This window comes from Marmota monax, unplaced genomic scaffold, assembly GCF_021218885.2.
Source record: "Marmota monax isolate L192 unplaced genomic scaffold, Marmota_monax_Labrador192_F-V1.1 WCK01_AAM20220418_F8-fsc00045, whole genome shotgun sequence".
Classification (NCBI taxonomy): domain Eukaryota; kingdom Metazoa; phylum Chordata; class Mammalia; order Rodentia; family Sciuridae; genus Marmota; species Marmota monax.
This window is the reverse complement of record NW_026692132.1, coordinates 11142647-11263256: the sequence shown is the minus strand read 5'-3', so window position 1 is coordinate 11263256 and position 120610 is coordinate 11142647. Positions and strand designations below refer to the sequence as shown.

Here is a 120610-nt window from a genome sequence, read left to right as displayed (position 1 = left end):
CTACTATATTATACAGTGCAGATGAACTCTTCAAGACCTCAAAGTCTTCTATAAAAAAGGGAAATGGGGTAAAGTGCTTTCCTTTGCCTTTTAGTTTTGAAATGCCATTCAAATTTTGAGTTTTTGAAACAGTGTATCATGAAAAAATAATCAATTAGACACTTTTTTGCATATAGGAAATCTTGACACATTTTAATTAGCTATGTAAATACAAGTGATTTTGGGGCTGTATATAGCATATATTGTGACATTAAAACTGAAGAACATAGAGTACTTGGAGAGGATACAGATGATTGCAAGAAGATGATTAAAGAGTTGAGAAACAAGACTGAGTAAAGGTTAAGGAACTGAGATTGTTTAGAAAAAAAGACTAAGGGAAGATTTAATAATTACATTCAAACATATGAGAGGTTATTAGAAATGATACCTAGCTGTTTTCCATTTAATAGAACACTAGGAAATTAGTTAGATATTAAAAGACATTTCCAGGGAATTAGGTACATTAAATTCTTAAAAGAAATTTCGTTTTTAATTTAATGATTTTATAAATATTTTTGTGCCACATGCCATGCTGAAGTTATGCTTATGTCAAAACAGAAATCATAGATGTTGAAACAACAATTAAGCTGGACACCCACTGCCTATTATCTCTAGTTATTCAGGAGGCTAAGACAGGAGGATCGCTTGAGCCCAGGAATTCAAGTTCATTTTAGACAACATAGTAAATAAATTTAAATTTATTTAAATTTAAATTTCTTTTAAAAAATTTTAACAAACAAAACAAAAAATTACAAATAAATTGGAATCACTTATTTAGAATCTTCTAAAATAGTACTGTCAACTCTCAGATAAGATTCAAGACATCACTTTTTAAAAAAATATTCTTTTAAAAAATTTTTTAGTTGTAGTTGGACACAATACCTTTATATTAAATACTTTTATGTGGTGCTGAGGATCGAACCCAGGGCCTCACACGCGTAGGCAAGTGTTCTGCTGCTGAGCCACAACCCCAACCCCTCAAGTCATCACTTTTAAAGATCCTTTATAACACAAACATGTTATCAAGTAGACATTTTCAGCTGTCAACTAAATATATATTATATATCAGATACAAGTATTTCTGGAATAAATGAGATTAAATGACTAATACAGTGAAAGTGTTTACTTTGATGCATAATGCTCACAAAACATGGCATTATACATAGAATGAACAGAATGCAGAATATAGAGGAGCAGTTCTCAAATTAGGATATGTCAAAGTCACCTACAGAGCTCATTAAAACCCAGATTGCTGACGTGTCCACCTGCAGAGTACCTGAGTTAGTTTGTTTGGGGTATAGCCCAAGAACTTACATTTATAGTGTGCAGTTTTCAGTGATGCTGTTGCTGTTGGTTTGGGTACCACATCTTGAGAACCACTGGTAGAGAATAACACTTTTAGTTTTCAGAAAACACCATCTCATTTTTAGTATAATTTAGTAAAGTATAGTAAATAGTAGGATCAGCTAGCCTTTATTTTCAAGCCTGGATGTGGAAAGCACAAGCCTGCATTTGATAACCTATATTAGCACTGGAGAAGTTATTTGGGGACCCATTTGATACATGCCTCATTCAGTTCTGTCCTAAGAAAGGCCTATATTCCCAAATTCCTCACCTCCAGCTCTTTGACCAAACTTTCAAATTCTCCCATGTAGCTATATTTTAGAGGGAAAAATATGATCGAAAATTATACATATGACCTTATATTTTTCATTAAAAAGTCTATTAATCAAAATGCATCTGTAGTTGGAATAATATTTTATATATATATATTTGAAGGAAGTGGACCTTATTATAACATCTCCAACATACAAAAGAACAGAACTGAGCCAATTAATTCACCATACAAATCAGTGTCAGAGAAACCAATTAATATAAGTAAAATGCTGTCATTATAGTTTCTAAAAAATATATTTTTAGTTGTAGATGGACACATACATTTATTTTATTTACTTATTTTTTTTATGTGGTGCTAAGGATCAAACCCAGTGTGCCTCACGCATGCTAGGCAAGCACTCTACCACTGAGCCACAACCCCAGCCGTATAGTTGTTTTTTTTTTAAAGATATAATATTATTGTCACATACCGTTGCTCACATTTTTTCTGACCCCAGGCCCCCACCCTGACACTGAATAACTAAACATAAGTGAACATGGTTGTAGTTTTTTTAAATATTTATTTTTTACTTGTAGTTGGACACAATATTTTTATTTTATTTTATTTATTTATTTATTTATTTTTATGTGGAGCTGGGAAACAAACCCCGGGCCTCACACATGCTAGGCAAACACTCTACCACTGAGCCACTACCCAGCCCTGGTTGTAGTTTTTAAAATATTTACTTTCATATGAATCTGTTTTTAAAGTGCTTTCAAGGGGCTACAGTTGTAGCTCAATGGTAGAGCACTTACCTAGCATGTGTGAAGCACTGGGTTCAATCCTCAGCACCACATAAAAGAAATAAAGAGAGAGAGAGAGAGAGGTATAAAAAATACAACACCATTAAAAAATAAATTGATTTCAAATTGTTCTCTAAAACTGATAAACAAATGACTGTGTATTTTTCTTTGCTTAGGCATATCATAGACAAATATTATAACCAAGGTAACAATCTCAGAATGACACTACTTATTGTGACAGATACCAAAGTCATGGTTCTTTTTTTTTTAACTTTTAAACTGGTAATTTTATTTTTAAGTTTTTTAAATTCTAATTTGTCATATATGATAGCAGGATGCACTACAAATCATATTACACATATAGAACACAATTTTTCATATATCTGGTTTTATACACACCATTCATGTCTTCGTACAATGTACTTAGGTTAATGATGTCCATCTCATTCCACCATATTTTCTACCCCATGCCTCCTCCTTTTAGAGTTCATCTAATCTTCCCATGCTCCCCTCCCAACCCCACTATGAATCAGCCTCTTTATATCATAGAAAACAATTGGCATTTGGTATTTGGGGATTGGCTAACTTCACTTAGCATTGTATTCCCTTAATTAACACATACTCCCAGTAGCTTTGTGGTCAGTCTGTCTTCAAACATCTGTGTGCTTAATCCCTTTTCGAGCTCTACCTACTATCTGTACTTTATAAGGAGTTTTTTTTTGTTGTTGTTGTTTGTTTGTTTTGGTTCAGGGATTGAGCTCAGGGGCACTAAATTACTGAGGCACATCTCCAGCCCTTTTTTGTATTTTATTTAGAGATGGGGTCTCACCTAGTTTCCTAAAGCCTTGCTACACTGCTGAGGCTGGCTCTGAACTCACAATCCTCCTGCCTCAGTCTCCCAAGCCACTGAGGTTACAGGCATGCGCCATCACACCCAGCTGTAGGAGGTTTTTTTTTTTTTTTTTTTTTTTCCTTTTTAAAAAGCAGGTAGTTTATTAGGTAGATTTATGATTCCCTTCCACTTATAACTACAGATGTTCCTCAACTTATGATGGGGTTATATCCCAATAAATCTATCAAATTTTGAAAGTTAAGCCAAACTATGTTGAAAATATCTAATCTGCTGAACAACATAATTTAGCATCACAGTACACTGTGGAGTATGTAGTTTCTTCTAGCGAGTTTGTGGCTGCCTGGTAGCCATAGCTCACTGATGCTGCCAAGCATCTCTAGAGTATCATACCACATATCACTAGACAAAGAAAAGATGAAAAATCAAAATTTGAAGTATGGTTTCTACTGAATACGTATCCCTTTTACATTATCATAAAGTCAAAAATTCTAAGTTGAACCATCTTATGTCAGGGACTGTTTACATAAAGATGGAAAACAGTGTTCAAAATCAGCAAGGCTCCTAGTCATTATGATATGCATTTATTGTTCACAGTTGTTTCTAACTCTTTGCAGGGGTATCCCTTTCAAGTAGAAATCTTTCATAATTATTGATTAGTATCTAGAGTGTAACATGCATAACAAGGAAAGCTGTAATAATAAACATTTTATATTTGAGAATTTAGAACATGAGTTAGAATGAAAGAATAACTTCAGGGCTACATTAATTTACAGACACACACTAATTTCTTCTAAGCCATGTGTGGTGGTGCAGGACTATCCTTCCAGCAACTGGAAGGCTGAGGCAGGAAGATCACAAGTTAGAGGCCTGCCTCAGCATTTAATGGTTAAGCTCCCTTGGTTTCAATTCCTGGTACCACCAATATATAAATAAATAAATAAAACTATAAATATAGAAGTAGAGGATTCTGAAATAATGTCCCTGAGTTCAATAATTAAATCTTATTAGGTCAAGTGGAAATTTCTTTAGCAAGTTGTTCCTTATAGTTTCTCTTCATGCAATTTTTCTAAATCAATTATATCTTTAGTATCCTTAATCTGCATGATACAATAATAAAAACTCATTCAAACTTCTTATTCAATCCTCATTATTATCCTGTGAAATAGGAATCATTATAACAATTACTACCAATGCCCAGCACAAAAATCAGCACCCTAGAAGTGCTTTTACAAGTGTTTCACCTTAGTTTTTCATTCACCCAATGCCAGATATGTAGTTAGCAAATAGTAGGAAGACCAGAAACAGAAGAGAATAAGCATGGTGAGCTTTGGAAGCCATAAATAAACAAATCACAAGGAAGAGAGGAAACTCTTTGCAGAAAGGAAGACAGAATCCTGGTTGTGGCTCACCATGATAGGGGAACTCACAAATAGGGAGGGATGGATTTGGAGGGATTATAAACCACCTCCAATGTAATAAGGGCTACACTGAGTCCTGAGCAATACACAGAGCTCTATGAAACACAGCTACAGTTGCTAGGACTGTTTTTCCTTTTCTTCCTACGAATTCTTAAGTTGATCCTCACTAACTGAGGTCATTTATATCAGTTGCAATATGAAAACTCCCCAAACTTATATTAACCAGTAATTTTTTTCTAAGCAACGCCTTATTTGGAAGAAAGATTTTTGTCTCCTCACTCATTCATTTTCTGACTTCCCAGAGATCAACTCAGCTTTGTCCTTAATGTTTAAGATTATATAACCTAAACCAACACTATTGGTCAAAATAAATAAATAAAACTCTACTCCTTAAATTACAGATTTCCTATACTCCCTTATCTTTCTATATACATAAATTTATTGATAAACTTTTCACAATGCATGAAATTAAACATGCTACGGATGGAGTGTTTGAGCTCTGGAATCAGAAATGTAGGTTCAAACTCAGGTCTGTCGTGTTCCAGCAGTACAATTTGGGGGCAAATATTTAACCTCTGTACCTCAATTTCTTCATGTATAACAGCTTGATTTAAATTTTGATTTTTAATTTTTTAGAGTTTTGTGAAATAAATGATATATTCCATTTAAAGCACTTAGCAAAGTGTCTGGCACAATATTAACTGTTACTTTTATTCTATCAAAAATATTTGAGGACTGGGAGTATAGCTCAGTGGTAGAGTGCTTTGCCTAGCATGCATGAGACCCTCAATTCAATCCCCAGAACTGAAAAACATTTTTTTTTAAATTTAGGCAAAATTCACTAGTGTTTAGTAAATGTTGTAAAGTTTTCAGGTATCTGGTAGAGAAACATCTGTCTAGGCTGTGGAGATTGAATTCTCAAAATTAGAATCATAGTAGCAAAAATTGAGATTCAAACCCACACCTCCCTTCACTTCTGGGCTCTGGGATTTCTCCTTAATTTCCCTTCTCCTACTTTTCCACATTTATTGAGCCCATACTATTTGGTAAGCATTGCTGTCATGGGGACAAAGAAATGGGAGACACTGTTGCAGAAGCACTCAGAGGAATGTTGAGGAACCAGACATATATAAATACTTAAAAAAACTGGTAGTAGATTCCATGATAGAGGCAATGGCCAGATTCTGTTAGAGCCCAGAGAGGAAGCCTGTTGACTACTGTGAGGTGGCAATCGCTGAAAAGGGGACTACCAAGGAGGGCTTCCTATTAGAAGTTAAGTCTTGAAGTTTGAGTACCAAGGGAAACCAGGTGAAAGGCAGGTAAGAGAGACACAAACAGCTGTAATTACATCTGCAGATGCAAAAGGATGAGAGGGAAAACAGCTTGTTCAAGGAAACACAAGTGACTCAGTATGCCTGGAAAACAAAACAAACAAATGTGTGGTAAAAGATTGAGGAGAAAAGCAAGAACTAGGATGGTTAGAGGCCTCCATGCCATACTGTGGGGGTTAACCCAAATTTGTTCTAAATGGTACCGAACCATGAACAAACTTGCATGTTGGAAAGATTGTTCTGACATCAGAATAGAAGTTTGATGGAGCCAAATCACACTAGAAACAAGAATATGATTTTGCAGGTGCTGCAAAAAGTGACAGGAGATATAATAGACCTCTTTTATAAAGGCCTTAATCACATTCATGAGGGAAGAGCTTTCTTGACCTAATCACCTCCAAAAGGCGCCATTTCTCAATACTAATGCATTAGAAATTAACTCATTTGTCCTATTGTCTCAGATGTGAAACACCTATAAAAACGTAAGTATGGCATATAGTATATGATTATATAATATGTAACATATGATAAGCATATATAGTACTTATATTAGCTAATATAACATTATATATAAATTTTTAGATTTATATATAATTATTAGATTACAACTTCCAACCTATTTAAAATTTTTAGATTTATCTATTGATTAGATTACAATTTCCAATCTATTTTAATGCACCTGTGTCAATTTCATTTACATATTCACATAATTGAAAACTTGGGACTTAATAGGTTAAATCGCAACTTGAATTTTTGGGGACACAAACATTCAAACCACAACAGAATGAAAAGAGCAGGGAATGATAAATTGTACAAAAGGGAAAGAGAGAAGTTAATAATAAATGAGGTTGAGTAATAAAACAACAGAATTCAATGGCTATTAAGAGAATGTTTTAATAGTCTGATTTAACAACTGGAGTAGTTCTGGAATATGACAGGGACTAGATTTAGAAGCAGGTAGCTAAAGTGAAGTAAAGATGAGGGTCCACTGTAGTTGAGAGGTTGAGGATTTTCTAAGAATAATGTTTTGAGATAATAATCTCCATAGATTTAGATAATGATCCAAGATAAAGGTGTATCTTTTTTATGAACAAGATGCCTCTCCATTTCAAGGTGCCTTAAACGGATAATTACCCCAAATGGGGAGAGGAGAGAAAGAGGACAAAGAATCACATAATATTGTCTTCATCCCTTGTATGTGACTGAAATTTTATAGACAAGGAATAGTAAGTTACAAAATCTTGGTTGATGATACAGAGGCACTTATAGAAGATAAAAATCACTCCCAAATGCTTTCAATCCACTTATCAAAGTAATTTAGTTCTCAATTTAATGTCAGATGAAACAATATTGAACAAAGCAAACTCTTGCTGTATCTTAAGCCCTTTATTATAGTGTTCATAGTAGTAAATGCTCTAGTTAAGGGACAGCTTCCATTACAACCTCATCATTTTAATTATTGAAGTTTTCTTTTAGTTGAAGTGTTTAATGTATACTTTTCCAGCAAAGGTTTTGTTTGAATTGATCACTGGAAGGGAGTGCATACAAGGTTCCTGAGACTGCATTAGAAAGGGCTGCAAAGGAGAAGCTGTGTCATTACTTGTGAAGTAACCTGTAAGCAAGGGACAATGATGATAGCTGACATTTACTCAGAACTCACCATATGTTAAAAACTGGGCTAAGCACTTTATACCCATTGACTCATTTAATGCCTCAACAATGTATGAGGTAGATGTTATTACCCCTGACGCCCATATTAAAGAACAGGAAATAAGTAACTTGTCCAGGGTCTTACAACTAGTAAATGCTAGAACTGGAAAACAAGCTCAAAACTCTAGCTCCAGAATCTGCAAATTTGTGGTTAAATACACTTGACATTTGGGGGCTGGTGGGAATGAAACCAAGAAGCAATCATGGGGGTCATTTATACCAATTCCTTTCTTCAGAGGGGAAACTGGAGTTCCAGAACAGTTCATAATCTTGTGTGTCTGAAGCCTGTTCACCCAGCTGTACCACACCAAGTGATATGGATTTCTTCTCAGAATTCTCTTGGGCATGTCCTGGCTGGAAGAAGATTATCTTTTTGCTCAGGGGCCCTTTCCTTGCATAATCCTATTTATACCTCTGTTTCACTAGCATTGCAGACAAAATCATTAAAAGCAGCAGCCAGGTTTCTTTAGAAAGGGTTAGATTTAAAATTAGAGTGATATTGCACAATCCTGTGAATGCACTTTTAAAAATGCCCAATTCTGTGAATATACTTAAAAAAAAAAAAACTACTGAATTGTTTAAATAGACTAACTGTACGGTATATGGTATATAAGTTTTATCTCCGTAAAGTTTATTTCCAAAAAGGAGTGTATAACTTAAAAAAATAATAATAAAATTCCATTGTTTTTGAGATTCCAAATGGACTCCTCGCATGTAAGACACGGTGACCTCCTTCCTCACCCATTTCTTCTTATTATTCTTATTTCACATTAGAAATTCAACTAAGAGGTAGGCTCCCAGCGCCTCCAGGATGAAAGATAAGTACAGAGGAATGCTTGTTCCTGAAGTTAAGCAGATTTTAGATGTTTGTGTGTTGAGATTTCCAGTGACTACGTTGCAAATTTCACTGCTTAAAAAAAAGCTGAAGCGATTTTCAATTTAATTTTTTTTTAGTAAGATACGTTGGGTTATAGACCTAGTCCCAAAGTTTTAATTACAGCAATCATTTACTCCTTTCAAGTTCTTTTTCCAAATTAAAGGTAAGTGAAAAAATTACAAAATTAATGTTTTAAAATGGACTTTTATTAAAGATCGGTGCCTGTTAATGGTATCTATTTTTAACTGGAACCTCTTTGCGGCTTTAAGCCCGGGACAGCCACTCCGCCGGCTGAGAGTTAAGTGCCTGTCCACGTTCTCTCCCGATTTCTTTCGGCCTCGGTCAGTTCATTTGTTCATGCGCGCTCCTGACCGCTGGCGGGGAAGGGGCCAGGCAGGGTGGGAGGACTTCCTGCGGCCAAAGGCGGCCGAGCCGTCTGCAGAGATCTCGGGGGTCCGAACTCTAGGAGCCTTACACAGGTCCCTGCTCGGTGAAGCGCTGGGGGAAGACTGGATTGAGGACGAATTGATCACGTGAGGCCGGGAGAGGAGTTGGAGGCCGGGAGTCTGGAGGAATGTAGTAACTTGCAGGGAAAGTTTTCCTCAGAGGCCGGCAGCAGATTCGGCGCGGGCGGGCGCGCAGAGGAAGGAAGAGCCGGGAGGAGGCGGAGCCCGCCAGCGGCTCGGGCGGGCGGTTCTCTCAACTTTAGTTTTGGCGTCTGAGGCGAGTTTCTGTCTCAGTCGGGCTCAGCAGCCGCCGCCGGGAAAAAGAAAGGGAGGAAGGAAGGAACAAGAAAAGAAATAAAAGAAAGGGGGAGGGGAAAGGCAACTAGCTGCCCGGCTTCAGTCAAGGGAGTTGAAGGGAAAAAGTTCTCAGGCGCCGCAGGTCCGAGTTTCTCGCAGCCCCTCCCGAGGCGCAGCCGCCAGACCAGTGGAGCCGGGGCGCAGGGCGGGGGCGGAGGCGCCGGGGCGGGGGATGCGGGGCCGCGGCGCAGCCCCCCGGCCCTGAGAGCGAGGATAGCGCCGCTCCCGCCGCCCAGCGCCGCCCTCGCCGATTCTCCCGTCTCGGCCCGTCGAGCCGGGGCGTCCGGGCGGAGCCCTCGCCGCCTGGCCAGGGGGTGCGCGTCGCGGGAGGCAGAAGCCATGGATCCCGGGCAGCAGCCGCAGCCCCAGCCGGCCCCCCAGGGCCAAGGGCAGCCGCCCGCACAGCCCCCCCAGGGGCAGGGCCCGACGTCCGGGCCTGGGCAGCCGGCACCCCCGGCGTCCCAGGCGGCGCAGCAGGCCCCCCCAGCCGGACACCAGATCGTACACGTCCGGGGGGACTCGGAGACCGACCTGGAGGCACTTTTCAACGCCGTCATGAACCCCAAGACGGCCAACGTGCCCCAGACCGTGCCCATGAGGCTCCGGAAACTGCCTGACTCCTTCTTCAAGCCGCCGGAGCCCAAATCTCACTCCCGACAGGTAACCTCGTCGCCCTTCTCCCTCCTTCCCGGGCGGGCGGGCCCCAGGCTGGGGGGGGCGCTCGGGAGCCGCGGCCTCAAGCTCGGGCCTGGGGAGGGGGTTCCGGAGCTTCAGCGGGGGATGGGGGGGTGTCTCGTGGTGAAGTGGAGAAACTGGAGGCTCCCAGCCACGGTTGCCGGCCACTCCTCCCAGAGTCCCAAGCCGAGATTTGTTTTTCCCTTTGGAGTTTCTGTGGTTGCAGCCCCCCCCGGGGGGGCGTGCTTCCCCCTTCTTCCTTTCTTTCTTCCCGGGGTTCCCGGGAGGTTGGCGGGAGTGGAGGGGGATGTGGGGGAGGAAGGAAGGGGGTGGGGAGAGTCGGGCCCCGGCCGCGGTGGGCTTGCACAATGCGCGCGCCTCCGCGCGCTCTGCACCTTCTCTCCCGCCGGGGCCGGGCCGGGCCGGGGAGGGGGGAGGGGGACCTCTGGCATTTGTGTGTGGGTGAGTTGCCAGCGGCGGCGGAGTTTGTGAAGTTGAGCCCTGGGCCCCCTTTTCCTTCGGGGCCTCTCGGTCCACTTCAGTCTCCTGGGGAGTCAAATAATTGTTCTCTTGTTTTCCAGTGTTGATTAGGGGTGGGGGTTGAACCGGTCCATTTAGTTTCTTGCTCCTTCTCTCCCTCCCCCTCCGCCTCCAGCTCCCGAAAGCATTTATTTCCCTCGCGGCCCGGGCGCTTTCAGAATACAGGATTCGGGCTTCCCCTGCCCAGACTTTCCTGGAAGTTGTTTTTGGAGTTGTTTTTTTTTCCCTCCTCTTTTAAATCTCTGCGTTTCCCTTATGCGTTGGAACTCGGGCAGGCTCGCCCTTATCAAACTTAGTAAGTTCACGTGTTAGTTTTCCTAATTGTAGACTATTATTTACAGTCTGCCGAAATGCTTTTTAAATTAGCCACATCTGTACGTTGCGCAGGAACTGAGTTGCGCATTACAATACGGAGGTTTTAACACAAGCCTTTGATAATACACTGCAGGTTGACTCATAGTCCGAGTCCTGCCTAGTTCAACTGTGATTAAAAGTTAATGTTTGGGAAGCCATGACTAATTCTAGGATCGCCATTGCTTTTTAATTCCTATTGAGGATATGAACATGGCTGCTTTTCTACACACACATCGTTCGATTATTTTGCCAACTTGATTCAACATTGAAATGAAACGATTAAAATTCCGATAGGCCCTAGTAGGATTTTCTTTCTTTCCTTCTTTTTTTAAGAACTCGCTTCAGGCTAAACTAGCAAGGAACTTTGCCCAAGAGTTAATTGGTTTTCCAAATACTGCAATGTAGTTAGCCCACTCGGGCTGTAACTTGAGTGGAAAGAAGAGGTACCGCCCCCACTCCTATTCCCCTCCTTTTTGCAGGCCTGTTGTATTTTCTGTTGCAGACCAAAGGATTTTTGGAATAGAGAAAAGCTCACTAAACCTGATGACAAAAACTTGGGTTAAGGAGGAGGAAGGAAAAATTATTTAGTTGCTTGCGTAAACAATTTGTTAGATGTAGACTTGGGTAGGCTTTTTTTCCATACCCCTGGAAGAGGGTTTCTGGACTCATTATGGGTAAATGTATATTGGCATGCACACTATAGACAACGCAGTGAAGTTGTTAGTTACATAATAGCCGTTGAAAGTATACACAGGAGATTTCACTACTCGTTTTGTGGCGTCTGTAACCCAAAAAAGAAATGCAACTGAAACATGAAAAGTGTACTTGCACTTACAGTACACAGTTTCACAAGAATTTATATGCAGAAATTTGCAGATACATGTTATTCATAATTCCCTGTAGTTTGTTTAATTTTTTAAAAAACAAGTGTTGTGCATCTGAAAAATTATTTCTGCTAATGATTTCCTCATTAAAATTTAATCTGACTGGGCACGGTGGCGAATACCTGTAATCCCAGCGGCTTCCGAGGCTGAGGCAGGAAGATTGCTAGTTCAAAGCCAACCTCACCAAGCAAGTTAGTGAAACCTTGTCTGTAAAGAAAACACAAAATAGGGCTGGGGATGTGGCTCAGTGGTTGAGTGCCCCTGAGTTCAATCTCTGATACCCCCCAACCCCCAAAAAAATTTTTGATGGGAAAGTCAGAAATACATATGACTTTGCCTTAAGGTGTAAATGCGTGCTGATTCCTTCCGGTTTTCTTTTCCTTGCCTATATGAATCCTAAGTTTTTGATGACCAAGCCCTGATTCTAATAAAGAAATTTTAAAAATATACAATATATGGTATGAATCTGGGTTGCAAATATTGTCCACAAATTGGGAACTATAAATTCTCATATCTTCATTTTTCTATTACAGAAAAAGACTATTTTACAAAAGAGAAAACAGATTCACAGAGGTTATGATGTTTGTTCAGTGTCACATTATCCCACTTTGACTTGGAATTCACATCTTTGGGATTTTGAGTGCAGAATTTTCCTGCTGTTGCATAGTTGTAAATATGCATGTACATTCTTAAGTTATATCATAATTGAGCTGATAATATCTATCTGCTAGGTACAAAGAGGGTGTTTTTTTTTTATTCCATTCATTTTTGGACAGTTCTGAATCTTCTGAACTCATATAATGTTTGATGACTGATTTGTTCATCAATAAATCAGCATTTGCTCATAGTGAAAAGTATGAACTTGTTCACAGTGATTTGTTTTTTTCTAGACCTAGGAAGAAACAGTAACTTTAAAGCCTAGTGAAAGAATACTTAGTAGTTCTTTGGGTTGTGCTTATACCTGGAATATTTTAGAACTTGGAAAAGCAGTGCTCTGCTGAGCACTGAGCTACACCTCCAATCTTTGCCTTGTCCTTTTAGAAATTAGGTTTTAAAATTTAGTATTTACTATCTAGGAATCTTTCATTCTGTACTAGTTGTCTAAAAGATGTAGAAGCCATGTTTTATTTGTAGCAGGTAAAAATTCATTTAGATGAACTGCTCATCCATAAAATTATGTTTATAGAGCATATTAAAATTGCATCATTTAAGTGTTTTAAGAGGTCTCAACTGTATTGCCCAGGCTAATTCCTGGGCTTAAGTGATCGATCATCTCATTTCTGCCTTTAGAGTAGCTAGACCTACAGGCATGGACCACCACAGCTGGTTTAAAGTTACATAATTTTATAGTATTTATTTGAACACCTGTGTTTCTTAGTGTTAGTTATTAAATGTTGAAATTAACCTTTGCTATTTAGATATTTGGTTGCAATAAAATTCTATCTAGGAAATTTGAAAATTTTTCTAAATTTTTTTTTGTTTTGTTTTTTAAATTTTCATTTTAATATTCCTAATAGGCCAGTACTGATGCAGGCACTGCAGGAGCCCTGACTCCACAGCATGTTCGAGCTCATTCCTCTCCAGCTTCCCTGCAGCTAGGAGCAGTTTCTCCTGGGACACTGACCCCCACTGGAGTAGTCTCTGGCCCAGCAGCTACACCTACAGCTCAACATCTTCGGCAGTCTTCTTTTGAGATACCTGATGATGTACCTCTGCCAGCAGGCTGGGAGATGGCCAAGACATCTTCTGGTCAGAGATACTTCTTAAAGTAAGTGAAAATAATAATAATAAAAGCATGTATTAGAAAACATACTAAAGAGTCAAGATACCGAATATTATTTTTAATATTTTACTTAATATTTATGTCAAGCTCAATGTCTTCTATAATGTTTTCTTTCTAGTTTGGTATGAAATACCAAATCCTGTATACCTTCTTTAGCGTGGTTAATATTATCGAATGCTTGCTTGATTCTTGGTTCAGAGCCTTTTTACAGTCTCTTTTGGCAGTTTGGATAGTCTCATTTTGAGTTTTTGCCAAATGTGTTAATTAGTCTAGCAGAAAATAATTCTGAGAGTTAAAAGACTGTCATAGTCATATGAAATGTGTATGGTATTATTTATATAATTGTTTTATTTTTATTCTTTGGTTCTGGGGATTGAACCTAGAGCCTTGCAAATGTCAAACATACACTACTACTTAGCTGTACCCCAAGCTATCTATATTTTTATAAAATATTTTATTAGAGAAGAATTATAAGTAGGACTTTTGGAGGAGTCTATTTGTACAGTATTTTCAGCTATCTTATGACAAATATTTTAGCTGTAGTTTGATGTGATTTACCAGTTTTTCCCCAAAATGTGAAGAGGAATATAAATTTTTAGGTTTGATGTACACTCGGTGGCAAGCTTCTTTCAAGGTCATCAAAACAGAACCTCTCGTCTGGGAAAACAAGGCCACCAGGTTATTTGTTTTTATCAGTCTTTCTGACTTTAAGAAAATGGCAAAATTACATTAGGCTGAAAAGACCTAAGTAGAATTTCATCCTCTCTAATTTTGAAATTATTGGGAAAACTTTAATTTTGTCTGGTTTGTTTGGATCTAGTGTACACATAATATTGTCTAAAACTAGTTGTTTTGAGGCTGAAATTACTCTTTAAAAATTCTTTTTAAATAATGAGGTTGAGATAATAAAGTGAAAATTCATGTTTTGATTCAGATAAATCTTGATAAATTTATTCAGATTTATCTTGATAGTCTACTCCCAGCAAATGTAAGATATATTTATTAGATCAAATAATGCAGTTAATGATATTCTTTTATTGTGTGTCTTAAAATGTGTTTTATATTGACTCTTTTGTGGTAGGTGGCTACTTTGCATTGTAAAATATAGAGTTTTATGACAGGCTTTTTAATAGCAGCAGAGGAAAGGTTTGATTTTGAAAAGTTTCTACCAATTTTTTTTATTTCTTTTCCTGCAACTTTTTTTTATTTTTAAAAATTTGTTTTCTGGTATTCTGGTATCTATTTCAAATGGTTAGGTTTCAACCAGAAAAATAAAGGGCCTGAGACTGGAAAGTACACACAAGTCTGGCAAACTCATCTGCATGAGCAAGATCATTTGTTCTCAAGCAGACATCCAAAGTAAATGATTGAAAGAGCTGCTAGCTGAGAGGGATGTGTCTTGAAGGAGAGACAGTGGAAACAAACCAGGTTGTTAGGAAGAAAAAGAAAAAGCTGTACTTTTTGAACCTCTCCCTGCTGGGTCACATGTTGACCTGGGGAGATTTTTAAACAGCCTAATAGCCTGTTTGCCTTCTTTCTTTCTTTGATGCTGTGGCTGAAAGTATAAGGTTAAAAGAGCAACATTTACATTCTTTGTCTTTTTTATCTTACCATAATTGTAGGTGACATCTGCCTATATTTTCATTATTTTGAATGGTCTTTTTTTTTTTAGCTGAAATAGACTCTAGATATTTGTTTTTAAAATTTTCCAATAGGTCTTCCTTTGAAAAGAAATGTTTCTCTTAAAGATATTAATATGTAGATGAAATAATTAAGGGTGTACACATTTTCCTTGCTCATCTCATTTCATCCCTTCCCAGAGGGCCTGTAAAGAAGGTAAACCAGGCCAAAGTAAGAGTTATGCTCTTTGAGGAATGGTTGCAAGATTGGGGAAAGCTTCCTCCAGAAAGGAGAAACTGGCAAGTGGAGAGGTTAGACAGAATGTTCTTTCCATATTTTTGAGAGAGACTCATGTGAAAGTAAGATTAGGCTTATTATAATATGAGAAGGTTTGATTCTGTAAAACTTTCTTGTATCACTTTTCAGAAATAGAATGCTTTTCCCTGAGAAGTAAATCTTGGTTAGTAAAAGCAGGTGAGATGAATTAGTTGATATCTTTTGGGATTGTATATAAAGAGGTCCTCTAAGCATTGTATGTGGAAAACAGATTGTGGGCTTATAAAATTTCATATTTTGGGGGCTGGGGATATAGCTCAGTTGGTAGAGAGCTTGCCTCACATACTCAAGGCCCTGGGTTCAATCCCCAGCACCATAAAAAAGAAAAGAAAAGAAAAACATAGTTTTCAAAGTTATCTGCCCTATGAAAATATGCAGTTTGAAGAAATGTTAAGATTAGCTTACCTTCTTAAGTTGTTATTTTTGTGTATACTAAATAGCTAAATGGAATTAATATCCTCCCTGAATAAAAGATGATGATAACCTAAACTTCAAATTCATTTTTGTCGTAGTTTTAATGTCTTATATCAGAATCTCATACTGGGTATATGGCTAATACCTGTAATACCAGCTACTCCGGAGGCTGAGGCAGGAGGATTGAAAGTTTGAGGCAACCTGGGCAATTTAATGAGACCCTGTCCCTCAAAATAAAATACAAAAAGGGGCTAGGGATGCAATTCTGGAGAGCACTTACTTGCTTTGCATGTGTAAGGCCCCAGATTCAGTCCCCAGTACTACCACACACAAAAAAAGTTCTATGTATTTTGTGTCTGAAGATTATTGTTAGCAGCTGGAGGTAGACTAAAGTTTTAAACTTGTTGTATGCTTATATTTGAACAGTGAAAATTTTATCTTACTGTGCATTATTTCAAATATTTGATGGAGCTTTTAAGTTACAAAGTATAGCATTTATTGAGATTTATGCTCGGCAGGAAGAACTCTTGACTGTAAATGGCCCAAACATGCAAGGTGATGTAATTTGAGAGAACACTTAGAAATGTTGACTTTGGAAACACTAGTTATTAACTTTGACTGTAGATAAATGTATTTTTAAGTCATTTGGCCAACACTCTTATTTTGAAGGCAGTATACTGAAGAATTACAGCCATCATTAGTATTTTTAAAGCCCTCCCTGGGTCAGTGAGACCTTCTGGAGAAGACTTGACCCTTGTCTTGGCAAGTGATATAATGGAAATATGGTACTAGGACAGTTATCAACCACAACATTTTCAAGCTCTGAGAAGATTATGATATATGTGAAAAAGATTAGTCATTATATACTACATATAATACTTTTTCTACTGAACTTCCTGTTTGAAACTAATTTCTTCAACATAGTACCTTGCGATTTATTTTAAAAGAATTAATTCTCTTTACAACTCAGTTACTGCCTTCTTCAGATGTCCTTATAGTTTTCCTACAGGAAATAGTTTTTCAAGTAGTTGGTCAACAACTTCCTATTTCTTTATAAGCTGCTGAATAACTTCCTGAATTGGTATTCTATAATATCTTTGGTTATTAGGAGTGTTTTTACCTCTCAGATTTATTTTATTGACTCTAATACCTTGTTAACCATTACCACGTACAGTGAACTTTTTGTACATACTGTACTGTTATAATTCAATTTAAAGAATGTGATCCAGTGATTTAACAAGCTTGTATATTTACATTGTTTTAATATTGCTGTTATAATAATTTTTAAAAGATAGTTTTATTTCATTTTTATTTATCATTTTCTGAACAGTGGTGTTAGTGTTTTTACTTCTTGAAGATTCAAGATTTCTTGTGGTTGGGATTCACTTAAAAGTTATACTGAGTGGGGCTGGGGATGTGGCTCAGTGGTAGAGTGCTCGCCTAGTGTGCATGAGGTACTGGGTTTGATCTTCACCACATAAATATAAAATAAAGATATGTGTCCATCTAGGGGCTGGGGTTGTGGCTCGGGGTAGAGTGCTCACCTAGCATACATGAGGCACTGGGTTCGATCCTCAGCACCACATAAATACAAAATAAAGATACTGTGTCCATCTAAAACTAAAAAATAAATATTTTTTTTAAAAAAAAATTATACTGAGTATCTTTGTGTGTGTGTGTATAGTTGTTGTTGATGATGAACCTTTTTTGGGGGGATACTGGGGATTGAATTTAGGGGCACTGAACCATTGAGTCACACCCCTAGCCCTATTTTGTATTTTATTTAGAGACAGGTCACTGAGTTGGTTAGCACCTCGCTTTTGCTGAGGCTGGCTTTGAATCTCAATTTCCTGAGCCACTGGGATTACAGGTCTGTGCCACCACGCCCTGCTTATTCTTATTCTTGTGTGGCTCTAAGAACCGAGTGCCTCACACATGCTAGGCAAGCACTCTACCACTGAGCCACAATCCTGGCTTGGATATTCTGAGTATCTTGATCTATAGTTTAAAAGGGTATTTTTTTCAGAGTTTTTTTTTTTTTTCTTTGACACTGTGCAGGATATAATTTAGGCACATACCATCATTAAATAAAACTTGCCTGGAGGATCCAATTGATGCTACAACTATTTTAGAAACAAATGTTCCACTGCCCTAATTAAAGCTTCCATGATCACCATTGTTTCAGTTAAAGGAAACAAACTGCTTTTTAGTTATAATTTGATCATACCTTCTCTTCTCAAATATTTGCCCAATGGAAAATCATAAACACATATGGTGCATACTATCAGAATAAAGATTAAATTATTTTTAAAAAGGAACAGTTTTAACTGTAGCTAATATAATTCACATGACTTTCATTTAAAAATGAAAAGCTCTTAACTTTGTCTTGCTATGAAACTGAGTGGAGAGAGAAGATGAAAGTATGCCTTAGCTCTCAGAAAAAAAAAGTGCTTGCTTATGCTCAGTGGGTGGGCATCCCTGGGAAGAATGGCCCCCACTGGCACATTGATTTAGGGAGAAAAACTCAGGAGGAAATGTATTCACCAGTGGCAGAAGAAAAACAGTTGGAAGATAGTGGATGTGACAGAGTAAATAGAACATAAAGATTAACTGATTTCCTGGGGAAAATAGTACTTCTGAGGTGATCTTAAAAAAAATGTTTAATTAAGAAACCAGATATTTAATACCACAACCTATTGTTGCAAGATGGTAGGCTAATTTTCTTTGAAATATAACATTCAAAACTACCCCTAAGCCTCTTATTAACCACTTTTTAAATAATAAAAAACTAGATAGTATTTGAATAAATTAAAAAAAAAAAGCCCAGAAAACTTTTTGATTCCCTGAGATCAGTTCTTAATAATATAAAGAAATATATTTTTCTTTATAGTTGGGGAAAAAATGTAAATTAGCAACCTAACATAGTAATGAGGTCATGATTCTGAATTGCCTTTTACCTTAATGCTTTTGGGGAGAAGTGAACTCTAAACTTATATAAAACCTTTTAGTTATCAGAATGTATGTTGGAATTTAGATTTAGAAAAAAAAAATGAAGTCATTTTAGAAATCAGCTAAGATTTAAAATTATTCAAAATTAATTTATTCTCTATTGTAATAGCATAATTTAGTCATTAATTATGGCTTGAAAGTTTAATGACTTGAGTAGCATTGTATGAAGGGAACTCTTAAAAAAAACTGTCATTCTATAGCTGTGGTTACTAAGTGATAAAGTTCTTACAAAAAGAGCTTTTGATTCTAGGATTAATCAGAACTTTAAGCCATGAAAGGGACATTGCTATTTTAATGAAGAAGAATTGCTTCATGATTCTGGTTGCTCAAGTACCATAGCACCAAAATTCCCAGGAATAAGTAATGCCACCCGGGAAGCACTTTATTTATGTAGGGCTTGACCCCTCCTAAAAGAAAACAAAGAAGTTGGTATTAATTACAACAGTCCTTCTTTCCCCCCTTCATATTCAAGATGAGGAAAAGTAGTAAATAGTTTAATTTTTATTTGGCTTTTAGCATGAGAAGGATAATACTCTATATTAAATGACAAGTTATTGTTTTTCATAAAATGTTGCAAATTAATAAAATAATGGAAATGGAAGTGTTGATTAAAATACCAGGTTTTGCTGGGCTTTGGTGTAGACCTGCAATCATAGCTACTCAGATGGCTGAAGCAGAAGGATCACAAGTTGGAGGATAGCCTGGACAATTTGTAGATCCTGTCTCAAAAGGGCTGAACGTGTAGCTCAGTGGTGGAGTACTTGCTTAGCACTGCATTCAGTTCCCAGAACCAGACATAACAAAAACCTCAAAACCAAAAAAAAAAAAAAAAAGCCAGGTTCTCAAATATTTTCAGTGCTTTATTTGTGATTAATGCTTTTATCACTTCATTTGTCTTATGTGCTTCTCTTTCTCTTTGTGGAATAATTTTAGTAAACTTACTAAATTATTCTTCAACTGAGTCCTGATTTAGTGGGGATAGGTGAGGGGACATTTTATTAAAAGCTCATTCCTACTCCTCCTCATAATTGTTTATTTAACTTGAGGAGGACTGAACCCAAAAGCCTCAGGGGTGCTAAGCGAGCACTCTACCACTGAGTCATAACCTCAGCCTGAGGAGGGTTATTTGTTTGTTAACCAGGGGCTTTATTTGGCCAACAAATATATTTAGAGAGATGTGCTTTTTGATAAATGCATGAAAACTTACTACAGAATATTTTATTAGGGGTTTAGAGTAAAGATAACCTTTTTTGGAGTGCTAGTATATGCTTTGACAAAATCAAATATAGATTAGAAAGTTATTTGAACTCATATATCCCAATTCACTTATAATATGGAATAGGTTTTTGGGAAGTAAGCTCTCCAATCTAGGAGATGTGAGCTATTTATTTATTTCTAATATTTTTTTTTAGTTGTTGGTGGACCTTTAATTAATTAATTAATTAATTTATACGTGGTACTGAGAATCAAACCTAGTACCTCATGAATGCTAGGCGAACGCTATACCACTGAGCCACAACCCCAGCCCAGATGTGGATTATTATTTTGTATAAGACATGAATGTGGGGTTCTTTTGTTTTTTATTTATAAAACTATCCTTTCTCACTTCATTAATCTGATTTTGTGGATTTTTTTTATTAGTTGCTCAAGACAATACAATGAACTTGACATATCATACATTTGATTCAAATGGGGTATGAATTCTCCTTTTTTTTTGTGGATTTTTTTAAAATAAAAGCTTGTTTTTTATTATAGAAGTATCACTTTCATTAGAGAGTATCAGAAAATTCTAGAAAGGAAAAGAAGCAGCTGGATCCTACCAGTGAAGGGTGTTTGGAAATACTTGCTTCATCATTTCATTTACAAACATATACTTTGAAATTTGATTTTAAGGGAGTAATGTATATTGATGTAATGTATATTGATGTAGAAAATCCCTTGATATTATGAGGGTTTTTGTTTATCGTTTTATCCGGTACCTACCATTGGCCTAGAGCCTATACCTATGCTAGGCAAGCACTGTATCACTGAGCTACATTCTCAAATCAATACCGTTAAGACTTTTATTTAATATATTTTTTTTTTTTGGTATATGGATTGAACCCAGGGAAGCTTTACCACTAAGCCACTTCATCAATCCTTTTTATTTTGAGACAGGGTCTTGCTGAGTTGCTGAGGCTCTCACTAAGTTGCTGAGGTTCTCCTCACACTTGCAGACTTCCTGCCTCAGCCACCCAAATCACTAGGATTATAGGCATGTGCCACCATGCCTGGCTATATAAGATTTTTAAAGACAACAGTGATCTCTTTTTAATCTTTGGCTTTCAGTCTCCAGAAGCAAATACTTTTCCAGTCCTTTCAGATTTCCCCCTCCTTGATACTTTAAAATTCCATGCTTTTTATAAAATTATTAATATTTTCTATATGCTTATTCATTATTTCTTTATTTTCTTCATCCCTTACAGTTCTCATTTCCTTAATCTTCCCAGTAGAATTACTAGAATTTGGGAGGGGGTTATTTTTGTGTTCTTATGATGATTTAGGTTTTTCCTCCACCTGAGCTGTATATATACTATGATTTTCTTGAATACTTTTATATTTTCTTGGAATTATTAATTGCATTTTCATTTGCATATCTGTAGCTTTTTTGCCTCCCCGTATCCTCCCCCTTTACCTAAGAATCCTTAGTGTTTTTTGCTCTGGGTTACCTAGATTTGTTGCTTCAGAGTTGTCCCATTAGGATGTCCTTTGGCTCTCATCCTGAGAGTTCCTGCATCACTTTTCTTGGTTGGAGACTCTGTTTTTCTCTTTCTGGATTTGTTCACACTTAGAATTTGTTCGTCCCGGGCTGGGGATGTGGCTCAAGCGGTAGCGCGCTCGCCTGACATGTGTGTGGCCCTGGTTCGATCCTCAGTACCACATACAAACAAAGATGTTGTGTCCGCCGAAAACTAAACAATAATATTAAAAAAATTCTCTCTCTCTCTTAAAAAAAAAAAAAAAAGATAGCATTGTTTAAAAAAAAAAAAAGAATTTGCTCATCCCTCAGAAATTTGCTGAGACTGATACAGGTTATGTTTCCAAAGTCATGTAGTTTGGATAGGCTCCAAATGATGTAAGAAGATTTTTTGGGAGGTTAACTGTGTTGAGTTCTTTTGTGTCTAAAAATATCTTTATTATCTTTATTTGTTAACTTTTGATGGGCAGTTTGGTTATAGAGTTCAAAGTTACTTATCTCTGGAATTTTGAAGGATATGTTCCTTTCTTTCCAATTTTCTTATTGGGCAGTTAAACCCAGTTTGCTTTCCTTGGTGATTGTATTCATCTTTGGGGTTCTGAAAATTCATCTGCCATGGTATGGACCTTTAAAATTCATTGTAAAGAATGCGTGGTATGGAAATTTGGTCTTCAGTGTGTATGATGCTCCTTAAAGTTTTGTAGTGCAGTTTCCCCAAATGTCCTTTAGTCTTATAAAACATTTATAAGTTCCTAGATAATTTCTTTTAGTCTGTTTTATCTGTTCTCTTTCTGTAATTCCTGCTTGTCAGAATAATTCTGATATTCTTATCCCTACCCCACCCCCACCGCAATATTCCTTCACTTAGCTTTTTGCCCTGCTTTCTGGGAGATCTCTTCAACTTTGACTTTTTAATGTTTTATTTGATTTTTTTTTTTTCAAAAAGCTATTTATCGTTCTTAATTTTCAGTGGTTTCTTTTTTGAGCTCATTGTTCATTTGTTAGTTTTAATAATATACTGTTCTTACTTGATCCATGTAGTATCTCTCTGGGGACATTATATAGGGAGTTTCTTTTTAGATTTTCTTCTTTGGGCTTCACTGGTGAGTAATATAATATGGGACCAAGCCCTGAAGTTGTTGGGAGCTCTAAATATCAGCATCTTAGTTATTTCTTCTTTTATTTGCCAGTTTCTCTCTATAAAAATCTACCAGTCTCTGAGAGGACATCAGGGACTGTGGGTGTGCCAGGTGACTGTATCTAGAACCTCCTGGTCCATTTGTCTGGCACACGTACATCCCATATCTTGCTTGAGCTGGGCAGTTGGATATAAGCTGAATGGATCCCATTTATCAGGTTGACTACATAAAGTTGCCAGTTTAATAAACCATTCTGTGGTTATGTAAGCATTTTTAGAGTGCTAGAATTTCAGGAAGACTGGGTTTAGGTTAAAATAAGTTCAAGTAATCTCTTTTCTTTTTAGGTAAAAATCTGTTATATATGGAAAACTACTTGTGGAAAAAAAAGAAAGCAAACCTTTGAAAACCTGCATAAAATCTTTAGTGAACAAAACCAGACCAGAGCACTAAAAAGCAATTGCTTAAGAGGGTTAAACATCCCCTCCCCCAAAAGTGGATATTTCTAAGTTCTAAAATGTATTAAAATATTGAATAATGAAGGGAAGAAAGGAATAGAATCCATACATTTTAGTTAAACATGTAGAACAAGGAAATGTGTTAAAAATAGTAGTAGTTTAAGGTTAGAAATGAGCTAAATAAATGGAGATTTCTCAGACCCTGCCTGGAAATAATACTCACAGTTTAAATTTACCAAGCTCTCCTGGATAACTCTTTTAAGATTAAAAAACAAACTAGTGAAGAGTTATCCAAATACAGATGTTTCTGTTTTTCTTTTACACATGTTCAGACTGATACAGGTTATGTTTCCAAAGTCATGTAGTTTGGATAGGCTCCAAATGATGTAATAGGATCACTTTTAACCCCTTCTAGCTGGAGGTTGTGTGGACTTTCCTGTTAGGACTGGTTACAGATCTCTTATGAGTGAGAAAATAATCATTATTTCTTCACATCGATATCTAAATATCATTGTCATCTATATTTGAGGACAAAGCATGCCCCTTGTTTACCTGTCGATAGACAGGTAAGTTTTCAGTTAGTGCCAATGATACTACAGATAAGAATTTGTGCAGCTTGGGCTTGAGATGTAGCTCTGTGGTAGAGTAGTGCATGCCTAGTATGTTTGAGGCCTTGGGTTTGATCATCTCTAGCAATCCAAAAGAAAAAATAAAAACAAAAATACACAGCAATCCTGGTGACTCAAGTTCGAGGCTAGGCTCAGCAATCTAAAAGTCTGTCTCAAAATAAAAAGGACTGGAGATATAAATCAAAGGTATAGTACTCCTGGATTCAATCCTCAATGTGTGTGTGTATGTATATATATATATATATATATATATATATATATATATATATATATAAATAAATACTGCTGACTAGGTGCGGTGATGCATGCCTATAATCTCAGCTACTTGGAAGGCTGAGATGGTAGGATATAAAAGTTCGAAGCTAGCGTTGGCAACTTAGTGAGGTCCATCTTAAAGTACCTCTGAGATGGAGTGCAGTGGTAGGGCCCTTGCCTGGCGTGTGTGAGGCCTTGGATTTAATCCCTAGAACTGAGAGAGAGAGAGAGAGACAGACACACACCCCCCCACGATACTTTCTTCTTGATATAAATTAACAGTAGTTCTACCAAGTTACAAGTCACGTGCACAGTGTCTGACTACTTTAAAATTAAATAAAAATAAAATTATTTTAATCCCAGCAGCTCCAGAGGCTGAGGCAGGAGGATTGCAAGTTCAAAGCCAGCCTTAGCAAAAGCGAGGTGCTAAGCAACTCAGTGAGACCTTGTCTCTAAATAAAACATAAAATAGGACTGGATATGTGGCTCAGTGGCCAAATGCCCATGAGTTCAATCTCGGATAACACCCGCCCCCCCCCCCCCCCCCCCCCCGCCGTCAATTATTTTAAATTGACACATGAGAAATGCATATATTTGGGGTTACGGTGTGATAATTTAATACATGTATATGGTGTGTGTTGATTGAATCAGGATAATTAACATTTCTGTCAGAAATGTGAAGACACAGTGCAAGGTGAAGTAATGAGGCAATAACAATGAGACCTATGCAAAGAGGTAGTACTCATATCAGGCTTATAGGAATTAACATTTTCAATTCAAGAAATGTGGGGATAGACAAGGTAGAGAGTTGAAGACAGAGCTGCAGACAGGTTTTCTGGTAAAAACCAAAGGGCTTGCTCTAATGAGGTACTGTGTCATCAGAGAATTCTTTTGTATTTTAACAGAGATTGGGGCTTGATATACTGTCCAGGATGGCTCAGAATTCCTGGGCTCAAGCTGTCTTCCTGCCTTAACCTACCAAGTAGCTAGGACTGTACTCATATGCTACCATGCCCAACTGAGAGTCCTCTCTGATGTTGTTGATTATGGTTAACTCTACTCTGACTTTGGCATTTTTTTCTTTTTTTTAAACAGTTCTTTTGATACCAAAATACTTAAGGGGAAAACCCCACTAAATTACCTTGTTTTATTCACATGTTGAAACAAATTGTATAAAAATGAGGAACATGGATTACAGAACATTGTCAAATATAGTTGTATCCTGTACACATTTTTTAAATTTATTTTATTTTTTTTAGTACTGGCAATTGAACCCAAGCATGCTCTACACTGAGCTATATGCCAGACCTTTATTTTTTTTAAATTTTTATTATTATTTTTTAAGTAGTAGTTGGGCACAATACCTTTATCTCACTTATTTATATTTACGTGGTGCTGAGGATCGAACCCAGGGTCACGCATGTGAGAGGTGAGTGTTCTATCACCGAGCCACAATCCCAGCTCTGTGCCAGACCTTTTTATTTTTTCTTTTTACTAGTTTGCCCAGGCTGGCCTCAAACTTGGGACCCTCCTACTTCAGCCTCCTGAAACGCTAGGATTGTAGTTGTATGCCACTGTAACTGGCTCCTAGTATTTTAAATTTATTAATACAATTTTAATTTATAATAAAGCTGTGGAACACATAGCAGTCAGAATTCTTTTTCTAAACTATTTAGGTCAGCTATTCAAAAGGGCCAGCTATTTAGGTAGTATATTAAGGGTCTCTAACTTTTTTCTTGGCATTGACTTACTAGGGAAACCTTTTACTTTTTCACTTGAAGGTACCAGACTAGCAACTTACTGCCATACATATATTACTGCTCCTGATTTGACAAGGTATTATAAACAGCATATACATTATGTGTAAATGTATGGTGTGAGAATTCAGTTTTTTACACTATAGTATTTCTTTGTATATTACCTAGCGGTACATACTATGTGCTGATATGGTATGCTCCTTTTATTTATTTTATGAAAAACTTGAGATATATGGGAAGAAGAATGTATAAAACATACTTAAAATGTTTAAGGTGCAAATACTTACATAATCACTGTCTAAGTTAATGAGAGTATTGCTAATTTCTTAGAAACCTTCTATGCTGCTCTTTAATTATCTCTCTTTCCATTCAGAGAGGTAAACACTGTTCTGACTTTTATTTTACTTTTTTAAAAAATGTTTTTTAGCTGTAGATGTACACAATACCTTTGTTTTATTTATTTTTTATTTTTATTTGGTGCTGAGAATTGAACCCAGTGCCTTACATGTGCCAAGCAATTGCTCTACCACTGAGCCACAACCCCAACCCCTTGTTTTACTTTTTAGTTTACTCTCTACATCTACATCCCTTTCAGTTAGCTGCTATTGAATAATAAACTACCCTAAAACAAATTATCTTATAATTAAAACAAATTATATCTTAAATAGCTTAAAACAAATTATATCTTATAATTTTGTGAATCAGAAATTCATTCAAGACCCAACAGAGTGATTCTTTTTTATCTTGTACTAATGGAGGTCATGTAGCTGCTGGACTATGTCATTCCCAGAGTTTGGGCTTGGGTGTAGATGGAAGGCCGACTTAGCTGGGTCTATCCACATGAATTCCTTCATGTGGCCTTTCCAGTATTCCAGTCTCAAGGTGGTTGTGTTTCTTAAATGGCAACTGAAAATTCCTGGAGAGGAGACAAACACGCTCAGGCCAAAGTTTCAAGCTTCTTAGAGCCTAATCTTGTACATCCGATTCTGTTGGTTAGGCCAGTTGGTCAATAAAGCAAGTCAAAGGAATTAGACTTTTTTTTTCTTTTCTTGTGCTAAAGATAGACTTCATTCATTAAGAATTGGTGGTAGTTATTAATTTGCCTCAGTCCTTAAATCAGTTTTCCCAATTTTTAACTTTATATAAATAAAATAATCCTGCAAATATTTTTATAATGTGCTGCTTTTTTGTGTGGCTGGGGGAACTGGGATAGTACTGGGGATTGAACCCAGGGCCTCCTGATGCTTGGCAAGTATTCTACCACTGAGCTACTCACCCAGTCTATTTTGTTTTGAAACAAGATTTTGCTTAATTGCTCAGGCTTGCCTCCAATTTTGTAATCCTATCTACAAATGGTAGAACTCCATTTTTTTTTTCTCAAATGGAGATCTAATTTGTGATTGTCCTGCCTCAGCCTTCGAAGTAGCTGGGATTACAAGCATGCACCTATAATATGCAGCTTTTTATCAACTTTGTGAGACTCATGAATGTTGGTATAGATTTTTTCACAGCTGTATGGCCATTTTATGTGATTAGACCAGTTTTAACACATTCTGTTGTTGAGGAACATTGGGTTAAGTAACTGATATTTGATGAACATTCATATTCTTATGTAAAGGTTTTTTTTGCTTATATGTACAATAGTTTGTCTAGGTTGTATGTAAAGAATGGAATTGCCATATGTTATAGGTTAAATGTATCTTCAAATTACAAATATTCTTGTGCTGGGGCAGGGATGTAGCTCGATGAAAGAACACTTCTCTATCATACATGAGGCCCTGGGCTCTATGCCCAGCCTTGCAAAAAGAGGAAGAAGAAACGAATTCCAATGCTTGGTACCTTTGCTAGTTTTCTGTGTTTTATTGGTATCCCATTGTACTTTTTTTTTTTTTTTTTTTTTTTTTTGTACTAGGGAATGAACCCGGGGCACTTAACCCCTAGCTGTTTTTTTATAGTTTATTTTGAAACTCTCACTAAGTTGCTTAGGGCATTACTAAATTGCTGAGGCTGGCTTTGAACTTGGGATCCTTCTGCCTCAGCCTCCCCAGCCACTGGGATTACAGATGAGCACCACTGTACTCAGCCCATTGTGGTTTTAACATCACTTGGATCATCATCAGTGAATCTGAGTATATTTCATATACTTTTTTGGCCTTTGGCTGTCCTCTTTTCTAAATTTTGTATTTATCTGCTTTTTCTGCATAATTTGTGCTTATTTTCTAATCTTACCATGTCACTAGAACATGAACCTTTTCTCTATATTCAGAACATTTCATATATAGGTTTGTTTAATGCTCTTGGAAGTGACGTTTATGAATAATATGAGGGAAGCGGTGCAGGTTAATTTTTCTCAAAAGCCCACTCCTTTCCTCTAGGAGGGATTCCACCTCTGTCCATAATAGCTGCATCTCTCTCTTACTCTATCCTGTTTGTTTGTTGTTGTTGTTGTTTTCCCCTAGCCCTGTGCAAGTATCCTTGTCTTAATTACTAGAGCATTAGAATAGTGGAAAAAGCCCATTTATCTTGTCCTATCTTGACTATTGTTTGTCATATTCAAATGAATTTTAGAATTGATCTATCAAGTTCCACAAAGGACCTCCTGAAATTTTCAGGTTGCCATGAATCAATGGAAAAATTTGGAGAATTGGCATCTTTATACGAGTAATCTTCCAATCTGTGAGGATGGTATGAACACCTCCCTCTTTTTTCCTCCCTTACATTACAGTAACCTAAAGGTCTAGAACTAACAGACTAGATTTGGAAACTCAGTTTGTTTCTTATTGACTTAGGACTTTAGGCAAATCATATAAACTCTATAAACGAGATTTCTTATATATAAAATTAAAGTGGTGATACCTACCAAGCAGAATTATAAATTCTTTGCATAGAAAATGCTGAATAATAATAATCTCCCAATGAATCCAAATTAATACCTTGATTCTATACCACAATTTTTCCCATGAAGTTTGTGAAATGTTCATTTTTAAACTGGATGTTCAGTTTGTTTTGTTTTTGTTTTTGGTACTAGGGATTGAACCCAGAGGTACTTTACCTTGAGCTGCATCTCAGTTTGTTTTTTTTTTTTTTTTTTTTTAAAGGCAGGGTCTCACTAAGTTCCTGAGGCTGATCTCAAACTTGTGATCCTCCTACCTCAGCCTCCTGAACTGCTGGGATTATAGGCATGTGCCACTGTGCCCAGCTGGATGCTCAGTTATTTTATTATCATTTTTTGATGTTAAAAAAGTTAAGCTTATTGGTGTAACAGATTCATCATACTGTATATGGTTAGAATTAAGATGATGGGTATATGAATGTGTACTGTAAAATTCTTCTAATCTTACTGTATGTTTGAAATGTCTGTAAAAAAATTTTTTTGAGGAAAATAATAGGAAAAGTATACAGTGTTTAAAAAGAATTTGCTGCATCTCTTTCCTCTCTTGTGAGGTCACAATAAGGACAAGTTAAATTTTACTTTTTTTAGATGACTTTTTTGAAATATAAGCACACATATATTTATTTTTTGCCATTTTTGGGATTGAATCTAGGGCCTTATACATGCTAGGCAAGCCCTGTATTACTGAGCTACATCCCCCACCACACATGTATTCTTGTGGGCTGCTGCTATATTTCTAAATATTTTACATATTATTATAGTCATTTTTTGTTTTTGATTTAGAGTCATGGAGTTTCTTAACCTTATCTTCTTAAAGTGTTTGTAATCCATCTCATAATTATCTTTAGATTTTTGGAGAGGTGAAAGGGTTCACCAAGTTCTTTCCTTAATGTATTAAGTATTATGCAGTAAATTAGTTGCTTAAAACAGTGATTCTGCTTTTTGAATTGGGCTCAACTGTACATTTTTTCTACTACTGTTACTTGAGGTCAGTCATATAGCTATATTTGGCAGCTGCATTGGGACTGGATGGTCTGAGAAAATCTTTTTCAAATGTCTGGGTGTTGGTGCTGGCTCTTGGTTAAGCCTTTGTTTTCACATGGTCTCATGGGTCTACTGGGTTCAATCCCCAGTACCATCCCAGTTCCCCTACCCACACAAAAAAGCTGCAGCACATTATATCTGTACAGGTTTCCTTACATGTTGGTGGGAGCATTCTCAAACGGTGATAGAGGAAACTTTAAGGCCTCTGAAGGTCACTATATAATGTCTTGCCTATATTCTGTTGGTCAAAGCAAATGAGTTAGGCCAATTTCAAGGGGCTGGGGAATGACTCAGCCTGTTGAATTAAGGAACTGCGAAAGATTGTGACCATGTTTTTTAATTGACTGCACTTGGATTAAAAGTTTTATTAAATAATGGTAATGGTAGAGAAATTATCTGGGCTCTAAAAACATCATAGTAGAACGTGGCATCAATGGAAAACAGTTTATACTGTCAAAAATTTCATTTCTTGTGAGTTTGATAGGTGTTTCCTTTTGAGGTGCCATCAGATCAGTTAGATTATTTCAGGCTATTCATTAGATTGGACAGAGTATATTCATAGACTTTTGGCTACAGTTCATTGTGTTCATGAACATGAATTCTAATTGACACTTAATTGTAATTACCTATAAAATTTGACTCTGGTATTACCAAAAAAAAAAAAAAAAAAAAAGGTCCCTCAGACTGTCTCATGTTACTTATCTTTAGATAAATTTAGGCATGAACTCAAATGAAAAACAGCAAAAATGGAACCTGGATTCCTAGTACCTGTGTCATTTAATTGCTTTGAATTACCAGTTCAAATAAGTTAAAAAAAGTGTTTATTATTATTACTGATAGATTAGTCTTTATTAATTTACTGTTCATTGAATTTTTTTGTCATTTTATAGACTGGTAAATTATTTGAATTATCAAGTTATAGATTTGTATTAAAACAATGTAGGAAGTGAATACTTTTACTTTAGAATGATTGCTTAGTTATGTTGTTCCTGCTTCCCCAAAGTACTTTCTGTGATCACACCACACTTGTCCAAGTTTCCAGGTTTCTTATAATGAACCCTTATCTTCCTTCACTGGAAGATAATGAAGACATGCTCATTTAATTTTCAAACTAAGCGTATAAATCTAGTTTTTTTCCTCTTCATGAATTTGAATCATAAAATCATTCAATTTTTAATTCAATAATTAAAAGACTGATTTTATCCACTGTAATTTTTTGTTACCTAGAAGTTGAATTTAAACAGTGAATCAGATTTTAGCAGTATGATTCATACTCCCCAAATGAGTAATGAGTAACATGATTAGCGGGATATCCCTAGTTGTTCTCTTGACTTAAAAAAAAAACAACAAAAAAAAACGTAGTTCATGGTGAGTCCTCCATTTTTGGTAGTGGAGTTGTATTGGATCTATGAAGAGGCTTTATAAGAAAAAAGAGCAGCTATTTATGGAGCATTTCCTCAGGCCTGCAATTTGAAGCCATTATAGCAAAGTTGCTGAGCAAGTCAGTGATTGCAGGCTAGCAGTCATTGAGGCTCCTACCCTGTAGCCTGTGTGGCGTGAGAGTTTAGAACTACTGCTTTGCAAAGTTTGCCCTCTTCAAGGTTTTTTTTTTGGTTGTTGTTTGTTTTTTAACTTGTTTTTTGAAGAGCAAGAGCATCCTAAACCCACTTTATTAATAGCTAGAGTAAGCGATTATAGGATAGGAGTTAAATTTGGGGTTTTAAGGAAGTCATTCAGTATCCAAGAATACAGAGATGCCTCTATCCCCTATTCCCTTTTAGTTACTTAAAATTAGTTCATCTTGTCAAATGTAGACCTTGTCTAACAATTTTGCTTAAGCTCATAGAAACAGATATTGGACTGTCTATCAAAGGAATTATATCCCTTAGACTTAAAGTTTGTTTTTAGGGAGGAGTTTGTTTAATTTTAGGTAACTGTTGCCTACCTATGAAACTTCATTTCTTTGTAGGTTGTTTGTTTTTGTTTCTTAAAATAGTGTACAAAATTAAATCAAATTAGTTTCATTTGTGTTGTCATCAAGGGATGAAATTGGCATATGATATTTGCACATAATAAACTGAAAATCATCGAGCTTGAGTCTGCTCAGAATAAAATTAGTAATGGTTTTATCTTAAACAGGACACTTTTAACCTGTGAATTTTACAACTTATCTGTGGTATCAAACTATTAAAACATAATAAGCTTTTCTATTAAAAATTTTGGGTGTTTCATGGTATTCTCTAGCTCTGTTTAAAAAACAAAATATTTTTCCATTGTTCTGGATTCAGTTTCAGGAAAAATATAAATAACTACTAGAAACTTTATTTTTAGCAACAGCTGTAATTTTAATTTCAAGAAAGCATCAGATAAAATCAGAAATTATGTAAGATTGAAATTTGCTTTTAATTGACGTTCTTTGAAAGTGTTGACATTTGATTAACTATAATAATCTACACAATATTAGAAAACGATGTTTTAGTCCTGTGGGCATTATCTATAAGAGATGAGTATTTCCTTACTGTGATTATTTAATTTTAACCACCCCATTCCAAAAACAAACAAAAAACATAATAGCAAGATTAAAATGAAGAGTATCATTATTGCATGTCCCCCAAATTACTAGACCTTTTAAAAATGGCACCCTAGATTGCATGAAATATGTGAATGAAATATGTGTTTTAACCATGGTAGTTATAATTGGGAGAAATTTCCTAGTTCTCTGTCTTAAACAGAAACATTCTAAATCTCAATTTAGCTAAATAGTGCCTTTTTAGTACTGCTCTTTGGACTTTCTGCCTCACTTTTGCTCCACCACCCTTTTTTTCCCTTTCCCTCTCATTTGAATTTTAGCTGCCTGTTTATCTCCACTAGATACTACAGGACTCGTTCATTGGGTTCACATTGTGTCTCAAGCACTTAGCACAGTATCTGGAATATAATAGATGCTTAATAATGTTGCTTTCTGACTGAGAGGACTGGTTTCCTCATCTGTAAAGTTAGTGGATTGAAATATATGATTTATAAGAATTTTTCTGCTCTGAAATTCTGTGAAACTCAGTGAAAAATTTTCCTGTAAATTACCAGCTGTCTATATAAATATCAAAATAAGTGGTTTTTTTTTGCTGTGATAATATTGTATTTACAGTGCTTTTCATTTAGAGTCAAGTAATACTGTTTAATATATAAATTTATCCTTTAACAACAACAACAACAAAACAAAACAAAAAACTCCAGTAATGTTGGCAAATGGAGTTGTTGTTATAGAAGAGGAGTTTTTCTTGTTCTAATTTAACTTGTGGAGGAAAATGAAAAGTGAAAGCTCTTAAAGCAGACATTGCAAGGTCTCGGTAGAAATTAATATGGACCTGATAGGGTTGAGTTAGGAAAGAGAGGGCTGCTCTTTTTGGAGAAAGTCAGCAATATGTTTTGGGTATAGTTTTGCTAGGAATGCAAACTAATTTTAAGAAATATATGTCTGTTTCAGAAAATACTAATATATCACCAATTGTTTATCATCTGTCAAGCTGTAAAGAAGAAATAAAATTTGAGATTTAAACTTCTGTTTGGTTTTTATTTCTACCTCTTCTTTTAGCACAAAAATTGAGAGGCTGTCACCATCTCTCAATGCCAGAAAAAGGCTTTTTACAGTATTCTGGGAGAAGAGCTATTCATTCATGTCAGAGCCAGATGCTTTCCATGTCTTTGGGAATCTGTTTTTCATAATCAGTTTTAATTTCGGACTGTTGATTATCAAGTAAAACTTAGAATTGTTTTTAACTCATTATAGGCAGTCATCAAATTGCTGGTGATTGTTTAGTTGTGTTATTCATTAAGGTGTAGGGAAGAATGTTTATGTTTTGTTGAGCAGGTTCATAATTTATTCTGTGATTTAATTCCAAAGAAAAGCACTGCAGTTAATAAAACAGTATAATTTTCAGTCTTCATCAGTATTTGGATGCTAAAGAAACTTCCTTTGGAGTGTGCAAAACTTGTTTTGTGTGCTGTATTTACTATTACAACTTTAGAATCAAAGCAACTATGTCTTGGATACTTACGTGTATGTGACTGTCTTACCATGCCATATCTCATTGAATTCTCCCCATAGATAAAACTGTTTTATAGATTGGGGATCAGTTTTGGGGGAGTGAAGTTACTTACACAGCTCAGGCCTCTGTCACTGCAAGGCATGAGCCATTTCTACTAAACTATTAAAGGTTTTAAGTTTTTTTGTTTTTGTCTTGTAAGTACTTTCTGAATTAAACTTGTTATGTTTTTTATATACGGATATTTATCGTGTTCTTTATAAGAAATAGTACCAGTAAGAATGAGTTAACTATTGGTTCAAATGCTCCTCAGGTGATTCGGATAATATGTATCCTCTTATCAAGTAGTAGTTGAATGAATTGAAAATACTTCAAATTCAGATATACTTGTTACTCTTTTCTATCATCAGACACATATATCAAACTTATTTGATGCATGTAGAAATATTCACAGTCTATCCAGCATCCCAACTCTCAAGTGCTGCTGATTTTTCTTTATTATTTTATACACATGTTATGATGAGTGACAGAACTATACAAATGTCCTTTGTAACCTAGTTATGGTTTTTGCTAACAGCAGGTCACATGGTATAGATACTGAAGAAGAGGTTACATAATTATTTGGACAAATTACATATTAGATAAGAATTTGATGAGGATTTCATTTAGGCTTGTGTTGCTCTACTTTTGTATGATAACCAAGAAAATAGCAAATTCAAATTGAGAGTCACTTATAATTTTCTTAATGGACCTTTTCCTGGTGGAATTTTCCATTTGTGAAGATGGTAAGCAAGATGGATTTTTAAATTTTGATTTAGTTTCTTTTTTGGGGGTACTGGGGATTGAACACAGGGGCACTCAACCACTGAATCACATCCCCAGCCCTTTTCTTTTCGTATTTTATTTAGAGACAGGGTCTCACTAAGTTGCTTAGAGCCTCTGTAAATTGCTGAGGCTGGCTTTGCACTCACAATCCTCCTGCCTCAGCCTCCAGAACCACTGAGATTATAGGCATGTGCTACCACACCCTGCTGATTTAATTTTTTATTTTGATTTTCTTTTTTATTTTAAAATATTTAATTATTTATTTATTTGGCGGATACAACATCTTTGTTTGTATGTGGTGCTGAGGATCGAACCCGGGCCACATGCATGCCAGGCGAGCGCGCTACCACTTGAGCCACATCCCCAGCCCCTATTTTGATTTTCTTTACCTTTTACAGGATCAGGAATTAAATCCATGAGTGCTGTACCACTGAGCTGCATCCCTAGTCCTGTTTGTTTGCTTGTTTGTTTCTGACAGGATCTTGCTAAATTGACCAGCTGGTCTTAAACTTGCAGTCTTCCTTCTCTAGCCTCCCTAATCACAGGTGTCAACTGGAATGATTTCTTTCATAATAGCTGATAAAGTGTCCTTCATTTGATGATATGTAAAGACAATAAATAAATCTGGAGACAGTCCGCTGTTGGTAAACAAGCCTAAGAAGAGACAGGATGACTTCCAGGTGCCTCCTGGCTTCACGCCCATCATCAAGAGTCCATAATTGAAGTATTTGAACACTGAAAGTAGTGGTTTCAGATTAGCCCATTTTAAATAAGAAGTAAAATAATAATAATAATAATGTACAGTAAAGATTATACCTGCATACAAATCCTATTAATCTTTTCTCAATTATATATGGAATTGACCAAGGTTACATCCCCAGTCTCCCCCCTTTTTTTTTTTTGAGATGGTCTCATTGAGTTGCTGAAGCTTGCTTCAAACTTGAGATCCTTCTGCCTCAGCCTTCCAACTTGCTGGAGTTACAGGTATATGCCACTGTGTCTGGCAAGTTGCATAGTTCTTGTTATGATCTTAGGGCTAAATATTTAATCATAATTTTATGTAGAGAATATAGTAGTTTATTTAAGGAAACATCATATGATACTTTAGGACCTTTAGATATAATTAAAAATCAGTCACCTATTGTATGAATCTTAAATATGGCTTATTGATTTTACTGGGTGCCTATTTTTAAAGTACAGAATAAGTTTCTGCTTTCAGGAATTCAGCCTAGTATTTCAAATGAGAGCTCATGTATTGCAACATTATTTATCTATTTTTGTAGAGGGCTGTTAATCACTTGGTGCCACCCTGTCTGAGTAGCGTGCTTATGGATTGTCTACATGAAATCACTTCATAAGGTCTCCCGTTTCTGCAAAAATTTTTCCTGTCTTTTTAGCCCACCACCATGATATGAAGTTGAAATATTTGCAAATTAGAAGCTTGCTTCTAATATAACAAGTGTAATTCATCTTAAAATAGGACAGTCTTTAAAAACATGTATCAATATAGTTATGAAATATAAAAATTATTTTATCCTACCTTTGGCCAACAAATACATACACATATACAAACATACACAGTGTCTCCTTAACTATTAACTAGGATTAGTATGTCCAGTTTTTTCCTATAATTTGCTTAAAGATGTGAAATTTTATGAGTTGTTTGGTTTTGTTGGGACTATCATTTAATGCCTCTTGAATTATTCCTCTGGAGTGTTAGCAAGGGTTGTATGCTGGAGTTCCTATGTGAAATATGAGACTGTGACCTCTTGATTGAGAGGCTAGGAATATTGGCAACTGAACTAAACCCTGCTGTTTCCTAAGAATAGAAGTTCTTTGCTTAATGATTGGAGTTCAACTCGGTGCTTATGGTGTTATCCAGTAATTGGTCAGAATCCCAGATGCATGTGTTTGTTCTGTATGTGTTCTGAGTGGATAAACAAGTCTGTCTTTCTTTGTATTGGGATTAAACCCAGAACTTTGCTCATGCTAAGTAAGTGTTCTTCTGGGCTATATCTCTTTCCACCCGATAAGTTGTTGTTGTTGTTTTAAATGGAGGAGGGGAGATAAAATGTGAATTATTTCTTCAAAAAGTTTGTGAACAGGTTCTAGTGCATTAGAAATGCCACCAATACATAGGCCTACCTCTGCCCCTTCCCCCAAATAAGTTGTTATAAAAGTATGGAAAGAAATGTTCATTTTTATATTAGCCAACTTGAAAAGAAACATGTAAGAAATGAATTATCTATGTCTCTCATGCATCTGTGAGACATTAATTTTTTTTTTTAAATTACTTAGTTTATATTTTAGTTTAGTTCTTTTTTTTATTTATTTAAAAATTTTTATTGTTGGTTGTTCAAAACATTACATAGTTCTTGATATATCATATTTCACACTTTGATTCAAGTGGGTTATGAACTCCCATTTTTACCCCGTATACAGATTGCAGAATCACATCAGTTACACATCCATTGATTTACATATTGCCATACTAGTGTCTGTTGTATTCTGCTGCCTTTCCTATCCTCTACTATCCCCCCTCTTCTCTCTCTACCCCCTCTACTGTCATTCATTTCTCCCCCTTGTATTATTTTCCCCTTTCCCCTCACTTCCTCTTGTATGAAATTTTGTATAACCCTGAGGGTCTCCTTCCATTTCCAAGCAATTTCCCTTCTCTCTCCCTTTCCCTCCCACCTCTCATCCCAGTTTAATGTTAATCTTCTTCTCATGCTCTTCGTCCCTACTCTGTTCTTAGTTACTCTCCTTATATCAAAGAAGATATTTGGCATTTGTTTTTTAGGGGTTGGCTAGCTTCACTTAGCATAATCTGCTCTAATGCCATCCATTTCCCTGTACATTCTATGATTTTGTCATTTTTTAATGCAGAGTAATACTCCATTGTGTATAAATGCCACATTTTTTTTATCCATTCGTCTATTGAAGGGCATCTAGGTTGGTTCCACAGTCTTGCTATTGTGAACTGTGCTGCTATGAACATCGATGTAGCAGTGTCCCTGTAGCATGCTCTTTTTAGGTCTTTAGGGAATAGACCAAGAAGGGGAATAGCTGGGTCAAATGGTGGCTCCATTCCCAGCTTTCCAAGAAATCTCCATACTGCTTTCCAAATTGGCTGCACCAATCTGCAGTCCCACCAGCAATGTACAAGTGTACCCTTTTCCCCACATCCTCGCCAGCACTTGTTGTTGTTTGACTTCATAACGGATGCCAATCTTACTGGAGTGAGATGGTATCTTAGGGTGGTTTTGATTTGCATTTCTCTGACTGCTAGAGATGGTGAGCATTTTTTCATGTACTTGTTGATTGACTGTATGTCCTCCTCTGTGAAGTGTCTGTTCAGGTCCTTGGCCCATTTGTTGATTGGGTTGTTTGTTCTCTTATTGTCTAATTTTTTGGGTTCTTTGTATACTCTGGATATTAGGGCTCTATCTGAAGTGTGAGGAGTAAAGATTTGTTCCCAGGGTGTAGGCTCCCTATTTACCTCTCTTATTGTTTCTTTAGCTGAGAAAAAACTTTTTAGTTTGAGTAAGTCCCATTTGTTGATTCTAGTTATTAACTTTTGTGCTATGGGTGTCCTATTGAGGAATTTGGAGCCCGACCCCACCGACTGTAGATCGTAGCCAACTTTTTCTTCTATCAGACGGCGTGTCTCTGATTTGATATCAAGCTCCTTGATCCATTTTGAATTCACTTTTGTGCATGGCGAGAGAAAGGGATTCAGTTTCATTTTGTTGCATATGGATTTCCAGTTTTCCCAGAACCATTTGTTGAAGATGCTATCCTTCCTCCATTGCATGCTTTTAGCCCCTTTATCAAATATAAGGTAGTTGTAGTTTTGTGGATTGGTTTCTGTGTCCTCTATTCTGTACCATTGGTCCACCCGCCTGTTTTGGTACCAGTACCATGCTGTTTTTGTTACTATTGCTCTGTAGTATAGTTTGAAGTCTGGTATCGCTATACCGCCTGATTCACACTTCCTGCTTAGCATTGTTTTTGCTATTCTGGGTCTTTTATTTTTCCATATGAATTTCATGATTGCTTTCTCTATTTCTACAAGAAATGCCTTTGGGATTTTGATTGGCATTGCATTAAACCTATAGAGAACTTTTGGTAATATCGCCATTTTGATGATGTTAGTTCTGCCTATCCATGAACAGGGTATATTTTTCCATCTTCTAAGATCTTCTTCTATTTCTCTCTTTAGGGTTCTGTAGTTTTCTTTGTATAAGTCTTTCACCTCTTTTGTTAGGTTGATTCCCAAGTATTTTATTTTTTTTTGAAGATATTGTGAATGGAGTGGTTGTCCTCATTTCCATTTCAGAGGATTTGTCGCTGATATACAGGAATGCCTTTGATTTATGCGTGTTGATTTTATATCCTGCCACTTTGCTGAATTCATTTATTAGCTCTAATAGTTTCTTTGTAGAGCCTTTTGGGTCTGCTAGGTATAGAATCATATCATCTGCAAATAGTGATAATTTAAGTTCTTCTTTTCCTATTTTTATGCCTTTAATTTCTTTCGTCTGTCTAAGTTGCTCTGGCCAGTGTTTTGAGAACTATGTTGAACAGAAGTGGAGAGAGAGGGCATCCCTGTCTTGTTCCAGATTTTAGAGGAAATGCCTTCAGTTTTTCTCCATTCAGAATGATGCTAGCCTGAGGCTTAGCATAGATTGCTTTTACAATATTGAGGTATGTTCCTGTTATCCCTAGTTTTTCTAGAGTTTTGAACATAAAGGGATGCTGTACTTTGTCGAATGCTTTTTCCGCATCTATCGAGATGATCATATGGTTCTTATTTTTAAGTCTATTGATGTGGTGAATAACATTTATTGATTTCCGTATATTGAACCAGCCTTGCATCCCAGGGATGAATCCTACTTGATCATTGTGTACAATTTTTTTGATATGTTTTTGTATCCGATTCCCCAGAATTTTATTGAGGATTTTTGCATCTAGGTTCATTAGAGATATTGGTCTGTAGTTTTCTTTCTTTGAAGTGTCTTTGTCTGGTTTAGGTATCAGGGTGATGTTAGCCTCATAGAATGAATTTGGAAGTTCTCCCTCCTTTTCTATTTCCTGAAGTAGCTTGGAAAGTATTGGTATTAGTTCTTCTTTAAAGGTTTTGTAAAATTCTGCTGTATACCCATCCGGTCCTGGGCTTTTCTTAGTTGGTAGTCTTTTGATGGTTTCTTCTATTTCCTCAATTGATATTGGTCTGTTTAGGTTTTCTATATCCTCCTGACTCAATCTGGGCAGATCATATGACTTAAGAAATTTATCTATGCCTTCACTATCTTCTAATTTATTGGAGTATAAGGATTCAAAATAGTTTTTGATTATCTTCTGTATTTCTGAAGTGTCTGTTGTGATATTGCCTTTTTCATCCCGTATGCTAGTAATTTGAGTTCTCTCTCTTCTTCTCTTCGCTAGCATGGCTAAGGGTCTGTCGATTTTGTTTATTTTTTCAAAGAACCAACTTTTAGTTTTGTCAATTTTTTCAATTTTTTCTTTTGTTTCGATTTCATTAATTTCAGCTCTGATTTTAATTATTTCTTGCCTTCTACTTCTTTTGCTGTTGTTTTGCTCTTCTTTTTCAAGGATTTTGAGATGAAGTATGAGATCATTTATTTGTTGGTTTTTTCTTTTTTTAAGGAATGAACTCCAAGCAATGAATTTTCCTCTTAGAACTGCTTTCAATGTGTCCCATAGATTCCGATATGTTGTTTCTGTGTTTTCATTTATCTCTAAGAATTTTTTAATTTCCTCCTTGATGTCTTCTATAACCCATTGATCATTCAGTAACCTATTGTTCATTCTCCAAGTGATGTATGCTTTTTCCTTCCTTCTTTTATCGTTGATTTTCAGTTTCATTCCATTATGATCAGATAAGATGCATGGTATTATCTCTACTCCTTTATATTGTCTAAGAGTTGCCCTGTGACATAATATATGATCTATTTTTGAGAAGGATCCATGTGCTGCTGAGAAAAAAGTGTAACTGCTTGATGTTGGGTGGTATATTCTATATATGTCAATTAGGTCTAGGTTATTAATAGTGTTATTGAGTTCTATAGTTTCCTTATTCAACTTTTGTTTGGAAGATCTGTCCAGTGGCGAGAGAGGTGTGTTGAAGTCTCCCATGATTATGGTATGGTGGTCTATTAGACTCTTGAACTTGAGAAGAGGTTGTTTGATGAACATAGCTGCACCATTGTTTGGGGCATAAATATTTATGATTGTTATGTCTTGTTGGTGTATGGTTCCCTTAAGCAGTATGTAGTGTCCCTCTTTATCCCTTTTGATTAACTTTGGCTTGAAATCTATTTTATTTGATATGAGTATGGACACTCCTGCTTGTTTCCGAAGTCCATATGAGTGATATGATTTTTCCCAACCTTTCACCTTCAGCCTATGTATGTCTTTTCCTATCAAATGCGTCTCCTGTAGGCAGCATATTGTTGGGTCTTGTTTTGTGATCCATTCTACTAGCCTGTGTCTCTTAATTGGTGAGTTTAAGCCATTAACATTTAGGGTTATTATTGAGATATGGGTTGTTCTTCCAGCCATATTTGTTTATTTCTGTTACTAAACATGGTTTGTTTTCCTCTTTGATTATTTCCCCCCCACCCTTTACTGTCCTACCTCCCACTGTTGGTTTTCATTGTTATTTGCCATTTCCTCTTCCTGTAATGCTTTGGCGAGGATGTTTTGAAGAGATGGTTTTCTAGCTGCAAATTCTTTAAACTTTTGTTTATCGTGGAAGGTTTTAATTTCATCTTCCATCCTGAAGCTTAATTTCGCTGGATACACAATTCTTGGTTGGAACCCATTTTCTTTCAGTGTTTGAAATATGTTATTCCAGGATCTTCTAGCTTTCAGAGTCTGTGTTGAAAGATCAGCTGTTATCCTGATTGGCTTACCCCAAATGTAATCTGCTTCCTTTCTCTTGTAGCTTTTAAAATTCTCTCCTTATTCTGTATGTTGGGCATCTTCATTATAATGTGTCTAGGTGTGGATCTCTTATGATTTTGCACATTCGGCGTCCTGTAGGCTTCTAGGATTTGGGATTCTGTCTCATTCTTCAAGTCTGGGAAGTTTTCTCGTATTATTTCATTGAATAGACTGCTCATTCCTTTGGTTTGGAGCTCTGTACCTTCCTGTATCCCAATAACTCTTAAGTTTGGTCTCTTAATGTTATCCCATATTTCTTGGATGTTCTGCTCATGGTTTCTTAACAGTCTTGCTGAGCTGTCTATGTTCTTTTCCCGTTGAAATACTTTGTCTTCATTGTCTGATGTTCTATCTTCTAAGTGTTCTACTCTGCTGGTAGTATTCTCCATTGAGTTTTTAAGTTGGTTTATTGCTTCCTGCATTTCTAGGATTTCTGATTGCTTGTTTTTTATAACCTCTATCTCCCTGTATAGTTGATCCTTTGCTTCCTGGATTTGTTTGCGTAATTCATTGTCGAAGTGATCTTTCATTGTCTGATTTTGCTGTTTAATGTCTTCCTTGATACTCGAGATCATCTGAAGCATGTATATCCTGAATTCTTTATCTGACATTCCATCTGCTGCAGCTGTTACCTCTTCTAAAGTTGCGTTGACCTGCATTGCTTGTGGTCCTTTCTTTCCTTGTCTTTTCATACTGCTTGCGTATCTTTCCTGCAGGCGCCGGCGGCGGCTCTGCTCTCTCCTTATTCCAATTGGGGTGTTGTGGCTACCACGCCGGCAGGTCACTGGGCCTGTTCTGGGCGCTGGCGGCGGCTCTGTTCTGCCCCTACTCCAATTGGGGTGACAAGTGTACCACGCCGGCAGGCCACCGGGCCTGATCCGCCGGTCGGTTGCAGGTTTGCCTACCCTGCAGGCGCGAGAGGCGGCTCTACTCTGCCCCTACTCCAAATGGGGTGACGTGTCTGTTGTACCGGCAGGCCACTGGGCCTGTCCCGCTGGTCAGTCGCAGATCTGCCCACCTTTCAGGCATGGGTGGAGGCTCTGCTCTGCCCCTACTCCAATTGGGGTGTCGTGACTACCCCGCCTGCAGGACGCTGGGCCTGTTCCTGGCACAGGCGGCGACTTTGCTCTGCCCCTACTCCAATTAGGGTGGTGTGTGTACCACGCCGGCAGGCTCCTGGGCCTGATCCGCCGGTCTGTCGCAGGTCTGCCTACCTTGGAGGCGCGGGCGGCGGATCTGCCCTGCCCCTCCTACCACACCTGCGGACCCCTGGGCCTGATCTGCAGGTTGGTCACAGGTCTGCTCACCCTGCGGGCACGAGTGGCGGTTCCGCTCCGCCCCCACTCCAATTGGGGCCACGTGGCCACCACACCGGCAGGGCCTGATCCGGGCGTGGGAGAAGGATCTGCTCTGCCCCTACTCCAATTGGGTGACGTGTGTACCACACTGGCAGGCCACTGGGCCTGACCCGCCAGGCTGTCACAGGTCTGTTTACCTTGCAAGCACGAAGGGCGGCTCTGCCCTGCCCCTCCTACCACGCCCATGTACCACTGGGTCGTGGGTCTGCCCACCTTGCGGGTGCGGGTGGCGGCTCCGCTCTGTCCCCTCTCCAATTGGGATCACGCGGTCACCACGCTGGCGAGCCGCTGGGCCTGCTCCGGGCGCTGGCGGCCGTCCGGCTCCTCCCCTCTGGCTCGACAACAAATTGAGGAGACTCGGGTGTCTGTGCCTCACCCCCTCTACCAGGAGACCAACTGTTTATGTCACTGCTGGTATTGATGAAGTTCTCTCCTCCGCCGCTTTCTGATGACATCAGATCTCTGCCATGTTGGTATCCTTTGCGAATGGCAGCATTTCGTTCCCCTTGCCGGGCAACCAAAGCAAAGGGTGAGTCCTGACCGGCCCTCAGCAGGACCCGGACCGAGAAGCAGTTTCCGCGTGCTTCTAGCCCCGGGCCAGGGAAGTTCCAGGAGCCGGAACTCGGCCGCTCCGTGCTCGGTGTAAGCTCCTATAAGAGTAGGCTCCAAGAAGCAGTCCCTGCGGGTTCAGTTCCGGGAGCCGGAATTCGGCTGCTTAGTGCTTGGTGTATGCTCTGATAGTAGCAGGGTCCAAGAAGCAGCCTCCGCAGGCTCCGCAGCCCTGGGCCAGGGCGGTTCCGGGAGCCGGAACTCGGCCACCCCGCGCTCGGTGTTCGCTCCGATAAGATCAGGTTCTAAGAAGCACCCAGGCACTGAACCCTAGCAATTTGTCTGCAAGCCGCAGGCGAATGGCAGCCTGAAATTACCTGTTCTATGGCTGAATGAGCTGCGGTCAGTCGAAAACAGGGATGGTGACGTCAGCTTTCCAACATGGTGGCTGCTGGCCTCCTCTGTGGTCTGACCGGTGTGGAGAACCGAGATGGACCGCTTCCTTCCCCCGTCTCGAACCCAGAATTCAGCCCTGAGTACGGTGCTTGCATGGCTGGCAGAAACTGCAGCGCTGTATCCCTGCGTCTCTATCTCCTCGTTTCCCAGCGCGCGCTGCTTTCTATAGTTTTTGATAGTAGGTATCACAATGGTGTGAAGTTGTATCTTCTGGGATGTTTCCTGGCTTTCCTTTTGTTTTTAATGTATAGTGGTAGGAATTGAACCCAGGGTGTCTCACACATATTGGTAAGCACTCTGCCACTGAGGTACGCCCCAGCTCTACCTTGTGTTTTTCGATTGCATTTCTCCAGTGGCCAGTGATGTTGAACATCTTTTTATGTGTATATTGGCCATTTCTTCCTTACTTGTTTAAACCAAATTTAGTATTCACTATGAAAATTTTGAAGTCTTGTGTTTTTCCCTGTGATATATGAAGATTTAGAACCTATACATATTCTTCAGGAAGTGCCCTCATATCTTAAAACATCTGAATAGATATATAAGTGACACTTTTCTGTACTATACATTAGGATAGACTAGGTTATGCAGGATAACAATGCAATAAAAGCCTTGAGTAGTTAAACACTTTTTTTCTCACAAAATATTTTTTGTGTTGTTGGCTCCTTAGGGTGTTCCTCCCTTAGTGGGGATTTATGCATCCCGAATGTATCTCCCCTGTGACTTTGCCTGTTTTACCATGTTACCATTGTTGTCAGTACACAAAAAGCTAATTGACAGAGACTTGGAATTCTAGTTGTAGCTCAGCTACCCACTAGTGTCATGACCTCAGGCATGGTTGAATGACCATCATGGGCACGGGAGAGAGAGAGAGAGAGAGAGAGAGAGATATGGAGGATTGGGTTACATGGTAGAAAAGAGCACTCAACCTGGAGCAGTGTATCACAGTCCACTTAACTGAGACCAGACAACCTTACTGAACAGAGCTTTGTGTCGAGGACTAAACAGAAGAGGCCTCAGTGTAATTGCTGGATGTTTCCCCATAATTTAAGAAAACAGATCAGAAACACTAGTAAACACCAAGCAGTGGGCATCCAAATGAAGAGGTCCCGTCATTTGTGAAGGAATTTTGGGGGTATATTTTCTTTTTCTTTCTTTTTTTTTTTTTAACTGATGAACTGGATAAGTAAAATATTCCATTTGGTTTGCATAGAGTCTTCAGTAAGCATTTCTCACTGCACTAATGAAGAACTAGCTTTAAGATGCTAATGAGTTTTTCAACATCTGAGTCATTAACATTGAAGTAGTTGTAGATGGCATCTGCCAGTAACCTTGGTGTTACAGTTGAGCAAGTGACTGGAAGTACCCTTGCACTTTTCATTCTGGTCTCTATACACCAGAATCAGATTTGAGATGCCACTCTGGGTTTTGCTTAAGGAAAGCCATTCTACTCAATCTGAAAATGTGTATTAACAGTCTCATTGCAAGCATTTAGTTAAATGACTAAATTATTTCCTCATCTTCTAGTTCTAACATCATATGGTGTGTACTTTGATTTTAGAAATTCTTTTATTTCTATTGGCTTAATCACCAAATTAAGCCATTCAATGATTCAGAAGATTCAAATTATGCCTAGGGAATAATTGAGTAATCCAAATATATTTTAGGGTCTTCATCAATTAGTAGAAGTAAGTTGTGTTGTCTCTGGGTAATTAAAGAGAAACATTAACAGCCCATTTTGGAAATAACAGTAGTGTTCTCTTATCTGTAGGAATATATTCCAGGACTGCGAGTGAATGCAAATAATACTTAATCATACACACACACACACACACACACACACACGCACACTATTTTTTCCTATACTTATGTACAAAAGAGATTAATACTAACATATTAGAATAATTACAACTATACTTTTCTTATAGTATGTAATGCACTCATAAATATAAGGTGAATATGGTCTCTTTCAAGATTGTACTGAATTCATCTTTGAGATGATGATACAGTGCTAACATGATGGGATGAAGCAAGATGAATGATGTAGACATTGTGATGGAATACTGGGCTACTGCTGTTGTCCCCTTTCCTAGTGGTTTTGATGTTCTTTTTTTTTTTTTAGTTTTGCTTTTTGCTGGTTCAGTTATCTATGATAAACCTGTGGTCCAAAATTATTAAATGGAAATTCCAGAATTTCATCAGTTTTCAATTTTAAGCTGTTCTGAGTAGTGTGATGAAATCTCTTGCTGTCCCGTTCCTTCATGCCCTAGATATCAGTTGTATCTTTTTCCAGCACATCCATGCTGTATATGCTCTTTGTCACATAATAGCCATGTCAGTATCAGACCACCACAGTATCACAGTAACCCTTACTTTATTTAATAATACTCCAGCATGCTAGAGTAGTGATGTCAGCAATTCAGATATGCCAAAGAGAATCTGTAAAGTACTTCTTATAAGTGAAAAGATAAAAGTTCTTAATAAGGAAAGAAAAAAGTATATGCTAAGATTGCTAAGACCAATTGTAAGAATAAGTCTTCTAAAATCTGTGAAATGTGAGGAAAGAATTTCCAGCTAGTTTTGCTGTTACGCCTCAAACAATTTATAGCCAGTGTGTATAATAAGTGCTGAAATTAACGTGAAAAAGACACTGAAATGTAGGGTCAAGTTTTATCTGTGGTTTGGGGTATCCACTGGGGGTTGAGTAATATATTCCCCTCTGCAGAGGGGAGCTACATACATAAAAAGGACCTGACCATGCACCAAAGGAAGATGATTGAGCCAGGCTAATGCTTGAATAACTGAACTCCTGCAAAAGCAAAACCTCTGGATAGGACTTTAACTACTTGTATGCATATTCTGGGGTTGTTTTTCCCCTCCCTTCCTGTTTAACCAATGGCTTGAGTTTGCTATTCTGTGCCTTGCCATAGTGTAAAAGAAAAGAAAGTGAAATTTATTGACGAAGGATGATGGTGAGATAAGCCATGACAAACAATTGCCTCATAGTAGGCTTAGAAGCTTTCAAAACTGAAATATTTCTATTCATTTTTGTTTTCCCTGTACCCAATTCTGTGCGTAGTATTAGGAAATTGAATGTTTGAATGCAAATAACACACTATAACTACCATCATTATTTTGGAAAAGTCATTAATAAATAAAGTCATTAAGAAAGTTTTATTAGTTGGGTCTAAACAGATTATTGCTTCCTATGTTGATGATTTCTTCATAGCTTTTACATGGTTTTGGAGGTTGCCCGAACTAGCAGGGTTTTTTTGTTTGTTTGTTTTGTTCCCTCCCCCCCTTTTTTTTGTTTACTACTATCCCTCATCTTCTTCAGAAACAGAAACTTATTTGTCATGAAACTTATTTGGGTATTTTCAGTTGTTTAAGAAAAAGTCAGTTTTGTTTGTCATTTTCCTAATTCTTTTTTTTTTTTTTTTTTTATAGAGCTTTATAATGATATATAGTAGTTGGGTTCATCCCAACAGACTTGCACATGCATGAAGTACAATTCCAGTTTATGCTCCCCCCTTTTCTCTCCCTTTCTTTCTACCTGTGCATAAAAATGAAGTTCCCTGTGGTATATTTATACGCACATAGCATGATTTTAAAAATTTTTAAAATTGTTGATGGACCTTTATTTTATTTATTTATGTGTGGTATTGAGAATCAAACCCAGTACCTCACACATGCTAGGCAAGTGTTCTACACTGAACCACAACCCCAGCCCCCAGGCAAGCCTTCTTAAGAGTGGACATTGAGATGGCTTTGTAGACTTTTGAGAGGAGAGGAGTGGAGAAGGAAAGGAATTGAAGAGCAACTGTGTGAGCAAAGGCATAGAGACATGAAATAGTGATTAATAGTTGAAGTTCTCCTTGAGGTGTGATTTTTTTTCATATTTTAAGAATTTTAGAATACTAGAATCTTACCTTTCCTCCACTTGGGCTTCATTTTTTTTTTTTTTTTTTTTTTAACTACAAGATAACACTGAATTTATTAGGTACAAATGTTCTGGAGATTCAGAGGAGGAAGACAACTAAAGTTTAAATTGTAATGGCAGAGTTAAGCATAGAAACAGATCATATTGCTCACAAAGTTGAATATTTTGTATCTGGCTTTACAGAAAATGCTAGTTGGCTCCTTATCTAAGGTGCCATTATCTAATGCTATTTTTTATATATGTATATATTATTTTTATTTGCAAAATAAAAAAGTGTTAACAAACACTGCAGATAATACACACGTCAGGCAAACCATTTAAAAAAATATCTGCAGTAGTCCTGTGTATAAAAATTATTTATTATTTTTCACTAGTAACTTTTAATTAACCTAAGATTCCATCACCTATTGCACATTAATTTCTTACTTATTTGTAACTTGTTAAACCCGAATGTATTGATAATTTGAATGTAGCCATAAATATGCAATGGATGTGGTTCCAAGTTTATAACTAAATATGAGCCAAAAGACTGAACAATGTTGACTTCAGATACTACTTTACTAAACAATGGTTGCATGGATAAAATGTTTCCTTTTAGCACAGCAAGCCATTTCTTAAGTGAGGTATTCTTGTTTAATGTAAGCCTATCACATATCACAGCTGCTAAAACTGAGGTCCAAGAAAGTCAATGAACTTGACAGATTGGATAACTTATTTCTCAGGTAAATCTCTTGCCTTTCCACCAGTGTCCTGTTTTCCTTTCTGACTGTGGAACTTCTGAAGATGTTGTCAAAATTTTAAAGTTACCCAAATAATTTCCCTTAAAGTGATAACTAATAACAAAACATAAATAAAATAAATTTTATATACCATTTAACAAGTAGTTAAAAGTAAGACTATGCTTGGTATTTACTTGTATAGAAGCAATCTGATGGATTGATATACATATATCTTTTCATCCTAAAAAATGTGGCATTGAATATTTAAGGTTGTCAGGTTACTCTCCAAGTTACTTTGCTATCTTGGATATAAATTTTTTAGATGATTAAAGACATTTTATAGTGTTAACCAACTATTGTTGAAAGTAAGTAGTAAAGAAAATATCTAGGATTCTTTCACTGTTTGTATTATTTTCATCAAAATGGCCTGATATGGGGAAGGGTGTCAGCAGCCGTTTATGTTAAAAATTCCATACATGCTTTAGCTTGGTGAAGGCCTTTTACCTTCTTTTCTCAGAAGTGTTTGGTATAGATTTTCTTGACTATCTTCCTGGTGATTACCATTTGCTAAAATGTTTTCCAGGCTATCAGACTGATCCTGTATTAGTAGTTGTAGCTTGAAGACATGTTGTATTGATAAAAATCGAAAACTTGAATGTAGCCATAAATATATAATAAATGTGGTTCCTTCACAGTAGACACGAGCCAGAAAACTGAACAGATCCTTATTTGGAAGCCACTGGTGACTGATGTGGCCACAGAAAGTTGATTATAGCATTGTTTGACTGCCTAAACCTGTCTTCCTTCCTGTTCCTTTACTGAAGGCCTTGGCCTAAGTCATGTCATGGTCAATTTGGTCAGAGTTGGTACTCAACACAGTTGTTTCCATGTCTTCACAGGGTTTACAACCCTTAGATAGACATAGATCATTATAAAATGAGAGGATGATACTGCCAAGGTCTTTAGTTTGTAATAAAAAAATTTCACTTCTTTTTGACATTGTTTTTTTTTTAATATTTATTTATTTATTTTAGTTTTCGGCGGACACAACATCTTTGTTTGTATGTGGTGTTGAGGATCGAACCCGGGCCGCATGCATGCCAGGCAAGCGCGCTACTGCTTGAGCCACATCCCCAACCCTCTTTTTGACATTTGACATGTAGTAGTTTCATTTAAATAGTATTTGCTTAGGAATATCAGTTTAAGCAAAACAATGGATTATGAGAACCATCTTTTGAAGTAGTTGAATTCCTAATATGACTCTTGGGTTAATAAATGTCTTTTTGTATCTAAGGGTCTCAGATTGTGAGTGAACATTTAAAATTGTTAGCTTGATTATTCTTAATTTTTACTATTCTTCAAAGCACTCATGAGCTAATTAATGTCTTCCAGGTAATTGAGGGTGTGGAGGGGTGCTGGGGATCAAAGCCTGTGCTTCATGATTGCTAGGCAGGTGCTCTACTGTTAAGCTACATCCCTAGCCCCTCCCAGGGAATTCTGTAGGTTGATTGAGGACCACATTTGAATAACATTTATGGTAGACTTTCTGACACTTAAAAATTTTCAGAGCTGTTTCTTGTAGTTCTGGCATTTCTTTGTTCTTTTTCCTCTGAGGTGACTATATAGACATTATTCTGGAAAATCAAGAAAGTGTTGATTTCTGGTTTCTGTTCTCATTCCTATTATAGTGACATCTGTAATTTTCTGTATCATAAAAGGACAAATACAGTTTTTGAACTTTTGGGAGAAATTATTTCAGTCATGGCATTATGAAGAGAACATTATTGAATATAACTTCAGATAAAAGTCATTTGGGTTCAAGCTGAAGAGAACTGTGTGTGTGTTTCAGGAAGTCTCCACTTGAGTTTTGGCATTATTCTCATGACTTCTCTATCTTCATTCCTTCCTTAGGGAAAAATCATTCCCAAGGGGAGATGTATATAATAAGCCTGCCACTCTTAAATGGCAACATGTTTAAATTATTATTTTAACTTGATTTTCAGATAATGAGTGAATATTAATTTTATTCAATCTAAGGCTTTAAAGTCAATGTGTATAATTTGCAGAGTATAATTAGTTGTCACATTTGTTTTTAATGTTTTTGTCCACACTTGTTTCTAATTTTAGCTCATTTTTAAGCATTTAGCAATAGCCTACTCATTTAAATTTTAATTTAAAATTTTGGTTTTTGGTGACATAAAAACTGTTGTCATAGAGGCAAAGTGTTAAAAAGTTATCTCATCCTTATCAAGGAGTTATAATGTATATACATCTGAACTTTTTGAGGGTTCTAAAAATAGTCCATAATAGACATATACAAATATAAAAAGCATATGGTTGTGGCTTAGGAACTGTAGCTCGTAGAAGGATTAGATTGAACAATGCATCATTGTTCATAGAGTCAATTAAGCGTGTATGGTTAGCTGGTTTGGGAACAGTCTCTAGCATGTGACTCTATAAATAACACTTGCACAACAAACATGGGCTTGATAAGTGAGCAGTAAATCTGGGCTGATTGCCCACTCCCAATACTGCTATCATAGTATTTTGAGGCCAGACAGCAATAATAGAAGTTTAAAATTAAAACATTTTTCACACCCATTTTGTATTCTTAGTTTTCCAGTTTTAATATTGTTTTCCTGAAAGTCAGATAAACTTTTCTTAGTAAAAAAAAAAAATCTTCAGTTTAGTCACTTGATTTCTCATTAGCTAGTTGAGTTTTGTGGTCTCAAATAAATTTAAGTCTAAACTTTCCCACTTTTTTCTGGGTGAAGATGATTTAGTTGCCTCGAGTCTCTGGCATAAAAGCAGAGCACATTTATTTTATCTTATTGGAAAAAGATAGACATTTCAAATAGTGCCCATTATACAGCCAAAATTACCAGTCTAGGCAGCAAAAATGAGTTCACAAAGGTATATTTAACATGGTGTCTGAACTTGTTCTTGCCAGAGTGTTTGGTTTTGCTTTGTTTTGGTTTTGGTTTCAGTTTGATTTTTCCTCTAGCAGTACAATGAAGAAAGTCTTAAAGGTGTGTTAGGAGCTTCAGTTCTTGATAGCTGCATTTTAAGAATGTTTCTCTTCATAAAGTTCATAGGTGATAATTATTGAATTCTTATCAGACATCACAGAATCTTAGCAGAATTGGAAGAATTGGCTTAAAGGTAGCTGTGCAAGGGTACAAATAATATAAAATTATGTTTCTGGGATTTTGTGAAAATAGACTTTGCAAGTTTTATTGTTTAGAAAACATTTTCAAAAGTGAACTATGGAAAGGGGATAAAATATCCAATATAATTAGATTTATATTTATAAGAGCATCATTTTCCTTATATTAGTTCTGGATTTTAACCAACTTTGGGTCATTTTGAGATTGAGAGTTTGAGAGGATCCTTTTTAAGTTGTTGGTTCTGCCCTCTTTATGTCTACTATATAAACCATATAGTTCTTTTTTAAAAAATTTTTATTTGTTTTAATTAGTTGTACATGACAGTAGAATGCATTTATGCACTTTGATATTCATAGATGAGGTATAATTTCTCATTTTTCTGAGTGCACATGTTGTAGAATCATATTGGTCAGTGCAGTCACAAAATACATAAAGTAATAATGTCTATTTTGTTCTACTATTCTTCCTGTCCCCACAACCCTCCTCTCCCCTCCCTGTACTTCCTCCTACCTAATCTAAGGTAACTATTCTTCTGTAGTGCCCTGTCTGTTCCTCTTTTTTAAGTGAATTAGCATCTGCGTATTAGAAAAAACATTCAGCCTTTGGCTTTTTGGGATTGGCTTATTTCACTTAGTGTGATATTCTCGAACTCCATCCATTTACTGGCAAATGCCATAATTTCATTCTTTTTTAAAGCTGAGTAATGTTCCATTGAATATATATACTACATTTTCTTTATCCATTCATCATTTGGGGGACACCTATGTTGGTTCCATAGTTTAGCTATTGTGAATTGAGCTGCTGTAAACATTGATGAGGCTGCATTAGTGTAGTATGCTGATTTTAAGTCCTTTGGGTATAAACTGAGGAGTGGGATATCTGGGTCAAATGGTGGTTCCATTCCAAGTTTTCTGAGGAATCTCCTCCATACTGCTTTCCATAGTGGTTGTACTAATTTTCAGTCCCACCAGCAATGTATGAGTATACCTTTTTCCCCACATCCTTGCCAACATTTATTGTTGCCCGTATTCTTGATAATTGCCATTCAGACTGAAGTGTGTAGTGTTTATAATTCAGAAATTTTTCACCCTTTAAAAAAAAAACAGTTGAGCAAGTCTCAAAATAGTCTCTAAGGCAGTACTACTTATTCTTTAAGATTGCCTGTGAATCTTATTAAACTGCAGATCTTCATCAGTAGATTGAAATGGAGCCTGATGTTCTGTGGTTCTGACCAGCTCTCAGGAGTTATTAGTGTTGCTGGCCCTAGGAAGAGGGCCACAACCTTTATCACACTATTAGAATCAATATTAATCACTAACTTTTATTTTGCTAACTTTACCTTAATTCTGTGGTACTTTGATAAATTAGCAGCATAAAATTAATCCTAAAATTTGAGGGTACATGTAAGAAAATCTCAACATTTTTCTATTATGTTAACCAGTCTCCTGTAGATAATAAGATTCAGTACTTGAAAATAAAACAGCCAAGAATTTGAAGTTTTAGAACTTATTGGGATGATCTATAGCTGGTACTTAGAAATGTTGCTTGTTCTCTACCTCGGTTTAGATTGACAGGGTTGATCATCTTCTAGCTTAAGTTAAGAAATATTTGTACAGAGAAGTTTCCAACAATTATATCTTGACATTTGGTTATAGGAATGAAATTTTTCTTTTTTTCTCAACTTACTTTATAGTTCTTCTTCTAGGAAGTAGTATGTCTTCGCTTGCTGGATTCCTTTTCTAGTTCATTCCTAACTCTAACGGGATAGCTTTGTGTAGATTGAACTAATCATTTAGAAACACTTTGTTCTGTTCCCTGCATCAAAATCTAATGTGTCTACTTAAGGCATCTTTTTATCATCTACCAGATGAAAACCAAATTCCTTTTAAAGCTCTTAAAGCCCTAGATCTCTCATCCTCCCTTGAATGAACTCTTAAACATATTTTTGGCCCATTCACCACAGTTTTTCCTATTCCAAATGTCAAGCTAGCAAAGGAATGAAGCCAGGAAAACTGTTTGAGGGACTTTTGTATACCAGGAGCCATAGTCCTAGTAGGTTTTATAAATGTTACTGAATTTAATCCTCATAACCCTAGGAAGTAAGGAAATAATGTGAGGCCTCCCCCTTCTTTTTCCTTTGGTACTGGGGATTGAACCCAGGGGCACTTTACCATGGAGCTATACCTCTAGTCCTTCTGGGTTTTATTTTGAGACAGTGTCTTGCTAAATTGCTTAGATTGACCTCAGACTTGGTAATCTTCCTGCCTTAGCCTCCCAAGTTGCTGGGATTTCAGGTGTGTACCAACACATTCAGCAAAATCAGTCCCATCATACTGAATATGAAGCAGATTAATAAATCTTGCCTGCACAATCTAGATTGTCATTGACAGAGCTGGAGTTTTAATATATGTCTATCTTACTTTTCCACAAAAGGTAGCCACGTGGGTCTTTAAAAAGTCAAATAGTTCTTTGTGGTTCAGTTGGGGAAAGATTACATGAGGAGCTTCAAGAAGTAATAGCAGATCTTTCCAAAGTATCAGTGATTGATATTAAGTATGTATAGTTGACAACACTGTTGATTTACATAAAGGATTTTTTTTTTAAAGCAACATAGGTTGTCTAAGCCCACTCCAGGTACTTGTCTTATAAATCAGTATTTTCAGAGTTAAAAATAGAAAATAATTAGAAGGATTAATTTATCTTGTTCCTAAGAACAGTCTAATTGATAAATGTGAAATTCTACATTCTTTTCAAGATATGTAAATAAATTATTCTCTGCTACTGTTTTTGGAAAGAAAAGGCCATTGGATATATGACCAAGTTAAACCCTGTCATCTCACTCTATCTGGGAAACAATAAAACTGACTGATAAAACTCACACAGCTATACTTGGACCAAGGTCTGTGTCCAGCAGCAGCCTTTCCCTACTGATTTTTGTATCTTTCACATTGTATAATTTGGTCTTTCATATTGGAAGACTTAGCAAAATGTAGGAACCCCAAAAGGCAGAAATTCTTAAATAAATCATTCAAACAATGACTTTGCATGATCCCACTAGTTAATTAAGGATACAGTATATAGAAATATTTAAAAAGAGTTTATTATCCTTCTGTGAGATGTAAGTCTTGTAAAACTCAAACCTGGACCTTCAACACATAGGGGTTCTGATCTTAGGAAAGGTGACAGTTTTGTCATTGCCATCAAATTGGTGGGGAAACCATTAAATGCTACCTGAAATCTTACTTCCTTAGGACTAGAGTTCAATAGTGAGGATGATGATGTGTCATTCTGAGTCTCTCAGAAGAATTGAAAAAAAATCACTTAAAAAGAGGATGGAGCCTGTGGGTTTAGCTCGGGGGTGGAGCTTAACTAGCATACACAAGGCCTTAGGTTTGCTCTCCATTTCTGAAGCAAAAAAAGTTCCTACAATTTGTTAAGATTAAGTGACTTGGCTCACATGGAAGATTGAAAGGGAAGAGGAACACACCTTTACTGAGCTTGATGAAAACTTGGTCTTTTAGAATAAAGTGTTTAGATAACAAAACTTGAATAAAGTATGTCCTGTATTGTCTAGACCTGAACAAAAGCTAGTGCTGCTGCTATAAAACAGATACAGACACTGAAAAAAGAGTTGCTGGGAGGAGACATTGCATACTTCGCTAAATAAATAAATATTTTTCTTAATATTTATAGTTCTGTAATAGCCTTAAAGTGGCAGGTACCATTGTCATCCCTAAGTATATAGACCCTTCCTAATTCATCCCCTTTCTGCTTGCTGAGAAGCTAAAAGAACTCTTCTCCAAATCTAAGGCCTATTCTGAGTAAATGACCCTTTCTTACTATGCTAATGATAAGGTAGAATTCCAGTTCTATTTCCATATAGTTAAGACACAGGATGTCATTTCTTAAGGATTTTCTTGGTTGTTTGTCATGGGATGACTCAAGAAGTAAGAACTCAGATTTAAAATTTTAATAACTACAAATGATTTTGAGATTTCCTTTTGGAAAATGACTCCATTTCTCTCTCCCATTTTAAAAATAATGAGTTCATAATTATTTAATAATAGAGAACCCTAGCAAAGCAAAGTGGTCTATTTTCTACTTAATTTTGTTTTTTACTGTGCCACATGTTGAATGTAGGACTTCGCACATGCTAGGCAACACTCTACTGCTGACCTACACCTCCAGCATAGCAGAATTGTAATATGATTTTATTATTGAAAATAAACACTGATAAAACATTTTAATGTTTTTTTCCTATACGCTTTAACTACATACATGTACTCTTTGTTTTTTTTTTCATATGCATGTATTCTGTGTATTCTTTTTAGCAATTAGCCTTATGTTTTACATACTATTATATAACCTTTTAAAAACGGAATTATGAATGTTTTTCATGCTGTTAAATATTATAAAATATTAATAGCTGCAAAGTAGTCATCATATGTAAACATATTTATTTAACTGATCTCCTATCATTGGACATTTACTGGCCTCAAAATTTTTGCTATTGAAAATGTGTTTCTTTTTCTTTTTTTTTTAATATTTTTTTTTTTTAGGTGTAGGTGGACACAACACAATGCCTTTTTTTTTTTTTTTTTTTCAATATGGTGCTGAGGATCGGACCCGGGTCCCTGCCCATGCTAGTTGAGCTCTCTACTGCTGAGCCACAACCCCAGCCCCAGAAAATGTGTTTCTAAAGAGAAGTTCATGCACTCTTCTGGCTATTATTTGGAATAAATTTTTAGGTAGTTTTAGTTTTGTTTGTAGTTTTGTTTCACTGAAACAATGAACCTTTGCTGGAAAAATAAAACTAATATTTATTGAAAGTCCATATACCAGTCACTCTGCTAGATGTCTTGTAGTTTTTATCTTTCATAGACTTTAGCTGTTTTCATCCCCAATTTTATGGGGATACATATATTTTACAGTAAGTTCTCAATATGGAGGAAATGTTTAGCAAGTAACAAAAATTTTGTGTAGACATACGTAGTTACTCAAATCATAGGAGAAAATTAAAACCTATAGATGAAGTTTTCAGTTATGTTTTAAAACTGGAGTATTCATTATAATTTGACTTTCAGGGTTTTGTTTTTGTTGTGTTGTACTTTTAAAAAGGGGTTTTAGGCCTAAAAATGATATGTTATTTGACATTCTTAGCTCTAGGAGAAAAAAGTGGGCAAGTCTCTTGTGAATCTTGAATTTTAGTTATATGATTACTGTTGTAGATGCTTGATTTACAAACTGCATTTTAATCTTTAAGTTAGAAGTAAGAAATAATTGTCTACTAGGTGGGAATTATTTTTCTTCACTTAAAATTCCAGGCATAACTTTTTCATATCTTACACTTAAAAAAATTTAAGAGGCAAATTCTGATGAAGAAACGTTGCAAAGGAAGAGTGAGAGCAGTGAAATAATTAGTTATTAGTCCTCATATCTACTCTGTTTTGATAGGGGATTTGTTGGGTTTAGGGCATTGTATTTGTTAATCTAATGCAGTGGTTTGTTTTGTCTCAGTCACATTGATCAGACTACAACATGGCAAGACCCCAGGAAGGCCATGCTATCTCAGATGAATGTTCCAGCCCCAACCAGTCCACCGGTGCAGCAGAATTTGATGAACACGCCCTCAGGTGAGGAGACACTTTAATTAGAGCACAAAGAGTAATGTTTACGAATTGGTAAAATGTGATCTTGAAAATAGTCCTTATTCTTTTAAGGAAACTGGAGCATCATGATGTTAATTTCTATTCAGTTTCATTTAGAGACATTTTATTTCAAAACGTGTGTTGTATGATGGCCTCATTTAGGCATTAATCCATAAGGAGGCCAGTAACTGTAAGCCAGTAGTTACTAAAGTTTTGGTTCTCAAGTGAGTATCTCAGATTTCTAGTTTTGTTAATCATGACATGATTGTGTTTCATTCTGCTGCTAAGACAGATGTTTGGGGTCTTAATAAGCTATGGTATTTCTTTTTTAAAAAAAGGCTGGGGGAGAACACATAAAATTTATTATATATGGCCAACCTCATGGGAATATTAGACTCCACACTATGGAGTTCTTAACCTACCTTTTAATAGATATTTATTCTATCCTGAAAATACCTAGGAGGAAGTAAATTATGGAACACCCCCCCACCACCTCGAAGAAAAATCGTTCTTACTGCAGGTCTGGCACATTCAACACATCTCTACCTTTTTCACTAAAGACAAACCTGAGAAAAACTCAGATTCAGTTATTTGGTAATTTACTTGAGTCTGCAGGTTTTTTTCCTTCCTCTTATTTTGCAGTTAAGTTGAATTTGCAGTTTTTCTCATATATATTATGGGGAATAATAATGCCCCTTATGATAGAGAAAAAGATATTAAAGGAAATAATCTAGTAATACTTCTTTAGGTACCAAGAATATTACTAAGTATAGAATAGGTACTAAGTGGAAGTTAATTTCTTTACCTTCCCCAATCAGGTACTGTCCGACAGCCTCTTTTTACTTTTCAGGTAGGTCCAAAACCACAAGCTAGCTTATTATGCACCTTTGTATGTAATAGGGAAAAGTGTTTCTTCCTCTGGCCTGGATTTCTGATCATTTTTTTGTCCCCCACACTTATCTCCATGCTGGGTACTTGGATCAGGGCATAGGTAGCAATAACCAGTGGTTAAGTTGACTTTCTCCTTTACAACCTAGCCATTTTTTCTATCCAAAATATTGGCTCTGATACTACCAATAATAGCAACTGCAGTGTAGATTTTTCTCAAACAACAACCTTTGGAAAAGGACTGCTAAGTGTGGGAGAGTAGTCCTATTGGTTGCTGGGGAAGATTCTTTGAGTAGTAGTGCTCATAGAATTAATAGTGGCTTTTTACTCCTGAAGATAATGCCAGTTTGTGGGAATGTTTCTGTTGTTCCATACTTCTTTTTGTTTGGGAGGATTGAAAACTTGAATTCTGAAAGTTAAAAGCTAAAAATGAACAAGGCAAAATTTGTGATTAAAATTTTCTTGTCACAAATTTATTCCTTATTCCTTAATAAAAATTCCTTAAGCCTTTAGTTACTATATAAATATATTTTTTTATTCTCAGAATCTGTTTTATATGTGGCATTTAATTTAACTCTTAAGATTTTTAGAGGCAAATTTATGCATGTATTTTTGGTTTTACTTTGTAATTTTTTTTAATTACCAAATTTTCAAATAAAAGTTGTAATATTTGCTTTGTATTTATGATCAAAAAGATGATTCACAAATATTCCTTTAAAAGTATACCATTTAAATTATACTGAAGAAATTAGTAAAAGATAAAACATTCTGTGTCTTAACAGGGTTTTGATTTTTTTTTTAGAACATTGATTTATTTTCTTGTTACATTTTCTGATGTAATAGTATAAGAAAATGGGAGTCTTTACATTTGAAGTTATGTTTTAATCGAGGGTATGTGGGTGTTAAAATAATTACGTATGTTTTATTTCAACTGTGTTATTTTTAAAATGTTTTGTACTCTGCATATAAATTAGTTGGCATGCTTACTAAAAGCTGTATTTAGTAAGGAGACAACTTTGCTGGAAATAATTTCACAAAGTGCTAAGAAACATAACTGTGGGGCTGGGATTGTGGCTTAGTGATGGAGAACTTGCCTAGCCACGTGTGAGACACTGGATTTGATCCTCAGCACCATGTAAAAATAAATAAATAAAATAAAGGTATTGTGTCCATCTACAACGATAACAAAAAAAAATTTAAAAAAAAAAATACAGCTGGAGGGTTAGAAATGACAGGGAAAAAGCATGAAGAGAAGGCTATGGGTAAGGAAAGAATTGAAATGCAAAAAGCCACCTCCATAGACTTGAGCATGTTTAAATAAATGGTGATAAGAGGTATTTATTAATAATAATGATAGTAACAAGTTCTATTTCTATTCCAGGCATTCTGCAAAAGTCACATCGCACTGTCTCATTTAGTCCTCATGATGGCTATTTATTAGGTGGTGTTATCACTCACACTTTTGTATATTAGAAAACTTGAGCCTAGGTGTGGTAGTGCTTACCTGTAATCACAGTGACTTGGGAGACTGAGGTAGGAGGATTGTAAATTCAAGGCCAGCCTCAACAACTTAGCAAGGCCTTAAATAACTTAGTGAGACCCTGTCTCAAACTAAAAAGGGTTGGGAATGTGGCTTAGTGGTTAAGTGGTACCTGGTTCAATCCTGCTACAAAAAAGAAAAGAAAAAGAAATAACAACAACAAAAAAACTTGAATAATTTTCTCCAAATCACACAAATTTTAAATAACAGAAGCCAGATTCAGATTTTGGTAATGGGCTTCCTGATCCTATGCTCCTTATCTCTGTATCTGAACCATGGATAGGATAAGTAAACCCTTCAGAGAAAGCAGAAGGGGATAGGACCTCATATGTTAGAGGCACTGTTTAAAAATACTAGTAGATGTACTAGGGAAACACTTCTTCAGAAGGTGGGGGAATGTGGGCATGGTGTTTACTTAAGAAGGTTGTTTCTAATAAAAAAACACTGTCCTTTAAAGAGGAGAAAATATTTGAAGAGAACGCTTGAGGTCATTGCCTTTAATGGAGATGATCAGACAGCACAGTGAGTTAGGAAAGGAAGAGACTAATTAACATGTTGTGTACCTAACCTAAATAGTAAAAAAAAAAAAAAAAAAAGTCCTAAAAAGATAAAGGAGTCACCAAAAGTTTTGCAATGAAAACGAGGTATTATATTGGATATACATACAGTCATACCTTGTCATTCCTTAGTGATTGGTTCCAAGACCCCTCCCACCTTCCCACTTCACGGATATCAAAATCTGCAGATGTTCAAGTACAACCTAGGCATATCACCTCCTGTATACTTTAAATCATACCTAGATTACTTATACCTAGTACAGTGTAAATAGTTGCTAAACTATTGGTTATTAAATAATGACAAGGAAAAAAATTATACACTTTTAGTACAAATGCATTTTTTTTCCCTCAAAAATTTTCCATCCATGGCTGCTTGAATCCATAGATGCAGAACTCATGCATAATGGGGCCAACCATATCTGAAAATTCCCAGAATCAGACAAATTTAAGTCAGGATTATTTTGAGTTTTGTCACAAAAATACAAATGGAGGCATAGCTGTCAAATCAAGTGCTTAGGCTATTGATATATCTGTGTAGTGTAGGCTTTCTCAGAATTATAAGAACTTCTTTGTCATTCTTCCATTTCAGTGGATTTTTAAGAATAATGAGGACCTATGTATGGTATTTATACACTTTGGAATGAGTGTCACAGAAACTGTAATTTTTCCTTAGTGCCAGGGATTGAACCCAGAGCCAAAGTGTGTGCTCTTCCACTGAGTTATAACCCCCAGCCTCATGGTAGTTGTAATTTTGATATATCTCAAATTATATAAAATTATAATCATGGCTTTTGATAAGATTTCAATCTAGGAACTTCTGTTTATCTAGAAAGCAACCCTGAGATGTGGTGGATGTGTCCTCTCTAGTGAAGCACACAACAGTTTCCTAAATAGTTTAAAAAAAAAATGATTTTACTCTTGTTCAAGAATTGAGCGTCTTTTGAGATAGGGTCTAGCCAAGTTGCTGAGGCCAGCTTTAAACTTGAAATCATCCTGCCTCTTCACATTTTTTTGACTACGTAATTTAACCAAAACTGCCTAGTTTTGCTTTTTTTTATATGACAGCAGAATGCATTACAATTCATATTATACACATAGAGCACAAGTTTTTCATCTCTGGTTGTATACAAAGTATATTCACATCATTTGTGTGTCTTCATACATGTACTTAGGGTAATGATGTCCATCTCATTTCACTATCTTTTTTACCCCTCTGCCCCCTCCCTTCCCCAGCCTACCTCCCCTTTGTCCTATCTAGAATTCATCTTATCTCCCATGCATCCCCTCCCAGCACCACTATGAATCAGCCTCCTTATATCAGAGAAATCATTCAACCTTTGTTTTGGGGGGGATTGGCTTATTTCACTTAGCCCTAGTTTCCAGTTGGTACCCATTTACTGGCAAATGCCATCATTTCATTTTCTTTATGCTGTGTAATATGTAATATTCCATTGTGTGTGTGTGTGTGTAGAGATCACATTCTCTTTATCCATTCATCTGTTGCAAGGCACCTAGGTTGGTTCCATAGCTTAGCTGTTGTGACTTGAGCTGCTGTAAACATTGATGTGGGCCATTGACTCTAATCAAAGTAGTGGGTTTCTCTTCTGGCTTTCAGAATCATTTATTTTCTTTCTGGTATAGGCAGTGTAGTATTAAATAAATAGATTTCTTTTACTTAGAAATTTTCTGATTCTTCTGAAAGTTCTTGGTTATTATAAGACAAAACTTCTAAATCCATATATTATAATAATATATGGAACAAGACTACACCAAAGTGAAATCAAATAGACATGAAAAAACAAAGCCAGTTCAGTAAAGAGACTGAGACTGTATCCTATTACTTTTCACCTTCTATCTCAAATATCTGTAATTTTTTTTGAACACCCCCCCTCCCCCAATTCTGGAAATTCACATAAAATAAGAAAAGATGGTAAGTGGGTAGCTCAGTGGTAAAGTTCTTGCCTAACATGTGAGGGTTTAATCCCAACACTGAGAGAAATGAGGGAAGGGAGAAGGAAAATAATAAAAGCTAAATAATAATTGAGAATCAGTATAACCAGTCCTATAAAAACTTGGTTCATTTGCATTTGACTTATTTGATAATTGAGTTCCTGGAAGATGGTTAGTAATAAAGGAACAGCCATCATTTTTCGTATTTAAAAATGTAGGTCAGTCCATTCCCCCCCCCCCCCCCCCGCCTTTTTTTTTTTTTTGGTACTGGGAATTGAACTTCGGGGCACTCGACCACTGAGCCACATCCCCAGACCTATTTTGTATTTTACTTAGAGACAGGGTCTGAGTTGCTTAGTTGCCTCACTTTTGTTAAAGCTGACTTTGAACTCTTCATCCTCCTGTCTCAGCCTCCCAAGCTGCTGGGATCATATTTCATTTTAATAAAAGTCCAAACAGTAATATACAGAGAATATGAAGATTTTTTAAAATCTTTTTGTAAAATAGAAAAAGCAATACAATGATAATGTCCAATCAAATTGCTGATGGTATTAGATTTTCTTTAGTATAGGAGTTCTGAACTCTTTGTTGGCCAGTGATGGCCAACCGATGATACTTTGATATCACAGGTCTTGATTTAGTGCATAATGAAGCATGCCACTCATGTCAGAGTAGCTGGTATCTTCTAGTTTATTCTGGTGGCAAGAGCTTTTAAATCTCTCTCCTGGGGATCACTCTTCATGTTACCTGATTCCAGGTATTTTTAGAGTATTAATTTCTTTCTTCCTTCTTTAAAGAAACCCAAATTAGTTGAGAGGTGGGTGTTTATAGAATTATCAGTACTTTTTTACAGTGTTGCATTTTTTTAAAAGATCACTTTAATTTGAGAATCATGACATCCAAAATAACTAACACTCAAGTGTTTGGGGAATACTATGTTTGTATGCTGAATTAGATACTTAAATATCTCAGGTAAGGTGATTCTTTCCTTTCTGCTTTCTTTTAGAAATTAGCTTCTAAAGCAAGAGGAAAAAAAGAGAAACTCAATATTATTGGTGTCTTGACCTGATCTTGGAGCACATATATTTAGTATTTTTTTTATGTAGTGGAAGTCTTTAAAAGTTTATTATTATTCTGAAAGTTATTAAGTTTTTAGTATAAGCACTGTTGCAAGGCACCTAGGTTGGTTCCATAGCTTAGCTGCTGTTTTTACCAGGAAAACTAATTTAGAAGAGTAAGAGGATGCGCTGTATAAGGAAAAATTTTAGATGTATGAATGTCATTGCTACTAAATAATTCTCTTAGTAAAATGAGTTAATAGGACTTAAAAATACAAATGTATATGTTCAACTTTTCTTCAGTGATTATTTGTATATTTTTTGAAACTTTGCTCAGCTTTACAGTGAGTGAAAAAGATTAAATTATTTACATTTAAGAGCAAGATCAAATTCCTGTTTTATTTCTTCTCTTGATAAGTGTCAGACTATTATTTTTGTCTTTCCCACTGATTTCTAAATCCTGGTTACTCAATTGCTACAATAATTTTGTGACTCATAAGAGGAATATTTGTGTGAAAGATTGAGATGCTAATTCTTCTAAAATGATGTCCATATACTACCATATATAGGCAGCATAAGTGAAATGGAGTAAATCCTGCAACAATAGACTATTCTAAAATAATACTTTCTTTTAGTGTTAAAGAGGCTGATAAGGCAGTGAAACTTGCTTTTTAAGTTAAGATTTTAATGAAAGATGATTGTTGTATTTGAGCAGTCTAAACAGGCTGTTTGATTTTGCTTCAATAAAACTTTAGAGAAACTAATTTTATTAAATAAGCTTACTAAAACTCTAAGCTATTTCTTCAAGTTAAAATATAATAGACTTGAGTTGCCTGCTTTTCTGAGCTTATACTTTATCTTTTAGTAAGTTCATCTAACGATGATATGACAAAGAGGAATGGTTTTTAATTGTCTCACAGTTTTGAGAATCTGAAAAGATTCATTAAACAAATATCAAATGTTATACTTTCTGCTAGGCACTGTAATGGCTACTGAGATTATATAGTAACAACAGACTTTTTATGTATGACAGTGAATGTCATGGCAGATGTGTGCACTGAATGCTAAGAAAGTATGAGAAACAAATGAATCAGCAGTGGGGTAGGAAACCTGAGAAGACTTCTTTAATGGGTAATTATGAATATAATGCATTCCACTATTGTCATGTATGTAAGAAATAAATAAATTTTTAAAAAAGAAAGAAAGCAAAGGTGTATCTATTCCTTCAGCCTACATTGAATATTTGGTACATGCTGAACTATTCTAAATCATGAGAATGCAGATTATAAACGAATACATAATGTTTCATGGAAAGAAAAACTTATGAGTTAGAGTGATTGACTGATGATGGAGTTGGTATTTTAGATAGCATCTCTGTTGTAGGCCCCTGAATTGAGGTCTTTGGAGCATCTGAAGGCACTGAGGGGGAAGCCTTGTGCATATCTTGGGAAAAGGAATGGAATATCCCATACATAGAACAACAGGCCCATCTGTTGGTCTGGTGAAAGGTAATGAGGAATCCATATTATTTCACAGATCATGTAAGTTTTGAACCAGGAGTAATGGGAAGTAAGTAAGTTTGTAAGCCACTCTTGTATTTGTTTGCCTGAAACAGATTTTTATCAGTGTATTTACAGTATTTTTAGTTTCAAGCTTTTAGGCCTGTACACAAAAATGATACTGTTCAGGAGGTTGAGGCCACTGTATCTATCCCTCAAGGCCAAGATGGGGAACATAGCTAGATACTCTAAACCCCATCTCAACAACAACAAAAAAAGACAGTCTCTGGGTTTATGACTTAAAGCTGCATGCTTCAGGTCAGTTTTCACCCGGGGGTGGGGTGGGGACAGTTACTCTGGAACTCAAGAGAAAAAGCTCCTTTGACTAAAACTTGATTTATAAACTGTTCTTACTTCAGTAAGTGCATTTATTGCCCCATGTTTGACTTATTGAAGCCACAAAAAAGGTAGTGATAATATTTATAAAGTTCTTCAAATTTGTATATGACAGTTTCTTCCATTGTGTCTGCCTCATAACTTTAGTAGTATGGAGAGAACTTTATGAGGAATTGTTTAGGGCTTACATGGTAAAGCACATGAATTTCAGATATTTATGTTTGTGGAAGACTTTTGTAAACAAAACCCCAGAAGAATCAGGTGATTATAATTTTAGTCCCCTTTGAAAGTCACAACTCTACACATCCCAAAGTATTATAAACTGACCTGGCTGGAGTTTTGATAAATGTTGCCATCTTTGTCCTGAGCAACTGTGCAAAAATTTGAATACCCACTGGGGAGTGTGAAAAGACAAATTTTGGGGGGGGTTGGGGAGGGGGTTGGGGAGGTGGGAGGATAAGGTATTGAACTAAGGGACGCTTAACCACTGATCCACATCCCAGCCCTTTTTATGTCTTGAGGCAGGGTCTTGTTAATTTGCTTAAAGCCTTGCTAAGTTGCAGAGACTGACTTTAAACTCAAGATCCTCCTGCCTCAGCCTATAGAGCCACTGTGATTACAGGTACGGACCACAGTGCCCAGCTGAAAAGACAAATTCTTCTGTATTCTAGGGCAGAATGATAAATTGTTCCTATAATACTACTTCATGACCTCTAGTTAAACTCACTGTAGAAGAGTTAGCATAAGGGCTGGGGATGTGGCTCAAGTGGTAGCGCGCTCGCCTGGCATGCGTGCGGCCCGGGTTTGATCCTCAGCACCACATATAAACAAAAATGTTGTGTCCGCCAAATACTAAAAAATAAATATTAAAAAATTCTCTCCCCCCCCCTCTTTGGAAAAAAAAAAAAAGAAAAGTTAGCATAAGACGATATATAATAAGAACCCAAGAAATCAAAGCAAATGAAGTTTCAGTTCACAGTTGGGGAAGAGCCTTAGTAGTAGGACAGAATTGAGAAAAGCTTCACAAAAATACTACATGAGAATAGAGTAGAATTTCAGGGAATGAAGAATGTTGGAGGCCAGGAGGAGAGGGTATATCAATGACACTGGTAGGTGCTGGAAAGACAGGAGTAAACAAGCTATGTTGCTGGAAGGACTGAGGCTGAATGATGACTAAATAGCTAAAGTGATGGAATCATCTTATCAAAGAGAAGGTACCTGATGCAGAAGGAGAGGGAACTATGTCAACCAGGTTAGTGAGGAGTAAGTGGCAGTCACACCAGCAAGGGATGAATAGGTATTTATTAAGCAAAAAAACCTGCATTATTGAAAGTCCAGGAGGGAAGAGAGGAGAAATTTGTCTAACTGAAAGAAGACTGAGTGAGGATGGATGTAAAATGATAATGGAGGAATAGAATCTGGACTGTTGGATGTTTTCAGTATTTATACAGTGTTATAAAGACTATAAACGATAAACAACTTAAGATTTGAGAATTTTTCCTTTGAAAGTTTTATTTGAGGGACAAATGTAATTGATGTTTTAAGTAAAACTCAAAATATTGGAATGTATTTTGTGAAAGTGTCAGTATCTAGTTGGTGGAAAGGCCTAGTGTTGACCCTGTGAGAGGCCTTTTAAAGATAAGGGAATCATCTATATAAATATGATAGAAGCCATGGGATTTTATGAAACTTTCAGGAAAAGGACATGCTTAAACAATTTATTTTATTTTTAGTACTGGGGATTGAACCCAGGGACGCTTAACTACTAAGCCAATTCTCCAATCCTTCTTATTTTTTGAGACAGGGTCTCGCTAAGTTGCTTAGAGCCTGTAGGTTGCTGAGGCTGGCCTTGCTTTTGTGATCCTCCTGCCTTAGCCTCCTGAGTCACTAGAATTACAGGGATGTGCTACCATGCCTGGCTGGGGGGAAAAAAAACAAAAAACAACTTTTGGTTGCTGTTTATCATACAGTGTTCTGGAGAGCTAGACTGTCAAGTTTTGAATCCCAGCTCTGCCACTTACTAACTTACTGAGTGATCTTGGGCAAGCTAATTTTTTGCCTTAGTTTCCTCATCTGTAAAGTGAGGATGATAATTGTACCTATGTCATGTGGTTGTTAAATGAGTTACTATTTGCTAACAAAGAATTTAGATAAGTGTCTTGTGTATTGTAAGAACAGTCTGTGACTCGTCAAAAATACAGAGACTAGAATTTCAAAACCAAAATTGGCAAGAATTTTAGGATTAGGTTCCTTTAAAGGATCACAAAATCTACTTTCTAAGGAAACAATTATGTGATAGCCCTATACTTTGAACTGTTTGTCATTAGTGTCCTGGGTGACTTCTTTATTCCTGAATTGTGGAGCAGTCATAAGGACAGGTTGATCATTTAACTTGTGATAGAGTTAATCAAGACTTCCTTGTTTGGTTAGACATTACAAATGGTTTTAGTAACTCATTACTAATGCAAGAGAATCCTTAGGTGAGAGCAGGAAGTTAATATTGAGTCATCAGCAGTATAATGACAGTATTTTATTTGTTTTTAAAATATTACAGGAAGTAGTATTTGTTACAGTAGATAAGTTACTAATCAAGCAGTACTAGTAAATCTCACATAAAAATTTTATTTTCCCCCAGGATAAATAATTCTAATTTTGTATTATTCTAATATCTTTTTTAAAAAAAAATTATAGTTGTAGATGGACAGCATGCCTTTAATTAATTTTTATATGGTGCTAAGGATCAAACCCATTGCCTCACCCATGCCAGGCAAGTTCTCTGCCACTGAGCTACAGCCCCAGCCCATCTAATGTCTTTGTTTATCCTAATTCAGATTTCCTATCCTTTTTACATCTCATGAAAATGTTGGCCTCTTTTCCCCTCCCCTCCAGTTATAAGACTTATTTTTTTTTACCTTCTTCCCCAAAAAGGCTTTGGTGTAGAGATCATTCATGGTAGCGTAGCCTTTAACTCCCATCTTTTTCATGTCTAAAGACCTAGTTATAAAGTATGTACAAGTGAATTGGGATGAAAATATTGATTGCCTCTTCTGTCTTATCTGGAGGTTGTCCATGAATTTGAGGGAATTGTTATTAACCTTTAGTAGTACTAATCCCCCTTAAATATTACCCATTCAACTCTTTATTGGTTGAAATGATGAAAAATTTTCTAGCCTTTTTTTTTTAATATATATATTTTTAGTTGTAGATGGATACAATATCTTTGTGTGGTTCTGAGGAATAAAACCCAGTGCCTCACACGTGCTGGGTAAGCACTCTACCACTGAGCTACAACTCCAGCCCTCTATAGTCTGTTCGTCATCATGCATACTAAGTGAAACACTGTACCTTACTTGTTGATTATTTTGTCCCCTTCACACACACTGTCCTCCTCAATGTGTGTGTCCCCTACCTGGAATGTTCATGACCCAGATCATTCTGTTTTGGATTTGCATTGCATTCAGAGTAAAGCTTAAAGATCACTGCTCATTATTGCTCATCCTGATCTGCATTTCTAAAACATGTAGGTTGTGTCCACCCACATTTATGCTGCCTTTCTTTTTTCCCCCTTTCCTGTGCTTATCATTTGTTAACATTGTACTATATGTTGTAGAATGTGTTTTCTTGGCTAGAACAGAAAATCGGGATGATTTTGTTTATTTCTGTTATCATTGGGGCATGGAACAATGCTTGATTATATAATAGAAGCTTAATAAATACTTATTGTATTAAAGGATTTGTTATATCCCTATACCTTTGGTTTTATTGACACCAAGTAATAGAGAAATTGGAATTAGAAAAATAAAACAGAATATCTTGTTCCACATAAATAAAGGATTTTAACTGAATTTCATTTTGATTATGTTCATGTCAGCCATCATTCCCATTCTTTCTAAGTAATACTCACTATACTGGATAAGATGGAAAAATGCATGTGTATGCTTTTGTGTTCAAGAATTTCAGTCTCTGGGGGAAAAAAACCCACATATAATGAAATAATACTGTATGATAAATGCTATGACCTTGCATAAAGAAAGTGATCTTCTAACAAAAAGAAAGGGCTCTTTGCTTTACATTGAGAAAGTAGAGTTCTTAATTAAAAATTATTTGAATTTAAGTGGCCAGTAATAATTCCCATGGGTCATGTCAGTTCTTAGGTTCAGATGCCTACTTCTCGTTTCTATCTGGTCACTAGAGGACAGATGAGAAATTAATTTCGGTCTCCTCCTCCACAGTTCTACTTTGGGTCATTCTAATATTAAAAAAAAAAAAATTCACAATGACTCTTCTAAATTGCCTTCTGATAAGTTGGAAGCCATTTGCCTCATATAACTCTAGCAGACTTGGCTATGTGCTGCCCATGGTGCCTAACAATGAACAAATGTAATTGTATATAAGTTGAATAGATTCAAGAAGCAGGTATGTTCAAGCTAAAGAATGCTAAGCAGTTATTTTAAGTCAGTAGTTATCATAGTGTGTTTCCTAGACCAGCAGCATCACCATCATCTGGGAATTTTCAGGTCCAATCCCTGACCCACTGATCAGAAACTATAGGAGTGAGACTCAGCAGCATGTGTTTTAGTGAAGTGTCCAGTGATCCTGATACATAGTAATGCTTGAAGGCCATTGTTTTAGATCATTTTTTTGTAAATAAAATTTTGCCACTTAAATTTACTTCATTTTATATATTGCATATTGGAAAAGTGGTAATATTTATAGCACACTAAAATCCAAATATAAAATTGAACTTAAAGTCATCTTTATTTATTTTGATCTATCCCTGTCGTCTTCTAGAAACTTATTATTGGGGGAAGCCCAGATTTCTTAGACTTGTTGTCCTTATTCCATTCTATCTAGCCCAAACAGATGCTTGAACTAGTAGCCTAGTTTAATGGTATTCAACAGCTTAGTTTAATGGGATGACTTGGAATCTGCATTGAATTTCTTCACAAGACCACTGATAAAAAGTTTTTCTATTTGTATTATGTTTTTTAATTGACATTTAAGCTTTGAAGATTTTTTCTTTTCAATTTTCCATTTTAATTCTTCTACTAAATACTCAATTGTGGTGCAAAACTATTTAAAGGTTATCTTTTCTAATCTACACCTTGCCTTTTACCAGAGGTGTTTCTTTAATATAAAGAAAGCACTATGCAAATGAACCAAACAGACATTTCTCACAAAAGAAATACAATGACCAACAAATACATGAAAAAATGTTCAAAATCCTTAGGGATCAAGGGAATGCAAATAAAAAACTATACTGATCTCATTCCAGTTAGAATGGCTGTTATCAAAAATACAAATAATAAATGCTGGCGAGGATTTGGGGGAAAGGAACACTCATACATTGTTGGTGAGTCTGCAAATTAGTACAGCCACTTTGGAAGGCAATCTGGAAATTCCTCAAAAGACTAGGAATGGAACCATTATATGACCTAGCTATTCCACTCCTTGATATTTATCTAGAAGAGCTAAAATCACCATAATATAGTGATACATACATACACTGCTTACAGCAACACAATTCATAGTAGGCAGGTTATGAAACCAGCTGTAGGTACCTGTCAACAAATAGATAAAGAAAATATAAATATAGTATATGTATACAATAAAATTTTACTTAGCCATAAAGAATGAAAGTATAACATTTGCTGATAAATGGGTACTATCTGAAAAAAGCCAGACTCAGTCAAAGGTCAAATGTTTTCTGTCATGCAAAGAGAGAGAGAAATAAGGATTTTTTTAAACAAGGGGGATCTCATGAAAATAGAAGGGAGAACAGTGGAGGGAGTCAAGGGAAAGAGAAGGAGAAGGGTGGGAAAAGATAGGACCTTAGAGTGATGTTGACTAAACAATGCTGTATATGCATTTATGAATATATCCATGATGAGTTCCACTTTTACCTTTAACTATATTGCACCATTTAAAAAAAAAAACTAAATAGAAGCAAGGCTAACAGTAATGGAAAGGGATCGGGGAGACAAGAGGAGAGGACAATGGGATGTACTAGGGTTTGAAAAGAAGCAAATTATGTTATGCATTTATGAATATGTCAAAATGAATCTGATTTTTTATAATAATTATGTACCAATGAAAACATTCTTTTTAAAAAGCACCCCATCTTGGGCCTCCTCTTTCTGGATAAAAACAGAATGTTATGTAGAAAGTTTTAAAGATATAATAGACATAAGTGACTATATGAAGTGTTCTTTTCTGCCTGCCGTGCACATATTGTGTGTGTGTATATATGTGTGTTTCATGGTAGTAGGGATTGAATCCAGAACCTTGTGCATGGTAGGCAAGTGCCTTGCCACTGAGCTATATCCCCTGCCCTTAGCACACATATTTTGATATACATTTGAGTGCTTATGAAGTGATTAGTACAACTATTCTAATTGATATGCTTATTATTTAATTCTTTCATACAAAATATATAGAGAAAATAGACAATAGTGATTACACTATTGATTTTCCTAGGATTGCCTCCTTTATAGGTTCAAAATTTTTTCATTTAGATTATTCTTGATTATTTACATTATACTCTTCAAGAATAGTATTTGTGTATTTCCTGAATTTAACTTTTTGATTCTACCATTTTCAATGGGATTTTTAAAATTTTTATTTATTTTTTATTTTTTGGTACCGGGGATTGAACTTGGGCACTCGACTACTGAGTGATGTCCCCAGTCCTATTTTGTATTTTATTTAGAGACAGGGTTTCACTGAGTTGCTTAGCGCCTCACTGTTGCTGAGGCTGGTTTTGAACTTGAAGGTTTCCTGCCTCAATCTCCTGAGCCACTGAGATTACAGGTGTGCACCACTACCCGGCTTTTTAGAATTTCTGTGTGTGTGTGTCTGTTAGGCATCAAACCCAGGGCTTTATACATGTGGGCAAGCACTTTGCCACTGAGCCACATCGCCAGCCCTCGTTTTTATTGAAATTAATACTTCATGATTAAAACTTGGGAGTAAATGGGATAAATTCACTCTTTCACTTTTAGAGTTTAATTTTAGAAGGAAACACTAGCATAAAATAAATTTTGGGGGAATGTATTTATATCTTTAGGACAGTACATTGTATAGGTTAAAAATAAATTGAGACTATTTCAGATCTCAGTATGTTCATCTGTAAAAAAAGGGACAAAAACAGAACCTAATAAATCTGGATTTTTTTTTACATGTTATAATTAAAACCATATAATACTGACAAAATACTAGGCAAAACAGTAGAACACAATAGAAAGCCCAGAAACAAACTCAAATGAGGGCAAGAATTTGGTATATGATTCTTTCTTTTTAATTTTCCCCCCATAGCGTTATTGAGGTAAAATTGAAGTACAAGAAAATGAACATTTAAAAAAAAAAACAAAACTATTTTTTAGTTGTAGTTGGACATGATACCACTATTTATTTATTTATTTTTATGTGGTGCTGAGGATTGAATCTAGGACCTCACACGTGCTAGGCAAGTGCTCTACCACTAAACCACAACCCCAGCCCTAAAATGCATCTTTTTGAAGTATGCACTCTGATTAATTTTGACATGTATGTAACCAATACAGTCAATATAAAAAGAATTTCCATTACTTTTTTTAAAATTTGAAATCATGCAGACTCTGTTTCCTGCATGATTTATTACATTAGATATCAATCACCTTAAGATACATAGAACCCCACCCCCACATTTCAAAATTAAATGGTATACTTATAAATATCTCAAGCCAAGGAAGAAAGAACAAGAAACGTAAATAAAAAGTGCTTTGAACTAGTGATAATATAAGCTTAAAATATCAGCAACTCCGGGATGAAACAGTACTAGATGAACATTCGTAACTTAAAGTACTTGTATCAGAAAGAAGCTAGAAAAAAAATTACTTTCAAGTTATATAGTAGGAAGGAGAAAATAAGCATAGGAGCAGATATATATGAAATAGAGAAGAAATAATACAGCTAAAATTTAATAAGAATCAAACAAGTCTAATCAAGAAAAAAGAAGGAAAACAAATATTAGTATCAATGGAAAAAGAGATCAAAATAACCCTACAGATGCTAAAAATATATTAAGGTAATATTACAGTTGTATGCCAACATATGTGATAGCTTACATAACATGGTCTGTATTAGAGAAAAATCCCTGTGCTATTGAGAAGAAAGTGTATTCAGTCATTGATGGATGAAATATTCTATGTTTGTTAAGTCCAAATTATCAATTGTATTTTTTACTTCTATAGCTTCTTTGGTTTTTGTTTGGAGGATCTAACCAGTATTGACAGTCATATTAAAGTTACCTAATATTATTGTGTGTGGTCTATTTGATTCTTGAGATTGAGAGAGTTTATTTGATTTGTGTAGATACTCCATTGTTTGAGGCATAAATATTTACGATTGTTATGCCTTGTTGATGTGTAGTTTCTTTAAGCAGTGTGAAATGGCCTTCTTGATCCCTTCTGATTAACTTTGGCTTAAAGTCCTCTTTATCTGATATAAGGATAGAAATCCCTGCTCATTTATGCAATCCATATGAGTGGTATGTTTTTTCCCATCCTTTTACCTTCAGTCTGTGGACATCTTTGCCTATGAGGTAAGTCTTCTTGGAGACAGCATATGTATTGTTGGGTCTTGTTTTTCAATCCAATCTGCCAGTCTGTCTTTTGATTGATGGTTTTAGGCCATTAATATTCAAGGTTATTATTGAGATATGATTTATATTCTCGGTCATTTGGGTTTATTTCTAGTTTTTAATTTGAATTAGTTTCTGCTTTGATTGACTATTTCTTTAGTGTAGTTCCTCCCTTTGCTGGTTTTCATTTTTTTTTTTTTCATTTCGTATTCATGGAATATTTTGTTGAATATTCTGAGATTAAAGGCTTTCCAGTTGTAAATTCTTCTAACTTTTGTTTATCATAGAAGGTTTACATTTCATCTTCGAATATGAAGCTTAATTTTGCTGGATGAGATTCTTGATTGGCATCCATTTTCTTTCAGAGCTTGATATATATTATTCCAGGACCACCTAGCTTTGAGGGTCTGGGTTGAGAAATCAGCTGAGATCCTAATTGGTTATCCCCTATAGGTAATGTGATATTTTTCTCTTGCACCCTTTAAAATTCTATCCTTATTATGTATGTTAGGCATTTTCATTATAATGTGCCTTGTTGTGGGTCTGTTGTAATTTTGTACATTTGGTTCCTGTAAGTCTCTTGTATTTGGTTTTCCATTTCATTCTTTAGGTTTGGGAAATTTCATGATGCTATTTCATTAAAAAGATGTGCATTCCTTTGGTTTGTATCTCTGTGCCTTCATCTTTCCTGATAAATGTTAAATTTGGTCTTTTCATGTATCCTATAGTTCTTGTAAGTTCTGTATGTGGTTTCTTAATATCTTCTCTCCATGGTCAATTCTGTTTTCAGTATTATATATTTTTGTCTTCATTGCCTGAGGTTCTGTCTTTCTAGTGGTCTGGTCTGTTGGTGATGCTTTCCATTGAATTTTCAATTTGGTTACTTGTTTCCTTCATTTCAAGGTTTTCCACTTAATTTCTGCCTTTTTATTGAAGTGATTTACTTCCTGTATTCTCTCTAATCTCATTTTTTATACCATCCTTAATTTGCACATCAGCTTAACTATGTAAATTCTGAACTCCTGGCATTTCTAATGCTGTGGTGTCAATGTATTATGTTATTGGAGTATATTGGTTAGTTTGGGGCAGTTTGTTTCCTTGCTTTTTCATGTTATTTTTGTGTCTACCCATCTGAGAGTATGGATCTAAGGTAATAGAGTTTCTGCCCTGTGGACTTAAAGTATCCCTTAAGGTTTCCACTACCTTGCTGTTTAGGGGGAGACAAAATAATAATAACCACTAATGCAAACACTATACAGCATTAAACCAAATAATTATTATTTGATTTAATTATCACAACAGATAGAAATGATGCAATAAGCTATTGCCTACAATAAAAATAACAAGTTTGCAAAAGGGTTTATAGTTTCAAATGATAGACAGGGGCGGGGGGAACAGAAGTGATATAAGATGTGATGATTTTAAGGCAAGAAGAGAGAAGAAGTAAAAAATTAAAGGAAGAGTGAAAGAACAATAGAGAGTGGCTGTTAGCAGAAGAAAAGAGAATCAAGGGAAACAGGAAGAAAAAAAATATATATATTATAAAAAGTAAAACTTTTAAAAAAAGAGGGACTGGGGATATAGCTCATTTGGTAGAGTGCCTGCCTTACATACACAAGGCCCTGGGTTCAATCCCCAGCATCACAAAAACAAACAAACAAATAAACCTAAAATATACTCATCAAACATCCTAGTTCACAAAAAACTTATCCAGAAAAAATAACTTGCTTCAAAGATGTCAGAAATTAGAAAATATGAATATGTATAAATGCTCATGTACCATTAAGGCCACAATTAAACAGAGAAAAAAAGTAAGAAAAAATAAATGATCTTGATGAATTTAAGAATTCTTTCTGTTGGAGTTTAAAAGATTCTCAGTGGTTTTAGGTGGGGTCATCTGGAGGGTTATGCTTCATCCTCTGGATTGCTGGAGTGAGTGAGGTAATTCCTTAGGTGGAATTTTTGGAGGCAGGCTTCAGGCTTATGTAGATTCAAGATTCTTACTGAATGCCAGTTGGTCTGGAGATTTTAAATCATCACACTTCTCAGTGCCCATACTTGCTGGTCCACACTGGACTGTACACCAGGGATCTCCCCTGGTTTCACTCGTGTGGTGAGAGACCCAGTTCTTAGTCCCCTAAATCACCTTCAAATCCCACATTTCCAGGTCTTAGGTTCAGTCTCCAAATAATCTCTCCCACCCACCGCCCTTCAGAGTTCTGGGCAGATCACGAATCTGTGGATTTAAATATGTAATTTCATCATCTTGTACTGGTGATGATGAAACTATTAGTGGTGGAGGTGCTATTGCTATCAGCTCTCTCACAATGTACTATTGTTAATAATAACATAAATCAATAAATGTATACAAAGAAGAACTTCATGAAAAGTTGAGAAAATTGGGAGAGTGAAGACAATTTAAGAAATAAGTCCAGCTGGATGCAAGGGTGTATGCCTGTAATCCCAGTGACTCAGGAAGCTGAGGAAGGAATATGGAAAGTTTGAGGCTAGCTTCAGCAACTTAATGAGACCCGCAACACCAAATAAGAGATAAAAAGGGCCGGGATAAAGCTGAGTGGCAAAGAGCTCCTAGGTTAAATCCCCAGTACCAGAAAAGAAGAAGAATGAGGTGGCACACATCTGTAATTCCAGCTGCTGGGGAAGCTGACATAGGAAGATCACAAATTCAAGGCCAGCCTGAGCAACTTAGTGAGACCCTGCTTAAAGATGTAGTTCATTTGTAGAGCCCTTGCCTAGTGTACATGAGGCCCTGGGTTCAATCCTCAGTACTGAAAAATAGAAAGAAAAAAAGAAGGCAGTCCAGTTGGTGTAGGATTTGGGCATTTTCCTTTTGATAGTAGAGAGCAATGGAAATACTTTTAGTGAGAGAAGGAGTGACATATAAAAGTTGATTAGAAAGGACTTTAAGAATGTGGTTCAGAAATAGAGCACTTACTTATCATTTGCCAGGCCCTTGTTTGTCCCCAGACTCTAACCCACCCCGCAAAAAGAAAGAATTTTAAGAAAACCCTGGTGGCTGTTTGATACAAAGTAGTTGAGTAAAAGAGATGAGAAGTCAGACACCAAGGAAGGAAGCTCTGACAGTTAAGAAAAAGAGATGGTAAATATTGATGTCTGAGCTCTTAGAGACCAACTAGGGGAGATAAATCAGAATGAAATTGGAATGTCCAGGATGAAATGGATGGAGCAGGTAGGAAAAGTTTTGTTTGTATCTAAGATACGTCCTGTAGTTCTAACTCGGATAACTAAGGGGAAGAGTAATGCTACTGAGAAATGATATAGAGTCACTGGAAATATAGTGTGGTGGTAGCATGCACAAGACCCTGGTACTGCAAAAGACAGAATCTTCATAGTTAACCTTCTAATGAAAGTTTCTTGTGGTTGTTGAAACTCCTCAAAGGCATTCATTGACAACTATTATTGGACTTGTTTATCCAAGTTATCCAAGGACTGTTACCTCCCCAAAGCAATTGTCTGGCTACCCTCATTAAAACAAAAGTCTTAAGAGTATTCTGTAGTCCTATCTCCCAGATGTTGTTTCTTCATTCTGTAGCTTTGAAATGTTTCATCGTCCTCCTTTTCTTCTTGAGAAATTTGCTTTCTAACAGCATTAACATTTCTAACAGCGTTAGCATTTAACCCTGCCCTTCTTCCAAGCTTTTAGCAAACTTCCAACTACCCATCCCCACCTGGCCTTTTTAAAAATATGCTTTTTTGGACAGTAGTTTTCTGAATTATAGTTTTCTTGGTGTAAGCCAGTCAAATAAATAATGGAAATAAATGGAGCTTGGCAGTCCTTGCTAAAAGTGTGCACTGTATTAAATAAAATGTTCATAATACTTTAGATGTTCTAAAAACACCTGCATGTATTTCTTATTACAGAACCTTGAAGTCCCTAATAAGGTACTGTCACAAAACTGATTGGACTGGGAACTAAGTCCCTGTACTGTAGTACTTCCATGACTTGTATTAACAGTAATAATTATTTGGGTTATGACTTCCGAAAAGATTTTTTTCCCCTGTCATTTGTGTCTTTGGGGATGTCAATATTATTATTTGATAGTTTCTTTTTAGTTGAGAAAAATTAGGTTAGGTACAAGGTTCAACTTTCTTCTCTGAACACAGACTTTTAATCTGTTTTAATGAATTGTTTTATGTTAAGATGTGTTTTCTCTTTAAAATAGCACTCCTCCCACTTTGTTTTTTTTTTTTTTTTTTTTGGGTGCACCAAATTGAAACCAATCCTGATTTATTTAATTTTTTTCTTCTGTGTTATAGGTCCTCTTCCTGATGGATGGGAGCAAGCCATGACTCAGGATGGAGAAATTTACTATATAAACCATAAGAACAAGACCACCTCTTGGCTAGACCCAAGGCTTGACCCTCGTTTTGGTAAAGGTTCATCTCAAAACCTTTTTAGATATTTTTGATTACTTTTTTAATGTGTGAATTTAGGAAAGCACATTTAAAACTGCATTGCTTCATAGTATTAAAAATGACTGCTCACTGAACTTTTCCCATTATTGTTTTTTTACCTTTTCATTTTCAATTTGAGAGGTTTAGGTCTAACTTGACTTTTTAGTCTGGATTGGATGAGAGAATGGTATAGTCGCTTACGAGTCAGAATTACTGTTACTTACTTACTAACCAGAATTCATGTTTTGGGGAAACACATCCACCTTCTTGATAATGGTCTCTCTCTACCTGATTGCTGTCAGATAACACTGAAATAATCAGGCTATCAGATAACACTGAAAATCTGGAATACCAGCTTTTGTCAGTGACCTGGTGTCTGCTTATGTTTAACTTCTGAGAGTGATGGGCACCATCCCATGCTTGAGTGTTATTCTAAGTGGTGGTGATTGGGGGGACCTGTAGCCCTAGAAATGGTCTAATGAAAGCATTTCCCCCTCTTTTGCCCATTTTTCTTTTTTGTAAATAAAAATACTTCCCTTTGTTTTTTATATAAGAAGCAAAAGGCATGCCATATTTCCCTCCTGATGACATAGATAAATCACCAGTGCTCAGAGGAACTCTTCCCTTTCAAATGTGCACATTGTGATAAAAGTATACAAGTTGTTTAGTGCCCTTTTATCCATATTTTCCCACTGTTTTTAGTTTCTTCAGTTGGGTTTCTGAGATATTTTTCCAAAGCCATGGAAAAATGAGTCTAAAAAGAAGCAGATAATTGTGGTTTTGAAGCTCTCATCATGGACTAGATGCAGCTTAATGAAAACAACGTGCAGATCACAGAGTAGGTCAGACTGAAGGGATGCGGAACCTTTGAAGCTGTACAGGGGTTGACCTAACAACAACTGTGAGGCCCTTACAGGAAAGAAGAATTAACTCTGTGAATGCCATCAAAACACAACTCTAGGAGGAGAAAGAAAAAGAAAATTATTGGGAGTTGGTTGGATAAAACAACTCCCTGTCAGGAACATTAGGAACAAGTTCTCCTGTGTCTTAGATATGCTTTAAAAACAAACAGTATTCAGTTTTACCTCAGATTGCCTGACTATTTGGCTTCATTGACTGACCGAAACCCCTATTCAAAGTAAAGTCAAAGGTGCTATCAAGGCAGAGACTGTGACTTTGACAGAGATCCGGTTTGTCTTAAATGCCAGGCTTTTGAGCTTTAAGACTTCTTTGGGTGTTAAACAAAACAGTGTGTCACGTTAATAATTTGCAGCTTCAGATTTTATTTAATATTTGAATAAGCCTGTGGTTGAAGTAGGAAATCAAGTAAGGTGGAAAATATAATAAATTTGTATGGAGTGGAATGACAATGGACATGTTTCCTTAAATCATATTTATTGGAATGAATTAAACTTGTCCACATTTTGGAAAATTCAAAGAATAGTGTTATGAGTAAAATACCCCCCAAATCCTTAAATTATGAAAGATGATAATTAACTCATAATTAACCTCAGAGATCAGGAATCAAAGCTTTTTTAAAAAGAATATTTTCACTTAAGGGCTGGGGTTGTGGGTCAGTGGTAGAGCACTTGCCTCTGGGTTCAATTATCAGCACTGCATATAAATAAAAAAGAAAGGTCATTCAGCAACTAACTAAATAAAATATATTCTTTATTCTTTTTTTTTTTTTAAAAAGAATAGTTTTACTTAAAACAGATAAGTAAAATATCTTTGCTGTGAGATTAAGTACATTCACTGATTATACCCATCACTTAGTCTTTTGTTTTAATCATGGGAAGATATTTTTTAAAAGTACTTCTTTCTACCTCTTACTTACACACACACACACACACACACACACACACACACACACGCACGCGCACATACAATTAGATATGCCAAAAAAGTTTCATGAAATTCTCCTATTGCATTTAGTTTCCCTTTTTGGGCCCACTGTGTATGTGTATTCCAGACAGGCTTGACAACATGCCAGAGCTTTTTATTTTGTGGCCGACTTTTAATCTGTTCCAGACCTTTTCAGTCAGAGAGCTCAAGTGTAACTGAAGGGGGTGCAGGAAAGAAAAAAAAAAAACATGTGGGTTTCTCTGATCTAGAGTGACAGCAAATAGAGACAAGCTGTTAACTGCTGGATTTGAAGTTTTCCCTGAAATCTGAAGTTCTGTATAAAGGATTATGTTTTATCTCTGCCAAAGAAATATAAACTATTCTCTTATTTCTGACCTTTGAGCCATGAAAACACAAGCAAATGGTATAGGTCATTGCTTTCATGGTTGGGGAGTTCACTTTCCTATATTTTCTAAATCTGTATTAAAGTATTGGCCAGTTTTTAGCTCAAATGGACCTGTCTTTTGACATCTTAGATTGAAAGATAACACACTGTGTAAGCTTAATTTTCTTATCAGATTCTTTAATTTAGAATTTAAAAATAATTTGCCACTTTTTTGCATCCTCTATGATGTTAGTAAGATACCAATATAATACTAGAAAATTAAATACTAATTTGTTGGGGATTGGTTCCTTTTTTGTCTGATTTTTTTTTCTTTTAACATTTAATACCTGTATGTCTTTATATTGTTTAGATAATTTATTAGTAATTTATAACAAGTCAAATAGTAGTATGGATGTACTGATATTTGTTAAGCTTTTAAAAAGAAGGCTTTTATGTTTGTATTTTAAGGAATCATTAAGAATGATTTTATTCTGTAAAAAGAATATGGATCCTTGAGTATTATGCAGACCATTAAATTATTTCATAAAATATGTTAGGTATACTTTTTGTTGCTAGAAATTTTATGCCAGTAAACATGAAGAATCTCAAGTTTAAATATTACCTTGTATATTGTACAATTATGTTTTATATAACATAGTCATCTGAATGTTTTCCTGAGAAAGCCTTAATGAAAACACACTAACTTTAGTTTCTGTTCATCAAAATGAAAAAAGGACTCTAAACACTTAAAAAGCCAGTGAAATGATCTTGTATAATATTATTGTCCTTTTTATATAAAAGATCTATTAAAATAATGTTAGTGCTCTGTATTCTTAGACATAAGTACTGATGGTACCACTGAGATAAAACGGGTATAAACAAATTATTGAAGCCAGATATTTGGGGGAAAAGGTATACTTTTGAATTTTAAAGGAAGTAATGAACAATCTATTGTGGTAAAAGCAGAACATCCTTTAATTCCTAGCTACAATTCTGTGCCCGAAGTGTTAAAAGTAATTAAAATTCAGATGTTGATTTTGGCCCCTTGTTTCCAGGTTTTACAAAACTTACTATATGTGTGTGTAATGTTTCTTGATGTAAGAAAAAATTTACCTAGAAATAAAATGATAAGTAAATTACACACATATATGTATAATTATTTAAAATTGGTCCCTAAAGCCAAAAATTCTTCAGCACATCTTTCATTTCAAAACTAAATTATATGTGCCATGTACTGTGGTGTAATCTACAGAACACCTGTAATCACAGTCAGGATGGTGAGACAGGATGATCATAAGTTCAAGTCCAGTCTGGGCAATTTAATAAAATCCTGTCTGAAAATAAAATAGAAGTGAGACTGGGAATATAGCTCAGTGGTAGACCCTTTGCCTAGCATTTGTGAGGTCTTGGGTTCAATCTCCAGTACTGCAATCAGTCAATTTAATCAATAAATATAATTTGTATTGATAATTAAATATCTATTTTAATTACAATTGTTGACATTCATTAACCTTCTTCTCTTAAGACTGAATATTTCTGGTAACTGTTATAAGTAATATTTTTCTTTTGATTAAAAAGTCACAATTTAATGGCCCACTACATACCTAAGAATCTGTCCAATCTGTCCAATTTAGTGATAAGGGGGGAAAAACACTAAATAGGCTTAGAAACTAAAAGTGTAAATTAATTAATAATGTCATGGTTACAATGTTGACACCAAATTATTTGAGTTTATTGAAGGGTAATTCTCTTGACATCTATACATTAAAAACAAGAGATTTTGTTGTTGTTGTTTTTGGTTTTTTACCAACTCTATTAAATTTGTCCTGATAATCCAAGATAATCAATATTTGGTTGTATTCTACACTAACTACTTAGGATAGAAAAATATGATGTTTCATTGTGTTTTAGTTACTAGCTAAAATGTTAACAATTAGTAGCTAAAAATGTTAACAATTTCACAGAATTTGACCTGAAAAGAAATTTGTGATTCTTTCATCAGCATTTCTCAGTGAAAGGAATGTCATTTTGGGCACTGAAGGATACTCAGCATCCCTAGACCACTAAATGCCATAGAGTCACCCAGTTATTTTGATTCTCCAGATAACAAACACATATTTTGAAATACATTATTAAAAAATAATGATGATGGAAGAAGTAGGGAATATTTCTTCAGCTTGAGCTTCTCTGAGGTCTAGGGAAATGGTAATCTGAGGTTGTATAGTTAAGCAACAGAACCAAAATCTAAACATTTTTTTTTTCCTAGCCCTGCCAAAACAAGGCCTCAAAAGTTAGTTGAAATACTTGGAATTGCTTCTATGGAAATATTTAGTAAAAGACAAAAGATTTATATGATCTGAAGAAAAAACAGCGTATCTAGATTTCTGTTGATACCATAAGATCTTTAGATTGCTTACCAATATCTTTCAAACACACTTCTAATATACCTGTTCTAATATATATAGGGCTTTCAGAGGGAGGAAGCACAGTAGTTAGTGTACTTGTGTCCTATATTGTGACTCATCTTGAGCAAATTACCCAAAACTAATGAGTTTCTTAGAAGAGAATTATAAGATCTCTAATTGGATCAGACTTTGAAGCCATCTAGTTTAATTGTCTAGGCAGTTCATTCCTCACCTATGTGAAATTCTTAAGAGACTGTCTTCCAGTCTGAGCTTGACCTTTTCCTTGACAGGTTTACTGCATTTTACAGCAGTCCATTCTATTTAATGAAAATCCTAATGATCAGAAAGTTTGTGTCCCTTTATTACTTAGAAATTACTTCCATTTTTCTCTTCTGTGGTTTCCCCAGTTTTTCATGTTTTGAGAGTTCTCTGTTAATAGTTCAATCACTTTCTTTTGATGCCTTTCATTTTAGTATTGCCTCTTTAAATGTGATAGTCTGTGATGTTTTATATGTACATTACCCAGTAAGAAGAATGGTTATGGCATTGACCTGACCTGGCATTTCCTGTGACCTCTGTCAGACCACTTTTCAAATCTGCAGTAAAGGCTAGCATCCTGTATTGCATAAGACAGTTGTATAATGTACTAGATTTAATTAAATTGTCATGTAGAAAAACTTACCTTCTCAATTGGGAATCAAGAGATCCAAGTGGTTCTGATATCAGAAAGTGAACCATCTGATTCAGAAAGATATCTGACTTCTCTTGACTTAATTTGACTAATGTAAATATGACTGGATTAAACTAGATGGTCTTAAGAATGTTTCCACTCTTTAATTAACTGAATATAGTATGCTACATTTTAAATTCTTCAATAACTCCTTTGGACCCTTGTGGAAGGTTACTTCTCAATCGACTTAAGTTGAGTGCTTTGAGATTTCAGAGGTGAAGAGCTATTTGTTGTACCATTTAAGTTTATTTGGTCACAGGAATTACTATTGAAGAGGAGACAGTGAAATTCTCAACCTTTAATCTAAACATAAGCTATATCACATAAGGATACTGAGACAGACAAATCTGATGGGGGATAGAAAGTGATGATGGGTGGAATAGTGAAGCTGTATCCATACTCTCAAACTTGCAATTATTAGCAGGTGCAGCTTTACTACCTTAAAGATAGTTCATTGTTGGTGTGCTGTGTTTTTAAAATTTAGAATACCCATAATGTTGCAATGATAGAAAATCTAATATGAGTGAATTTGGGGATTAGTTCCAGGCTATGTGCTTATTGAAGCCTGATTTAAGGCATTCTCTTAGAGATTGATACTGTTGACCTTTTTTTTTTTTTTTTTTTGTACCAGGAATTGACCTACTGAGTCACATCTCCAGCCTGTTTTTTCTTTTTGAACAGAGTCTTGCTAAGTTGCTCAGGGTCTCACTAAGTTTCTGAGACTGGCTTTGAACTCAGCCTCCCAAACTGCTGGGATAATAGGTGTGTCCCACTGTGCCTAGCTATTGCCCTCTTTCTGACTTAAAAAAAGTTTGCTGACATGAATATTTTAATACATAAATTAATAAATATCAAAATTAGCTCAGTACTTTACTTTTTTTGTTTGTTTTAATATATGGCAAATTCAGTAGAATAGTGCCAAAATCATTTCTTTTGGCAGTGCTAGGGATTGTACTCAGGGCCTTGTGCATGCTAGGCAATAACCCCCTCTACCACAGATCTATATACCCAGACTTATATGCAGTTTCTGCTTGATATATAGTTCAGCTATAGATAATTATAGCTAAGAAAATGCTTGTTTTTGAAGTTACTCATACAAGATTTTTAAAAAACAAAAGTTTATATTATAGTCACTATGATAATTTAAATTAGTAGCCTATTTGTGTTATTAAAGCCCATTATATCAAACACACACATACATAAACTGGGCTTTGTTTCTGAGAGTGTTTCGACTTATATTTGTATTAACTCTGCATTAAACACAGGTATCTTATAAAATATGATGGTGTTGCTTACCACTTTTTGTACCAACCCAGAGATTCTGATAAAAGGAAAGAAAAAGAAATTATAAAGATCCTGTAATCTCAGCTACTTGAGAGGTTGAGTCAAGAGGATTGCAAGTTAAAGGCCAGACTAAGCAATGTAGGGAGGATACCCTGTCTAAAAATAAAAAGGGATGGGGATTTAACTCAGGGGTAGAGTGCATGCCTAGCATGCGCAAGACCCAGAGTTCAATCCCCAGTACCAGATAAATAGAGGTGGGGGAGATTGATTAAAGCATTCCCAAGGGAAAAGTCAAATCTCATGAAATAAACTAGAATGCTGTAGGACAAGAGTGGTTCACAATTCTTATTTTGTTTTATACTCATTTTGTCCTACTATCCCAGTTGCTGAGGTCATTTCAGTACTCATTCTGAACTTGCTTCAATTTAGAGATTTCTCCTATGCATTACAAACAGCATCCTTCTAACTAGGGATAGGAATTGTTTCAGGATTTATATATTCATTCAGCAAATGTTTGGGTAGCAATTATATGCCCGGCCTTATGTGAGCCATTGGGAAGCGGTACAAGCTACTAAATAAATAAATAAATCATTGTATTATGTTCTGTTCGAATGAAGAGCAATAAACATGGTGTGAATAAAGGAAATAGGTAGCATTTCTGGGTGGTTAAGGAAGGCTTTTTTGAAGGAGTCTTGATGAGAAGACGACAAACTCTTAAGGTATAAATTTCTCCAGTGAAAGAAATTCATGGTAATTATGTGAAATTAGAAATATAGTATAATTAATGGGCCTGTTTACTCCTTAATCTAACATGAATTTCATGGTAGCAGATATATTTTAAACTGTGGTAACCCTTCTCTTTAGAGCAGTAGTCTCATGATCTGAACTTGTGTTCCAAATTAGACTTAAAGCTTTATTTTTATAGTATGGGAGAAATGTGGTTGTGCTCTGGAGGCAGAGAGCTGAAAGCCCAGTTAGAACACTTTCTCCAACTCATGTCATTTAGCAAACCCTATGTCCTACCTCAAAAGTGCTTAATGAGGCCATAAGGAGAAATTGTTCTGTTCAATGTGTTTTTTTAGCTCCATCCACAATTTTTTTTTTTAAAAAAAAACAACCACTATAATAAATTTTATGCTAATCTTTTGATAGAAGATTGAAGGAAGAAATTGGATTGCCCTGAATATTAATATTTGTTATCAATTGGGTAGTTATAGATGTGAGCACTTGGCCTGGTGTAGTGGTGCACTCCTGTAATCCCAATGACTCAGGAGGCTGAGGCAGGAGGACCACAAGTTCAAAGCCAGCCTAGCAATTTAAAGAGGCCTAAGCAACTTATTGAAACTCTGTCTCAAAATAAAAATTAAAAAGGGCTGAGGATGTGGCTCAGTGGTTAAGTGCCCCTGGGTTCAATTCCTGGTGTCCCCCGCCAAAAAAAAAAAAAAAAAAAAAAAGATGTGAGTACTTTAACCCAGCTTTGGGGGGCTTGAGAAGGGATAAAAGTGCAAAATAAAAAAGACATTAGTTTGCCTTTGAAAAGATTTAGGGAGGGTCTTAGAGTTACTACATACTCATTAGAAAAATGCAAATCAAAACCCCAAAGGAAATATTCAATTTACTCTCATTAGGATGCCTCCCCCAACCCTGGACCAAAGAAAAAAGGACAATAATAAGTGTGTTGACCAGAATGTGGAGAAATTGGAACCCTCAGACATTGCTGGTGGGATTTAAAAATGATGCAGCCACTTTAGAAAATAGTTGGCAATTTCTCAAGAAGTTAACTATAGCATTCCCATATGACAGTCAATTTCATTCCTAGGTATATATGCAGAATTGAAAACGTGTGTGTGTACACACACACACACACAAAAAAAACACTTGACCTTGAATGTTTATAGCAGTATTATTCATAATAGCCAAAAAATGAAAATTCAGTGTCCATCAGGTGATGAACTAACCAAATATGGTATCTCCAAATATGGAATATTATTTGGCAATAACAAAAGGGTGCAATGCTAATACATAAAACAACATGGATGAATCTTAAAAATATATGGTTAAATGAAAGCAGGATACGTGCTATTTGGTTTTATTTGTGTGAAATGTCCAGAATAGGTAAATCCATAGAAACTGAAAGGGGAGGAGTAATGGCCAAATACTAGGGGGAGGAGCATTGGGCAGTGATCTATTGATATAGCGTTTGATTTTGAAGTGATAGAAATGTTTTGAAATTAGTGGTGATGATTGTACAGTTCTACAGATGAAAACTACTGAATTGTACATGTTAAATGGGTGACTTTGCATGTGAATTATCTTAGTAAAAAGTGATTCCTAGGTGTGGTATTATCATTTGTGTACATAGCTTATTGGGAATAATTCTTTGGGAAAGAAATATTGGGAAACATTCTTTGTGTGTTGACAATAAAAATATTTATTCATTCCTTAGGTTAGGCCTGATCTTTTGTTCCTTTTTTGAGAGAACTTTTTATGGTGAATCATATAGTAATTGCATGTGTTCACTTGCTCACTCACTCTCCCTTTCTGTCTCCCCTTCCAGCTTCCATAACCTGGGCAGTTTTCTTCTGCTGTGGCCTTCCACCATTTTTCTTCCTTGGAGGCTGACCATAGACTGAACTTATAAAACCATGAACCAAAATTAAAATCTTTATTGCTTTAAAAAATAATATTAATTATAAAAATTTTTTACTGAAAAACTGGCATTTTAAAATGCTAGATAAGTAGATAAATTATTGTGACAATTTATATAGATAATTCAGTCCTATTGGTCAAGTAGTAAACACTTAGAGCTGCCAGCAGGTGTTTACTGTTTGAAGACCAACAGATAGTATGTATATTTAGTTTGTAATTTTAGAAAAACATTCATTTCTTTTAATAAGTGTTAGAGAAAGTAAAGAAGTGCTTTTATTCTCTTACTGTGGGAGATTTGGTTTATAGTAATGTTTTAGTGGTTTAAAAATATTTGTGTTTTTGAATATCTGAAGTTTGAAAATTCAGATGATTGGAATGAAACTCTGAGGGAGTTGAGGAGAGACCTATGGTGATGACCCCTCCCCCCGCCTTTTTTTTTTTTTTTTTTTTTTCTTTTTCAGGAATTACAGTAAAGTTGTCAGGACTGATTTGTTAAATAAAACCTGAAGCAAGTTACTATTTCATATTCCAACAATACAGACTCTGAATTTTAAAATATGGCATATTATAATTTTTTAAATTCAGACATTTGTAGAGTTTATTATCTTTAACTTTTAGAAATTTTATTAAAACTAGAAACATTGGGATTTCAATAGTTCTTCATGGGGGAAGAAGTTGGTAATGCTATTCTTTTCTAGCTGCCCTGCCCCCTTTCCCTGGAAACAAAGCCTGTTTTGTTTCTTTCCTGCTTGTGAGGTCTCTGCTGCACTCCATGTGGGTATACTGCTCTGTGCTTTGTTGAAATGCTTAAGATAATCAGAAGGTGAAGAACAAGATGGTTCTGGAGAGGAATAAATCCCAGCTTCAGTAGATAAACAAGGTTGTTTGAATTGGTCATTTAAAAGAGCTCTTTATATGGAAACCTTGTAGTGCTCCTTGTATCCACAGGTAACAACACTTAGATAAACACAGCCAGAAGTGCTCAGCATAGTCACTAGACTTTCTGCTAGATATTTTGTGCAAGTTTCTGTTTAATTTGGGAACACATTCTTCCTCCATCTTTTGATATCCTGTGTCACCCCATTCTGTGGTTTTTGAATAGTCAGATAAGCCTAGATTTGAAAAGGTCCTTCCCAGCCAGTTCAGTTGGCCATAAGCCATGGCTTTTATCATTAATGAATGATTACTGCTTTTGATATCAAGTGCTGGTAAACTGGTGAGAAGCAAAGGATATTTACCTTTTTATTTTCATGCAGTTTTGTTATTTTCCAGCTTGTTTTCACCAAGTATATATTACTTTATATCTTATTAAATGTTAGATTAATACAATTTGTAGAAAGCTCAAACTTTTCCTAATGTTTTTTAATAGAAGAAATATTTAAGAGCCTTAGAATCTGATGGAGGTTGGTTTGTTTTTGCTTTCTTTTGCCTTTCTCTGCTTTCATTTTTTTCCACCCATTTTTACTAGTGCCTTGCATAATTACATTAACAGTGGAATTTGTTGTTTTGTATATGCATAAAATATAACAGTATAGTTTGGTCATTTTGGTCCCCAATACCTCCCCATTACCTCCCTCCACCTTCTCCCTGGTTCTCATCATCTTCTCTACTGGTCTATCTTCTGTTTTCGTAAGGCCTCCCACTTTATTTTCCCCTTTTTTTCTCTCTAGTTTCCACATGTGAGAGAAAAATATAACAACCCTAGACTTTCTGAGTTTTGCTTATTTCACTCAGCATGATGTACTCTATTTCCATTCATTTACCACCAAATAACATAATTTCAGTTTTCTTGATGGCTGAATAAATAACACTTTTTGTGTATATATAGCACATTTTCTTTATCCATTCACCCATTGACAACACATAAGTTGGTTCTATAATTTGGCTGTTATAAATTGTGCTGCTATAAACATGGGTATGCATGTATTCTTTACAATGAATACCAAGGAGTGCTATAGCTGGAGGGGTACTGGTTGTTGAACTCAGGGACACTCAACCACTGAGCCACATCCTCAGGCCTATTTTGCATTTATTAATTAATAAAATTAGAGACAGGGTCTCACTGAGTTGCTTAGCGCCTCTCTTGCCGAGGCTGGCTTTGAACCTGCAGCCCAACTGCCTCAGCCTCCCAAGCCTCTGGGATTACAGGCATGTGCCACTGTACCTGGCTAGTCTTTTTTTTTTTTTAAAGATACTGAGGATTTAACCCAGGGGCACCTTATCACTGAGCTACATCCCAGCCCTTTTAATTTTTTATTTTGAGGCGGGGTGTTGCTAAGTTGCTTAGGGCCTCATGAAATTGCTGAGACTGGACTGGAATTTGGAATCCTCCTGCCTCAACCTCCCCAGTTGCTGGGATTACAGGCATGTGCCACTGCACCCAATCATTCCTAGTCTTTAGAGGAACTTCCATACTGATTTCCATAGAGGTTGTACAGAAGCTATTTTGAAATCAGTTATGTTTTATAATTCCAGCACTTCTGAACTTACTAACAGACTGTTTTCTAGCCTTTTTTTTTTTTTTTTTAATTATTTGAAGCTGAAAATATCCCCCCCAACTCCCAATAGTTATTTGCTGAAGGGCTCAGGTTACAGCATGTTCACTATACCTAATGGATCTCGATGAGTCCTCTATTCATATTTAAGTCAATACTATTGAACCTGACATAGCTCAATGCATAAAATGTATCTCTATAAGTGTTCTCTTAGAATGTCAGGAACATGATTCACCAAAAAGAAGGAAGGATCCCCTCAGTTTAATCTCTACCACTCATCTTTTTCCATTTAGGTCTTGTAGGAAAGATAAACAAACATGCATGTCTCTGTGAGTCATAGATGTACTTAGAAACAGTAAATGTCGTGATGAAATGAAAGGAGGTTTGTTTCTGTGGAAGAGGAGGGAGAAATGGGATGATTATCAGTAGAAGAGGTAATCTTAAAGCTTAGAACTATTCTATTTGTCATCTTTTCATAATAGCAAAAATCCAAGAATTCAGCAAGAGTTAGGTGAAAGGAGGCCCTCTCATCACATGAAGAAACAACAAAGTACAGTCCTTCTTGGGATGAGCAGATTTGGCAATATCTTATAAAATTACTTATGCTTTTAACAACTAAGAGGTCTATGTTTGAGCTTATTATACAACATTCTTAAGTAGTAGTGAAAACCTAAAAGAAAATGGATTGAATAAAATAGGAATCAGCTATTTCCAAAAAATGGGGGGAAAGCCGCTCCTTTGGAGTCATGTCAAGGTTATATTAAATGGGTGGGGGGGAGCAAAATGGAGGAAAAAATTCATAGCATGTAGCATGGTTTCTGTTACCTGTTGGAGGGTAGGGTAGGAAGATAAGGAAATCAGGTTCCCAAATTCAAGAGCAAAATCTCACAAGTAAATCTTTATATTGAATTGTTGGCCTAATCATATAAGGAGGAATTCTTTCAGGCAACTTTAAACCACAAAGATTTCACTGTATATACCTAATAATATATAAAATTTGCAAAGAAATCTGATACTTCTTAGTAATCATTTGTTCATAGTTTTTATTTAGATGATTACATATATATGGAAGTATAATATTAATGTTAAAATCAGCTTTTCATCATGAGATAAAAGTAATTGTTTTAAGATCACGTAGCTAGACATGACGGTACACACCTGTAATCCTAGCAACTTGGGAAACAGGCAAAAGGATCTCAAATTCAAGGCCAGCCTCAAACTTAGTATGAGACCCTTCCTGTCCCAAAGTAAAAAATAAAAAGAGCTAGGGATGTGGCTTAGTAGCAGAGCATTCCTGGGTTGGGTCCCCAGTATGGGTTGGGGGCAGATACTCTTAAGTAAAAACTGAGTCCTAAATTTGAATTAGAAATACAAATTTTCTGAAGGAAGCAACCACCTAGAATCAGTGGCCAAAGAATCAACAAAATAATAGGTACCCTGATTCCACAGATTAATGTTAAATAACATTTTCTACTAAAAGAAACGAGGGCTTCTTAGGAAAAAAGTGAACTAAAATCTGGGGGCAGGGAAAAGATACAAGATGAACCTGGAAAAACCAAGCAGGGGAGATAATCAAGCCCACTGTAACCATAGTAAAAGGATCCAATTTAAAGGTCTTCCACTGGCCAAAATGGTGCTTTTTGAACATTGGTCAAGACAACTCTGTTGGATTAAAATGTATCATAAAAATATTTTAAAATCTGTGATTTTATAACTTTTAAAATAAAATAATGCTTGTTGGCTACCATGGAACTACATTTTAGCTCATCCTAAAAAATGTAGACATTATCTGGGTATAGTACCACATGCCTGTAATTCCAGCAACTTGGGAGACTGAGGCAGGAGGATCACAAGTTCAAGGCTAGCCTCAGTAATTTGATGGTACCCTCTCTCAAAATAAAAAATTAAAAGGGGAGGGGATATGGCTTAGTGGTTAAGTGCTCCTGGGTTCAATCCCCAGTCAGGGGTGGGGGGGTGGAACGGGGTGGGGGAGACAGGGGACGACGACACTGAGGAAGGAGAAGCCAAAGTTGGGATTATATGATCAAATCTACCTAGGAAACTTAGCAGGACCCTATCTTAAAATAAAAAGGGCTGAGATGCAGCTCAGTATTAGCGTATTTCTGGATTAAGATTCCAGAACACTCCCCATGCAAAAAAAATTTGTGCACTCATGATTTTTTTTACCTTAAAATTTTTACCTTAGGGCTGGGGCTGGGACTCAGCTACAGCATACTTGCCTGGCATGTGTGAGGCACTGGGTTCAATTCTCAGCACCACATATAAATAAAATAAAGGTCTATCAACAACTAAAAAAATAAAATAAATTTTTTTTTGCCTTAACTTTCTGCCTCAGTAAATAAATGCTCAATTTAGAAATAGTTTTTTTCAGGCATGAGGATTTGTAAATAAATAGGATGTTTCCCCCCACTAACAATATCCTCCTTATACAAGTATAAACAAAAAAAAATTAGAATTCAGTGAGAAATGTCAATAGACAAAGTGGGAAAATTCTGAGACAGTGTCTAGAGGGAAAAGGATTCTTCTTTCTTTTTTGTACCCCAGCCCAAGAAGATTTTTATTTTTTATTTTTGGTTGAGGGTGGAGGGAAACCAGGGAACAAACCCAGGTGTGTTTTACCACTAAGCTGTATCCCAACTTTCTCACCCAAGTTGCTGCGGCTGGCCTCAAATTTAGTATTCTCCTGCCTCAGTCTCCCGAGTCTTTGGGATTACAGGCATGCACCACCAAATCAAGCCTCAAGAAGACTTTTTAATGTTGGACTCTGGGAAACATTCCTATGTTTGCACAAAAGCGGGTGGTGTTTATCATGTGGCCACTATTCTACCCTACAGGACACATGAAAGTCACCACAAGAAGTCTGATCTGTGCCTGGGAGGCCAGTAATTAAAAAAAAAAAAACAAAAAAACAGTTATTTGGGAGTTTTTAGCAAGGGTTATGATAGAGAATGGCCTATCACCTTGATTTCTTTTAATGTCATTGTATCAAAAGTTACATAAAGTCCCTCTCACTTAGTGTGCCACCTTCAGAGTTGACAGATGTTAATTTGCTTCTTGACTATTCTTCAGTTTATATTTTATGGAGCTATCTCATGTTTCTTTCCTCTTATTACTGCCTTGCATCCTGTAAAAATGATGAATGACAAGTTATGTAACCATTGTACTATTGACATATTTTTAGGTTATTTCTAGTTATACTACAAAAACAATACATTAAATATTCCCAGTTGCTTTTGAATAACTAAGTCATCCTTTAACTAAATTTTTAGAACAAATCTTTTGTTTTATTTCAGCCATGAACCAGAGAATCAGTCAGAGTGCTCCAGTGAAACAACCACCACCTTTGGCTCCCCAGAGCCCACAAGGAGGTGTTATGGGTAGTGGCAACTCCAACCAGCAGCAACAGATGAGGCTGCAACAATTGCAGATGGAGAAAGAGAGACTGCGATTGAAACAGCAAGAACTGCTTCGGCAGGTGAGGCCACAGGTTAGAAACCAGCCTTTCAATTTTGGGAGTTTTCCTACATGAATGAAATTGGGCAAATTTCATTTTATCATTTATTAGTTACTGGGGAATGTTGTTTCAGTGAAATCAGTAACAGAGAATTATTCTGTCCAGTTCTGATTTTGTTTTCTTTCTTAAATGGCCTTTGATCATATGGGATAACATAACCTGTATCATAAAGAGATATTTTGGCCATGGTTATTGCAGTTGAGCAAAAATTGAAGAAAATGAGGATGCTTCCTCAAATGTACATGATATTTTGGATTACTGTGTTTCTGAGGATTTTATTAATGAAGAAACTGTGGAATATCACTTGGGGGAAAACATCTTTAAATCTAGTGTGTGTGTCTGTGTGTATTTAAATGACAGATGTGTTTCAGTATTACTAAATCTAAGAATCTTTACTTAAAACATAATGCCAATTACTCCCAAATTTATAATATCTTGATATTTCTTAAAATTACCCATTTATGGAACTGGGTTTGTAGCTCAGTGGTAGAACATTTTTTTAGCATGCACAGGGGCCTGGGTTCAATCCTCAGTACTTATAGGTGTTTTTTCATAGTGAGAAAGATGGGACCTGATAGTAGAGAGCTTGAAATTCTTTTTCACCAATTTCTTTCAAAAAGTACTATTGGTCTTTATGTTGCAAAAGAACAAATAATCCCTCATGTCAAAATTAATTTTTGCTTTATCTTGTTTGAGAAAATTTAAGATAAAAGAGATGTGATCTGATGTTAAGTAATACAGATTTTAAAATTCATTTTATGAGCATGTTTTGAATAGCTAGTTCAAACATGGTATAACTGAATCAGATAAAATTATATTCCACGCTTTTATAATTATGTCAAAATGAACCCTAATATTACGTATAGCTAAAAAGAAACAATACAAAATCTTTCTGTAAAATAAATGATATAGCAGGAAAAGTATATGAAAGGTGAACATACACTAGAAATCAAATTTCCTTTTCCCTGTTTCCCTGGTTCTTTCCTCTGGAGGTAAAGTAAATATGTTGGTTTTTGTTTTTTCTGAGATATTGTTGACAAACAAAAAATACATGTATCTATACTGTGTCCTTTTGAAAATAACATGCTAAGGGTAGACCTTTAAAAATCAATTATACATGGGCTGAGGATATAACTCAGTTGGTAGAGTGCATGTCCTGTATGCACAAGGTCCTGGGTTCAATCCCTAGCACCACCACCACCAAAAAAAAAAATCAATTATACAGCCAATTGTAGTGGCACATGCCTGTAATCTTAGTGATTCAGGAGGCTGAGGCAAGAGGATCTCAGTTTGGAGGCCAGCCTCAGCAACTTAGGTCCTAAGCAGTTTAGCAAGACCCTGTCTCAATATAGAAAATAAAGAGGGTAGGAGACATGGCCCAGTGGTTGAGTGCCCCCTGGGTTCAGTCCGTGGTACCAAAATAAAAAAGGGTTAAAAATCAATTATACTCTACATTTTTATTGCCAAGATATATATATTTAAAGATACTTTTTTTTTAAAGGGCTAGTTTTTTAAAGTACCACTTCAGTATTATCTAATACATGAAGTTAAGTTCTCTGAACCCTGAACTCTGATTTGGGATGTAAGGAACTACTAGTACCTAAGGAATTGATTATATTAAGTAGTCATGGAATCTCAGACAGACTTACCTTTAAACTGTTTGTGCTCTGTCAGTAATCTGTCAATGTAGTTCTAGTGTGGTTGGCCTTAAAGGTGATTCCTCAGAGAGAGTAAGAGAGTTTGTGCTAGCATATGATGTCAGGAATTGGTCTTAAAAGAAATTTCACCATAAGGAAGATGGAGAGAGGACACATAGTAACAGTTTATTGTTCCTCTTACTGACTTTCTAGCAAATTAAAGAAAAAGATATTTCTCACTTATATGAAACTGTGTTGTCAGAACAAGATATCACTGAGAATTTAATTACATGATTGTTAGAAGAAATAAAGAAGTTTAAAAGCTGTTTGCATGATTTGCTTTTTATTTTGTTGTGCCTGAGTCCTAGTCGGTCTAAGTAAACACAAGTGTCAATTTCACATGAATGAGAACTATTAAAATCAAGAAACCTTAATGAGAAAAAAGTTGCTAGTAATGTCAAAGTCTTTGCTGTTCATAATTTTTAAAGTCTAGAAATGAGCCAGTCATTATTTTGTTGTGTGCCATAGATCAGTTTAGTTTTTGGTTTTTGGTGGGCAAAATGTTGCTACTTATAAAACTCTTTCTTTGAAGAATTTTTCCAAATCTTGTACTCATTCTTACTTTGGGTGATGGGTCCTGGACAGAATAGCTTCACTTCTTTTAAAGGTAACATCTTTGTTCTTCTTTGCTACCTACTGTGTTGTCTTTCTTATATTGAAGTGACCAATCTGCTCTGACTCATACTAATAGTCTATTTTTTAGAATTTTTTTGTTTTTGCTTTAGCAATCAATATAAATTCAGTATATCTTAAGTCATCTGGCTTCCTGCAAACTTCTTCCATTGACAGTATCTCATCACTGAAACATCACAAATATTTTACCTGCTTAATCTAATACTTAGAAGGAAAGAACCTACCTGACTGTTACCAAATTTTATTTAGTCCTGACATTTGAAGTCTTGCTGTCCTATCCTCAGTGCTGTTAAAAAACTTCTGAAGTTTCAGTTGTTATGTGGTGACTCCATTGGCTCCTGTCTTCCTCAGCCTGCTGCTCTTTGGGTAGCTTGGGAATTCTGTGCTATGGTGATATGTCTGGATACAATTTGTAAGAGCCTACACAGCCAAACCATGTGGCTTAAAAGTAATCTTTATCCGTCTTATTTTTCACTCTTAGGCAATGCGGAATATCAATCCCAGCACAGCAAATTCTCCAAAATGTCAGGTAGGCTCTTATATGATGTTATAGCCTTGGAAAAAAAAGAAAAAGGTATCACTTCAGGAACAAGAGAAACTTATATTCCAGGGTCCTGTCCTCACTGAAGATTAGCCAGAGCATAACTCTGAGTTATCTTTCTACCAAAACACTTAATTTAACATTACTTTTCCAAGAAAATCTGTACTATCTACTCCCTTCCCAATCCTCCCTTCTAGTATTCATTTTGATTCCACAGAAATCTTTTTATTCCACATTTGATACGTATTATGTCTCATTTATACATGCTGTCAGCCTCAAAGTATGTCGAATTTTTGAGTAGTTTAATATAGATACTTTTTTAATGTTTTAAAGGAATTAATAATTGAACAATAGCAAAAGGTAGTACAGATTATTTGCTTGGGTAGGCTGGGGTTTTTGAAATGTTACTAAGAATCATAATGCTCTGAGGAAAAGAAAATTTCTTTCTAGTAGACATTCCAAAGGAAGAATATCCTATCAGAAGAGAGAAGGCTTTGCCTGGTCATGTCTCAGGTTTCTTTGGCTTTTGACAGCATTTCTCTCTGATTTACCCCAGGGAGCACTGGTTATAAAGGCATTAGATGTAGATGGAAAGATTGTGGTCATTTTTTCTTTCTAACACAGATTCCTCTGACTTATTGGAAGAATCTCCTTGAAACCAGAGAGATTCTGTATGTTCCACAAGATTTGAAGAAATTAGGAACTAAAGGATCATTGTGCTTCTCTTGGATGGGCAAAAGTAACCATAAAATACCTCATATTCTATGTTGGTCTTTTTGCACTGGGCTAAATGAGTTCATTGTTTTAGAATCAGCTGTAGAAGTGGGAACTGTTAACTTGTCCGTTGGAACATCATATTGACAAAGTTAGATACAGACCTCATAGAAACAGTTAACTTTGTAAAAGAGTGAAGCCTTTTCTTTCTGATCTATTTTATAAATGCTTCCATTTAATCAAAAGACCAAGTAAGGGAACAACTCATAACAAGTCATCTTTACTAAATTAGAACATAGACATTCTTATGATGAGGGGTACTCCTACCACATTTGACTGGAAGAATAGCATAGCATCGAAACTTCATAAAGTAAAGACATTTTTTTCTTTGCATTTTCTCTGAAGTATTTCTCAAAGGAAGCTTTTATTAATAGTAAGTAAAGTGGAAATCAATATAGGAGCAGAAATTAACTCAAATGAGGATTGGATTCAAGTAAAAACTCCTTCAAGCCAAAGTGGGTGTTGAAATTGTTTCTTCTTTTGTTCCTACTTAGATTTTAAACCCTAAATTTGACAAATAAATACTTTTAGATCTTTATTTTATAGTCAAAGAGAAGATAGTTGATATAATTAAAATTATTAGGAATTCTTAGATACTTTTTAAAAAAGTATCTAAGAATAAGTGAAGTTTTAGAAAAGTTAAGGTTAAAAAGTTAAGGTTTGGCCTGGGGGGTGTAGGTCAGTGGTATATTTGCTTGGCATGCACAGGCCTAGAGTTTAATCCCTAGCACCACAAAGAAAAAAGAAAAAAAAAAAAGGCCAGACTTATAAATAATAAAAATTCTAAGATAGTAAAACTGCATTAGATTTTTGGAGGCCAGAGGAAACAATCTAAAAGAGATAGGTTTTAAAAATTCACTTTGCACATGCCAGAGATTAAAATATTTGATTTTTTAATATGTTTTTTAGTTGTCAGCATATTTATCTGACACAATTTTGAAAAAGTCAGTAAATGTATGAAATTTCAGATAGGGTTAAATTTACAATAGCTCAAATACCCAGAATCTGGTGGTATTTGGAAGCATTTATATGTGTTTTTCTTATCCTATATATTTTCTACAAGACCTTAAAAGGTTCATGTTAGATGCAGAAGTACAGCAACCTTGCTCAACTATCATAATGTCAAAGCCAGCACTCCTGTAACAAAACAGAGTGTGACAAGAGAAAAGCATAATAAATTACCTAACCAAAGTTTTTTGTAACGCAGGAGACTTCAGAAAAGAAAACCCAAAGATATAGGGAAAACTGTTTTTTGCTGAGGTTCAAAATGGACAGCCCTTTAGAAATCTTGACAAAACTGTTTTTCCTACTGGTGATAGTCTGAGAGAGGAAGGCCTCTTTAGATTCAGCTTGGCATCTCTGTGCAGCATTCCTTCTGGATTGAGGTATTATGATCTATCAGATGAGGTAGGTCAAAGAAATCGAATGATTGATTGGTTGATTGTGTTTCCAGAGTTTGAACTCAGGGGTGCTTAACCACTGAAGCACGTGCCCAGCCCTTTTTACTTTTTATGTGGAGACAAGGTCTCACTTAGGGCCTCACTGAGTTGCTGAGGCTAATCTCAGCTTGGAATCCTCCTGCCTCAGCCTCCCAAATCCACTGAAATTACAACTCAACTTGAGGAAAAGGAATTCTAGTTTCTACGGCCTTTCTTTAGAGAGAAAGGGAGAATAAGAGAAAGAAGGGGAGGAGAAGGTTAGAAAGAGACTTGACCTCTGTGACCCTTCCAGTGTCTTTCATTTCAAAGTACTCAGCATGTCAAATCACAATGCTATGGGGTATTACTTTCTAAGTTCCAACAATATCAGGAAAGTTTTCACAAAGAAGAGTCATATTTTAAGTAAAGATGGCTTTAAATGGGATTTACCAGCATAATCCAGAAAGCTGTAAAGCACTTTCTAGTCTCGGCAGAATATATTAAAGGTGTAACTCAAGTTTTGAATATCAGGCATTATTTAAAGTTTTTGTTTATTTGCTTGTTTTAAGTTACATACTTCACATGCTTTGGAATGTGAGAACGTGCCAAACTTCAAAATGTTTTGGAATTTCCATTCTCTTTTTTTTTTTTTTTTTTTTTTTTTTAAGGCCATCTCATTAGTTGCCCAGGCTGGCCTTGAACTTGAGATCCTTCTGAGTTCCTGGGATTATAGGCATGCACTACTGGGCCTGGAAAAGTTTTGTTCATGTAGTGCTTAATATTTTAGTTTCATTATTCAATTATTCCTTGTTTTTATGTTCCAAAAGCAATTTCTATTAGAAGAAACTTTTTAAAAATATTTTTTAGTTGTTTATGTACCTTTATTATTTATTTATTTATATGTGGTGCTGAGGATAGATAGAACTCAGTGCCTCACACATGCCAGGCAAGTGCTCTGCCATTGAGCTACACTCCCAGCCCCTAGAAGAAAATTTTGAAACCATTTAATGCTCAGTTTGTTTGTCATCTCTCTTCCTCACATGTCACTGCTTCTTTGTAAATGAAAGAGACCTTTTTAGAGAGGGAGTAAGATAAAGTCTAAACTCTCAACAATCAGGGTCAGTCACAATTTCAATGAATGATAAAACCCACAAGTATTACTATTAAGGATATTTTACTTTACCTCTCCGTGGTAAAAAGGTTCAGATGTCACAGTTTTAGTCGGATATAACAAGTAGTACCACTGTTCACAGCCATGTGAAAACAGTTGTTAGAGATCTTTTTTTCCCCTAAATTTAATAATAGAAAACAATTTGGCTTTTCCCCCCTCCAACTCTCTGTTACGTTAGCAGGATCTAGGAAGGCTATTTCAAGATCCTTTAAACAGTTTTTTCATCATTATCTCTTTTCTCTTCAAAGACCTAATTTTGAATAAATTACATATTTGTTTAGGTATTTTGCATTATGCATTATATATATTTTATTTTTGGTGGGTGGGTTGAAAACTTTGTATAAAAAGGGAAGGGGAAGATTTAGCATCACACCCTGCACACTGTAATGTTGCCTCTTGTTTGTTATTTGAACAATGCCATAATAACCTCCTTTCTTTGAGACACAGATTACAAAAGACTTAATTCCAGAAATCTGTCAGAAACATGTTTAACCTCAAGATAATGCTGGGTACACTATATAGCACCTCTGTTTTAGATGTTACTTTTCAGAGTGTAGGATTATTATTTAGTTCTCATAATTGCCCCGAAATCTATGTATTTTTTTTTCAGTTAAAAAAAAAAAATAGTCCTAAAGTTTAATTTGGTAAATGATACAAAATTTAACAGGGCTAGGTGTATAACTTAGTGATAGACCCTTACCTAGCATGTTGGGGTCCTGGGTTCAATCCCTAGCATTGGGGTACAAAAATAAAAGAAAGAAACAGAATCATTGTAAGTATTGGCTAAGTGTTTTAATAACTCTAGAAATAATGAAATATTCCATGACTATTAAAAACTGTGTTTAAAAATGGGATATGGCAAGGCCCCTGTATTGAACAGTTGGAAGAAATGGCTTTTTTCCTCTTATCAGTATTGTTGATATAAGCCACAAAGACAGACTCTTTATGTCTTTAAATTTAATACATATTATTATATTAGCTTTAGAGTTATATATCTGTAATATATGTTATACATATATATTTTTAGAAAAAATTGCTTTAAGAAAATAATTAAGGTTGACTTGGTAGTCCCCTCCAACAATTTAGGAATTGCTTCCATAGGCAATTTAGGAAGACTGTCTGAAAATGAAGAGAGATGTAAATACATAGGTCAGTGGTTGGGTTCAATCCCCAATATCACTTCTGTATCTGTATATACCTATGTAACTACACTAAAGAGATTTTATGGATATGAACATTATTTTGTAATTGGTTAAATCTGGAATAATTGTTTTAAAAATAAGCTTTGGGACATAATTAGATTGTCTTCTTAGCTGATTTAAGTTGAAACATTTTATACAAAATATAAGTTACATCGATTATATCTATCTCTCAGGAGTAAGAGATTGTTTTATACTGAACACAGTAACTAAACTTAGAATACTGAGCTAAAAATACTAATTGGTTAAACTTCTCTTTTCCCAAAGGTAGAATAGTTTGGTGATCTTTCAAAAATGGGAAAATAAGCAAGTAATAGGAAATTCAGCCAAAACTTGGTCATGTTTCTATTCTGTATTTCAAAGGTCAAATAGTTAGTCTAGAGCATTTGATTTTTTATAAATGAAGTAAGTATTTTTAGCTCATTTTCTCCTGTAATAATATAAAAATATAGTAGCTTTTCCCATTGAGCTTATAAATCTTAGCTAATGTGGGACACATTTAGAGTCAGAGTTCTTTGTACTTCAAGTAAAACCAGTGGTCTCATCTTGGTCTGGAAGGAACTTCCTAGAGTGGTTCACAAAGAAAAAACAAGTTTGCCTACTTCATATATTGGACTTTTATGGATCCAAAACCAAAGTAAACCATTGGCCCTTCTGTTTCCTCCTGTCATTTGAAATAACAATATAATTTCCCATAGAGTAAAAAAGACTTTTAAGAGTCGGAGATATAGCTTGGGGTTTGATCCCCAACATCTCACTCACTCCCCGCCCACCACACACACAAAAAAAAAACCTTGAAAAGACAGGTGTGGTACTCTATGTCTATAGATCTAATTACTCACAAGGCTGAGCAGGAGGATCACAGGTTTAAGGTTAATCTCAGCAACATAGTGAAACCCTGTCTCAAAAAACAAAATAAGACAAAAACAAAAACTTTTAAGACAATATACACCATATTTAGGCTTGCTATAAAATTGATGCATATTATTTAGAAAAATAACAAGGCAGTAGAATTGGTCAGAAGTTTGGAGACCCTAGAATATTTCTAAGTTTTTAGATTTCTAAGATGTTCAAGAGAAATGAAAGCACGTATCTCCACAAAACCAAAATTTAAAACCAACCAAAATGTTCTATCAGCAGGTGAATAAATGATAGTAGTATATCCCTACAGTAGTGTTAGCAATTGAACTATGTAATTATAACATGAATCTCAAAATATGCTAAATTTAAGTGAGTACATGCTGTATGATTCCATTTATAAAAATTTTATAAAATAACAACTAGTCTGTAATGGAAAAAAAAGCATATCATTAGTTTCTGAGGGTAAAATTGGGATAAGAAAAAGTAGGGGAAAATTGGGGGTGGGTATCTTGATTGTAATGGGAGTTTCAGAGGTGTGTACATATTTCAAAATTCATCAAATTGAGCACTTTATGTACAGCTTATTACACATCAATTATGTCTCAGTAAATTCGTTAAAAAAATTACTTAAGATATCTAATCAATTCTGGTAGGTTTGCTGTCACTAGGAGAAATTCTCATACCCAGCACCCATAATAAAGTAGCCTTCTTTCATTAATCCTCCCAAATTCAGTTCAGATGAATTCTTGCTCATGGCTTACATATAGGTTTGATTGAGAAGATATTTCCATATTTCTTCTGGAGTCTGATTATCTCTTTAGGTAGCTTGGCATTATTTGCCTTCTTAATTTAGATTGGGAGAGTTGGTTCTGTGGTGCCTGCTGACAGTAGAAATTCAGTTGTTAAATGAAGCAAAAAGTAAACATTAGCTTTGAACAAGCATAGTGGCAAAATTCAAAGCAGCAAAACCATGGATGGTCTAATCCACACATAACTATTAGTTTTAACCTCATAAAATAATCTTGAAAAATGAGAACTTTATGAAAAGCTAAAATAAAAAGTTATGAAAATCATAGCCAATTCAGTTTTTTCAATAATAATTTACAGTGTAGTGTCATGTACTTGCTTTGTGATGAAAGAAGTTCAAAACTAGGCAAACAAACATAAAATGCAAAATAAAGAACTGTGGATATAGCTTCACCCATGGCAGATCTTTTGCCGAGTATGTACAAGGCCCTGGGTTCAATCACTAGCACCACAAAAAAAAATTTTTAAAAAGCAAATGATCTTCAAGATCCCCTCAATGCTTACATATTTTTAAAGACCCTTAGCTTCATCCTAGAACCCTATGCATCAGCCTCTTATACTCTAGTAAAGCGATTCATCTTACCTTTAGGGGTCATAGAGGAAATTCCATATCATAAGAAGTGCTATAGATGTACTACATATGCTCCTGATGTTAAAGACTTGGCATCTTTGTGTTCAGTCCAATCTTAATGGAGATGGAATCATCTTGGGGAGTTACCTAGAGAACTTGGTATCCCTATAAGGTTTTATATAAAAGGGAAGAAAGAAAAGTGTTCTATGCAAGAACAGTATGTAGAAAGATGTGATACTGAGAAACTGTCTTCTTATAGGTCTGTAAGAGTGTACTATCATTTGGGGTTGTTTTGATTCTGAGATTGGCCTTGACAATCCTTTCACCTCAGCCTCAGTAGCTAGGATCACCTCAGCCTCAGTAGCTAGGATTACAAAGTGTGCTGAACCTCTGCTTTACTATCATTGTTATAAAGTTACTTTTCACTTTGGAAGATGAGAATAGGAGGGGTAAAAGATAGAGGATACAAAGAAAAGAAATAGAAGGGATCTCTAGAAGCACTGAGAGTGGGTTAGTCTTCAATAAACTGATTTTCTGAAAGTGGAAGAAAGATTATAAAGATGGTGCAAATGAAGATACCTTTGAGGGGAGCAGGAAGAGATGGCAGGAGCAGTCAGAAGATCCCAGATTGGACCTCACAATCTCAGTGTTGTTTAAATTAGAAAGAGATGGAAATAGACTTGACCCATTAGGGGCTTAAGACATTATGCCATGTTAGAATATTTGATCATGAGAATATGAGAAAGAACTGAGCAAGGACTATCTCACCCCTCCAAAATCAGTAAATGGTACTAAGAGCCAAGGCCAAAGACCATTAATTTGTCATTATTCCATTCTGCATAGTTGTATGATTTTTTTCCCTGTAGCATTTCTCAGGAATCTCAGTATAAAAACTAAACAAGCACATTTTAGCATTGACTCAGGTTGGGATTTGCTGGACTGAGGTAAAATTATCTGTACATCAGGAATCTGAAAAGTGCTGTGTATATCTCACATGATCAGGCATGAGTTCAAGCTCATAGAGGAGAAAAACTTACGAAACCAGAAGAGAGCCAACAGACTGGGATAGTAAGAAGAGAAGGTTCTAGAGTCTCTGAGTCTGGATTGCTGGTAGAGTAGAGGAGGAAACTGAATAGGAAGAAAAATATGGTCAGAAAGTAGGAAAAGTGTACATAGTTTTCTAGGAGAGAAATTTCTAAGCCAGTTCCAGGGTGTTACTGAGGGAGTTTTATGCTTGAAATACAATAGTGAAGCAGTCAGCATCAATGCATTTTCAACAATGGGTTATCATGAGTTTTGCATGTGGTTATCGACAGTTCCAGGATGGTAGATGTAATGGGAAGAAGTGAAACACAGATCCTTATTCCAAAGGATTGGGATTTTAGGGATAGCTTGATTTCAAAAACAAGATCTTGGCAGCTATACACGTGGGTAATTGAGGTAGGTAGAAATGAAGGTCATTGGATTCTAGAAGGTAAACTTGAAGCATGTTAAGAATCATGGGGTCTACTTGGCAAGAGTCCTTGAGCCAGCCTTTGAAATTATACCTAAGATAGAATAGCTTGAGTTCAGTAAATTGTGTACAAGAAGCAGTTAGCCTTGTCAAAGAGTACATGATACTTTGGCATTCAGCTGAACCCATGGATCCATTCTCAGAACATTGGGCTTTTTTAAGTATATAGGAAGGATGATAATCTACAGGATTATTTTTTAAAAGGGAATTTCATTGATAGTTATCAAAATATTAAATAAAAAACTGTGATATAAAATTTTCTTGTAATATTGAGAATAGAATCTAAGGGTGCTCTACCACTGAGCTACCTCCCAGCCCTTTTTATTTTTTGAGATGGAGACTTATTTAGTTGCCTATGCTGGCCTTGAACGTGGAATCGTCTTGCCTCTGCCTCCCAAGTTGCTGGGATTACAGGTGTGTCTCCTGGCAACACACAATTCTTTTTGATGTATAAATTATCAAGATTTAGAAATATGTCTTACCCCTACTGTAGCATTGAAATAGTAATAAGTCTAAATGTTATTTTAAGATGTTTGTAGCAATTACAATGTATTATGAAAATATCTTTGTCTTATATTAATGATACATCAGAAGTACCATGACTACTGTTGTATTTCCTATATTCATAAATGAAGAAAACACAAATTTTAAGTTAGAATCTAACAAAAATTAAGGTGTACATTTTTTTCCTCAACCAGGGTCACAAACCTCAGACTTCTTTCAAAGTCTTCTGGTTAAGAAACCCATGTTTAAAGGATGGTATATCCAGAAGGCATAAATCTGAACAAAAAGTGGGTTTTACATGGGAGAAATCATCATCTATAAGGGACAGTGAAGAGCTAGGAGGTTATTTCCACACTTCCTAACCTTTTGGGGAATGTGGGGATGATGGTGCCTGGGGGCGATGGGGTTTTTTGCAGGGAGCAGACTTGGCTCTGAAAGCTGCTGGGTGGAGAAGAGCAGGGTGCTTTGTATTTAAGAAAAATAAATAAAACCATATTTATGAGAATAAAGAACAATGAATGAATAGAAAGGAGAGAAAAAGGTCAAGGATTCTAATGAAGAGGGAAGGAGTCCTTCAGAGTGAGATGAACTAGCCTGGGCCATACATAACTGAAGCCCAGGATGTCTGGAAGCCTGTTGAGGTGGGCCTTGGGGAACCATTAGTGTAGTAGCCAATAGCATTTGCTCAGATTTTCAGGTAAAATTCTGCTGAGCAAAATTGTTGGATATTCCTAAAGAAATTTTAAATATCATGGTTCTGGTAGAGAAACTTTGGGTTCGTGTTTTAATTCCTTATGTCTTTTCTTTTCCCTTCCTCTGTCCCTGCTAGAGGATAGAACATACACTACCTAGTTCAAGATAGAAAAATCTGAAGTTAAAGGAGACATGTGATAACAGTGGTGGAGGTGGGGTGAAGGGGAAGATTACTGTCTTTATATTATCAAATGTTCTTTCTAGTTTATTTTTATTGCTGGTCCCAAACACACACACACAAAAAAACACACATGAGCACTTAAGAATTAATTTTTTAAAGACCAGACTTATAATTCTGTCCCAAAAGGGAGGATTTGAGAGTTATCAGCTAGAGTAAGGAAAATTGCAAAATGAAACTAATTAGCAAACTGTGCTTTGGTGTTAATATTACTAGATAAACTTTCAATTTATATAATTTGCAATCACTTGAAGTGTAAAGAAGAATTTGGTTGTTCTTACTAGGTAACATATCAATTTAAAATAAATACTTTATATGTACCCAGGTATTCTAATGTGAATTTAATTTCTTTTAAATCTAACAATACTTTTGTTAATTGGTAAATTAATTATCTTTATACTTGTGTTTTTGTTTAAGGAATTAGCTCTTCGTAGCCAATTACCAACACTGGAGCAGGATGGTGGAACTCAAAATCCGGTGTCTTCTCCTGGGATGTCTCAGGAATTGAGAACAATGACGACCAATAGCTCAGATCCCTTTCTTAACAGGTTGGTAAGAGTGCTAATAGCCAATATCTGAAAAAGATAGGTTTAAATTTATTCTGCCTAGTACTTAGAGTGGTCTGTTTTGAACATACATGCAAGCCAAAAACCATAGCTGTAAATAAATCTCCATGCATGGTAAGTACAATAAAAATTGAGGATAAAACATGTCTCTTTTAAGAGGAAGTAAGCTGTTCAGACTTGTGGAAGGGATACTTATTCAATTACAATGTGTTTGCTTCTACCTATACTGTTGACTAACAGTCACTTAAAATTAATAGAATCATGAAGGAACATGTAAGTGCCTTTCTGTGAGAGCAAATGAACTGCATCTTAAACTTACTTAGGGTTACATTGAAAGAATCATTGGCAGGAATTTTCCACACAACTGTGCAACCTGAGTGGCTCCATCCCAAAGCATTGTAAATGCCTCATGTTCTTAAAAGTCTGTGTACTTCAAGGAGATAAAGTATAAGGTTGTGACTCTTTAAAAAGAAAGAAAAAATTCATTAAGCTGGGTGTGTTGTGCACACCTGTAATTCCAACAATTTAAAGGCTGAGGATTACAAGTTTGAGACCAGCCTGAGCAACTTAGTGAGACCTTGTCTCAAAATAAAAAATAAAAAGGGCTGGGAATGTGGGGTGCAATGGTACATGCTTATAATCCCAGTGGCTTGGGAGGCTAAAGCAGGAGGATCACAGGTTCAAAGCCAACCTCAACAATTTAGCAAGGCCCTAAGAACTTAGCAAGACCCTATCTCTAAAGAAAGTATAAAAAAGGGCTATGGATGTGGGTCAGTGGTTAAGCACCTCTGGGTTCAATCCCTGGTACCCCACCACCAAAAAGAAATGCAATAGGATTGGTGACTGTATTTGAAATAACAGAGCTTGAAGGATGCTTCTTAGTGACTTACCATAATTCTTAAGTTTCAGGCAGATTGTAATTTTTTTTTTTTTAACCTCAAAAGGCATTTAAAATTGATACTTGACTAAAATTTGTTTAGGTTATAAAATAGCTTTAGAATTTTATTTTTAAAAAGTTCAAATACCTTGTGGGTTGTTTTTTTAAAACCTCCTAACCAGTTTTAAGTAACATACTTTAAAAAAATATTTAAAGATATATTGATTTAGGAAAGCTATTATGCTACCTCTTAATTTCTCACCAGTTGAATTAAAAACTTCATGATTGTAGGAAAAAAATTTTATTCTAAAAATATTTAGAACAATGGAATTTCCCATTGTTCTGTCTGTCTTAAGATTGTACTATGACCTGGTTAGGTTTGATTTATTTTGCTTTGCAGTGCTGAGGATTGAACCCAGAGCCTTGCACATGCTAGGCAAGTGCTCTACTACTAAGCTACATCCCCAACCCAGGAGCTTTGATTTTAGAGGCTAAAACATTTTAAGTACAACTTGTATTTTATACAAGTTTACATATTTGAACTTAAACTGAGGCTAATGAGGAATAGTCATAGGCACAAAACTTCTTTTTTTCTTCCACAAGGAAAATCTCAGATCAGTATTATTGATAAAACAGTACCAGTTTTACCAGCAACCTTTGGTTCAGGGATAAAATTAAACTTTTTTTTTTTTTTTTTAATAATGGAGTCATCCATGGTGGCGCATGGCTAAAATCTGAGCTATGCGGGAAACCTAGGCAGGAAAAGGACTAGGGATAACTCAGTGAGAGAGTACTTACCTAGTTATGAGGTTAGTCCCCAGTAGTGAAAGGGGGTGGAGGGAAATGGACAGGCTGCATATCTCTCTGGCAATCATTGGTGAAAATTGTTAAAACTTGATGAGAGTTGAGCTGCCATTTGAGATTCTCTTCCTGGTAAGATCACAGAGTGACAGATAGTTGATGTGATTAATCTAAGATCAGAATCATATATTCATTCTCTGTAGTATGCCCTAGTTTCTGAAGTACACATCTGTGGTGTTTTTTCTTGAAACTTCGCCTTCTGAAGTTTCTCTGTTGCTTACTAGTTGGTTTATGCTTGTTCCTTAAGCTCTAAACAATTTGATTCCCCTCACTTGCCATGGAATCGACTAGTGGTGTATAGTATCCCCTTATCTCCCTCTTGTTCTAAGATCCTTTGAAGCAAGTTCAGGTATCCCCCTCCATGAAACTTTTCCCTTTTACAAATTTTCGAGCTCACTTCTCTGTTTGTTCTGAAAGAACCTTACTTACATAGTTCATGTAGCCCTTAATTCATTAGTGTATTTGTTCACCTCTCTTGATGCATTTGTGAGCTTTTAAAAAAGCATCACTTGGGCTGAGAATGGTGGTGCACACCTGTAATCCCAGCAACTTGGGAGCCCAAGGTGGGAGTAGAATCATGAAGGAACATGTAAGTGCCTTTCTGTGAGAGCAAATTCAAATTCAACAAATTCAACAAGTTCAAAGTGAGCCTTAGCAACTTCATGAGACCCTAAGCAACTTGGCAAGACCCTGACTCAAAATAAAATTGAAGAGGGCTAGGGATGTGATTAAGCATCCCTGTGTTCAATCCCTAGTACAAAAAGAAAAAGAAAAAAAAATGTATCATTTGGCATGCCAAAGCCCAGGGTTTGATACCTAGCACTTCACGGGAAATTGGCAATATTTGTAATTTATTGTTGTTAACTTCTATCCTCAGAGCCTAATCTAATGCTTGTGGTATAATAGCAAATGTTCAGTGAACATTTATTGAATGGGACCTGCAGATGGTGGGATTGTGCAGAGAGCTGTTCCTAGGAGGAAAGTCTTCTAGGGAATACCCATGTACTCCCCTGTGGTTTAGAATGTTTAACTTTGTAAATTCATCTGTTTTGTAATGGACTGTAACATTGATGAGGCCCTTGTCCCAGATCAGGGCATTCAAAATAAAAACAAACCACATCCTGAGGTCTTTTCATATATGGCTGTAGTGTCTACAAATAGTCTTAGAGACAAATTTGTATTTTCTTAGATTGGTGTGAGGCTCTGAATCTTGCCAAAATCTGGCAGAAGCATTGAGCCCAGTGTAAGCCTGGTTGGGGTGTATGTGTGTGTTTTAAGTTTAGTTGCTTTTTTGTTTTTAAAACAGTTGCTTAAATGTCAAGATGTGGGGAAATTTAAAGCACACATTTATGTTGAGAAACATTAATAGCAATTGCCTATGATTTTCTAGTATTAGGGACTCACAGTTTTACAGTCAATACCAGTTGATGTCTTTGTGCTACTAGCTTAGGAAAAAATATTTTATTTATGAAGTAATATTCTGAGGATTTTTGCAATTTCTGTATGTAAATCTGGGAAACTTTTCATTTAGCCTAAAGTAAAAAATCTGACTTGGCTCATGTTTTTCCTCAAGGGATGTGTCTTGTACTGTTTTCTTTTGTTGTTTCTTACAATTGGAGCTATAAGGCCTTATGCTAAGGTATTTGAGTTTTTCCCTCCTCTGAGCAGAAGCAAGGAGGAATTCTTTTCTTATCAGCAGTGACTCATATATTTTGGCCCAGTTCAAAAAGAAATTCTGATATTTTATTTTGGGTTCATTTTTCTTGGTTTAAGTTCTCTGCACAAGAGCAAGAAGTTAACATGAGTCTAGTGCAGGCCTGTCTCACCCATCCACTTGGTATTTGGGTTTTGACCTCTCTGCCTTTGCTACTACCACATGGATAATTGAAACCTTGGAACCATTGAGCTGTGTGGAGTGTGTGTCCCTACCGCCCGACTTTATATCTCCTCTATTCAGGTGGTGTCCAGACAGAATACCTGTGCAGAGAATTTTCTAACTCTAGCAAAACTAGGTCTGTTTTTTTTTGTTGTTGTTGTTTTTTTCTTTCATTGCCACCATAGTCAGTTCCTTAGGAAAGATCTGGTCCTTTAGAGCTGCCAGCTTCAATTAGGATTAACTTGTTTATTACAAGTTTATAGGACAAGGGTTATGTATGCCCATGAAGGGGGATTCTTGTTTCATGTATTTCAGGTCAAGAATTTTCACTAATCTTTGAGAATTATTTTGACTTTTTTGTTGTTGTTGTTTGTTTGTTTTTGCTTTGTATAAAAAAAATTTGCATCAGTCTTCAACTATCATTTTTTTGTAGTGGCACCTATCACTCTCGAGATGAGAGTACAGACAGTGGACTAAGCATGAGCAGCTACAGTGTCCCTCGAACCCCGGATGACTTCCTGAACAGTGTTGATGAAATGGATACAGGTTAGTATTCTGCATTCCTCTGAGAAATCTGACTGGCCTGGTGGTGCATGCCTTTAATCCCAGCAGCTGGGGAGGCTGAGGCAGGAGGATCTCTAGTTCAAAGCCAGCCTCGGCAACTTAGCAAGGTGATAAGCAACTCAGTGAGACCCTGTCTCCAAATAAAATACAAAAATGGGCTGGAGATGAGGCTCAGTGCCCCTGAATTCAATCTCCAGTACCAAAAAAAAAAAAAAAAATCTGTTAGTCACAGATAATCAATCATATTATCACCAGATCTAATAAGCTATTGTGAGCAAAGAGTATTCAGAGGAAAACCATTTAAAATCCTTTAAACTTCAATTTGAGCCTGCCTTTTTTTATTCCTATGAGATGAATTATGATTTCAAGTATGTTTCTGATATTTAAATGTCATGAAATGGATATCTTAGCTCCATTTGAATAAAACTGATAACATGATTTATTTTAACATGTCTATTGGCAAGGTAATTGAGGACCCTATTGGAAGTGTCTCCTATTATAGATTTGTGTTTTTAATTTTGGTGAGAGTTTTCTATATGCAGTTCATTGTTTGCTTCTTTCTTTTTTTCTGGGGTTTTTGATTCAACATAGGTGTAATGGGACCAGGAAACTGGGTGGAAAAAACTTGGTATTGGAGCCTATCTACTTAGGGTTAGAATAGTTAGTAGAGGTCTTTCAGAAGTTAAGAAATTGCTGCTTCACAGAGATAGTTAAGGAACTGTTTCTCCCATAGCTTACCTAGTGACCATTGTCCTGGATTTGACAACTGTAGAGTATAGGAATTTGCAGAGAAGAGATATAAAGCAGCTCCTCAGCTAGCTAACTCTTTAGTTACCAACTTCTCTAAAAGTGTTTGGCAAGTCTTTTGTGCTGATGCTTACTTATCTAGCTCATGACTATGATACTTTCTAGAATCCACACTACCCCTTTCTCTTTGCTTACCTAGATCTTAAGCCGTACTTAGTAGCCATTTCAAACCCAATTCATGAACTATCCTTCCTCCTTTTATCATTTTTTTCTTCTTTAGACCCCTATAGCACTTAATGGATTATGTTAGTTTTTTCAAAAGTATATATTGTTTAAACTCTGAGGGAATGTTAATATGTCTATGTAAAAAAAAAAAAAAAAGGTTCAGTGACCAGGTTAAGTTTGGGAATCCTAGAAGCTAGACTAAAAATTTATTTATGCAAAGACTTTTGGGAAGCTTGTTTTGTTTTTATGAATGTGGAGTAGAGTACTCATGTAGTCCTTTGATTTTATGTTCCTCATATGTAAGAGAGTGCTGGAGTTGTACCTCAGTGGTAGAATGCTTGCCTAGCACATGTGAGGCACTGGGTTCAAGCCTTAGCACCACATAAAAAAATAAATAAATAAAGGTATCGTGTCCATCTACAACTGAAAATATTTTTTTAAAAATCTCTTTTAAAAGAAAAATATATGTAAGAGAAAGGCAGGTCTATACCATTCATTTTATATTTAATCTTATTATGGTGGTACATATCTGGAAAACAATAGGCAGCTATACTGTCATGTGGTGTACTTCTTCTTTCTTCCTTTGCCACATAAAATTTTTCAAGGGATTTTTGCTTTTTCATCCCTTTCTGTGCTCAGTCCTTAGTGGTAAGCATTCAAGCTATACTATACATTGGATATCTGAACAAATGCTGAAACAGAGATAAACTTGGCATTGTAATTTTTTTATCTCTGTGGTGTCTTTTAGAATAAATTCAGGCCAGTCAGGAATGCTTTTCCATTACTATGCATTTCTGTACACTCATAAGATACAGCTTTGATGTTAGCTTTTCTAAAAGGATCTGTCTCTCCCTTTGATACAACTAGGTGATACTATCAACCAAAGCACCCTGCCCTCACAGCAGAACCGTTTCCCAGACTACCTTGAAGCCATTCCTGGGACAAATGTGGACCTTGGAACACTGGAAGGAGATGGAATGAACATAGAAGGAGAGGAGTTGATGCCCAGTCTTCAGGAAGCTCTGAGTTCTGACATCCTTAATGACATGGAATCTGTTTTGGCTGCCACCAAGCTAGATAAAGAAAGCTTTCTTACCTGGCTATAAAGCCCTCAGGTAGACTGAATTCTAAATCTGTGAAGGATCTAAGGAGATGAGACGTGTGCCTGAAATTTCCAAATAAGCCAGCTGCAGTTTTCTGGCTAATAACAAAAAAACAAACAAACAAACAAAAAAATATATATATATATGTATATATATATATATATATATATATATATATATATATATATATATATGAACAAACAAACGTCCAGCAAGATTCTTTCATCCACTATTTTGCTCTTCCTTGTCCATTGCTGCTGTTAATATATTGCTGACCTCTTTCACAGTTGGCCCTAAAGAATCAAAAAAAAAAAAAACAAAACCCCAAAACAACAAAAAAATTCTTTGCTATTATAACTACTGTTTATTTGGGGGGCTGGGGGAAGTGAGCCTGTTTGGATGATGGATGTCATTCCTTTTGCCCAGTTAGATATTTGATTCAGACTTGGAAATCAGATGCTTCATGTCACAGCGTTTAGTTTGTTCACAGTTGCTTCTTCAGCTGCATTTGGCCAATGGAAAAACATGTCTTACTGGTCTAACAAGCCAAAAATGTTGTATCTGATATTAAGTACTTAATGCTAATTTGAAGAGGTAGCTGAAACCAAGGCTGAAGACTTATTTTCAGTGTTTTGTTTTTTCCTCCTAGTGCTATCATTAGTCACATAGTGACCTTGATTTTATTTTAGGAGCTTAAGGCATGAGACAATTTCCATAGAAATATATTAATTATTGCCACATACTCTAGTATAGGTTTGGGTGGATATTTTTGTGGATGTTTTGGGTTTTCTGGTGGGTTTTTTTTGTTTGTGTGTTTTTTGTTTTTTTTTTTTTTTTTTGGTTTTTTTTGTTTGTGTTGGTTGGTTGGTTTTGTTGAAACTTAGGCAAATTACTCTATTAGTAAATCTGTTTAATCTGTTTATAGTTGTAGTTTGGGACATTTATTGTAGTTCTTTTGATAAAATTTACATTTCCTGAGTTTTTTGCCATCTTATTTAAATCTTGATTATCTGCTCTCTAAACACACACACACACATACACACATATACACAGTGTTTATAATAGAGTGATAGCAGAATGTACTTTTTTTTTTTTTTTAAGTTTCCCTACTTTCCAATTTATTTTTAAAACGGTAGCTTTGAATGTATACATTTATAATACATGACTAGTAGTGCATATCTCACAAGCAGTTTTAATCTGGTTGGGACAATCTGCAGATGTTTGAGATAGTTTTGTCTTCTAAAAGGGCTATTACTAAGGATAGTGCCTAAAGGAATACTCTTTGCTCTCTGGGCACATGATAAATACCTGATGAATTGGAAAGGAGCAGACTAGAAATGGTTTTATTTTCTCCCTTGTACAAGTTTGAGTCTTAGAAATCACTGAGTAGGTTTATGATGTACGTGACAGAAGTGAGCTTTACAGCAACTCACCTTCCTTCAGCTTTGGAAATTTACACTCGCCTTAGTTTTGGAAGTAAACTCTGGTACTTCAGTTCTCATTTATAATGAGTACATTGAAGACTAGATTAAAATATTTTCTATAAAATTGTTCTTGTAAACAGAGTAGACAACCCTCCCGAAGCCACACCTCCACCCACCCCACCCCAAGTGCTGGGGCTTGAATCTGAGGCCTTGCTTGTGCTAGGCAAGTGCTTGAGCTACATCCTCATTCCCTACAGGATTGTTCTTAACAAAACTTGCTCCTACTTTCACATGCTGAAAATTAAACCTCTAGGTAGTATGTAGACTAATATAAGGTCATGAGTTAGCTGGTAAAGTGATCAGATTAATAAATGTATATTGGTTGTTGAATTTAGCAAAGTAGTAGAGATAATCATGATTATACCTTTATTTTTACAGGAAGAGATATAACTAGAGTATGTGTCTACAGGAGTAATAATGGTTTCCAAAGACTATTTTTTAATGAACAAAGTGAGCATGAATTTACTCTTCAATATATAAGCTATAAAGTAGTGGTTATGAATTAGAGTGGTACCAGCTAGTATCTCTGTGATTTAAGGGTCTTTCAGTGCTTCTAGCATAAGCCCTTATTTTCAAGGGTTTATAACAGACAGAATCTGTTTTCCTGGGTTCAGCTACTATGAAAAAGCTTCAGCTCCGGAAGGTAGATTTTTTTTTTTTTTTCCTTTTTCCAATTACAAAATCCAAGTATTTTGACCCTTCAATTTGGAGGAGTGCAAAAGTGGAAGTAAGAAGTTTTATTTTAAGTACTTTTCAGTGCTCAAGAAAAATGCAATCACTGTATTATATATAATGATTCATGGGTTGTTGTTCATAATAATTTGACTCGGCTTTTATCTTAAAAACAGCAGAAAGATTCAGTGTTGAATCAAGTTGGGGTGGGGATGGCCAGTGTGCAAATGCATTGAGTTTTAGAACAATAATGAAATTCTACCTAGAATGCATAATTGAGCATTTGGATGAGATAGCATGTTGTTTTTAATGTGCAGATCAGAGCTACTTAGTGCCTATAATTTGCCAGTAAGTCACAAATTAAAATCATATCTTATATATCAGCAGAGTAGCTTTAGCTTAGGGGGAGGGTGGGAAGGTGGGAGTGGGTTGTGAAGAGTACTGGGACCTTGATAGAAAACTTTATAAACTTTCTCTTCAATAAAGACTTATTTTGCATCTTGCTATCATTAAAGGCAGTTGTTCCTAAAATTTCAATCACTTAAGAACACCCACAAAGCAAAAATACATAGTCTTCGGGTCCTCCCAGATTTAATTTGCCCAGTTATACCTCAGTGTTGTAGCAGTGCTGTGTACCTGACATAGTGCTTTGATCTTATCATACCGTTGTAGTGACCTGGAAGAGATTTAAGAGTTCTTTCTCTTTTTGAGTTTGAATCATAGCTTTGATGTGGTCTTTCTTGTTTTATGTTCTTGTTCCTAATGTAAAAGTGTTTAATGCTTTTTGGTTGTATTGGGTAGTATGGGGATAAGGTTTTAACTGGTTATTCTTGAATTGCTTTTACAATAAACCAATTTTATAATCTTTAAATCCATCAACTTTTTATATTTTTTTTAAGTTACGGCTTCTTAAATCTACTTATGATTGATGGAACACATTGATTTGGAATTTCAGGTCTTCCAAAGCACTATTTGTTGTAATATTATTTTTTAAATATAGTGCCTTTTAAAAAAATAACATAAGGAAGTGACTGTGATACAAATAATGTTAATGTTTTAAGTTCTACTCATTTGAGGTAGATGCATTCTATATAGAACATGGCAGAAAGATGAAAAACAGTAATTGTGTATTCAGAATTCATACCAATCAGTGTTGAAACTTAGTGCAAAAGCAGGAGGCAATATCCATTGATTAATGATTTCATAGCTTTTGTATATCTGAGAAATGAGTGCTCAGATGAATTTTATCTTTGCAAGCATGTTTTTGTAAGAATTGTGGGTGTGCCTATCTTAACATTTATTTTCTGTATTTTGAAATCAAGTATTCTCCACGTTTTAAATGTTTTATATTAGAGATTTCTTTAATGCACACTTGTCAGATATATATATATATATATAGTACCAATATACCAATGTTACCTTTTGTTTTAGATGTTAAGCGCATGCTCATGTTAGGTACTTACAAAAATTGTTACATTATTTTTTCTTATGTAATTCCTTTTTTGTTTGTTTATGTTGTCCAAATATATTCTTTCCTTAAACTCTTCCTTGTTGTTTTTAATAGTTTATAATATTTAAAACTCTTTGGCTTAATAGTCTTTCAGTAGAAGTAGTACTAAAAATTAAAGGTTAGTATAGTAGTAACTGGTAGAGAGATGAAGCCAGGTTAAGTTTAAAATTAGTTTGCTCCCTGAAGTTAGGCATGGCATTTGGAACTTTAAAAATTTAGGTAAAGGGGCTGGGGTTATGGCTCAGCGTAGAGTGCTTGCCTAGCACGTGCGAGGTGCTGGGTTTGATCCTCAGCACCACATAAAAATAAATAAAATAAAGGTATTGTGTCCATCTACAACTAATATATAAAATTAAGTAGAGTTCTTTGAACTCTTTTCTATATTCTTCATATGTATCATCCCCATTGTCAGTGGCAGGGTCTACGCAGAATTCTGTCTACTTCATTCTAAAATGACCTGACTACATGTAACAGCACAGAGGAAATTGAGATGAATATGACACTATTTTTCAAAATGGCCTTTGGTTTTCTTTCTCCAGAGTATTCTCTTATTGTCTCCAAAACAGAACACTTATGTTAGTGAAAAGTATAACTTATGGATTTGTAAATAAGTGTTCACAAATTCACATGGTAAGTCCCAAACTTTGAATAAGAAGATTTGAGAGGGAAGAAAAAGGAGATTTGATTGTCTTTAAAAATGACTTACTTTTGTGTGTTATGTGTAATATCTCCCATTATCGGTATGTCAGTTTGGTGAGGCAGGTCTGAAAACTTCTTATTTTTCTACGTATAATTTCTTTACATTGGTCGAATGTTCATTTTGTGGAGCTTGAAATCATTTCTCTTATTTAGTACAAAATATAGTGATCATACATCTTAGCTCAAAGCCACACCTTGAAACTAGTGGTGTAGCTCAGTGATGGAACATGTGCATAGCGTGTGTAAAGCCCTAGGTTCAGTCCCCAGCACTACAGAAGAAAACGGTGGGGCTGGAGCAGGGTAAAATTCCACCTCTTACTAGTTGCTCCAATGGGCAGTGTACTTTGGCTGTGTACATGGCGACAACAACTAATAATAATAAAAGGAAACCAAGGTAATTGGTAGATGGTGCATTATGTTTGATTCCCTTCAGTTTCCATTTTTAGACAGCTGGGGTTGCAAAAGAAGAGCAACCTCAAAAAATCAGTCACATTTTCTCACCTTCCCTAATGGCAACCACAGTTTCCCTGGCTCGGAACTGTCATTTATACTGATAACCTGTCTTTATTGTGGGTAAATTCATGTTCTGTTCTCTTTGGCTCCTGGTGGCCACATACACTAATGCTGAAGGAATCAACAGTGACCTTAACAGAGTGTGTACCATTTTATATCCCTATTCCACTTTTTAAATTGTTGACTTTGGTCTATAGTTTAATCATGAGAAATTTGTGATAAACAGTCTTTTCTGATTTGGAAGTTTACTGAATTTAGAATCAGATGTGGCAGTGGTACGTACCCATTTTCTCAGCTACTTGGGAGGCTGAAGTAGAAGACTGTTTGAACCCAGGAGTTTGCAATCAGCCTGGGCAACATAGCACAACCCTGTCACACACACACACACACACCAAAAAAAAAAAAAAGATAGAATTATGACAGTACTATAGGTTTCCAAGTTACATGTGGAATATCTTTTGCTATATTATTTGAATATAGACAGCTGTGGTATAAAGCTGAGGATGCAGCTCAGTGGTACAGCATGTACATATAGCATGTGTAGAACCCTGAGTAGGATCACACACACAAAACCTGTGATTCAAGTAAAATGGATGACTTCTTAACCATGAACATAGCCTTAAACTGGTATATTTAATACTGCCACAGATTAAAAAGTCACAAAATTAAGACACTGGGAAAACAAGATGATATTGAAAAGATGTTCAGAATTTTTAAACTGTTGTATTTTAACAAATCTCCCAAACTAAATGATCTGACTTATAAGCTGTTCTGATACTGTTAAAAAGTAAAAACAGCAACACACCAACATTTTTCTGTGCTGAATTTAAAGCAAAATTTGGAGAACTCTGAGCAGAATATAAAATTCCTAAACATCTGTTCTAGTACTTAAAACTAGTGGGTACAATGGTGCACAACTATAATCCCAGCTACTTAGGAGTTTGAGGCAGGAGGATCAAAAGTTTGAGGACACCCTCCACAATTTAGCAAGACTTTGTCTCAAAATAAAAAGGGCTGGGATGTAGCTCAATGATAAACTCCCCTGGATTTAGTTCCCAGTACCAAAAAAAAAAAAAAAGTAATCCACAAGTTGTGGCACATGCCTGTAGTCCCAAATACTCTGCAGACTGAAGCAGAAGGATCAGGAACCCAGGAGTTCAGGGCCAGCCTGGGCAATACAGCAAGATGTCCTCCACCAAAAAAAAGAAAGAAAAAGAAACTTTTAATAACTAGTATTACTGCAACTTTGTGAAATTGTTACCAACTTACATTCAAAATGTGTAGATGCACAGAGCTTGATTCTTAGTAACTTTTTAAAACTATAAGTTTGGGGTTAGGGAAATGGCTCAATAGTAGAGCATTTGCCTGCCTAGCATGCATGAGGCCCTAGGTTCAATCCCCCAACACCTAAAAAAAAAAAAAAAAACCTTCTTAAAGTTATTATATACTTTTCCCTGTGTGTTCTTATTCTAAGTATGTTTCATCATACAATTCCCATGAAGTAGTCTATAATTTAAACATCTCTTTTTGGGTGTTAATTTTCATTGTGGGATGTTATTAGAAGCCATCTCAGTTCTTCTTAAATCAGGTACTTATGTTACAGTGTATTTCCTAATGACTTCTGGCCAGTGTGAATTAATTTTCTCAAAGACATGGATCCAGTGTCAAAATCTGAGAAAAAGCACTACTGCATTTCTCCATGAGCCGCCAACAATGATATAGCCACTGGCAAACCTGGCAGAAGATTATTTCTCCCCATTCAGGGAATGTAGCAACTTTTAACACTTCTAATGATGACGAGGTAAGCACATCTGCTGCAGAGTTAAACAGAAGCATTCTCAGTGATGGCTGAGAATCACTGATCCCTGGGGTGACCCCGAATTAAGACCTGAAATTTTTTGGAGATGCAAAGACTCATGTTCAGGAGTAGCCAGATCACGAGGAATCCTGAAGTCAAACTGCAAAAACCACATGTGCATTATCTTTTGGATGGAGGCTATTGGCTGAGGTGTTTTCTCTCTGAGCACCAGTAAATCTCTTGAGCCCTACAAAATCTCACTGGGACTGCACAGAGAAGAATGTGGACTAAAGATTTAGTTGTTCTTTTATAATCCAAAACAATATACAATTTAGCTCTTCAATATTGTAAGCCAGACGAGTTTCTTTGGAATTCTGCTATGAGGTTTTCAGAAGATCAGCATGAGCCCATGTACTGTCCATTCAAAAAACAGCTGATGCTACGTTGGGATGTGTATATTACAAATAGTTCAGAACTCTCCTTTGAGGGACTATATTGATCTGGAATGAAGTGGCAAGCACTGGTAAATTTAGGATATTGTTTAGTTTATTTAACACTGATTTGATCTGAAAATTTAGTGACCAAAATCCCTG

General features: G+C 35.8%; 1 protein-coding gene and 1 non-coding gene across 9 annotated transcripts; one reads left to right on the top strand and one right to left on the bottom strand.

The window, feature by feature from the left end:
- The first annotated feature begins 8999 nt into the window (after positions 1–8999).
- On the top strand, positions 9000–117038 carry Yap1 (Yes1 associated transcriptional regulator). 8 transcript variants are annotated; one of them, XM_046466737.2, is made up of 9 exons: positions 9000–10091; positions 13402–13652; positions 57499–57614; positions 78437–78550; positions 93682–93875; positions 96714–96761; positions 106940–107070; positions 111136–111248; positions 113106–117038. In XM_046466737.2, exons 1-9 carry the CDS (start codon positions 9771–9773, stop codon positions 113342–113344), a joined length of 1527 nt encoding a protein of 508 aa, XP_046322693.1. In that variant the 5' UTR covers positions 9000–9770; the 3' UTR covers positions 113345–117038. The 8 variants fall into 8 exon arrangements, with proteins under 8 accessions (XP_046322693.1, XP_046322743.1, XP_046322724.1 ...); XM_046466750.2 differs by having other exon boundaries at positions 9002–10091; positions 93682–93863; XM_046466730.2 differs by having other exon boundaries at positions 9002–10091; positions 78437–78556.
- On the bottom strand, positions 83069–83180 carry LOC124108746 (U5 spliceosomal RNA). The gene has a single exon (XR_006856760.1). It is a non-coding gene; the product is annotated as a U5 spliceosomal RNA (small nuclear RNA).
- Positions 117039–120610: the final 3572 nt, after the last annotated feature.

What these genes read in the sequence shown, in the direction of transcription:
- Yap1 (XM_046466730.2), top strand. Translation starts at nt 9,771, where the DNA reads ATGGATCCCGGGCAGCAGCCGCAGCCCCAGCCGGCCCCCCAGGGCCAA. An exon ending in TCAGATCCCTTTCTTAACAG is followed by an intron (nt 107,071 to 111,135) that starts GTTGGTAAGAGT and finishes ATTTTTTTGTAG; the next exon opens with TGGCACCTATCACTCTCGAG. An exon ending in TGTTGATGAAATGGATACAG is followed by an intron (nt 111,249 to 113,105) that starts GTTAGTATTCTG and finishes TGATACAACTAG; the next exon opens with GTGATACTATCAACCAAAGC.